General features: G+C 43.6%; 2 protein-coding genes across 4 annotated transcripts; both read right to left on the bottom strand.

Annotated features, from left to right (window-relative positions):
• Positions 1 to 3,387: 3,387 nt before the first annotated feature.
• Positions 3,388 to 85,356, bottom strand: LOC144504611 (acetyl-coenzyme A synthetase 2-like, mitochondrial). 3 transcript variants are annotated; one of them, XM_078230227.1, is made up of 15 exons: positions 84,345 to 85,356; positions 76,437 to 76,533; positions 75,440 to 75,639; positions 73,523 to 73,698; positions 69,913 to 70,065; positions 62,877 to 63,024; positions 43,280 to 43,417; positions 37,969 to 38,061; positions 35,005 to 35,117; positions 33,445 to 33,571; positions 28,557 to 28,684; positions 25,216 to 25,279; positions 18,451 to 18,572; positions 17,124 to 17,240; positions 3,388 to 4,108 (listed from the first exon to the last, which is right to left on the bottom strand). In XM_078230227.1, exons 1-15 carry the CDS (start codon positions 84,709 to 84,711, stop codon positions 4,058 to 4,060), a joined length of 2,094 nt encoding a protein of 697 aa, XP_078086353.1. In that variant the 5' UTR covers positions 84,712 to 85,356; the 3' UTR covers positions 3,388 to 4,057. The 3 variants fall into 3 exon arrangements, with proteins under 3 accessions (XP_078086353.1, XP_078086352.1, XP_078086354.1); XM_078230226.1 differs by lacking the exon at positions 3,388 to 4,108 and having other exon boundaries at positions 15,581 to 17,240; XM_078230228.1 differs by lacking the exon at positions 3,388 to 4,108 and having other exon boundaries at positions 15,582 to 17,240; positions 73,559 to 73,698; positions 84,345 to 84,793.
• Positions 85,357 to 96,782: 11,426 nt separating this feature from the next.
• vsx1 (visual system homeobox 1 homolog, chx10-like) lies at positions 96,783 to 108,261 on the bottom strand. Its single transcript, XM_078230485.1, has 5 exons — positions 107,904 to 108,261; positions 103,540 to 103,621; positions 100,567 to 100,690; positions 99,328 to 99,508; positions 96,783 to 97,300 (listed from the first exon to the last, which is right to left on the bottom strand). The coding sequence occupies exons 1-5, from the start codon at positions 108,259 to 108,261 to the stop codon at positions 97,035 to 97,037; spliced, it is 1,011 nt and encodes a 336-aa protein (XP_078086611.1). The 3' UTR covers positions 96,783 to 97,034.
• Between the last annotated feature and the right edge of the window lie 15,765 nt (positions 108,262 to 124,026).

Here is a 124,026-nt window from a genome sequence, read left to right as displayed (position 1 = left end):
GTCATATTAATGGAAAGTTTACCTGTGGGTTCACCTAGGACTGTCATATTGATGGGCAGTTTACCTGTGGGTTCACCTGGGACTGTCATATTGATGGGCAGTGTACCTGTGGGTTCACCTGGGATTGTCATATTGATGGGCAGTTTACCTGTGGGTTCACCTGGGACTGTCATATTGATGGGCAGTTTACCTGTGGGTTCACCTGTAACTGTCATATTGATGAGGAGTTTACCTGTGAGTTCACCTGTAACTGTTGTATTGATGAGCAGTTTACTTGTGGGTTCACCTGTGACTGTCATATTAATGGAAGGTTTACCTGTGGGTTCACCTGGAACTGTCATATTGATGAGGAGTTTACCTGTGAGTTCATCTGTAGAGTCATAGAAAGAAGTCTCACAACACCAGGTTAAAGTCCAACAGGTTTATTTGGTAGCAAATACCATCAGCATTCGGAGCACTGCTCCTTCGTCAGATGGAGTGGATATCTGCTCTCAAACAGTGCACACCCACAGAAAGGAGCAGTGCTCCGAAAGCTTATGGTATTTGCTACCAAATAAACCTGTTGGACTTTGACCTGGTGTTGTGAGACTTCTTACTGTGCTTACCCCAGTCCAACGCCGGCATCTCCACATCATGACTACTAGAGTCATAGACGTTTACAGCATGGAAGCAGGCCCTTCGGTCCAACTTGTCCACGCCGTCCTTTTTTTTTAAACCCCTAAGCTAGTCCCAATTGCCCATATCCCATGCCCATCTTACCCATGTAACTGTCTAAACACTTTTTAAAAGACAAAATTGTACCTGCCTCTACAACCACCCCGGCAGCTTGTTCCAGACATTTACCACCCTCTATGTGAAAAAATTGCCCCTCTGGACACTTTTGTATCTCTCCCCTCTCACCTTAAATTTATGCCCTCTAGTTTTAGACTACCCTATCTTTGGGAAAAGATATTGACTATCTAGCTGATCTATGCCACTCATTATTTTACCGGCCCCTATAAGATCACCCCTACGCTACAGAGAAAAATGTCCCAGTCTATCTCTCTCTTATTGATGAGCAGTTTACCTGTGGGTTCACCTGTAACTGTCATATTGATGAGGAGTTTACCTGTGAGTTCACCTGCAACTGTCATCTTGGTGAGGAGTTTACCTGTGTGTTCACCTGTAACTGTCATATTGATGCGGAGTCTACCTGTGAGTTCACCTGTAACTATCATATTGATGAGCAGTTTACCTGTGGGTTCACCTGTGACTGTCATATTAATGGAAAGTTTACCTGTGGGTTCACCTGTAACTGTCATATTAATGAGGAGTTTACCTGTGAGTTCATCTGTAACTGTCATATTGATGAGCAGTTTACCTGTGGGTTCACCTGTAACTATCATATTGATGAGGAATTTACCAGTGCGTTCACCTGTAACTGTCATATTGATGCAGAGTTTATCTGTGGGTTCACCTGTAACTGTCATATTGATGAGCAGTTTATCTGTGGGTTCAGCTGTGACTGTCATATTAATCAAAAGTTTACCTGGGGGATCACCTGTAACTGTCATAATGATGAAGAGTTTACCTGTGAGTTCACCTGTAACTGACATATTGATGAGCAGTTTACCTGTGGATTCACCTGTAACTGTCATATTGATGAAGCGTTTACCTGAGTTCACCTGTAACTGTCGTATTGAAGAGCAGTTTACCTGTGACTGTCTTATTAATGGAAAGTTTACCTGTGGGTTCACCTGTAGCTGTCATATTGATATGGAGTTTACCTGTGGGTTCACCTGTGACTCATATTGATGAGGCTTTACTGTGGGTTCATCCGTGACTGTCATACTGATGAGCAGTTTACCCGTGGGTTCACCTATAACTGTCACGTTGATGAGTTTACCTGTGGCTTCACCTGTAACTGTCAGATTGATAGAGAGTTTACCTGTGGGTTCACCTGTGACTGTCATATTAATGGAAAGTTTACTTGTCTGTTCACCTGTACCTGTCATATTGATGAGTTTATCTGTGGATTCACCTGTGACTGTCATAATGATGAGTTCACCTGTGGATTCACCTGTGACTGTCATATTGATGAGTTTACCTGTGGGTTCACTTGTGATTGTCATATTGATGAGTTTAGCTGTGGGTTCACCTGTAACTGTCATATTGACGAAGAGTTTACCTGTGAGTTCATCTGTGACTGTCATATTAATGGAAAGTTTACTTGTGTGTTCACATGTACCTGTCATATTGATTAGGAGTTTACCTGAGGATTCATCTGTGACTGTCATAATGATGAGTTTACCTGTGGGTTCACCTGTGACTGTCATATTGATGAGGAGCTTAACCTGTGGGTTCACCTGTGACTGTCATATTGATGAGTTTACCCATGGATTCACCTATAACTGTCGTATTGATGAGGAGCTTACCTGTGGGTTCACCTATAAGTCATATTGATGAGTTTACTTGTGGGTTCAGCTGTGACTTTCATATTGATGAAGAATTTACCTGTAGGTTCACCTGTAACTGTCATATTTGGGACTTTACCTGTGGATTCAACTGTAACTGTCATATTGACGGAGAGTTTACCTGTGGGTTCACCTGTGACTGTCATATTGATGAGTTTACCTGTAGGTTCACCTGTGACTGTCATATTGATAAGTTTAACTGTGGGTTCACCTGTGACTTTCATATTGATGAGTTTACCTGTGGGTTCACCTGCAACTGTCATATTGATGTGCAGTTTACCTGTTACTGTCCTATTGATGCGGAGTTTAACAGTGAGTTCACCTGTTATAGCCTCCTGATGGAGAATTTACCAGTTATGGTCCTACTGATGTAGAAATTATGTTACTGTCCTATTGATGGAGAGTTTACCTCTGAATTTACTTGTTACTTTCCTATAGATGGGGAGATTACCTGTGTTTTTATAAGTTATTATCCTACAAATAGGGAGTTTACCTGAAAGTTTACCATTTATTACTCTATTCAGGGAGAATTTGCCTGCGAGTTTACCTGTTACTGATACTGGCCTATTGAATGGGTGTTTACCTGTCATTACTCTATTCTGGTGGAGTTTACCTGTCAGCTTACATAATACTATTCTATTGATGTATAGCTTTCCCTTGAGTTTACCTGTTACTGTACCATTGATGAGGAGGGTTTTAAATGTGCATTTACATGTTGCTGCCTTTTGATGGCGAGGTTAGCCTGAGGTCATCTGTTACTGTTCCATTGATGGTGTTACGCAGTGGATGGAAGCGAAACTAAACTCCTTTATTTATTCACCATCTGTCCATAAGCAGAAGTGTTTTAATTTTTGAAATAGGTTCTGTTGTGTTTCCCCAAACCCTCTGTTTTGTGAGGTCAATTTTTTAAAGTGACTCGCAGCAAATTCTCTTTCGGGTGAAATCAGAAGTAAAGTTTATTCACATATTCAAACGTGGGGAATGGTTGCAACTTCATACACACACAGAAGTATACACTATGAAGATAGAAAAGAGGAATTTTTAACAGCCATGAACAACCTAAAGAAAAAGCACCACTGATGTGGACATCTGTTCACGTGATTGGCAGAGTCCAGAGTCCAATGACGGTTCCAATGGTAGTTGGCTGGCACCTTGATGGCCACATGAGGGCAATCAATTTCACTCTGGATGTGGGAGACCCTACAATTGCCACAAAGCTTCTGGCCCACTCAGCCTAGCTGGCTTGGTTCACTCTGATATGGATAATTGTGCTAACCCACTTGAACAGAGTATCAGCCACCAGCTTGACATGGAAATGCACAACTGACTGAGAGACTCTACAAAGATCACCCACAGACCCCTGGAAAGATCCAGAGCTATAAAGGTTAAGGGCTACACTGATCTTGAGAGCCATAGGCATTGGCTGTCCACCCACACAGTAGGAGGATATCTCTGGCCCAATCATCATGGCAAATGGACGTGACAGCTTCGCTTGAAAGCTTGAGCCCCCGAGACACTGGACCTCTTGTCATGCCTGCCTGTAATGGCAGCTGGATAGTGACATCTTCTGCAGGACCATCCTCTTTGCCTTTGCTCCTGCCTCCTCATATCCTGCTCTTGGATGACAAAACGGACTGGCCACCAGCCCATGTTATCTGTGTAGGCAATGTAAAATCCAATGTAAAATCACGCATGCAATGTAAAATCCAGGTCAATTGGAGTTTAAATCCTACTGATTCTCACTCATGCCCACTGACCAAAATATTGCACTAGTGCGCGATGATGTTGGGATGCCGCTGAACGTCATCTTGAGCAATTACATGCAATTCAGGATCGGACACGGGCTTGCCCAAAAAGCATAAAATTTGACCCACAGATTGGATTTAAAGTAAAACTTTCTCTGCAGTGCTCTAGGAAGGACATATGAACAGGAATAGACCATTTAGCTTCGCAAGCTTGTTCCACCATTCAATGAGCTCATTGTTGATTTGCGACTTATGTCCACATATCTGTCTTTATCGCATATCCCTTAATACCCATGATTAACAACATCCTACCAATCTCAGATTTATTAATGGTTGAGTTTGCATCAATTGCCATTTGTGGAAGACACTTCCAAATTTCTAACACCTTTTGTGTGTAGAAGTGTTTCCTAATTCACTATCCAAAGGCCTCCAGCATTAGGGTGGCAGGAGACCGTGGGGTCTGTATATCGTGAGATTAGTAGTAATGTAATTGCATTTAAAGTGAGGGGGTTGGTGGGGGATCAGTGAAGGGTGGTGCAGCCCTATCCGGCCCTTTACCGCAGCCTCGGTGTCCAGAACTGGTTGATGCCGCTCCTCACTGGCGCTTACTCACTCACTGGTTGCTGTTCTCTGCCAGCTCCAACATGCTCCAACAGAAGATGGTAAGGCTCTCCTCTTGAGCGGTGGCCACCTGTTCTCTTTCTCCACTGACTGGTCCTGGCTCATGGTGCCAGTGTTTGTGCATTTGACCCAATGTCTGTCTAGCTGTCTGCTGATTTGTCAATTTTTTTATGTCAGTCTGGCCTTTTTAGAACTTACAATTCAAAAGAATCTGTTCTTAGAAAAAAAAGTTATGTTCAACTGTCCTGGCTATGTTACTGATGGATAAGAAATGGAACGCAGGTTTGATATGTTTCTTCCTTCATTCACAGAATGTGGGCATCACTGGCTCAGCCAGCATTCATTACTCATCTTTAATTGCTCTTGAGAAGGAGCATTGGACCATTGGAGTCTATGTGGTGCAGATATGCCCATAGTGCTGCTAACAAGGGAGTTCCAGGATTTTGACTCAGCAACAATGGAGGGACAGTGATATAGTTCCAAGTCAGGATAGTGTATGGCTTGGAGGCGAACTTGCAAATGGTGGTGTTTCCATGAATCTGCTGCCCTTGTCCTAAATGATAGTGGTCGTGAGTTTGGAAGGTGCTAAGGAGCTTTGGTGAGTTCATGCAATTCATCTTATAGATGGTACACACTCCTGTCACTGTGCATTGGTCATGGAGGGAATTAATGTTTAAGGTAGTGGATGAGGTGCGAACCAAGTGGACTGCTTTGTCCAGGGTGGTGTTGAGTTTCTTGGATGTTGTTGGAGCTGCACTCATCCAGGCAAGTGGAAAATATTTCATCACACTCCTGACATGCTTTCTAGATGGTAGATAAGCTTTGGGGAGTCAGGAGGTGAGTTAACTAACTGCAGAATTCCCAGCCTCTTAACTGCTTTTGTAGCCACACCACTTATGTTGCAGGTCCAGTTCAGTTTCTGGTTTAATGGTGATGCCCAGGATGTTGATAGTGGGATTCAGCGAGGGTAATGCTATTGAATGCCAAGGGGAAATAGTTAGAGATTCTCTCTTATTGGAGATGGTCATTTCCTGGCATGTGTATGGTGCAAATTTTATTTATCATTAAATGCCTTGCTGCATATGGCTATGGACTGCTTCAGTGTCTGAGCAGTCACGAATGGTGCTGAACATTGTGCACCCATCTATCTATTCATTCTTTGAGTGTCATTGGCTGTGCCAGCATTTATTGCCAATCCCTATTTGCCCTTGAATTTGCTTGCTAGATAACTTCAGAGGGCATTTGAAAGTCAACCACATTGCTGTGAACCTGGAGTCATATGTAGGCCAGGCCAGATAAGGTTGGCAGATTTCCTTCCCTAAAGGGCATTAGTGAACCAGCTAAGTTTTTATGACAATCGACAATGGTTTTCATGGTCAGTAAAGGTCTTTTAATTCCAGGTTTTTAATAGGTCGGATTCAAACCTGGATCTCCAGAGCATTACCCTGGGTCTCTGGATTACAAGTCTAGTGGCAGTACCACTTCACCACTCCTAATCATTAATGAACATCCCCACTTCTGACCTTATCCTTATGAGGGAGGAAAGGTCATTGATAAAGCAGCTGAAGATGATTGGGCTTAGAACACTACCCTGAGGAACTTCTGCAGTGATGTCTGGGAACCATGATAATTGACCTCCAAAAACCACAACCAACTTGCTTTGTGGTAGGTATCACTCCAACCAACGGAGAGTTTTCCCTTGATTTCCAGCCAGTTTTGCTAGGGCTGCTTGATGTCACCCTTAGTCAAATGCTGCCTTGCTATCAGGGGCAGTCACTTTCACCTCACCTTTGGAGTTCAGCTCTTTTGACACTGTTTGAACGAAGGCTGGAAAGTTGTCAGGAGCTGAACAGCCCTTGCAGAACCTTATTTGAGCATCATTGAGCAAAAATGGGGAGGGATTCAGGGGAGCTGAAAACCCAGACATTTGAGCAACCTGAGGAAAACTGTTGGGACACCGGAATGCTTCGTGAAAACCCAGACTGTTCTGACAAAACCAGGATATCTGGTCATCCTCTCTCATAGCAGCGGGCATTGTGTGTCCTCTCCCAGGCCACCCAGGTATTTATTGGAGTGGAAACTCTGGAGGTGAACTCTAGAATCAGAGGACCGATGTGACTGCCTGCAAAATGCTCTCACTTGATTGCAAGGAAATACAATGCATTTGTGTTTGCTTGCAAAAGTTGGAAATAACAGGATGTGTGGGAAGTGCTCCCCCTTGTGTTGAAGTGTCAATAGATGCAGCCTTCTTACTTCCACTCCCAAAAGGACTTGGCTCTAATTTTTAGACTGTGCCCCAATCCTAGACTTCTCAACTAGCAGAAATAGTTTCTCCCTATGTATCATGTCTGTTCCCCTTAATAACTTAAACTTCAATCAAATCACCTCTTCATCTTCTAAGTTCTGAGGAATACAGCTCAAATTTATGTAACCTCTCCTTGACACTTGGAGTCCAGGTATCATTTTCTGGTAAATCTACGCTGCATTCTCTCCAATATCAGTTTATCCTTCCTGAGGTGTGGTATCCAGAACTGCTCACAGTACTCCAGGTGTATTCTAATCAGGGGTATAGCATAATTTCTACCCCTTTGTATTCTACTATTATAATCTCTCCCTCAATGTCAACAAAACGACTTCAGGAAGCATAGTGGAGGATATGCCCCTGTCTACATAAGAACATAAGAAATAGGAGCAGGAGTAGGCCATCTAGCCCCTCGAGCCTGCCCCACCATTCAACAAGATCATGGCTGATCTGAAGCGAATCAGTTCCACTTACCCGCCTGTTCCCCATATCCCTTAATTCCCTTATCGATCAGAAATCTATCTACCCGTGATTTAAACATATTCAACGAGGTAGCCTCCACCACTTCAATGGGCAGAGAATTCCAGAGATTCACTACCCTCTGAGAGAAGAAGTTCTCCCTCAACTCTGTTCTGAACTGGCCCCCCTTATTTTAAGGCTGTCGCCTCTAGTTCTGGTTTCCCTTCTAAGTGGAAAGAATCTCTCTACCTCTACCCTATCCAGCCCCTTCATTATCTTATATGTCTCTATAAGATCACCCCTCAGCCTTCTAAACTCCAACGAGTACAGACCCAATCTGTTCAATCTCTCCTCATAAGCTACACCCCTCATCTCCGGTATCAACCTGGTGAACCTTCTCTGCACTCCCTCCAAGGCCCGTATATCCTTTCGCAAATAAGGGGACCAAAACTGCACCCAGTACTCCAGTTGCGGCCTCACCAGTGCCTTGTATAGTTGCAGCAAGACCTCCCTGCATTTATATTCTATCCCCCTCGCGATAAAGGCCAACATTCCATTTGCCTTTTTGATCACCTGCTGCACCTGCAGACTGAGTTTTTGCGATTCGTGCACAAGGACCCCCAGGTCCCTCTGCACAGTAGCATGATGTAATTTTTCTCCATTTAAATAATATTCCAATTTACTATTATTTCTTCCAAAGTGGATAACCTCACATTTGCCAACATTATGTTTCATCTGCCAGATCCTCGCCCACTCGCTCAGCCTATCCAAATCTCTCTGCAGACTTTCCGCGTCCTCCACGCATTTCGCTTTCCCACTCATCTTCATGTCATCAGCAAACTTTGATACCCTACACTCAGTCCCCTCCTCCAGATCATCAATGTAAATGGTAGACAGTTGAGGCCCCAGCACCGATCCCTGCGGCATGCCACTGGTCACCAACTGCCAACCAGAAAAGCACCCATTTATTCCAACTCTCTGCTTCCTGTTAGATAGCCTATCCCCAATCCACACCTACACCTTACCCCCAACTCCGTGTACCCCAATCTTCTGCAGCAACCTTTTGTGAGGCACGTTATCGAATGCCTTCTGGAAATCTAAAAATTCCCCTCTGTCAACAAATGGGGCAAAATAGAAATGGTTGAGAGCTTCAAGTTTTTAGGTGTCCAAATCACCAACAACCTGTCCTGGTCCCTCCATGCCGACGCTATAGTTAAGAAAGCCCACCAATGCCTCTACTTTCTCAATAGACGAAGGAAATTTGGCATGTCGGCTACAGCTCTCACCAACTTTTACAGATGCACCATAGAAAGCATTCTTTCTGGTTATATCACAGCTTGAAATGGCTTCTGCTCTGTCCAAGACCACAAGAAACTACAAAGAGTGTTGAACGAAGCCCAGTCCATCAATCAAACCAGCCTCCCATCCATTGACATTGTCTACACTTTCCGCTGCCTCGGAAAAGCAGCCAGCATAATTAAGGACACCACGCACCCCAGACATACTCTCTTCCACCTTCTTTCGTCAGGAAAAAGGTACAAAAGTCTGAGGACACAGACCAACAGACTCAAGAACAGCTTCTTCCGTGCTGCCATCAGACTTTTGAATGGACTTACCTCACATTAAGTTGATCTTTCTCTACACCCTAGCTATGACTGTAACACTACATTCTGCACTCTCTCCTTTCTTTCTCTATGAACAGTATGCTTTGTTTGTATAGTATGCAAGAAACAATACTTTTCACAGTATACTAATACATGTGACAATAATAAATCAAATCAAATCTAGTTTCAATATAACGGCCAGCATTTCATTAGCCTTTTTGATTATTTTCAGAAAATCTTAATGTTCTACGTCCCTGGACACCCAAATCTCTTTGGACCTCCACTGTCTCTAGCTTCTCAATGTAGAAAGTACTTTGTGTTCCATCTCTTTTAGGTCCAAAGTAGATGAACTCAACTTTGCCTAGTTTGAAATCCATTTGCCACAGTTTTGCCTATTCACTTAATCTATTAATATCTCATTGTAATTTGATGCTTCCATCTACACTGCTTACAATGCCTATCTATGTGTAATTAGCAAATTTGGATATCTGGCTTTCTATCCCACCAATTAAGTTATTAATAAATATGCTGGTTTATTGAGTCCCCAACACAAATCCCTCCTGAACAAGATGATACATATCCTGCCAATTAGAGAACTCTTGTCTTCTGCCATTTGCCAATTTCCTCAGCAAATCAGTAATCTTCCTTCAGTTTCATGGGCTTCAAATTTAGATAACAGTCCTTTATGAAGGACTTTTATCAAATGCCCTCTGCAATCCCATATATTTAACATGCATAGTCATTTCCCTGTCTACCACTTCAGTCACCTCTTCAAACAACAAATTAATCAGACATGATCCTCTCCTTACAAATTCATGTTGGTTCTCTCTAAACACCTGAACATTTTCAAGGTGTTCAGTCATCCAATACTTAATTATAGATTCTAGTAATTTCTTGACAATAGATGTTAAGATAACTGGTCTAAAATTCCTAAGTTTCCTTCTTTCATCTCTTTAAAATAACAAAGTGGCATGTGCAACTTTCCAATTCAGAGGAAAGGTTCCCAAATTGTGAGAACTTTCGAGTGATTTTTGTGAGGGCATTTGTAATGTTTGTATCTCCTTCCTTTAAAACCCTGGGATGGAATTCACCTGATCCTGGAAATTTATGCCATCTTTAGTGCCATTAATTTTCTCACGAGATATTTTACTTAATTCTGGTAGATCTCCGATTCAATTTTAGCTTCCTTGCCATAGTTGGCATGCTAACCTCTTCCTCTACTCTAAATACGATGCAAAGTAATTATTCAACATAGCCACATTTCCTCATGTTAATTGAAAATATCAGTTTTCAAGTAGCCCAAATTGCTCCTGACCACTTTGTTTTACATATTTCTAGTGTTGATTTTGATATTCTCTGCACGTTTCTTTTCATAGTCTCTTTTTACTGCTTTTACTGTCAGGATTCATGGTTTTTATTTGCATTTCTGTATGCTTTTTCTTCAGTTTTTTGTTGTTTCTTATCTCTTCTGTCGTCCAGGATTGTTTATTTTTGGCAATTAGAGCTCTTGCACTTTACGGGTGTAAACCAGTTCTATATCACATAAGATTCATTTTTGAACATCTCCCACTAATCTTCTCTCATTTTACCCATTAACAATTTTTCCCAGTAAACTGTCCAAAAATGATCTAAAACGTTTCAAACGTCTCATTTCAAATACGGAAGAAGATTTTGTGTTTCTGTCTTCCCCACGGGTTTTCAAGACAACACAGCAACAAATACTGAAAAGAAGCAACTTAGTCCAATGGACTCTGGGAACCGAAAAGTAGGCAAGTGAAAGAAGAAACATAATATTACATCTGTCAAAAACAATGAGTGTCCTTCCCACCATCGGCCTAAGCTGAATTTGAAGATAGTGCACTAAACCACTGCACCACCCTGTCCTAATCATATGCAATAAGCTCAGTGGTGCTATCAACTGACAGGAAATTCACTTTCTTTAAAAAAAGAAATGCTTACTTACTGTCATGTGTTGAGAGATTTTGCTGACTGTAGTTGAATTCTAGCCAGGCCAAGTAAACATGCATCATGTGCCCGCACTGATAGCTATCACCCGACCAAGTGTATGTAAAAGATATAGAAACATAAAGGAACAAACTAAACTGGTAAACAGTTGAAAATTTTCAGCCTAAGCTTAGTAAACTGTGGGTTCCTCACATTAAGATTTACATTTTGATTTTCCTTCCTATATTGGCTGCCTCAGTGTTTTGAGCTGGTGTGGAATAACAGGAATTATTTAAAATTTACAGCGCAGGAACAAGCCATGTGGTCTCTGCTCCGTGCTCATACACCAAACAAGCTTCTTCCGACTGACTTCATCTCATCTTATCAGCATATCATTCTATTTCTTTCTCCCTTATATAAGAACATACGAAACAAGAGCAGAAGTAGGCCATTCGGTCCCTCAAGCTTACTCTACCATTCAAAAAGATCATGGCTGATCTGTTTATGTTCTGATTTCCACATTCCTATCTACTCCCTATAACCTTTGCTTCCCTTGCCTAATAAGAATCTTTCTAGCTCTACCTTAGAAGTATTCGATGACTCGCCTTCTGAGGCAGCCAGTTCCAAGGTCACACAACCCACTGAGAGAAAAGATTTCTTCTCAACTCAGTCCTAAAGGGCAACCCCTGGTATTAAAATAGTGCCCCCCTACTTCTGGACTCACCCACAAGAGGAAACATCCTTTCCACATCCACCTTGTCAAGACCATTTAGGATCTTATAAACCTCAACCAATTCATACCTCACCCTTCTAAACTTCAGTGGAAACAAGCACAGTCTGTGCAACCTTTCCTCATAGGACAGCTCACTCATTCAGTTATCAATCTAGTACACTACATCTAAACCACCTCCAATGCATTTACATCCTTCCTTAAATAAAGAGAGCAAAACTACACACAGTATTCAAGAAACAGTCTCATCAATGCCCTGTATAACTGAAGCATAAGATCCTTACTTTTATGTGGGTCAACCCACAGCACATGGACTGCAGCGATTCAGGAAGGCAGCTCACCATCACCTTCTCAAGGGCAGCTAGGGACGGGCAATAAATGCTGGCCAATCAGCAATGACCATATCCCAACAAAGAACAGTACAGCACAGGAAACAGGCCCTTCGGCCCTCCAAGCCTGTGCCGCTCCTTGGTCCAACTAGACCAATCGTTTGTATCCCTCCATTCCCAGGCTGCTCATGTGACTATCCAGGTAAGTCTTAAACGATGTCAGCGTGTCTGCCTCCACCACCCTACTTGGCAGCGCATTCCAGGCCCCCACCACCCTCTGTGTAAAAAACATCCCTCTAATATCTGAGTTATACTTCGCCCCTCTCACCTTGAGCCCGTGACCCGTGAATAAAAAAATGTTCAATTCCTCTTGTAAAGGATTCCATTAGCCTAGTTGCACCTGCATACCAACGTTTTGTGATTCATGCGCGAGAACACCTAGATCCTTCTGCATCTCAGAATTCTGTAGTCATTCTCCGGTTAAGTTGTTTAAGTAATATTCTGTTCTTCTATTCTCCTTGCCAAAGTGAACAACTTCATATTTTTCCACTTTATACTCCATCTGCCAGATCTTTGCCAACTCATTCAACCTATCTATATCCATCTGCAACCTCCTTATGTCCGCTTCACAACATACTTTCCTACCTATTTCCCTCATCTAAGTCATTGATATAAACTATATAAAGTTGAGGCCCCAGCACAGATCCTTGCAGGATTCCACTCAACACACCCTGCCAATCAGAAACTTGACCTTAAGTACCTTCCTGTGAATCATCTCAACCATTCCATATGATAATGAGTTCCACAACTTCACTACTCTTTGCGTAAAGAAGCTTCTTCCATATTTGATTTATTAATGATGGTCTTATTCATGGCCCCTAGTTTTGGATCCCCACATGGGGTACATCTTCTCTAGGCACGCTCTGTTAAAACTCTTCACACTTTTACAGACCTTAATACAGTCACCTCTTCGCCTTTTCCTGATTTTTGTAGCCTCTCAGTTCTTATATCATTCCTGTAAATTGCATCTTCTCCAATGCCTTTTAATTAGGAAGACCACATCTATTGACACAACACCAGGGGAGCTCATCCCATACATCCTCTTATTTCCACACTCTTAAAATCCCTACAGTACAGAAGGAGGTCATTCAGCCCATTGAGCCGGAACCAACCATAATCCCACCCAGGCCCTATTCCCATAACCCCACGTATTTACCCTGCTAATCCCCTGACACATGGCCAATCAACCTAACCCGCACATCTTTGGACTGTGGGAGGAAACCGGACCACCTGGAGGAAACCCACGCAGACATGGGGAGAATGTGCAAACTCCACACAGTGACCTGAGGCCGGAATTGAACCCAGGTCCCTGGCGCTGTGAGAGAGCAGTCCTAACCACTGTGCCACCCAAGTAATGAAAGAAAGACTCTTGGAAGCAAGTGCACCAGCAAAACACAAATGTATTATATCTCTCCTCTGAGACATGAGCAACATGCAAGCAGTCAAATCCCTCTTCTTTCTATAGTTCATCCCAGAGCTGTCACTTGAGCAAATGCCTGGGTGGTATTGAAGAGGGCACAGACAATAGTCAATGCTGACACACTGGAGGCCTTCGAACAGTGAATAACCTCCTGATTAATTTGGCGCGATTCCCTTTGGGTTTTTTTGGGACAATGTGACTTCTCCTAGTTTGATTGCACCATATGTTTCTTCATTGTATTATGGCACTGATATAGCTGGTTCCAGTCTTGGTGACATCTTCATCTTCTTTGTGCATGTGCACAGATTGTGCAGGCAGAAATAAGGCTTTTAAGGTGACAGAAGTTATAGGGTTTTATCATATGTTACAGTAATATAAGTATTGCTTAAAAATGAGACATGCCGTCAAAACCATTTATTTTGCAATATTCAAGTACTACCTTGGGGGAGGCAATGGCCTAGTGGTATTATCACTAGACTAATAATTGAGAAACTCAGCTGCCATGGCAGGTGGTAGAATTTAAATTCAATTAAAAAAAATCTGGAATTAAGAATCTACAGGTGACCACGAAACCATTGCCGATTGTCAGAAAACCCATCTGGTTCACTAATGTCCTTTAGGGAAGGAAATCTGCCATCCTTACCTGGTCTGGCCTACATGTGACTCCAGAGCCACAGCAATGTGGTTGACTCTCAACTGCCCTCCAACACAACTATGGATGGGCAATAAATGCTGGCCAGCCAGCGACACCTATGTCCCACGGGATTAATAAAAAACCAACTAACTACAGTCTTGGTCTAACCAAGAGAATATATTTAACATAATCTCTCTGCTTTTAAATTCTATACCTTTAGAAATAAGCCCCAGCACCTGCCTGGAGCCTAATTGAACCATGTAAAATAGCCAATGAAAGGCCTCAGACTACCTCCACTAGCATTTTATCAGCAGCAAGGAGGCCCTCCACTATTTAAAGAGGCTTATAGGTAGGCCCTAAAAGCTTCCCAACAAGCTCTTGAGCAAGGAGAACTCTTTTGAAGCACTAATTGGCCCATGAAAACTTCTGACAGCAGCAATGGCAGCTTTTCCTATCAGGGATCATTCTGCCCAATCCCCAGCTAGAGCCTCCCTAACTGGACCCAGCACCCAGGCCCCACTTACCTTATATTGAGGGTGCTAGGTGATTTGCCATCACCCTAGGGTGTAGCCCCAGCAATGGCTACTACTCCCAGTGGTTATGCTGAGGCTGTTGAACTGCTCAGCCCTCTTATTGGGCTGGCAGCTCTCAAGAGCAGACTGCTCTCTTCAACTGAACCTGGCAGCAGCCACTTAATTGGCTGCTTCCCAAAAAATGCAACCCCATGGTTCCCACCCCCAGCAAAGCAAGATTTCAATTCCGGTGGTGGGACCCCCGACACCTCCAAAAAATCCCTGCCAGTGTTTGAATAACTGGAAGAGAGTTCATGGCATCAATGGTTGTGGCGGTTGGGGCGGGGGGGTGATAACATATGCTACAGATGTGGCAGGACAAGTCAAAGAATTCCCCCGTAGAAATTTCCCCTTCCCCAATGCCCCTTTAAGCAAACTCCCCCCGTGACACATCAATTCTCATAACAATCGGCCCATAATGGTGGCTAGACACCCAGCTTCGTCCAAGCTTGTTCTCTTTCTCTCCTGCATTTGCAGGTACCTATTCTGTATTGTATTCTGAGTGTGCTGTAATTCTGCTGTTTGAGTGTCTGGAGGGAGAGAAATGAGGCAAGAAAATGCCCAAATGATTTATATCGTGGGTTGCTCATAGGAGTGACTGAGGGGTTAATCTTTCATTCTCGGATACTAAAGAACAATCCAGACTGGCTTGTAGCTCTAAAGGGAACAGGTCAGTCCTCCACACATTAACAGCAACAACTTCTATTAATTTAGCACCTTTAACATAATGAAACATCCCATGGCACTTCACAGTAGCACAAGAAAATAAATCACATAAGCAAATATTAGGACAGATGACTAAAAGTTGTTTTGAAGAGTATCTTAAAGGAGAAAAGAAAGGTAGAGAGATGAAGAGCTGTAGGAAAAGTATTTCAGAGCTTGGGACCAGGCAACTAAAGATACAGTCACCAATGGTGGGGCAATTATAATTGAGAATGCACAAAGGCCAGAATTAGAGCAACACACATTTCTTGGAGGGTTATGAGACTGCAGGAGATTTATGGGATGTGGGCATCACTGGCAAGGCCAGCATTTATTGCCCATCCCTAATTGCCCTTGAGAAGATGGTGGTGAACTGCCTTCTTGAACTGGTGCAGTAAATGTGTAGATACATCCATAGTGCAGTTAAGGAGGGAATTCCAGGATTTTGATCCAGCAATAGTGCAGGGAGGGGAGGGATTTGAAAACAAAGATGAGAATTTTAAAATCAGGGTGTTGCTTAAGATAAGGATCCAATGTAGGTCAGTGAACACAGGAATGATAAGGGAATGGGACTTGCTGTGAATTATGACACAGGCAGCAGAGTTCTGGGTGCAGTATGATCAAGATACCTGTTTAACCAAAACCAGCTGATATACAATGATCATGAATATTAGTTAGGATTGACCACTTCTGCACTTGCCAGCCCATACTAAGGAGAAAACTGCAAGCCTGAAAGACAGTATGGGGAGCAAATCTTTGCTATTGTTCTATATATATCTAAGGTCTTGTACAAGTTGTTTTTTTAAAAGGCAATCAGAAGTTTATTCACAGGGTTTCTTTGAATTAAACAGAATTCAAGTGTTTTTTAAAAGCTGAGGGCTGGATTTTCCGGTCATGCCCTCAACAGACATTTTGCTTGTCCATCGAATTCTCTGTCCCACCCATGACAATAACCGCAGCTGGCAGGATCAGAAGATTTCCATCTTAGGTACTAAATGCAATATCTAGCATGAAAGTAGACAAGACTAGGAAAATCCCATGTCCTTATCCGCCCTCTGCCAGGGAAATGGCATAGTTCTCGTAAGTAGACTCAATATGGGAATTTTAAAAAACAAAGAAATCCACCAGGTTTCTGAATCAATTTCTAGTGAATAACATCTGCTGGAATGTGCGAATGCAGACATCCAGTTCAGAATAAGGAATAGGCTTGGCTGATTCCCCAACTCAACTGTGGAAACGGCCTGAACGCTGACAACCAGAATCAGGGACCAGACATTGTGTGTCTCTGGGAGAAGAGTCAGGGGAACAATTGGGATGGGAAGAAGTCAATTCTGCATTTGAGATAAATTCAAAAATACCATTAATCAAAGTTAGCATTATTAGTTTGTAAGTGCAATACAGGCACAATATGTGACAATAGTGTGCAACCAATTGGCGTGTGTCAAATTATGAGCTGTTTTATGATTTAAAGAATCCTGATATTGGCTATTGGCTGGTCGTGTGGTCTTTTTTATACTTTTTGTAGGCTATAATGATCTCTGCAATAACCTGAGGGTCATCTAGTGTGCTGAGGTCACCCAGATTAGAAGTTTCATTGGTAGCTATTTTCTTCAGCACTCGTCTCAAGATTTTCCCAGATCGTGTTTTGGGAAGTCGCTTCACAACCTGAAATTGGAAACAACAATTAGACACAGCCCATAAATATACAAGAAGCAGGGGAAGGGGACTGGCATTGGTGGCCATAATTGCTTGTTCTGACTCGGTGCGTGTGACAGTGTAACATTGGCAGGCATTCCAGATACAGACAGATGTTAAGTTACCTGTACCTGATGTATTGTTATTTGGAAACTGAAGTGCTTTCTATTTCTGCTGCAATCCTGTTTCATATAATCATACAACTAAAAGGAGGCCATTCACCTGGAAGGAGGTATCCAAATAGTTCTACTCCTCCCTGCTCTTTTTCCATAGTCCTACAATTTTCTCCTTTTCAGGTATATAACCGATTCCCTTTAGAAAGTTACTATTTAATCTGCTTCCTTTTCATCTAGTGGATGCGAGATTGCAACAACTCATGGTGTAAAGAAATTACTCCACACTTCCCCTTTTAGGGCAAGATTTTCTAGGCTGATTCCATTGAATCATGGCAGTGAGGTTCCAAAGGTGTCAGAAATCCACAGCAGTCTTCAGCTCTCACTGGCGGTGAACTGGTGGGAAGGAATGTAATTAAGTAGGGTAGTGGCGTATCAGAATTCCACTGCCTTCCTGCCGCCATCAGAATTAGGTTCTAGGTGGGAAGGCCCATAGTTGACTTTCTTGTCCCTGTGCCTCTTATCACCTCTGGGTGCACAAGGAGCAGTGAGGGTTGGGGCAGGGGGCAGTGCCAGGGGACAGAGCTTGGCAATGTCCCTCATCATCGGGGGATATATTAGATTAATAACTTTCTAAAGGGAATCGGTTATATCGGTTATATGCCTGAAAAAGAGAAAATTGCAGGACTATGGAAAAAGAGCAGGGGGAGTAGAAATATTTGTCCCTCATCACCGGGGGCTATATTTGCCTCCACGCCCACAGCGTGGTCACCGTGGCTGGTTTTGGTTTTTGAAAACCAGTAGTGATTTGCACCAGCGTGGCGTCATGCTGACTGGGTGGGAGGATAAAGCATGGGCAGACGTGAAGGTGTCATGGCTGATAAGTATATGTTAATTTAATAATTATTGATTAAAAACAGTAATCATTACAGGATTTTCGCCCTGCCCTGTGTGGCCACTAGATCCCGATCTTTACCTTGCTTCAACACGCCAGTCAATACATATAGTTAGTTGCCTTTCATTGACTCTTAGCTAGTAAACTTGGAGGAACAAGGGGAGCTACTCACCAGGATGTGATCAGGAATAGCATATTTTGCTATCTTAGATGCAACAGTTGATTTGAGATCTTTAACAATGACCAGTTCAGGAACAGTGCAATTATCTTTCAAAACAACAAAGGCAAAAGCAGCTGAAACAAAACATAACTTTTTGTTAAAAATCAGGAAATGCCAGAGTAAATGAGTTTGCATCCTGGCAGAAGACTTCCATTTAACTGAAACAACTCATCATCAACATCAACAACTCAGAAGGTATATTGGCTCAACCATCAAACAATTACATCTCAGAGCGTGTGGTCAGCAGTGAAGCAAAGGCGCTTGCCTCTGAGCACTAAGTATGCCTCAGTGATCGATCAAGAGATCTCTCTGATGTAAAATTCATGTCTGTCATTGTGCGATAAGACTTCAACTGATTCCAGTGTTCGTTACTGGGGGTTTCCCAGCTGTCCAAGGAGCCAATCGCACTAAAGACAATCCAGACATACAACCAAGAAACTAAAAGCATTAAAATAAAATCACTTTGCAAAATATTTTCATTCAACAAATAAAAGATTGGGGCATACACATTTGATGAAGGTAGAAGCTAAAATACTCTGACAAAACATTAAGAAATTATTTTTCAAAATTAGCCTAAAAATCTACACCATCCATGACTATAAAATTATATTTTCTGGCCAGTTTTGCTGTGTCTCAAATTATATTGATCACGTCACCATTTAAATTAATGAATGCAAATCCCTGAAGTCAAGCGATAACCTCTGCATTTGCTGAGTTTAAGGTGAATAGCCCACCATTTGGTCTGTCGAGGGAAACTCCTTGGCGATTGCCAAGAACGAAGCTTGGGCAGCACAACAGATGTCATCAGCATAGATGAACTTACAACATATGGTTGTTGGCAGGTTATTTGTGTATGTATATTGAACAGGTCTGGGGCTAGCACTGAACCTTTTAGTGGTTGCTGCCCTGTCTTCTCCATGCCCTTGCCCTTGAATCATGTGTGTTTCGACAATTGCCAGGTTCTTTGGGAAGCCATTTTCAATGTAGGTGATGAGTGCCAAAAATTGATCATGTACTGCAGCCTTTACAGAAAACAGCATGGCTGACCTTCAGAATGGGTTCTACTTCCATATAAGCATAAAATCTCTGCAGTGCACAAGGAGCCCATTCAGTCCATCAAGTCTGCACCAAACTCTCTGAAAGAGTATCTTACCCAGGCTTGGTCTCTCATCCTGAGAGGCAGCAGTGCTAGCCACTCTGCTATCCAGAGATATGCATTGCAAGATAAGACACTCAGGACCTTAAAGCACGTTTGGTCACTAGCTGGCCACCTATTTGAGAAAACCTAGTTAAAATTCAATTAAACTTGATAGAAGGTAGTAGAGTGGTGGAACTCTGTGACAGAACTCAACTTCAAAATTTCCATGATAGCTACACATGCCCAATATCCAGAAGTTGCAGTCAGTTTGAGGGGTAGTGACAGCAAATGGTGATGGTTTGTCATCAACTGTCCCCCTCTCCTGCAGCAGAATCTGTGCCCATAAATATTGCTAATCATCTTTCCTGGTCAAGAATCGTGTAATCAGGTTTTTTATTTTTAATTGGGTGAATGTAGCTGCGTTTTAGCACAGTAATTCTTGTTTATTCATTCTTGGGATGTGGATGTTGCTGGTAAGGCCTGCATTTTTATTGCCTATCTTGATTCGTTCTTGAAAAGTGGGCTTGGTCCTTCTTCTTGAATTGCTGCAATCTTTGTGATTTGGAATGGTTTTGATACAAATGAGTGGCTTGCTGGAACACTTCAGGGCGCAGTTAAGGACCAGCCACATTGGTGTGGGACTAGAGTCAGACTCATTAAAGATGACAAGTTCCCTTCCTTAAAGGACACTCGTGAACTCAACAAGAATCTTAGGTACTTCCTGAGCCTAGAGCCGACAGTGTGCATTGTCTGTATTGTGACTTCAAGATTATGCTACACAACTTCGGCTTTTAGTCAATCAAGGCATTGTACAATAAAATAACTTGAGGAAAAACCAACTACTCCATTCATAAAAAAGTTCAAGTTTGATGCAATTGAGGTAAGCAATATTTCCTCATGAATATAGTCCGTGGATGATTAACCATCATCTGGTTTTCTAGATACTACTTTGAGCATAACAATATTGTTTCGGTGTTTAACATTAGTTGGAGCTACAGATGGTGATAAGAAAGGGCAAATAATTTAAAAGCAAAATACTGCGATGCTGGGTGTTTACCACAACAAATTCAGGTGTTGTCATTGACTTTTGGAAGTGCAGAAGATGCCACTTGCTTGGAAGTAAGATAACTCAAAAATGACAGGTCTCCAATGTTTGTGAACAGACATAAATGAGAATAGCGTAGCATTGTTCTTCACCTCATTCCTCCTGATAGCCACGCCTCCATGTTGTTCACCTCGGTCCTCCCGATAGCCATGCCTCCATTATGTTCAGGTATTTTTATCATGCTCAGTACCAAAGATCACTTTTCTTCACAATGAGCCAAAATCGTCTTTCTGTCCATAATATGGTTATGTGCATTCAACTCTTAACAAAACCCCTGTAATTCTAACTGCTTCAAGACATTTCCTGTTTTCCTAACTGGATAACAGAAGGATAAGGGCCATATCTATTCATGTTATTTAAAGCCATAAGCCACAAATCTAGTTTTATTGTAAATGAAGGTCAAACATTAACATAAAATCACTACCCCAGATTTCACATGATTAATTTCCTAACTTGCAAATTCTTGGAGACGCAAAAATGAAAAAGTTTGCTAACTAGCTCTCTCAGGATTATGAAATCAGAACCAACATCCGATAGGTAAAACCAATATATGGGGAGGGGTCTCCGACTGAACTTACATGGCTGTTGTGTATTGGGAGCCTGAGGAAGCCCCGACATTTACCAGATATTTACACAAGAAATTTAAAGTTCCATTTGCTGGTTTTACCCTTCCCGGATTGCTCCATGATCCCTACAACAGTGGGATCATGTGGCCACATCCATGGAGACTTTGGCTGTTTACACAACCCTGGTTTTTCACGTATCAATTGGAGCTTTTCACAGCAGGTGTAAAACTGACATAACTCTTAAGCAAATCAGTTGGAAGTTGTCAAAGCACTCCAGCACACCCAACAATGTTCATCTCCCCCCCCCCCCCCCCCCCGCCTGTAGTGTTCACCAGTTAACCCCTCCCTTGCCCCCAGCAATGTTCACCTCGATGTCAACAATGTTAATGTTAAAAAGGATGTTCATCCTATCCCGTCCGCCCCCATCAGTCTTCACCTTCGTAGAATCCATTCAGAAGAAGGCCATTCAGCCCATCGAGTCTGCACTGACCCTCAAAAAGAGCATTCTACCTAGGCCCACTTCCTCATCGTATCCCCATAACCGCACACATTGATCATGGCCTATCCACCTAACCTGCACATTTTTGGATGGTGGGAGGAAACCAGGGCACTTGGAAGAAATCCACACAGACATAGCAATCACCCCTGGCAATGTTCACCACACCCCCCACCCTTTATCTCTCAACAATGTTCACTCCCCCTGCCAACACCTCCTCTCTCGGCTCACCTTCTGGAAACACTGGCTCCTGTCCAGCTGAAGTTGGAAGAGTAGGCACAGTCAGGGCATAGAGGGCATTTCCATGGGGTGAAGGCTGATGAACATTTCTGAGGAATGAGGGAAGCAGTGAACACTTTCAAGAGTGAGGGAAGGGGGTGAATATTGTCAGGAAAATGATTGGGGTGGTAAACATTGCCGGGAGTGTGAGGGGAGCTGAACATTGTCAGGAGGTGAAGAAGGGGGTGAACAGTATCGGGGGGGTGAAAACTGTCGGTGGGTGAGGAAGGGGGTGAACACTGTCGGGGATTGAAGGGGGGTGAACATTGTTGGGGGTTAGGGAAAGGGTGAATATTGTCGGAGGGTGAGGGAGGTGGTGCACATTTCCGGGTTGAGAGTGGGTGAACACTGTTGGGGGCTGAGGGAGGGAGTGAACACTGTTGGGGGGTGAGCACTGTTGGGGGATGAGGGAGGGATAAACTGTCCGAGGGTGAGGAAGGGGGTAAACACTGTTGAGAATGAGTGAGGATATGAATGCTGTCTGGGGATGAAGGATGGGATGAACAAAGTCAGGAGGGGGTGAATAGTGTCAGGTGCATGAGTGATGGGTGAACACTGTCGATGGGGTGAGGAAGAAGTGAATACTGTTGGGGAGGTGGGGGTTGGTTATTACTGTCAGTAAGGAGAGGTTGTGCAGTATTGGGTTTAAAACACTAAGCCAATGAACTGAAGCCAGTCCTCAAGGGTCTTTCACAATGAGAAAAGGGTGTGTGGTTGCACTAGAATTACACTCAACAGTTGGTCATTTGACTCTATTCATCCCTGAATCCTTGCTAGACCTGGCATTGTAAGCTGCAAAGCCTCCAGACTACACTGATTGAAAGATCTGGGTCGAGGTTTTAAACAATCATTTGCAGAACTCAAGAGATTACAGTCAATTCATGAAACATTCCAGGAGACATTGGAAGCAGGTAGCTTTGAATCATTTAAATACAAATAAGATTAATTTATTTCAAGAAATATTAATGTGGGATTTGTATATGTGTAATCTAGGACATGTGGTGAGTGTAACCGGTTTGGGAACAGCAGATGACCTTGGACCTATGTTTCCTAAAGTTCCTCAATAGTGGTTTCCTCACCTAATGTCTGGTTCTGTACTTGTTATATACTGCTGATAAAGATTGATGACTCTGATGAGTCAACAACTCCATTACCATTATATCATGCATTTCCCACAATGGGAGAAGGTAACTAGGTGGAACTTGGTCTTTTTGTCTATCAATTCGATGTTTTACTCACAAGATCTGTTTCTGTAACATATGCAAATCATAGATTATCTGAATAATATAGTACATAACAAACGTTCTGCACTGTCATCCAATCTCCGTAAACCCCATACTTTCTAAGCTCTTGATAACAGTTACATGCTGCAATACTTGTCTCTTCCTTTGTATATTAAGGAAATGGTGTCCATGAAAACAGACTCTATTGATGTTCCGTAAGACAGTTCATTAGAACTTGATGATCAGACTTGATTTTTTTTTTATGCTTTAAGTATGAGAAGCATTATGTGATTGATTTTGTAGCTGTGTCACAGCTTGGTGCTTTTTTTAACCTGTCCCAGGAATCGCACAAGTAAAAAACACCCATTCCCATGCTTTAATAAGCAGATTCATTTGAACAGAAGCCAAATTCAGAAAATTAGCCTCTTGATTGTTGAAAAGATTATTTTCCATTTCTTCCATCCAGCTCAGGGGAAAAGGTTCTTGGTTAAGAACATTCTTAATATATTTTATAGCAGAGTAGGGTAGAGCATCTGATTATAGGGTAGGAAGTGTAAACATGTTAATCACAATCCTCTGTATTGAGAGATCAGTCCTGCTCCCCCTTCATGTGCAATGGAAAGGCAGAGGTCATGTTTTAGCTTTGATTGGATAAACATTTCAGGGTTACCACTTAACACAGACAATTCCCTCAAATAGACATGTTTTAAAGTTATAAAAGATAACAAAGGGGAGGGCAAAGAAGAATATTGTAAAACACTTTCTGTACTCATTATTGCAACTTCGCAAGAAATATAGCTAATAAGAAATATCATCTGGGAAAATGTTATTTTTGACTGCATTCAAATTAGTAAGGATAAAAGTAGGAAGACCTGTATGTATGGACAATATTGATGTAGGAAAACCTAAGAATATCATTCACCAGAGTACCTAACATTAACACACTCACTTGAAATAAACAAGAATAATGAATTGACTAATTCTTTAGGATTTTGGTTCCAAATGTATCACAAGCATTTCTAACAATTTTATTTAATAATAGGGCAAATGGAAAAGTACAATCGCAGCTCAATGTAGCACTGTCACCTCTAAGTCATAAGGTTGTGGATTCAAATCCCACTCTAGTATATAATTAAACTGGCACTTCACTGTAGTACAGTGCTGAGGGAGTGCTGCATGATCAGAGGTGCTGACTTTTTGAAAAGACTTTAAACTGAGACCCTTCTGCCATTTCAGGTGGAGGTAAAAGATTCTAGGGCACTATTTGAAGAAGAGCAAGGTGGCCTGGCCATCATTTATCACTCAACCAACATCACTAAACACAAATTATCTGGTCATTATTTTAGTGTTGTTTGTGGGGCTTTGTTATGCACAAATTGGTTGCCATGTTTCCCACATTACAGTGACTACACTTCAAACATATTTCATTGGCTATGGGGTGGCCTAAGGTTGTGAAGTGTTCTGAAAAAGAGCAAGAGCTTTTGTTCTTTCTTTCACACACAAACATAGCAACACATTGTCAACACACATTCCTCATATTGCCCTAAAGTTCACTAAGGCATTAAATGCTTCCAAATAATTAAGGATCTGTTTATTGTCAAGTAGCTCCTTTGGCATCAGAATTCAGGAGGGATATCAGGGAAGCTATGACATTTGAAGCAAAAGCACTGCTATTTTGCCCTGAGACCAAATATATTTCCATTACAAGACACGGTGGCAATTTTCATTTCCAGTCCAAAACAAACAAATTAAAAACTTCCCCAGTTTGAAAGTGAGGCTGCAATAAAACAAAGATGCTCAATTTAACCTCCTGAGAATTCCACATCACACTAAACAAAATAAATCGCTTTTTGTGTGCCAGAATTTACCTGCATTGTGTTAGTCATGTGATTACAGTTTCTCACACCTACCTTCCCCTTTTATGTCATGAGGATAGCCAATCACTGCTGTCTCTGGCACATCAGCGTGTTCAGCCTAAAGACCATTTGAACAGAGAAACACCATCTCAATCAATTAACAGGTTCCTTTCCATCTGCCATTAATTCTCCTCACAAAGATGATGAATGATATCAAAGTACGAATGGATAGTGTCCCTGTCTCTAAGCCATAAGCTTTCAAGTTCCACCCAGGACTTGATGGCCAAGGAAGGTGCATTCAAACACAGCCAAACAGTTTGTGTATCAACCTGCAAATCATTCCAATACATGTCAATGGCACTGAGTAACAGCAGGAGAGATTCCGAGTCAGCCATTTGATGGAGCGAACATTGGAGCCTCGACCATCAATATCCATAGCTCCAGATTACAACATGCATGAAAAAGTGCAACTTGCCACAGCGACTCGGACTCCCTGAATGAACTGTAATATACTGCCTGCTCCACTTTGTTTTCTGAATGTTGCATGCCTCCTCATCCAATACATGAACCTATATATAAACCTAGACGGTGTTATTTACGTCATGGGGGCAAAGTGAGACGTAAAGCACTTAGCGCAATTGGCACCGGCTTTTGCGACCAGCGCCATTTTATGAGCATAGGATTTCCGGCACAGTCAGCCCCTCACCGGGAATGGGCGAGAGGCAGGTTAATGTATGTAAATTTATTTTAATGCTGTTTTACATCTGCTGAGCAAGCCCGACGCTCAATCGTCCAGGCTCAGCCCTCTTTATGACCTCGCCAAGAGAGTTTCTTGTCATGAACGAGCAGCAGTCGACTCGGCCCCGCCGGTGGAACCGGAGGCTATTGAGGCCCCCCCGGGGAGGCCAAAAGCAAGGGGGAGGTGACCCTTGGGCAGTGCAGCAATGCCCACCGGACAATGCTGGGGCAGGGCTTATGGGGGAGGGGGCCCACTCCCACTCTGCAGCGATCGATGGTGGGAGAGCGGTAGGTACGGGATCAGTGGGGAGGGGGTCCACAATCAGTGGGTGGCGGGGGGCGGGTGTCAGCAAGGGCTATATCTCGGGCCGTGGGCTCCCACGAATGCAGGGGGATGGGGGAAGCTGCTTCAGGCTGTCTGCACTAGCAGGGGCCTGACAGCTCTCTCTTTTCTGTCAGACCCCTGCTACCACTAATGCGCATGTGCAGCGTCAGAGGCCTAAACATGCGTACTACCACCTTCTACAGGCTTTCGGGCACCTTAAGCCCCGCCCACAGGCTTCTGCAGCAAGCAACAGATTTGTTCAAAATTTTGCAGGCAGAGTGCGTATGGGAGGGCCTGAAAACACATCCAAAAGACAGATCTGAAACTCTCCCAGTTTCAAGTCCACCCAGCACTTTAGAAAAATGGTAAAATCGCCCCCAGAATCTGCACGACAGAAACCAACCATTCAACCCAACTAATCGAGACTTCACACAAATTCCCTTCCACTTTCATCCAACCCTGTAACAAAGTCCATCTATTCTCTTCTCACTGGTGTACAAATCAAGTCTCCCCTTAAATGCATCAATGCTATCTCATTCAGCCAATCCATGTGGCACATTTTCAACACCCAAATATAAAGAAATTCTTCCTAAATGCTTTATTTAACCTGTTAACAGCTATCTTAAATTTATACTCTCTTGTTCTAGACTTACCTAAAAGTGGAAACCATTTCTCCATATCCAGCCTTTCAAACCCTGTCATAATTTTAATGACCTCTATCAGTTTTTTCTTTGTCTGCATTCACATACACTGAGTCAGTGGATAGTATCACAGCAGATAACCAAACTAATTTTCTCCTACTTAGCACTGGTGCCCTGAAATTAACTGCAATATCCAACTGTCACAGTTGAGATCTGCTAAACTAAGAAAGGATAGGGAGCAAATCTGGAGCCTTATCAATATATGTGGCTCTTCTACACTTTGGATAAATCAATGAGTCATCATAGGAGCCCAGAGGCTTCATTTTCATGTGTTGATGTGGCAGGTCTCAAGTTTAAACAAAATCATAGAGGTCTGCAGCACAGAAAAGGCCCTTTAGCCTATCAGGTTTGCACCAGTCAAAAACAAACCACCTAACTATTCTAATCCCATTTTCCAGCACTTTGTCCATAGCCTTGTATGCTTTGGCATCGCAAGTGTACATCTAAATACTTCTTAAATGCCTCCACCACCCTTTAAGCAGTGAGTTCCAGACTCCCACCACCCTTTGATGAAAATGTTATTCCTCACATCCCCTCTAAACTTCCTGCCCTTTGCCTTGTATCTATGCCCCCTAGTCATTGATCCTTCCACCAAGGGATCCCTCTTGTCTATTCTATTTATGTTGCTCATAATTTCATACATCTCAATCATGTCCCCCCTGAGTCTCTTCTGTTCCAAGGAAAATAACCACAGTCTATCCAATCTTTCTTCATAACTAAAACTCTCCAGACCAGGCAACATCCTGGTAAATTTCCTCTGCACCCTTTACAGTGTTATCACATCCCTCCTATAAAGTGGATTCCAGAACTGCACACAATACTCTAGCTGTGGCCTAACCAACGTTTTGTATAGTTCCAGCCTAACCTCCCTGCACTTAAATACTATACCTCAGCTAACAAAGGCACATATGCCTGTGCTGTTATGATCATATGATTGCATATGCATATCCAGGTCACATTATTTTCTACTCCTGATCCCGAAGAATATTACTACAACATCAGGTACTTGGCAGTGCTTTGTCACAAATCCAGGAGCAGAACTCATCCAGTACAGCATCCAATGGGATAGCTGATCCAGTACTGGATCCCTGGGGAAGGCTGATCCAGTATTGGGTCCATGGAGATAGGCCAGCTATTCCATAAACCCATGATTAATCAGTTAGACCTGAGTGTGTATCAAATACTCAATCTACTCTGTCCATGAACTCACCACTCAGTTCGCAGATCCATGAAAGTAGATCATGGCTGACCTGCACCCCAAGTCAATTTACCTGCCTTTGCTCTATATTTTTTAATAACTTTGCCTGTTAGAAGACTTTGAAATCATCAAGGCCTGACTGCAATTTTAGTCCAAGGCCTAAGTATGTAAGAAAGCTGGCTTATTTCCTAAGAATGTTTGGTGTACCATTTTGAAGATCAATATATCTATCCAGAGGTTCAATTCCCAAAAGTGGATATCCAAGTCAATACTATATATATAGTGAAAGTAATGATGAGGCTGTGGAAAAACAGTTTGTCACATCCTACCATTCAAAGAATGGACCCAGGCTCCCTAACAATTAACAAACCATGTGGCAAGGATGCCTCCTATTCTGTGCGGCCACATTTAGACATTTATGCCAGGTCCTTACCAGAGCATTTTCTATCTCAGCTGTACCCAGCCTGTGTCCGCTGATGTTAATTATGTCATCCATCCGGCCAATGATCTGGTAATAGCCTTCTTTTGACCTGTACGCACCATCGCCAGTGAAGTAACAGCCTGAAAAAAGATGGGCAATAGGCATGTAAAGGATAAGCGCATTCAGTAATTTGCTGATTGGAGCTGAGAATTTGCAGTTGTGCTCCTCAGTTTGCCTTAGGGTTGTGGCTGCCTGGAATGTGGCTGTACAAATTGCATTGTAACAAAACCTTTCAAAGGAGCAGCACTTTCTTTAGCTTTTTTTCACAATATCGTTTTGTTCAAAATATTAACTTAATAGCAGAATCTACTGATTTTAACAAAGTACTGGAATTTTACTCATGATTCATTGCATTTCCAGAACTATTGAACTAGTGCTTCACAGTGGCAGGAGTGACAAATTCATAAGGCAACAGTTTTGGTCTCCAATCCTGCATGGATCAAAGGTCAGGAACAGAAGTACTCACTCTCCCAGAGAGACTTGATGGTGGAATTCTCCCAACCTGCTCACGGCAGGTTTGGTGACGAGTGGGCATGAAGAGCCAAAAAAGTCAGAAACCTGCCAATGTAAAATCATGTTGCAATTCTCCCAATGACGGGTTAAAGGCAGGTTGATTTTCCCGCTGGCAAGTGGTGCAAACGCTCTGCATCTCATAAGTGCTTATTAAAACAGCTGCCCGCCAACATCCTGGCAGGCCTTTCAATCTTGCATCATGCAAATGGGAAATTACATCGACATCAAACCCGGCCAATAAAAAGATGGCACGCACAAGATGGCCCTCAGTTTGCCAGAGACTTTAAGGTGAGTGCAACATGCAAGACTTTCTTGCCGTAGTGCTGCGCTGTTCTTTATGCACTGTACACCAGCCTGTCAGGGCACACCGGTTCCAGCCCTCCATCTCCGTGCTGAGTTGGTCTTCATTCTACTGGACCCATGGACCCTCCTTTGTCACTGAGTCAGATGAGCATGTGCCTGGGGTTGGGACTACAGGGGTCTCCCCCCCTCCCCTCCCCCTGCCCCCCCTCCGGTGCCACATCTGGACAGCATTGTCTGCAGGACTCATGCAGCCACCACTGCAAAGTTCAACCGGGGGTTGTGAGGTGAACGCAGGTGGTGGAGGTGGGCAGATGATGGCAAGGGGGCAATGTGGAAGGGAGGCTATGCAAGTAGGGGTTAGGGGAAGGGCAAACACTCGGGATAATGTGGAAGGAGAGTTGTGCAAGGAGGGGGGTGGGTTAAGGGCAAGGGCTCACAATGGAAAGCAGAGGGGCAAGGAGTTGGATGAAGGTGACAAACAATGGAAGGCAAAGGGAAGACTGAGGGGAGGGAAGCTGGACCCTGACAAGGCTGCATGACACACTGACAAACAAAGCAGTCTAAGGGATAGCACATGTATTACTAAAAGGGGGTGCACACAGACTGCAGATTATGGGGCGGGCACCTGTTATTACGGCACTCTAGGCATAGTTCGCATGAACACCAAACAGATTGGAGCTGCAGTGCTTTATGAAGGTCACAGTTGTCCTCAGTCCTCTTTGGAAATGGGAACTATGTCAAGGCTCCCATTTAAGTTCAGGGGCTAGCAGACAGGAGTCACAGAGTGCAGACGTTTGTGCAGCAACATGGAAAGGAGTCATAGATGATAGACACTCAAGAGGCAATGTGGTCCTCAGTCTGGTCAGAGAAAGAAGACAGGGCAGAAGAGCACTAGCCATGCAGCAGGAGCAATTGTTGGAAGCATGGTGTACCCCAGCTGCAGGGAGTTGCAAGCACTGTATGCTTCAGTGAAAAAATGCACTGCTTGGTGTGCAGGGCTGTCCTACTGTTGATGTCCCTGGGCTGCAGATAATATAGTGATGATCGCAGGAAGTATCTGCAGCCTGAAGATGGGAAACACATAATACAGGGTGGATATGTGAAGCTGTCACGGGGGAACACCTGTAAGTGACAGTGCACACAGCCTCCAAATGGGGTGGGTACAGGTCCACACACAAGGCATGAGTTCCTTGCAGGGGTGAATGTGTCAATGTCCACCATCACAATAACAGGCTGATCAAGTATTAGTGGGAGGCTGGAGAACAACATTTCTACCTGGATATGGACAGTGAGAGTCCTGTAATAAAGGTGCAACACCACCATCTCAACACTCGGGTAAAATAATATCATCCAATATTGAAAATAAGTCCGGTTCTGTCTGGGAAAGATATGATGAAATGTGGGGGCTGGCATCTGGGGCTGCTTCTTGCAATGTCTACCACTTGTTGGTGCTGCTACAGTGGACAGGGTCCAGATTAATTACTCAGGACTCAACTCATTGCCCAGGAAGCAAAAGCAAGATAGATTTCTAATTTCTGCTTTGAAAGGGATCAGCACAGCTCAATTGGCTCATGTCAAACTTGGAGCTACAAATTACAGAGTGGAAGACAGTAATACAGCCTTGAGGATTGAAGGCTATAATCAATGAGGAGTTTCAAGAGGTCAGAAAGTCGCCCGGGATGGTTGTTGGGGGATATAGGCCACCCACTTAAGCAGTGGCTTATGACTCCGGTGTGTCACCCTCAGACCCGAGCCAAGGAAAGGTACAACGCTGCTCACACCATCAACGCTCCCTCATAGAGCAGACCAAAGGACTGCTGATGGTGCGATTCAGATGCCTGGACCGCTCAGGTGGCTCTCTGTAATATGCACTGGAGAGAGTTTGCTGCATCATTGCCGTTTGCTGTGCCCTTCACAATCTGGCTATGCAGAGAGGTGAGGCCCTGCCAGAGGGTGAACTGAAGGAGGAGAAGCCCTCCTCAGAAGATGAGGAGGTGCAGGAAGCCCAGGGGGTTGCTGCGGGATAACCTGGATGCCATGATGTCATGGCGTAGGGGAGGTGTGGGAGTCATTCCCATGATACTCTCACAGCTGAAAGATTCTAAGAGGAGTAAAAATTTAGATTTGATCATCAGGAGACATCTCCTCTAGCCCATCAAGCCATCTTGTGACTTCTGAAGGAAAAGTCGAACCATCGCTGAAAGGATGGTCCTGCATTCACACTTGGGCCTTAAGTGCTCACAATTCATGAGGATCAGCGAGCAGCACGGGAACACAGTTGGGTGTCAGGGTGGCACAGCAGTTAGCACTGCTGCCTCACAGCGCCAGGGGCCCTGGTTCAATTCCCAGTTTGGGTCACTGTCTGTGTGGAGTCTGCGTGGGTTTCCTCCGGGTGCTCCAGTTTCCTCCCACTGTCCGAAGGTGTGCAGGATAGGTGGATTCTATATTTGTGCTCAGCCTTGCACTCCATGACCACACACTCTGATGGGCACATGGGGACCAAGCACCTTGAGCACCCTCCAGGTGCTCCATCTCCTCCAGGAGTCATACGGGGACTTCCACCCGGGACATTCCAAGGGTGTGCAGCCGCTCACAGCCTCCTCTGCCTGTCCCCGCACCAACCCTAGCAGCACAAGATGCTGAGGGTGTTTCTGCCCCTGAGCAGGAGCCCTTTATGAAACTGGGACCTCCAGGGCTTGTGCCACCAGAGAACATCCACCAAGGTCACCACAGAGATCAGGATCTAGCAGTCAGCAGGTAAATTGCCCCTTAGTGTCAGGGGGACCAGCTGGAGTAAATGCATGGGGTTATGGCCTGGTGGGATTGTGGTTGATGCAGACTCGATGGGCTGAATGGCCGCCTTCTGCACTGCAGAATTCTATGATTAGCTGTGGTCATCAGTGTCCTGGTAATCTGCTCACTCCATCAACTTGAAGGACAGCGATGTGAGTTGAGGCTGGATGTTTCCCACGCCATGTAACAATGCGAGCACTTCCGCAAAGGAAATATGGACCAGGGTAGGATTCTCATTCTGAGATACATATCTTGGTTTGGGACACTATCAGTTCGGAGACCCAGATACGCAGAGAGTTACCAATCTGATGAACCCTCATTAGCCATTTCTATTCCTTGAGCACTCATGCTTGAGAACACATCCATCATACAATCTGAGAAAGAATTACACACATCTCCCTGACAACACACAAGAGTACAGTACCAAGTGGCACTGAGGTTGGCATCACATAATGTTAATCTTAAAAGGGGACAGTCTGAGCATGAGAAAAGTAGAACCTCAGAATAAGAGCATTGTAAAGATCTGAACCAAAATACTTTCATCTGACCATTACATTCACATACCAATGCAATGATTTTCAAAAAGTGCATTTATTCACGGTGATAGAGTAACCGTGACCCTGAGATGACTTCCTAACCTTCGTAACCCTGCCACTACGCTTTGGTGAAACCTGACATCTGCAGCCTGCTGACTGCTAGATCCTGATCTCCGCCGGACGTCAACAGACCTTTGCATGGTCCACCCCCACCCGCTACAATTCCCATGGTGGGCAGGATGGGAAAATTCCAGTACTCATCTTCCGGTTAGTTCTTTTGGCATGTACTTTAACTATCTAGTTACAGACTCTGCAGCATGTTTCTCCTCATTTACTCTTTCAAAACCCCAAACAGTATTGAATCCTTCAACAAAATCTCCCCTCATCCTTCTCTCAAAGGAGAAAAATCTCAGATTCTGTAATCTCTCTACATGACTGCATTTCCTTATCTCCGGTGTCATTTTGGTTATTTTCCTCTGCACCCTCTCGATGTCATACTTTCCACCTGAAAGTTTTGTTGAATCAACCAGTGGAAGAGGTAGAGTTGGAACCATGTTCCTTTCAAGCCCAATCATGTGGAAAAAGGTGATTGGCAATTTGTAGTGTATATCTGCTATCTTGCGACTAATAACTGAGACGTGCACGTCTGTGAAAGTATAAAAGGATTATTTTTTCTGAAAATATTGATGTCTTACCTGGATATGTTTTGAAATATGTGTTCAGGAATCTTGACCGATTCCCATATATAGTTCTGGTAATGCTAGGCCAAGGTTTTGTGATACAGAGAGCACCAGTAACATCATTTCCTTCCAGTCGATTACCCTGTATATAGGTATATGAATATTCTTATTAATCAAGGATGATACACATCTGAGAGGGCACAGCAATCAGGAAAGATGGACCAGGTTAGAGCTCTTTTTAGAAAACGGGAGTTTGAGAGTTGACTTGATAGAGGTCTTTAAAATTATGACAGAATTACACACATATCAAACAGCACGGAAACATGCCATTCAGCCCAACTGGTCTATGCTGGCCTTTATGCTTCCATTGTAATTCATCTAACTCTATCAACACATCATTCCATTGCTTCCTCCCTCAAGTACTTACCTCCAACTTTCCATTAAATGCATATATACCATACAGTTCAACCATTCTTTATGGCAGAGAGTTCCATCTTCTGAACATGCTCTGGATAAAGATGTTTCTATTGAATTTCTTATTAAATTTATTAGTGACTATCTTACATTTACAACCCCCATGTTTTGGATTCTCCCCATAAATGAAAGCAAGGTGACCCACATCTACTCAATCAAGCTATCTGTAATTCAAAAAGCCTTGATTCCAGAAGACCTAACTCCACAGTTGTTTATTGTTTTCTGGATAAATGTGTCACAACTTGTTCAGCCTTTTCTGATAGTTAAAACCTCAGAGTTCTGGTTTCATCCTTGTAAATCTTGTTGCGCTTTCTCCAGGGTTGACATGGAGAAGATATTTCCACTTCTCCATGATTTCATCAAAATGACAAGCCATCAATATAACTAGGTGACATTACTAAGAAATCAAATGAAAAATTAGAGAGAAACTACTTTATTGTTAGAGTGGTGAAAATTTGGAACTCACTACCAAAAGGAGTGGTTGAGGTAAATAGCATAAATGCACATCTTGACACCATGCCACCCTAATTCTCCTCCTCAATCAGTGAAGGAGGTTTCTCGACTACCACCATCTATCTGATGGCACAGTGGTTAGTACTGCTGCCTCACAATGCCAGGGATCCGGGTTCAATTCCGGCCTTGGGTGACTGTCTGTGTGGAGTTTGCATGTTCTCCCTGTGTCTGCGTGGGTTTCCTCTGGGTGTTACGGTTTCCTCCCACAGTCCAAAGATGTGCAGATCAGGTGACCATGCTAAATTGCCCGTTAGTGTCCCAAGATGTGTAGGTTAGGGGAGTTAGCAGGGTAAATACATGAGGTTACAGGGATCGGGTCTGGGTGGAATGCACTGCTAGAGAGTCGGTACAGACTTGATGGGCCGAATGACCTGCTTCTGTACTGTGGGAATTCTAAGACTCTATGAATCCTATTCTTGATTTATTTCTAATGGTGTTTTTTTGCAACAAAGAATGAAATTTAACCCAATCATCCTTCTAGCCCTTTTGCTGACATTTTTACAGGGGGATGCTTGCTGATACTATGTGTTAAATTTCCTGCATTACACTCAAATCACTCATGTTATTAGACACTAATCAAAGACTTACCTTGTCATCCATTAGAGCAAGTTGGATCCCAAAGAATGGTCTCATAGCCATAGAAGGCAAAATCTCTGCTCCATCCTCTGAAGGCCGTGGAGAAATGCATATTCCCCCAGTTTCTGTTCATAAATGAAAAGAAATGGATACCAGATCACTGAAACATGATAAAAAGTGATGACAATATTCAATCTCCTTGACAAGAGCTGTCAGCTTTTAGAACAAAATTTTACTATGTAATTTAGTTTACTGGTGATCTCTGTAACCAACTATTTTTAAAATTCATATACGGGATGCGAATGTCAGCAGGACCAGCATTTATTGCCCATCTCTAACATTTTCCAATCTATCCACAGAACTATGATCCCTCATCTTGCAAACTATTCCAGTAAATGTCTTCTGTTTTATTTCATCCAATGCCTTTTGAAAACACCATATACATAATATCAACTGCACTTCCCTCATCCACCCTCCCTGTTACCTTATCAAAAAAACTCAATTAAGTTATTCAAATTTGTTTGCCTTAACAAATCCTTGCTGGCTCCACTTTCTTAGTCCTTGCTTTTCTAAGTAGCTGTTAGCTTTCTCAAGGATTATTGTTTCTAAAAGGTTTCCCCAGTAGTGGTGTTGAACTGACTGCCCCATATTTGCTAATATATCCTTCTCTCCTTTTTTGAACAAGGGTGTAACCTTTGCAATCTATCAGTTCTTTGGTACTAGCCCTTTGCCTAAGGAGAATTGGAAAATTATTGCCAGCATCTTAACATTATACCCTTTCATCAGCAACCTAGGGTGCATCTAATCTGAATCTGGTGACTTATCTTCTGTAAATATGCCAGCCTTCCTAACACCTCCTCTTTATTTATTTTTATCTGATCCAGTATCCTAGGACCCTCCTCATTTACCATGGCTTTAACAAATGTTCTCACCCTTAGTAAACACTGATGCAAAGTATTCATTTAATACTACAACCATGCCTCTGCCTCCATCAGTAGATCCCCATTGTGGTACATTATTCAGCCCACTATTCCACTGATAGCCTCTTTAATATTAATGTACATATAGAAGACTTCTGAATTATTTTTATGTTCTCTGTCAACCTATTTCATTCTGTTTCTTTTCCCCTCAAATTTCCTTCTTAGATTGTCCCCTGTCTACTCCTTTTGACTCACCCTTGCAGAATCAGGCTCAACTGTCATGTCTGATTTTCCTAAACCTTGGCAAACACTCACCTGTCAAGGTCCAGTGGGGGACTGACATTTGTGGAACATATCCTTGGCAAAGGACAGCAGTAAAGAACAAAAGAAAAATCCACATACATTAGAATGAAACAATTAAATAATTAAGAACCTAGAAGAGTGACGAAAGCCCATAGTACAGGACACTATCAGAGTTGAACAGAATAAGCAACTGAGAGGTAAACTGAGAAACAGTGAAAAGATACCACCAAGCTTGTCTTTTAAAGGCCAGTAGCAGAAAGAGAGAACTAAGGGGGATAGGTATTCCGCAGTTCCGAGATCCTGGGAATGAAAGAGCTAAAGTTAGATTAGGTTACTCATTTTGTACTTTCAAAACCATCACAATGATACATGTTTACTGCGCTATATTGTGCAGGAAACCTACAGAATCTCCCACCTTAGATTGCAAAGATAATTATAAAGTATTCTGTTAGCTTAACCCTCTAAGTAGTAATTTCTGAATCAGGAGACATGCTTCTTGCTTCAGTTCTGCAGCACTCCCCCAGACACCATACTTATGTATGTAATCTAGGCTGACTGTCCACTGCAAGGACTATCAAATAACCCTAATTTCCACATTCAAATGGTCCTTTAACCTGACTCAGATGGGTGCTTTAGATTCCCAGGGCAGTAGGCCTCTTTCTGCATCAGTAGTTGTCTTGAGGACATTACTATTCCTCCAAAACCAATTGAGGGCAACTTTTTTCTTGGTTGGAGTATTTGGTGACCATTATAATCAAATCAGAACTAAAATGCTCTTAGAACAACAATGTGCATTATATGGCACCTTTACCATGATTAAAAATAAGATGAAGGCACTTCACAGGACATTATTTGATAAACATTGACACAGAGCTATTAGAATAGCTGGTCAAAAGCTTAGTAAAAGAAATAGGGGGCGATTCTCCCAGCCCGCTGCCCTGCCCTAGCAGCACAGCGGGCCAGGAGACTCAAGCAGAGTCCGTGTATTGGCTTTCCGCTGGGCGCCACAGCCTCTGCGCGTCTCTGGCCGCCAGGTTTCTTATGGATAAATTATGTTGGTGCTCATTTTAATACCATTTACATTTAATTAGTGGGCCCGGGACTGATGTTTCCGCTAGCCTCTCCTGCCCCTCGCTAGGAGGGGGCAGGGCCAAATGGGGGCGGGGCCTCAGGGGGGAGATCGGTGGGGATGAGGGGTCCCGCTGCCACTCTACACTCGGCAGTGACAGAGGGAGGCCAGCGATGCGGGGTTGTGGGAAGGGTGCTAGCGGTCAGGAGGCCAGCAGTGCGGGCTAATGTGCATGTGCCAATCTCGGCACTGACAGATCAGCGCATGCGCAGTGGCCTGCTCAGTGCTATGCTGCCAGCCTCTCCGGTGGGAATAGGCCCACCCCCTCCCCGGCTTTTTAACGGAATTCACGCTCGGGCACTCTATGATGCACAGAATGTAGGAGACTCATTTTGAAAGTCCTGCTGAAAAAACCAGCAGGATTTACTCCAGTTTTTACTCAAATTCGGCACTTAGAATATTTTTGGCAGAATCCCACGCAAAGATTTTGAGTGGAAGGGATTGAGATTTATGGGGGAATTCTAGAGATTAGAGCTTGAACAACTGATTGACAATAATCAACGATGGGTGAAAGAAGTGTGGGATGCTTAGATCTAATTTCAGTCCCAAATACTCTTAGCGACAATATTCTTGGCATGTTTCGCTGAGTGTCTGAACATTCACACATATCCAAGCAGTGCTCACCTGTCTGCCACCAGGTATCCACAAGGGGACACCGGCCTTCTCCCACTACTTTCCAGAACCACTGCCATGCCTCATGGTTAATCGGTTCCCCTACTGCAAGAGAAAAAATGCACACCTGAACCATGTTGTGTGGATCAAGGGAATGGTTTCACAAAATGGCAATTAATCCCAGTGAAGGCTCATCCTCAGGCAGCATGGTAGCACAGTAGTTAGCACTGCTGCCTCACAGCGCCAGGGACCCGGGTTCAATTCCAGCCTCGGGTGACTGTGTGGAGTTTGCATGTTCTCCCCGTCTCTGTGTGGGTTTCCTCTGGGTACTCCAGTTTCCTTTCACATTCCAAAGGTGTGCAGGTTAGGTTGATTGGCTATGCTAAATTGCTCCTTGGAGTCAGGGGGATCGGCAGGGTAAATATGTGGGGTTATGGGGATAGGGCTTGGGTAGGATTGTTGTTGGTGCAGGCTTGATGGGCCGAAAGACCTCCTTCTGCACTGTAGAGATTCTATGATTCTAGATTCCACAAACTGAATGCAAACTGGGCAGTGGTTTCTTTAACCAATCTCCTTTTAAAATATACCCCTCTTGCTTTTTTTTTCATTCGGCCATGGGATGTGGGCATCGCTGGCTGGGCCATCATTTATTGTCCATCCTTGAGGGCATTTAAGAGTCATCCACATTGCTGTGAATCTGGAGTCACATGTAGGCCAGACCAGCTAAGAATGATAGATTTCTTTCCCTAGAGGACATTAATGTGTAGAACCAGATATGTTTTTACAACAATCAACAATGATTAGACTTTTAATTCTAGATTTATATTAAATTTAAATTTCACCATCTACCACAGTGGGATTTGAACCCAGGGCCCCAGAGCATTACCCTGGGTCTCTGGATTACTAGTCCAGCAACAATACTACTACACCACTGCCACCCCAGTGGCTCTCCCCCATCCCCACATAGCTGTACTGTTATACTCAATTAGGAAGAAGAAAAAAATGCTCCATTCAGTGGCTCATCACTATATTCGTTTAACCTACCAAGCTGGAGTGACTTGACAGTGGTCAATTTACACCCTGCTCACTGGAGCCTTTCCCTCCCTGCCCTGAATAATTGGTCCTCTGTTAAAGGGCAAAGTACTAATGCCGGTCAAGACTAGGTTTAACCTTGAAACTCAAAATTGGAAATTCAGTTTTCTAGATTGCTAGCTGCTAGTTTTTGTGAACCCATGTAAAAGAGAGGGAAACTGAACGGGCAAGCACTTAATGAGAGATAATTTTCTTCCCATAAGAAAGAAAACAGCTTCTCAAAATATTTGTACAAGTACTTGCTAAAACATAAAAGAGTTCCAATTGACCTTCCATCCATTGACTCTGTCTACACTTCCTGCTGTCTCATAGAAATGATGTGGAGATGCCGGCGTTGGACTGGGGTAAACACAGTAAGAAGTTTAACAACACCAGGTTAAAGTCCAACAGGTTTATTTGGTAGCAAAAGCCACACAAGCTTCTTCACCGCACGGGACCTTCAACCGATGCTATACACTAGATACATCGATGACATTTTCTTCCTTTGGACTCATGGTGAACAATCACTGAAACAACTCTATGATGACATCAACAAGTTCCATCCCACCATCAGGCTCACCATAGACTACTCTCCGGAATCGGTTGCATTCTTGGACACACGCATCTCCATTAAGGACGGTCACCTCAGCACCTCACTGTACCGCAAGCCCACGGATAACCTCACGATGCTCCACTTCTCCAGCTTCCACCCTAAACACGTTAAAGAAGCCATCCCCTACGGACAAGCCCTCCGTATACACAGGATCTGCTCGGATGAGGAGGATCGCAACAGACACCTCCAGACGCTGAAAGATGCCCTCATAAGAACAGGATATGGCGCTAGACTCATTGATCAACAGTTCCAACGCGCCACAGCGAAAAACCGCACCGACCTCCTCAGAAGACAAACACGGGACACAGTGGACAGAGTACCCTTCGTTGTCCAGTACTTCCCCGGAGCGGAGAAGCTACGGCATCTCCTCCGGAGCCTTCAACATGTCATTGATGAAGACGAACATCTCGCCAAGGCCATCCCCACACCCCCACTTCTTGCCTTCAAACAACCGCACAACCTCAAACAGACCATTGTCCGCAGCAAACTACCCAGCCTTCAGGAGAACAGTGACCATGACACCACACAACCCTGCCACAGCAACCTCTGCAAGACGTGCCGGATCATCGACACAGATGCCATCATCTCACGTGAGAACACCATCCACCAGGTACACGGTACATACTCTTGCAATTCGGCCAACGTTGTCTACCTGATACGCTGCAAGAAAGGATGTCCCGAGGCATGGTACATTGGGGAAACTATGCAGACGCTGCGACAACGGATGAATGAACACCGCTCGACAATCATCAGGCAAGACTGTTCTCTTCCTGTTGGGGAGCATTTCAGCGGTCACGGGCATTCGGCCTCTGATATTCGGGTAAGCGTTCTCCAAGGCGGCCTTCGCGACACACGACAGCGCAGAGTCGCTGAGCAGAAACTGATAGCCAAGTTCCGCACACACGAGGACGGCCTCAACCGGGATATTGGGTTCATGTCACACTATTTGTAACTCCCACAGTTGCGTGGACCTGCAGAGTTTCACTGGCAGTCTTGTCTGGAGACAATACACATCTTTTTAGCCTGTCTTGATGCTCTCTCCACTCACATTGTTTTGTTTCTTAAAGACTTGATTAGTTGTAAGTATTCGCATTCCAACCATTATTCATGTAAATTGAGTCTGTGTCTTTATAAGCTCTGTTTGTGAACAGAATTCCCACTCACCTGAAGAAGGGGCTTGCAGCTCCGAAAGCTTGTGTGGCTTTTGCTACCAAATAAACCTGTTGGACTTTAACCTGGTGTTGTTAAACTTCTTACTGTCTCATAGAAACACAGAAACATAGAAAAACTACAGCACAAACAGGCCCTTCGGCCCACAAGTTGTGCCGAACACATCCCTACGTTCTAGACCTACCTAAAACCCTCCATCCTATTAAGCTCCATGTACTCATCCAGGAGTCTCTTAAAAGACCCTATTGAGTTCGCCTCCACCACCACTGATGGCAGCCGATTCCACTCGCCCACCACCCTCTGTGTGAAAAACTTACCCCTAACATCTCCCCTGTACCTACCCCCCCAGCAGCCTAAACCTGTGTCCTCTCGTAGCAGACATTTCCACCCTGGGAAAAAGCCTCTGAGAGTCCACCCGATCTATGCCTCTCAACATCTTATACACCTCTATTAGGTCTCCTCTCATCCTTCGTCTCTCCATGGAAAAAGGACCGAGCTCCCTCAGCCTATCCTCATAAGGCATGCCACTCAATCCAGGCAACATCCTTGTAAATCTCCTCTGCACCCTTTCAATCTTTTCCACATCCTTCCTATAGTGAGGCGACCAGAACTGAGCACAGTACTCCAAGTGGGGTCTGTCAAGGGTCTTATATAGCTGCATCATTATCCCCGGACTCCTAAACTCAATCCCTCGATTGATAAAGGCCAGCACACCATACGCCTTCTTAACCACCTCCTCCACCTGCGGGGCCGATTTTAGAGTCCTATGGACCCGGACCCCAAGGTCCTTCTGATCCTCTACAGTATTAAGAGTCTTTCCCTTTATATTGTACTCCTTCATCCCATTTGACCTACCAAAATGGACCACGAAGGAAAAGCAGCCAGCATAATTAAGGACCCCACGCACCCCGGACATACTCTCTTCCACCTTCTTCCGTCAGGAAAAAGATACAAAAGTCTGAGGTCACGTACCAACTGACTCAAGAGCAGCTTCTTCCCTACTGCCATCAGACTTTTGAACGGACCTACCTCGTATAAAGTTGATCTTTCTCTATACCCAAGCTATGAGTGTAACGCTACATTCTGCACTCTCCTTTCCTTTCCTCCACCAGAGAGAACCCTTCTGATCCAAAGAGTTTCCATGGATTGACTGGGGAGAAAGACAAAACATACCGTTCGTAGAGAAGGAAATGAGAGAGTGCAGAATGTAGTGTCACGGTCATAGCTACAGCATAGAGAAAGATCAACTTAATGCAAGACAACCTCCTGGTGGATCAACAACTGTCACCACAATGGCTGAAGGTCCGGGCTGGAGAGAAAATTGAACAGTATTGAATGCTTTGTCTGTATAGCACGCAAGAAACAATACTTTTCACTAATAAATGTGAGGTGATTCATTTTGGTAGGACTAATTTAAATGTGGATTACAGGGTCAAAGGTAGGGTTCTGAAGACTGTGGAGGAACAGAGAGATCTTGGGGTCCATATCCACAGATCTCTAAAGGTTGCCACTCAAGTGGATAGAGCTGTGAAGAAGGCATATAGTGTGTTAGCTTTTATTAACAGGGGGTTGGAGTTTAAGAGCCGTGGGGTTATGCTGCAACTGTACAGGACCTTGGTGAGACCGCATTTGGAATATTGCGTGCAGTTCTGGTCACCTCACTATAAGAAGGATGTGGAAGCGCTGGAAAGAGTGCAGAGGAGATTTACCAGGATGCTGCCTGGTTTGGAGTGTCGGTCTTATGAGGAAAGGTTGAGGGAGCTGGGGCTGTTCTCTCTGGAGCGGAGGAGATTGAGGGGAGACTTAATAGAGGTTTATAAAATGATGAAGGGGATAGATCGAGTGAACGTTCAAAGACTATTTCCTCGGGTGGATGGAGCTATTACAAGGGGGCATAACTATAGGGTTCATGGTGAGAGATATAGGAAGGATATCAGAGGTAGGTTCTTCACGCAGAGAGTGGTTGGGGTGTGGAATGGACTGCCTGCAGTGATAGTGGAGTCAGACACTTTAGGAACATTTAAGCGGTTATTGGATAGGCACATGGAGCACACCAGGATGGTAGGGAGTGGGATAGCTTGATCTTGGTTTCAGATGAAGGTCGGCACAACATCGTGGGCCGAAGGGCCTGTTCTGTGCTGTAATGTTCTATGTTCTATGTTCTATGTTCTAATACATGTGACAATAATAAATCAAAATCAGTGAGACTAATTTCAGCCCATAGAAATTAAGGCAGTCTGGGAGTATGGGGGAATTCGCATGGAAATTCTACTCACGGCAGTTTACCACAAACTAAATAGAAGCTGGTGTGTAATAAAAGCCCAAAATGCTGGAAATACTCAGCAGATCAGGCCGCATCAGTGGGGAGAGAAACAGCTGGTCTATCATTCCCCAGCTTATCTTGGTCTCCTTTATTGAATTAGAGAGTGACATGTTGGCCTCTATCCAAAGTGAACTGTTGATCTCTACCTGTGCCAAGTGTTTTCAAAGATGACCGATCATACTTGGACACCCAGCTGTCTCCATATTTCATCAGCAGGCGAATGGCCGTTGGAGCCCCATAGAACTGATTGATACGTAATCGTTGCACCGTTTCCCAATATCTACCTGATAAACAAAACACAATGAGGATTAATAATTGCTTACATCAACTTTCCTGAACTAGGAACAAAATGCATCTAAATTAATCAAATTGATTACCTGAAATTGTTTGGTGTCAAAAAATGCTGGAAAAATTAGATGTCTACTTCATTAGTTAATTTGAGTTCAGTAGTTGATTCAGTTCTACTTATGTCAGTCTTTTACATTGAGATCAAGAGTAACATACTTAAGTTTGAGATTAGAGTATTCAACTTAAATTAAGCCAATTACGTTAGAGGGGGTGAGTTGGCTAAAGTAGGTTGGAAAATTAATTAAAAGATATGACAGCAGATAAGCAAAGGCAAACATTTAAAGAAATGCTTCATAATTTTCAACAAATATACATTCCAGTAAGAAGTAAAAACTCAATGAAAAAAGTAATCCACCTGTGGTTAAATAAATATTGGCAAGAAGAGTAGCAAGCTTGAGAATTGGGAGAGTTTCAGAAGCCAGCAAAGGATGTAAAAATAATTGATAAAGAGGGAGATAATAGAATATGAGAATAAACTAGTGAGAAATATTTTTTTAAATGATTGTTTGAGCTTCTACAAGTATGTTTAAAAGGGAGTAGTGAAAGTAAATGTGGGTCCCTCAGAGGCTGAGACAGGAGAAATTATAATGGGAAATAAGGAAATAGCAAAAATGCTAAACAAATATTTGATATGTCGTCACAATCGATCACACAAAAAACATACCAGAAATAGAAGAGAATCAAGAGTCCAGTGAGAGTAAATTACTAATATTCATGAAGAAAAAGCACTGGAGGAATTAATGGGACTAAAAGCCAACAAATCCTCAGGGCCCGATGGCTTACAGGTGGCTGCAGAATTATATTGGTTGTGATCTTCCAAAATTCCAAGGTTCTGGTACAGTTCCAATGGATTGAAAAAGAGAGAGAATAAGCAGAAAATACAGTCCAGTTGACCTCACATCAGTTAATGGGAAAACATTGGAATCTGTTAATAAGGAAGAGGTAACGGAGCACTTGGAATATAATTTGACAGAATCAATGTGGTTTTATGAAAGGGAAATCACATTTAATAAATCTGCAGTTTTCTGAGGATGTAATGAGGATGGATTAAGGGGAACTAGTGAATGCAGTCTATTTGAATTTTCCAAAAGGTGCCATATGAAAAGTTGTTGCACAAGATAAAGGCTCGTTGAGTTTGAGGTAACATATGAATATGGATAGAGGATTGTCCTTTAATTCACAGGATGTTGGCATCATTGGGAAGGTCAGTGTTTATTACTCATCCCTAATTGCCCTTGATAAAGTAGTGATGAGCCACCATTTTGAACACAATTGAGTGGCTTGTGAAGCCATTTTGGACAACACTTAGGGGTCAACCATATTACTTTGGGTCTGAAGTCATAATGTGGAGATGCCGGCGTTGGACTGGGGTAAACACAGTAAGAAGTTTAACAACACCAGGTTAAAGTCCAACAGGTTTATTTGGTAGCAAAAGCCACACAAGCTTTCGAGGCTCTGAGCCCCTTCTTCAGGTGAGTGGGAATTCTGTTCACAAACAGAACTTATAAGACACAGACTCAATTTACATGAATAATGGTTGGAATGCGAATACTTACAACTAATCCAGTCTTTAAGAAACAAAACAATGGGAGTGGAGAGAGCATCAAGACAGGCTAAAAAGATGTGTATTGTCTCCAGACAAGACAGCCAGTGAAACTCTGCAGGTCCACGCAACTGTGGGGGTTACAGATAGTGTGACATAAATTCTGATTCTAGGATCGCATGATAAAGACTCAGGAGGAAAAAAGCAGAAATATTTATGTGAAATAGTGTGACATAAACCCAATATCCCGGTTGAGGCCGTCCTTGTGTGTGCGGAACCTGGCTATCAGTTTCTGCTCAGCGACTCTGCGCTGTCGTGTGTCGCGAAGGCCGCCTTGGAGAACGCTTACCCGAATATCAGAGGCCGAATGCCCGTGACCGCTGAAGTCATTGATGAAGACGTCATCTCGCCAAGGCCATCCCCACACCCCCACTTCTTGCCTTCAAACAACCGCACAACCTCAAACAGACCATTGTCCGCAGCAAACTACCCAGCCTTCAGGAGAACAGTGACCAAGACACCACACAACCCTGCCACAGCAACCTCTGCAAGACGTGCCGGATCATCGACACAGATGCCATCATCTCACGTGAGAACACCATCCACCAGGTACACGGTACATACTCTTGCAACTCGGCCAACGTTGTCTACCTGATACGCTGCAGGAAAGGATGTCCCGAGGCATGGTACATTGGGGAAACTATGCAGACGCTGCGACAACGGATGAATGAACACCGCTCGACAATCACCAGGCAAGACTGTTCTCTTCCTGTTGGGGAGCACTTCAGCGGTCACGGGCATTCGGCCTCTGATATTCGGGTAAGCGTTCTCCAAGGCGGCCTTCGCGACACACGACAGCGCAGAGTCGCTGAGCAGAAACTGATAGCCAGGTTCCGCACACACAAGGACGGCCTCAACCGGGATATTGGGTTTATGTCACACTATTTCACATAAATATTTCTGCTTTTTTCCTCCTGAGTCTTTATCATGCGATCCTAGAATCAGAATTTATGTCACACTATCTGTAACCCCCACAGTTGCGTGGACCTGCAGAGTTTCACTGGCTGTCTTGTCTGGAGACAATACACATCTTTTTAGCCTGTCTTGATGCTCTCTCCACTCCCATTGTTTTGTTTCTTAAAGACTGGATTAGTTGTAAGTATTCGCATTCCAACCATTATTCATGTAAATTGAGTCTGTGTCTTATAAGTTCTGTTTGTGAACAGAATTCCCACTCACCTGAAGAAGGGGCTCAGAGCCTCGAAAGCTTGTGTGGCTTTTGCTACCAAATAAACCTGTTGGGCTTTAACCTGGTGTTGTTAAACTTCTTACTCTGAAGTCATATGCAGACCAGACCATGTAAGGCTAACAACTTTCCTTAATGAACCAGATAGGTTTTATGACAATCCAGTAGTTTCATGGACACCATGATTGGCCCTAGTGTTTTCTTATTCCATATTTATCTAATTAATGTAATTTAAATTTCCTAGCTACAGTGTTGGGATTTGAACTTTTGGGGGGGGTGGATTTTCTGGTCAAGTGGAAGCAATTTTGCATGTGAGCAGGGAGTTAATTTCTCTGAAGTTTACATCAGGTTGAAATCCTCACATCATCCCACACTCTTCCAGGTTTCGATGGGGTGGAGTTGAAGGTGAGTGGGAAAACTCCCTCAGATCTGTCAAGTAAGTGATTACTTGTCAGGACAGTGACAAACTCCTGAACTGGCAAAGTTCTTAATATGACTCCTCCCCTGACTGTCTGAGTCAGACCAGCTGCAGGCAGGTGAGGATTATGCCTGGGGCGAGTCATGGAGACGAGGAACAGTATCCTGCAAAGAAGGGACAAATCTCTAGGCATTTGGAGGCCACAGGAGAAGGAGGAGGGGTACAAAGGTATAGGAGAAACTATGCTGATCGCAGGACATACAGGCAGAGGTGAAGGTACCTGGAGGTGGCTAAAAACTAATGCTGAAGGATACTGTGACTCTCAAGACAGATGGTCATAGACATCTGTGCCCTCTTCTGTTCAGACCTCCAGAGGATCTCACAGAATGCTGCACATCAGTGCATCAATCAGGTGACAATTGCCCTCTTCATCAAGACTGGGCAACACATCAGAATCACAACTGATAGGGCCTCATGGACTCAAAGGGCACTGAATCCAGCACCTGGGTAGCTCAGGTGGCGATCTGCAGTATCCTTCTGCAAGGATCTCAGAGATTGTGGTGGCCTGCTGTGCTCTCCATAATACTGTACCCCAAAGAGGTGTAGACTTGAGGACTGTGAGGCCCTGGAAAGAGACAGCAGGAGCTGAGAGAGGTAGAGTTTTGGAAGCAGGAGAGGATGCAGAGAGTGCCCACTGTTGTATGACTATAGCATCCTCTGTCACCCACCAGGAAGAGGATCTCCTGCCTCTCCCTCATAGGTTCAGGCCTGACGTCCCACTGTGATGCAGCTGAAGGCTTTGGCATAAATTCTCCCTCAGGACACCCAGAGGCTTCAGTTTTGGCTGCCTTGGGTGCATGAAAGACATTCCTGCCTCCACTAGTTTTAATTGGACAGGAAACTGTCTTCGTTTCAATCAAAGGCTCAGCCTCACAAAAGTCCGAATTCAATCAGTCTCCTACAGCAGGCAGGTTTCTGATTCAAAAACAGGCTCAGCACCTGTTTCCTGTCTCCGTGGTAAAACTCTGGTCTAAATGACAGTTTAATTCCCTGCCCAGTGGCGTGTTTGGTGACAGAGGGGGGCATTTAATCAGGTGAGTGTCTGGCAGGTGGAGACCGTACAGTCATCTTGCTTCTGCCTCGATTAAATCCATGGTGAGAAAACTTGTGGACAACCTTGTCTCCCAATTCCTGTCCTTTAAATCAAAGACCAATATTACCTCAATTCAATCAAGTTTGTACATTCTCTGCTCCCATTTGATCCATAATAGCTTGCTGGTTTCTTCCATCCTGTTTAATCTATTTTACTGTATTTACTCTCTCCCACTCTTCATTTTTTGGTTGGCTTGCATTCTGTTATGTGATCCTTGTCTTTCTTTCATGCATCAAAGTTTTTTTACACTTCACTGTACCAGTTTTCACAGTTGAGCTTCTGCTTAACAGAAATCTCTTTCCCTTTATCTCGTTCATGTAACACTCTGTTTCCGGCTAATAATGGCTGTTTCCTTACTTTGCCTCAGTGGTCCAACCACAAAATTAAATTTGAGATTAAAAAATATGAGGTCTCATTGTGTCACTGCTTGCTACACAGAATGCTGCACCATCTGCTTCTCTCTGTCTTATTTAAAACATAAGCAAAACATTTCTCAAGGTGAAAGGTTTTGATTTTATGGAGAGACTAGTGCAGCCAGGATTATCCTTCTTATAGCAGAGAAGGTTAAGTGAAGATTTCATACACGTGTTCAAAATTATGAAGCATTTAGATGGAGTAAATCGAGACAACATGAAAAACATTTAACGCAGAAAGTTGTTGTAAACTACAATGTATTAGCTTTTAATAATAAAAAAAATTGGATAAATCCTTGAAAGCACAAAATACTACAGGACTATGGGGAGAGTTGCAAAGTGGGACTATTGGGTAGTTCTTTCATAGAGCCAGGCACAGTGGGATGATTGGCCACCTTATGTGCTGCATCATTCTATGAAACTGTTTCTACTGGTGAGTGAGTCAGTAACAAATGGATACATTTAAGATAAACTGCAAAAGAACCAGAGGTGAGCAAATGAGAATATTTTTTTAATGCAGCACATTCTTGCAATCTAGAACGTACCGCCTGAAAGAATGGTGGAAGCAGATTCAGCAATAACTTTCAAAAGGGAATTGGATTGATATTTAAAAGGAAAAAAATGTACAGCTGTGGGAAGATAGCCAGGGAGTGGAACTATTTGGATGGCTCTTTTAAAAGCTTGCACAGGCAGGATGGGCCAAATGAGCTCCTTTGCTAAGATTTTATAGTTCAGTTGTGCAGTGGTTATATTACCAGTAACTAACAGGCAACCAGTAATTAATAGTAATGAAAGACCATAGTAAATGAATTCAACTCCAACCATGGCAGTTTGAGAACTTGAATTCAGTTTAAAATAATTTGCATTGTTTGTAAATAAAAAGCTGCACTAGTTCTCATCACTAATGGCAGGTATGTTGGTGCTTATGGGGTTTGCCTGCTATACACAGTAGATGGTTTATCTCCTCCATCTGTAACACTTGTGACATTCAGTAGAAAATACTAAAATATCAATGAAATGTCAACGGTTACACATAAACATTCATCAGGGGAGAATCAAAGATGGTGCTGGTGTGACAGGAAGCATGATCCACAAGTGGCAAGATCCTTCTTAAAATCCAGCTGTTTGTTGAGGTCTGGAGAGAGATTAATGTACATCAAGCAAGCTTTAAACATACTTGGAGTGCAGTTGCAAAGAGAGAACTTCGAAAGAACTTGGAAAGGGTTATTTTTAGATTCCTTCCTACCGGTTGGAATTTACTGTGTGTGTGCAGCCGTGGACTTCAGCTCAGTCTGCAAACTCTCTGCTCTTTTTTCACTCAAGAAAGGGTGAATTAAAGTGGGAAGCAAGAGCCATTGAGGTCCTGCTGCAAATTGCAAGTTGCTATTTCTACTTTTGGCTTTTTTTTGCAGCTAGAGCTCAATGAGGGGCATGTTGGGACTTGCAGTTCAGCCTGGAATCACCTTGTAGTTTTTTCACTCAGTCAAGTGTGAATTGGTTTAGGGTAGGGGGACTGCCCAGGGAAGAACTCTTGTGTCATAAAAACTGCAACTGTCAAATCAATCTGGGTACACTGTGCTGTTTCTTTTTTCACCCAACCAAGGATGAATTAAAGTGAGGGAGAAGAGTTGCAATTTGCAGCTCGGCTGGGAACCCTTTTCTGCTTCTGTTCGCCCAGTTAAGGGTGAAGTAAGATGAAAAGCAATCCATGTAAGAACTCTGGTGGATCGAACAACGAGACCGCTTGATACGTGAACCAAGAAATAGCACTCCAGGCTGGAGGAAATGGGTAAGCCCACAGGCGCTGGCACTGGCAAAATGGCAGGAGGTAAACCAAAATCAAAGAGTGGGGGCAGAGGGGGGGTCCCCACCACACTCTCCTGGAGGGATCCCTGAACAGAGCATGCTGAGCAAAAGAACAGGAGAAGCTATTATGGACGCCATGCAAAGATTGGACAGTAAGCTGGACCAGTGGGCCATTGAGTTGCAGGCCAAGACAGATGAGCTGAGAGAGGAGCTCAGATCATCTGTTAAATCTCTCCAAGGTATCACCATCGCCCATGAGAACCGCTTGAAGGAACTTGAGGACTCGGAAGCATTAATGGAAACACTATCTCCAAGCTGAAGAGACAAGTTACTCATTTGACATCAGAGGTTAAGTCTCTAAGAGAGGAATGTGATGAGATGGAAGGATGCCAAAGATGAAATAACATCCATCTGATAGGCCTTCCGGAGGGAATCGCGGGCCCAAATATCACAGACTTTGTCGCTCGGATATTGAAGAATGTGCTGGAACTTGAGGATGAGCTCCTTCTGAATTGTGCACACAGAGTGTTACGGGCAAAGCCCAGACCGGGAGAAGCTCCTCGGCCCATTATTGCACGAATACATTACACCTCGGCACAAGACAGAATCCTGCCACAAGCAGCACAGGCTACCACTCTTGAGGTACCAGGAAAATAAGCTGTTGATATTTCCAAATTTTACCCCGGTGGTGGCAAGGAGTACGGCGGCCTTCACTGATGTCAAACGACTTCTGCATGACTGTCCTGGGGTCAGGTTTGGGCTTTGCTTTCCAGCCTACTTGAGGATTACTCCCAACAATGAAACCGAGCACAAATTCACAGATCCGGCGGCGGCAATGAAATTTGTGCAGCAGACTTTTGAATCGGATGACTGCACGGCAGATGTAAAGTGATATTTGTTTTTTATGAACCTGCATGCTACACCCAGATCGAATTGTCGGCTAGGAAAGGGTAATGGGTTTTGCAACTGTTAAGTGCTAAGTGTTTGGTATTTCCACAGACCTTTTCAGGTTATAGCACCTGTGACCGCGATGGGAATGGAGGTGGAGATCGTGTCCCATGCGGAGTGCTGTGAAGGCGCCACGATAAGGAGGTGTTGGAGGCACGGGTGCCCTGTTTGGGAGGGCGTGCTGTGTTTGAGGGTTTGGTCTGTGTGGGTGTTTTTGTGTCTTTGCTACACCTTTTCTTCTCTGTGGATGCGGTTTGGCTTCTTTCAAGCCCACCCTCTCTTTCTTATGGTTGGTTCCCCATGGACAGTGGGGGGGTAGAGCCCTGGGGTCTGGCGTCTGCCAATGTCAGCGGTTGTGGGAGACTCCCCAGTGAGGAGGGATACCAGGTTACTATTAGGAATGTGGGATGCTGGCTAGGAGGTTCTTATGCTCCGACCTCAGAGCAATCAAGTTCACTTACTGGAATGTCAGGGGATTAAATCATCCAGTTAGATATTTCAACATCTTCTACAACTGGTACCCAAATTGCATTCCTCCAAGAGACCCACCTCAGGCCAGTGGACTATTTTAGGCTCCGTAGAGGATGGCGGGGGAGGGGGGGGGAGGAGTCAATCAATGCTTTCACTCAACTTTTCACACCAAGGTGCGGCATTCCTCATCCACAAGTCCTTATCCTTGGTAGTAGCCAATGTCATTTCTGACACAAATGGCCGATATGTCATTGTCACAGGTAAATTATATGGGACGTCCCTGGTGTTGGCCAATGTGTATGCCCCAAACTGGGACTGTGAAAACTTTTTCCAGTCATTTTTCGTGCTACTTCCAGATTTGAATTCACATCGTATGATACTGGGCGGAGATTTCAACTGTTGGTTGAATCCTGCCCTGGACCGCTCCTCCCCCAGGACCACTGGATCTTCCAAGTCAGCAGAAATTATTAAATTATTTCTCACGGAATACGCAGTGTCAGACCCATGGAGGTTTCTTAACCCCACTAGTAGGGAATATTCTTTTTTTTTCACCTGTCTACCAAATGTATTCACGTATAGATTACGTTTGGGTACATAATAAGTTGCTGTGCGCCCATGCTCCTACGAAACCATTGTAATCTCGGACCATGACAATGGACTTGGGAGTGGGGAGGAGGATGGGCCCCCGTACTCCTTGGCAATTTAATACTTGTCTGCTCTCTGATGATGAATTTGTTAGATTTCTGTTAACCCAGATCGATGATTTCTTAGAGTTTAATGATGATCAGGGAGTCTCGGCAGCTACCTTATGGGAGACATTAAAGGCTTATTTAAGGGGCCAGATCATATCTTATTCAGCGCACGAGGCAAAGCAGAGAGGTAGGAGGTTATCTGAATTGCTGGGGCGTATTGCCCAAGTTGATGCCGAATATGCTGTGGGCCCGTCCCAGAGGTATATAAGGAACATTTACTACTACAGGCGGAGTTTGAGACCTTGTCCTCACATCAAGCGGAAGAGATGCTGTTCAAATCTAAGAATACACACTATAGCATGGGGACAAGCAAGCAAGCTACAAGCTCATCAGCTGTGCCAATTCTCCGCCAAAAGTCTAATACCACAAATACAGACTCCGAATGGGGAGTCTACTGATCCACAGTGAATAAATGAACTGTTTAGGGACTTTTACTCACCCCTCTATAGCTCGGAGATTACCACCAATGAGGCAAACTTTCAGGAATTCTTGGGGCACTGAATCTCCCCATGGTGGACAGGGGAGAAGCCGCGGCACTGGAGAAACCAATCGACGTTGAAGAAATTGTGAGGGCGGCCAGAATTATGCCGAGTGGGAAATGTCCAGGACCAGATGGGTATCCCATTGAATTTTACAAAACGTTTATGGATAGGTTGGCTCCCCTGCTACTGCGCATGATCAATGAATCATATGCGAACTGTTCTCTCCCGCAGACTTTGAGGCAAGCGACAATTTTGCTTATCCTTAAAAAGAATAAGGACCCGCAAATCTGCAGCTCTTATAGACCGATCTCATTGCTGAATGTGGATCTCAAACTGATCTCTAAGATTCTGGCCATTCGCTTGGAGGACATTCTGCCCTCTATCATCTCGCCTGACCAGACTGGGTTTATTAAAAATAGACATATGTACTCGAATATTCGGCAGCTGTTTGTGTATGCGCCTGCCACCCCCAAGCTACCAGAGATGTTAATCTCGCTGGACGCTGAAAAAGCGTTTGATCGGGTGGAATGGGATTATTTATTTTATGCTCTCGGGAGGTTAGTGTTTGGCCCAAAACTCATCTCCTGGATCAAAATATTGTTCTCCGCCCCTCTAGCCTCGGTCCAGACAAACGATGTGCATTCAGCTTTTTGTCCCGGGACACTAGGAAAGGATGCCCCCGCTCCTCCCCGTTATTTGCCATTGCTATTGAACCTCTTGCTGCAGCTTTTCGCAACAACAAATGAGTGGTGGGGATTGGTCGGGAGGGAATCGAGCGGAGAGTATCACTGTATGCAGATGACCTACAGTCCAACTTGATTCCCGAAGTCTTATCTATGCTAGAGAGGTTTGGTCGTATTTCAGGGTACAAGCTTAACTTGAATAAGAGTGAGCTCCTTCCTTTGAATGCAGCGGCTCGTCGTCTCCCGCTCCACATTCTGCCTTTCAAGATTGTCACTCAGCAGTTTACTTACTTGGGAGTGCAAGTGACTAGCAAGTTTAGTGGGCTCTTTGGAGCTAACTTTGCTCCACTCATGGGGCAGATGGAACAGGACTTAAACATAGGTCCATCCTCCCATTACCGTTAGCGGGCCGTATCAATGCAGTGAAGATGAACATACTACCTAAGTTTTTATATCTCTTTCAGTGCATCCCGGTGTTTATCCCCAAATCTTTTTTTCACAGACTTGATTGGCTCGTTTCAAGCTTTTTCTGGAATAGGAAAAACCCAAGAATGCGGAGGACAGTCTTGCAAAGCCCTGAACGGGACGGGGGTATGGGATTGCCCAATTTTCTATTTTATTATTGGGCAGCTAATACGAGAGCGGTAGTGTTTTGGGTGCAGGGAGAGAGGCAACAGGAAGTTTCTTGTTGGCTGCAGTTAGAATCCTCCTCCTGTGCTCTGCCTTTCCTGGCTGCCTTGATATGTTCCCTGGTAAATTTTCCCTCCTCCCAATATGCTAGGAGTGCATTTGTCAAGTCAACTCTTAGAATTTGGACGCAACTTAGACGCCACTTTGGGTTTCAGGCCTGGTCGCTGGCCTCCCCAGTATCGGCTAACCATTTTTTTCCTCCGTCTGTTTTCGATGGTGTCTTCAACATATGGGTCAAGCACGGGATCAGAACATTCCGGGACTTGTATGTGGACAGCGTGTTTGCGTCATTCCAGCAGATGGTGGATAAGTTTGCTTTACATGCAATGCACTTTTTCAGATACAGTGGAGCCCCGTTGTAACGCGATGGTTGGGGTCCATAAAATGTTATCGCGAATGTTATCGGGGTCGCGCTAAATCACTAAACCAGAAATAGTAAAAAAAAGGGTCCAATGATTCATCGCGTCATATCCGATTTCACGCTAAATCGGGGCGCATTACAACGGGGCTCCACTGTACTTGCAAATTCGAGACTTTGTGCATAGGGTCGACTCCCAATTTCCAACGTTCCCACCTCGTGCCTCCATTGACATCTTCTTAGTGCCTTCTGTTACTATGCGTGGTATCATTTCTGTTCTTTATTCACAAATTCTGTCCCAACAAAACTCTCTATCAGTGGTTAAACCTTTATTAGAACGAGATCTGGGGGAGGAGTTCTTGGAGGAGGATTGGGATATGGTGCTGCATCGAGTACACTCCTCCTCAAATGTGCCAAGCTGGGTGTGATACAATGTAAACTCCTTCACAGAACATATCTAACTAGGGTTAGACTCTCTAGAATGTACCCAGGCACAAGCCCCATTTGTGAACAGTGCTGGCAAGCTCCCGCCACCCTCTTACATATATTCTGGGCTTGCCCATCACTGTATAACTACTGGACATCGATATCTGAGACGGTTGCGGCAACTCTAGATCAGTGCATTCCCCCCCCCCCCGCCCCCAGGCTGCCCTGTTTGGGATCGTGCCTTTAAATCCGCCACTGCCGAAATTCCAAGTGGATTTTGTAGCTTTCACTACACTCCTGGCAAGACGACTAATCCTGCTTAGGTGGAAATTAGGTGCAGCACGACGCACTCACAATGGATGAAGGAAGTGGTTAGATACCATTAAGCTGGAGAAGATGAGGTGCACGCTACATGGATCCACTGCTAGGTTCTATAAGACCTGGCAACCATTTATAGCACATGTTGGAGCTGGGTGAGTAGATACCCGATGGCCCCAGGATCTCGGGTGCTCCTACAGAACCCCCCCTCCCCTGATTGGTGGATGCGACCTGGCCCTTTACCTGAGCACACCCGCCCATCCTGCCGAGGTGTGGGGACGAACACAAGAACTTTTCTCTTTTCCCTCTCTCTCTCTCTTTCTTCTCTCTCCTTCGCTCACTTTCTTTTCTCTGCTCGCTAGTTTATAGCCCGGGCTGTTTGGGCGCTCAGTTGGTTCTCCCGTGGCATTCCTCTGTCTTTTTGTTTTTATATTATTACCGGTGCAATTAGACAGGACTTGGGCGGGATGGGTGCCAGGGGTACCAGGGGCTTGTCCCCTTGCCACGGAGAGCCCTGTGCCCAGTCACGTTGGAATTTACACGTGAGCACTGTGTGGATCTGTATCTGTATCTGTTTGTTTGCTATAAAATAAGAAAATTTTCAATAAACGTATCAAAAAAATGCATCAGCTAAGATTCAGCTATTGCTTTGTAGAAGAATGTAATGCTTTTGGATATTTTAGCTTGTCCTTTAATTAGAAAGGTGCAGTCAGAAAGCTGAGAGCAAAACAATGTTAAAGAAGGCACAGCTGTAAAATGGCAGTTGTCCCACAACAGAGAAAAGAACAAAAAACTAGCCTTTATACAGCGCCTCTCATTACCTCAAGTCCCACAGTATTTTACAGCCAATTAAGTACTTTTTAAAGGACAGACACTGTTGTAGTGGAGGAAATGTGGCAGCTAATCTACAAACAGAAAGGTCCAACAATGAGATAATGATCCAGATCATCTGTTTTAAGTTGTTTGAGGGAGGAATATTGGACAGGACCATAAACGCTGGAATCCCTGTGCAGAAGGAGGCTATTTAGCCCATCAAGTCTGAACCAACTCTTCAACAGGGCATCTTACCCAAGCCCATCCCCTTACACTATCCCAGTAAACCCACATATTTACCCTACTAACCCCACTAAGCTACACATCTTGGGACACTACGGGACAATTTAGCATTGTCAATCCACCTAACCCACACATTGTTACACTGTGGGAGAAAACCGAGGCACCTGGAGGAAACCCACGCAGACACAGGGAGAACATGCAAACAGTCACCCAAGGCTGGAATGAACCCGGTTCCCTGACGCTGTGAGGCAGCAGTGCTAACCACTTTTTATTTATTCCAATTCAATCAAATCAAGTCCAATTCAGAGTCTCAACAAGTTGAGACATTTCCGATCCAAGCTGACAAGACAGGGCCTCCACTCCTGTCTTGGGCCTGATCTACATGAGCCAGGCTGATTGGAGTAGGTGCAAGTCCTCCTCCTCCAAGGCTTGATCTCGTTTGCATCTTAGCTAAAAGGCCGAGATGCCGCTTTTAAAAATTGCTTCAAATGAAGCTGAAATGTCACCTAATGACCTCAACCAAGCACAGCATCCTATCCATACTACACTTGAGCTTAGCCCTGTGCCACCAAGCCGCCCCAATTGAAACAATTTCCGCCAGATTGCTTAAGTGTTTGGGTTTTCAGTTCCACTAAGGCCCCTTCTCTTTAATCTGACCCTTGCATTCCACTTATTGTCAGCAACACAAAAAAATCTTCTTCATGATGTATCCTGCGAATTGGTACCTGATCTCAGTTGGATGTGAAAGCGCTGCCTTTTGGGCATCCGAATAACCTGCTCTAAAGAGTTGAGTCTGCCAATGTAATATTTAAATGAGGCATTGTTCCTCCAGGTTTGGCAGCCATTTATATTTAATGTTGCAAACATGACAGCTAAAGAGAGAGGGAGGTGGGGGCTGCCAGCTCCAGCAGCAAAGTGCTTGTGGGACAAGCGGACCAGCATTGCTTCTCCTGCCCTCGCAAGCAAATCTTCTGTCTTGATCACTTGCTCTCCCACACTATTAATTTCCTAAGTGCAGTTTTCCACTGCTGGATTTCCTTCCTGGCAGCTGGCCAGTCTCTCAATCAGGCAGGCTGCTGAGAGAGGGAGACTTTTTAAAAATGAGGTCATCCTGCCATTAAATTCACCAGAAGAGTCATTTTTTTGGTTTTGCTCCCTGCGAACATGTAGTTCCACCCCCTCCATTACATTAATACCAATCTCACAATATAACAGCACCCAAAAATGATAATGTCTAAAGTCAGCAAAAAGTAAAAAGCAGAAATAATTATACCAGTTTGATCACAAGCTTTTTACTCTTTCGATTGCATAATTATGTCACGGTCATCACATGACCTCCGACTTTCAAATAACCTGTCCCCAACCCCCTGCCATTGGTTGCCCAATATGTCAATCATTAGAACTTTACCATCCCGAGGCTTTTCAATGTGGCCCAGGTTGACTTGTGAAAATCTGCATGGTTACCCTAACAAAACAGATGCAAGAAAGTCAGAATTGCAAATCCCAGCAGCACCCATTTTATATAGGTGACCAAGAGTTTTGGAGAGCTGGAGGAAAAAATATCAGGTTTTTTGGCATGGAACTAATTTGTGTGGGATTGATTGAATCATGCTGATGCCTGCTGAAAGCCAGAAAACAATGTTCTCTCACAAATTCCAGTTCCATTCTTGGACCTACTTGAATTAGTGAATCACTCTCCCACAGTGTGTTTAGTAAGTGCTGAATTGCTTCTTGGATCTATTTGTGTACGAGTATTATATAAGAAAGAGGTAACTCCTAATCATGTTCTTCCATCTGTAGAAGGCTATAGACTTTGCCCATCTGGATGGAAGTAGTTCCTTCAAATAATTCAAATTAAATATTTAAACTCAGCATTAAATATATAAATAATTTGATTTCTAGTGGATCAGAAAGTAAAATCTACTACCTTTTCTGTCAGGTGTGTGGGAGAGAGAAGGGAACAATGAGCCAAATATTCTCCTGCATTTCCCTGTGGTGAAAGTAGAAGATGTAACTGCGATCGAGAAATCACAGTCACAAGCCCATCTTTGATTGCACTATGTTTGTACCACTGTCTATGTGTCGACTGCACTGTAGATAAAATTCTTGGTGTCATCCAAGATATACACTCTGCTATCTCATTTCATCTCTGTATATAAGAGGAGGTATTCCCTGACCTTGGATATGAATGGTAAGTAATATCAAATGGTCAGTGATTGAAGAAGTAAATTTAGTTCTTCTAATCGATGAAAACAATTTGCATTTCTGATGCAATGGTGTATTTTGTCACAAAAACAGAAAATGCTGGAAAATCTCAGCAGGTCTGACAACATCTGTGGATCGAGAATAGAGCCAACATTTCGAGTCAGGGTGACCCTTCATCAGAGCTGAAGACAAAGAAAATCAGACAAGATTTAAACTATGGGGGGAGGGAATGTTGGGGGGCTGTAATTGATAGGAATGACATGGACAAAGGGAATGTAAATGATGATGATAAAAGCGCAAAGGGCACCCATTAAGATATCAGAACAAAGGTGCAGATTGTCAAAGGAAAACCTGAGGAATGTGGTAGTTGGTCCAGGCCCGGAGGAGTTGGAAGACAAGATGGAGAGCAAGATTTCAGAAGTGGAAAAATAAAAATAAGAATATAAAGAAATAAAAATGGATGATTAAGATGAAAAGAAGTGAAATAAAATAAATGGAAATGGGGTAATGATGTAGGGGAGAGTTCATGCTCTGAAGTTGTTGAACTCACTGTTCAGTCCAGACAGCTGTAAAGTGCCCAATCGGAAGATTAGGTCACTTTTGTTCATCGTGTTGCTCTGTCAAGGTATCTTTACGATTGTAAAGCTATATCTTAAATGTCAATTTAAGAGCATGGTTTATTTACAGCCTCTTTTGGTGATTCAAAATTGCCACAAAATGTACGGTGTGAGTTAAAGAGCAAACTGGGATTTAATAGTACAAAATTTGGATTAACAGATCATTCTTCAACCTTGAATTAAACTTGGACTGGAATTTACAGGTTCAGGAAAGCATTTTGTTTGGATATATTTAATCAACCTGTCCAATAACACAAGTTAATAAATGACTTTAACATTATAAAACACGATAAATTGGCTGGAACTTTGATCACAATGCCTGAATCTTTGAATTTAGTACAATAATAGATTATTTAAAAATCATTCTTATAGTTGGAATCCTTGGCAAGGTCAGCAGTTCTTGCCCATCCCTAATACCAGTCTTTGGCTCGAGAGGCAACATCAGGAGAAAGTTAAGGTGTCGACCACATTATGACTGGTTTTGCCTATGACTGCCTGCAGGTAAAGAACTTAGGCCTAACTAAGCCTATAAAATTGTTGGCAACTGATGGATAGTTTTGCCATCTAGAAGAGAATATTCATAACTTAGAAATTGAGGAAGTCTAACCTCAATACTCAACAGAAAGGAAAAATAAATGACTGAGGGTGATGTGTAACCAGGGAGCCTAGTGTGTTAATTATGACTGTTCGGACTATCAATCACCTATATTTCAGCTCTATCATACCAAAGGCCTAAAGAACACTGTGTTCTTCATTACAATGAACTGTACCTCAACTGCTACACATGACGATCAACTTTAACATAGTCCTTCTCAAAGAAATCTTAGGACTCAGCTGAAATAAGTTATAACTAATTTATTTGCCTCCTCTGTGTATGTACATATTCTTTGTTTGCCTCGTGCATTTTCTTACACTTCATTTGGAGTGTATCTTCTGTTTAATCTAGCACGGTTTCTAAATTCTGTCTCAGTGGCCAGAAACGGTTGATAACCTTTGAGCCTTCTCCCCACACTGAGTTCCAAGATGACCCTGTAACTATAGCCAACATCTCAGTCTCTGCACTAGCTTGCTGTACCTCCTCATAATTTGACTCTGGGTTATATCAAGCAGGGTTGGATGAGTCTGGCATTATGCAGAGAGGAACCCAACTCAACCATGCCGTGTCCTACCATCAACTGCTCATTCCTTCTGGAGTATCAGGCACCTGAGTAGAGCCAGCCCATTGGGTGAAAAGCCCAGTTACAGAGTTCCCTCAGCCTTATTCCCAAGCCTGTACTGTCCAGAATTAAAGGCACCTCTTCATAAAGTGCAGCCTCCAGGCTCAGTAGCTACCATTAGTGCTTGGAAAAGAAACAGCTGCAAATTGCATCTCTGTCTTCTGGAGCATATCTGTGCATAGAACTGCCACTCCCCTCAAAATGGATTGCAGATTTTCAAATGCCCCAAGCATTGCTGAGGTTTGTCTGAGCTTCACGTTTGCAGAGTTTCTACTCTCAAAAGACCTTGTCATAGGGTAAGAACCCAGAACACATCAACTGCTGGCTCCTCTAGCATCTCCTAGAGATAATTGGTGCACATACTGTTCAACAACGTATGCATTGCTGGCAATATTTCAGCTTTATTCAACTTGATTTGATGATTTGATACTCAGAGGATATCAAGTTCAACACATGCTGCAGCTATGCAAGAGTCCATTGTTTTCATAAGTATTGATGTAATGCATCTAAAGTATTGCAATTAGGCAGATGAACATAAAGCAAAACATATGTTTGAAATAAAAACTTTGGAGCATTTGCAGCATATTAGAATCTGTCATAAACAAAAGCTTAAATGTTTTGGTTTTACAGACTAGTTTTCTCATTCTTTGTTTTTGGATGGCAGCTGTTCATTATTTCGCTATTCAACCGCCCTTAGACACATCATTTCTTTCTTTACTTGTCAGCTTTGCTCCAACAACTCATTTTTGTCATTTTATCTCTCCTGTTACATACCCGAACACAGACCTTCTCTTTTGTTCTTTTTGCAACCCTTCCCCCTTTCGCGGGTTTAAGATTCTATTACATTTTTCCCAGTTCTGATGAAAGGTCATTGCCCTGAAACATTAACTCTTTTTTTCTTGCCCCACAGATGCTGCCTGACCTGCTGAGTATTTCCAGCATTTTCTATTTTCTAGAAGACTAAGGAAATTTGGCATGTCAGCTACGACTCTCACCAACTTTTACAGATGCACCAAAGAAAGCATTCTTTCTGGTTGTATGGCTCCTGCTCTGCCCAAGACTGCAAGAAACTACAAAAGGTCGTGAATGTAGCCCAATCCATCACGCAAACCAGCCTCCCATCCATTGACTCTGTCTCCACTTCCCGCTGCCTCAGCAAAGCAGCCAGCATAATTAAGGATCCCGCGCTCCCCGGACATTCTCTCTTCCACCTTCTTCCGTCAAGAAAAAGATACAAAAGTCTGAGGTCACGTACCAACCGACTCAAGAACAACTTCTTCCCTGCTGCCGTCAGACTTTTGAATGGACGTACCTTGCATTACGTTGATCTTTCTCTGCACCCTAGCTATGACTTTAACGCTACATTCTTGCACTCTCTCGTTTCCTTCTCTATGAACGGAATGTTTTGTCTGTATAGCACGCAAGAAACAATACTTTTCACTGTATGCTAATACTTGTGACAATAATAAATCAAATCAAATATTTTTCCTTCAGATCTCCAGCATCCGCAGTGTTTTGCTTTTGCATTTGTGTTTAATTCACTGCCACTTCTCTTCCAGGAATGCTAATCTTGAAGTAGTTCTGCTCTTCCCTCCACAAGGTTTCCATTTGTTTCTTTTGCTTTGTTCACCTTCATTGCTATTTTCCTTCGCATGTTTGATCAGGTATGTACCAAAACTTGTTCTCAGTCACATTTCCTTCCTTGAAAACAGTACCTGGCTCCAACATATTTCATGTGGATTTCAACCTTTATGTTTCAAATCCACACATGATTACAGATATCTCCTAGATATATGGCATTCCTCAAACCGCTGTTCTTGCTGCATTCTGAGATCCATAATCAACTATACACTGCCACATAAATGCTGTTGATCTCTCTGTTCAGCAGCAGCTAAGTCTCTCTCAAAACTGTTATTCTGCACACATAGGATGGAATCTCGATGGTGTAAATGGAGGCCATTCGGCCCATCAGGTCTGCACTGGCTCTCCGACAAAGCACCTTACCCAGGCCCTATCCTCGTAACCCACATATTTACCTTGGTAATTCCAGTAACCAAAACCTCTTGGGGCAATTTAGCATGGCCAATCAACCTAACCGTAGCAAGGGGCGCATTTAACAGTTTAGAGGTGGGTATTTAAAGATTGTGGCTAACAAGCACCGTAGGGTTTGATTTTAACTCAATCTGCCCAGTGGAAACCCGAGAGGCACAGTCAACATGTAAATCAATTGTGACTTGCCTACCAATATCAAGCCTGGATCCTGTTGTCTTCCATTTAATTTGCTGTTTGGAACAGGCGACAAAGGCACCCGCCTGGTGTGGGCAGTGTCCTATTTTAAACAACTTTCGAAACTCTGATCTGGTCTGATCAGACCCTGAATATTTTAACTCCAAATTGATTAGGAAAGATGCAGGAATCTAACTGAAGCCGATAGTTTCTCGGCAGACACCAGTAGGCAGTGAAAATCACCCCCATCTCCTGTCTCCCACATCCCACGTTTCCTTTATTTCCCTTCAGTGTGCCAAGCAATCATAGGAAGTGCTAATAGGTGTATGAAATAAGCTTTTTTAATGATAGTCTTTGATGTGCTTACCTGGATTTGGGTAGATAGGGGTGCTCTCAAACAACACTGTAGTGCCACCATTGCAGAGTGGGCCATAGACCACGTAACTGTGCCCTGTAACCCAGCCAATATCTGCCATACAGCCGTGAATATCACCTTCTTGATAATCGAAGACGTACTGAAAAATAGCATTTGTATGTTATATCTTACACGTTAGAACCTCGAGCATTCATTTTACAGATAACAAGCTACACTCTGGCCTTGAAGACACACCCTGTATGATGATATTGTGCTATTAATATATGTTATGTTTAAGGGGCCTGCTTTATGATTCAATGTTTTGTTACAAACAGTCAGTTTGTCTGGCTGGAATACAGCAGATGCTGGAAAGCAGGACAATTACTCATTTTAGCCATGTACGTGTTTATTTAACAGAAGGCTTAATGAGCTTTTGTTTACCAAAGAAGAGGACCCTTGGGTGTTTTCTTGCTTAAAGTAATGGAAAGGTGAGTTAGATATACAGGGTCATATAGTCATGTGATACTAGAAATGGGAGGAGCTAGGTTTGTAGCTGCAAAAAAACAGCTTTGAGTTCAGTTGCTGGAGAGGGCTGTTTAAAGATAGTAACCTGCAAGCGGTTCTCTCTCTCTCTCTCCAAAATCTCCCTGGAAGCTCCAAAGCTGTCAACAAAGGTTAAAGCAAGAATGCCTGGATTTGATCATTATTTTTAAAGCGGGGTATATATCTATAAGAGAAATTATGCTTAATTGGAACTGAATAGTAATAAGTTAAAAATTAAAAGTTGTTTCTTTTCATGTTTGAAGATTGTTCAATGGTTAAGAGTTAAACTGTTTCATTTTGCTAGAGTTATACCTAAACTGTATTAAGAATAAAGCTTGTTTTGTTAAAACAAATCCCTAATTTGTCAGTGGAATTACTCCTGGAGTAAAAGCATCCTTTCCCTTATATTTATGTCAAAATAGAAAAATTGATGGGGTCTAGTCTGGCTTCATAATATACCAGGGGGTTTCTGATCTGGCGCCCTAACACCGAGGAAGGATACTGATTTATAAACAGTTAATACATATGTATGAAACCTTCCTTCTGCTGAATAGGTGAAATCCTATGTTAAACAAATTGAGCAATGAAGTTCATTGAATGAAGATAGGGTGGGGGGAAATGTGAGGACATCAGGAAACGGGCTCCAACCCACCAACTTCCACATTTTAACTGCAATGCATTAGACCACATGCGAGCAACACCCTCAGAAGAGGGAAGGGCTAAATTTCAGTATATAAATAGATCAGAAGCAGTGATATTAACATGAGCTTTGGAATGTACATTTTGCTCCACAAGTTTCCTGAGCTTCCTGGAACTCATGATGTGGAGATGCTGGCGTTGGACTGGGGTAAACACAGTAAGAAGTTTAACAACACCAGGTTAAAATCCAACAGGTTTATTTGGTAGCAAATGCCACTAGCTTTCGGAACAGGCTGTCCCTTCGTCAGGTGGAGTGGAGAAATGTCGACACCACACAACCCTGCCACAGCAAACTCTGCAAGACGTGCCGGATCATTGACACAGATGCCATAATCTCACGTGAGAACACCATCCACCAGGTACACGGTACATACTCTTGCAACTCGGCTAACGTTGTCTACCTGATACGCTGCAGGAAAGGATGTCCCGAGGCATGGTACATTGGGGAGACCATGCAGACACTATGACAACAGATGAATGAACACTGCTCGACAATCATCAGGCAAGAGTGTTCTCTTCCTGTTGGGGAACACTTCAGCGGTCACGGGCATTCAGCCTCTGATTTTCGCGTAAGTGTTCTCCAAGGCGGCCTTCATGACACACGACAGCGCAGAGTCGCTGAGCAGAAACTGATAGCCAAGTTCCGCAGACATGAGGACGGCCTCAACCGGGATCTTGGGTTCATGTCACACTATCTGTAACCCCTACAGCTTGTCTGGACTTGCAGAATCTCACTGGCTGTCCTGTCTGGAGACAATACACATCTCTTTAACCTGTGCTTAATGCTCCCTCCATTCACATTGTTTGGGGGGAGCATTAAGCACAGGTTAAAGACTTGATTATCTGTAAAGACTGCATTGCAATCATTATTCTGTAAATTGAGTTTGTGTCTCTGTATGCCCTGTTTGTGAGCATTTCTCCACTCCACCTGACGAAGGGACAGCCTCTTCTGAAAGCTAGTGGCATTTGCTACCAAATAAACCTGTTGGACTTTAACCTGGTGTTGTTAAACTTCTTACTGTGCTTCCTGGAACTCACCAGGAAAAGCAAGACAAGAAAAAAGTGGAAATTAAAGGGGCTGAAGTCATGGCAGGAAAATATGCCAGTCAATACTGAGTATCCATGGCTGATTTTTTTCCCTGTTTGTGGAAAATGGTTTATTCATAGTATTTGTGCTGAGAGGTTACACCACACATTTTGGCTGTTACTTTACACAATAAAGGCCCTATCTATACTCGGGATATTTGGACGCCTGATTTGCACTTTGGAACACTGATCTATCACATTGCCCGAATGTTGCTTATACACTGTTACTTTGAATCAGATGAGGACTGAGATGAACACCAGAAGCAGCGGGAGCAGGAGACGAACCAGGAGCACGAACTGCACTAGGTGCAACAGTATCTGCACCACAATAGCCTGCTGCTCACAGACCTGCAGCTGCACAGGAAAGAAGAGAGCGGCAGAGAGACGAAGCTGCTCGGAGACCATACCCAGCACACATGGTCTATACACAGAGGATAGGCATCCTCGACATGTTGGAGTATCAATATCTCAGGAGGCTCAGAGTGTCATGTCAGGTGATGGCAGACATTAACAGCTTTCTGGAACAAGTCCTGCTGCCAGCTGGATTTGGTGGATCTGCTCTCCTTGTGGGTGTCAAAGCCACCTCTGCCCTCAACAATTTTGCTTCTGCATCCTTCCAGGGTTCACCTGGAGATATCTGCAGGTTCACAGCTGATGATACACAAATGCATAAGACAAGTCATAATTTATTTGCCAGAGGTGGCACTTATGTCAACTTCATCTGCAATGATGCCAGTCAGAATTATCAAACACTCGGGTTTACCTGACTCTGTCAGATTTCCCATCATTGTCGGATGTCCCTCGATTTGACAACTACTGAAGGTTGAGAGTTTCTGTCATGGGTCTTTGTGTGACTATAGAGATGCAGGGCATTATTGACTCCTGCAACTGGCAATTAAAACACCCATAGATCATTCAGGAATATTCGTCAAGGGCTTTCACTCCACTAATGTGCAGCTAGTATGCAACCACAAAAAGATATTTGTGCAGCTGTGTGTAAGATTCGCAGGTAGCTGCCGTGATGTTTACAACGTGCACCTTTACTCCTCCCAAATATCTTCATACCATAGAGCAGTTATTTAAAAGATGGCTGATGACATCCCTCAGAATTCTGAGGAATGAGGCCCAGAAGCAATACATTAAATGTCATGTGATCATCTTTCAAGGAGGAGGAGGAAAACAAGGGGAGAATAAGAGATAGAGGCAGAATGTAATGTGGGCAATGCACCACCAGGAAGACACATTGCTGCTCAAGTTGCCCTTATTATTGTGAAGTTAGGAACATAGGACTTAGGAGCAAGAGTAGGCCATTCAGCCCTTTGAGCACGCCAGCCATTCAATAAGATCATGGATGATCTGATTGCGTCTCAACTCCACTTTGCTGTCTGTCCCCCTTAACTCTTGACTTGCTTGTCTATCGAAAATCTGTTTTACTCTACTTTGAAAAAATTCAGTGACCCAGCCTCCACTACTTTCTGGGAGTGAGAATTCCACATACTAAAGGCCCATAAAGCGAAAACAATCTTCATCTCTGTCTTAAACTTCCACCCCTCCAATCATTTCTGTCTTCGCTGCCACCACCCACTACCCCTGCCCCGGTATTCCCTTATCTCTGAATCTCACAACCCCTCATAAAGCAGTACTGTAAATAATGAAGCCTTTCATTCACAACTCCCATTACTTAATGCCAATTAAGTATGGAGTATGTGAAAAATTTGTTCTTTTCGACCACAAGGGGGTCGACTTTTACATGAGCATGTGTAATATAATGGTCATAAATATTGGTCTTAACTTATATACATCCTAAAATTGCACTATATCAGTATTAACTATAATATATTAACCATAACTGACAAAACTCATAATAACTGGGATTATACTGGTAGTAACAGGAACATACTGATTCAAGTCTGGAAAATGAGTAAAGATTGAAATATCCAACAGTAACAAAATATATTTATATGGTGTCAATAATAGAACCATAGAAAATTACAGCTCAGAAACAGGCCTTTTGGCCCTTCTTGTCTGTGCCGAACCATTTTTTGCCTAGTCCCACTGACCTGCACTTGGACCATATCCCTCCACACCCCTCTCATCCATGAACCCGTCCAAGTTTTTCTTAAATATTAAAAGTGACCCCGCATTTACCACTTTATCCGGCAGCTCATTCCACACTCCCACCACTCTCTGCGTGAAGAAGCCCCCCCTAATATTCCCTTTAAACTTTTCTCCTTTCACCCTTAACCCAGGCCCTCTGGTTTTTTTCTCCCCTAGCCTCAGCGGAAAAAGCCTGCTCGCATTCACTCTATCTATACCCATCAAAATCTTATACACCTCTATCAAATCTCCCCTCAATCTTCTACGCTCCAGGGAATAAAGTCCCAACCTATTCAATCTCTTAGAACATATAATGTTATATGTTCTAAGATGTTTTCAAAAACATTGAGCGGAAAATTCCCATTTTTTGGCATAGTGGTGTAGCGGATGTGAAAAATAGTGTTAAAGCCGCTGGCCACAATGGCAGCTTTCTCTGCTGTATTATCAGGGAAATAGTTGAAAAAAGTTGAAGAGGCGGGGCCCACGACATAACGCTGGTGGGATGGACTCTGATTGAGCCCGCCCTGCGCCCGCAAGCAACGTAACATTTTAAACATCTTTAAAAAGGGGCCCCGATACAAAAAACTAAAAATAGAACCCTGTTTCCCCCCCCTCCCCCTCCCCCAACATCCACCACCCCCACAATACCAGCATAAATGTAGAAGCTGGAGCATCTTTTGGATAAGTCTTGAAGATGAGAATTACGAAAGGCCCAAAATAGATCCTCAGGGGAAGCAAAGGTAATGGTGCAATAGTGGGAAGTGGAGCCATTTTGGACTCAAGAACAGCTTCTTCCCTGCTGCCGTCAGACTTTTGAATGGACCTACCTTATATTAAGCTGATCTTTCTCTACACTACAGCTATGACTGTAACACTATATTCTGAACCCTCTCCTTTCCTTCTCCCTGATGTACTCTATGAACGGTATAATTTGTCTGTACAGTACGCAAGAAACAATACTTTAAACCAGTGGTTCCCAAACTTTTTTCACTGGGCCGCACTTTCGGAATAAAAATTTGCTCGCGCCGCAACGAATTTTTTATTGATAAGAAACACATTCAAAAACAAAAAAAAAACAAATCCTAGCAGTGCTTGATTCATAACATAGAACACAACTACTTTATAATATGATCATGGGACATCCTCTCTCGCCGCACCAGTGTGGCGCGCCGCACCCTTTGGGAACCACTGCACTGTATCCTAATATATGTGACAAGAAGTCAAATCAGGTCATTAAAAATGATTCTGTGGCTACAGTTGGATAGTTAAGAATGGAGCCAAGCAAATAAAATTCTTCCCAGCTGGACAACAGTGGATAGGTGTTGACGAAGGTTGGTCGAAAGTAAATTTCTCTGTCCCGCCCACGACAATGCCTGCCTCAAGGCCAGAAAATCCCAGCCAGGGACTTTGGAGGTTGGACATGGAGTGGAAGTTTACATGGATGGTGGGGTCAGGACTTATTGTTTGCAGCGAGGGAGATGACAAATTTGAAGGTGAGGGAGCCAGTGCCCAAGGAAAGGGAGCTCTTAACAATATCAGTTAACATGGGAGCAAGGAAGGGAAATTGAGAGGTCAGCAATTTAACAGAGTGGGTTCAGAGAGCTTTCAGCTTGAGGAGGTCATGATGAGCTCAGACAGGGTATGACGGGCAATAGGACAGAAACTAGAGAAAGATTCAAGTTGCGGGCTAGGGAAATGGGTACCATCAAAGATGTTAGAAAGTTCATAATTGGAATATATTGATCACAACTGGAATATATTAGTCAGAATTAGAATATACTGGCCCTATCTGGAATATACCAGCCAAAGCTGCATTATACTGTCTTAACTGGAATGTATTGATCATATCTGGGAAACTATGAATACTTTGAATATACTGAGGGGTTATAATTGGAATATATTGATCATAACTGGAAGATTAGCAATATTTGTAATATAATTTGGATGTAAATGAGAGTCAGGGAGTAGGTGGTGCAAGGAAACTGGTCCCCCTGCTCATCCACACTGGCACTGAAGACATGCCAGGCGCTTGTGCCCACTTGACTCATGTACATCCAGTCAGCCCACAAATTGCAGTGTGAGGTATGTGAGTGTCGGAGGCCAATGGAGGAGTGATCCCTCAACCACTGGGTCACAGCCCCAAGGAATTTCAAAGTCATTGTTCCCAAACCAACCCCAGGTCTTTTGTGCAGATAATGTTACGTCACAGCCAGTTTGCTCCTAAGAGCAATGTGATCAGAATTGCTTTTGTTGACATGATTCTTTTTGCAATAGACAGCTCTGTATTCCAAATAGATAATATTGCTGATGCCAGGGTAAGTGTATACATCACCTGCATTGAAAAATAATAGGTAGCAAAATCAGACAAAACATAAAGTCACATTGTCTGAAAAGCAAAACTAATTGATACCATTACCATGAAGTGCGCAGTTAGGTATTTTAACACAAATTAGAGCCAACAAGATATATCTTTATATCACTTTAATTTAGATAAGTAATTTATTAACTACTTTACTGATCAATATTATCTGCGAGATTGGCCTTTATGCCACTTACAGTTAACATGAATCAATACAAGGTACTAGGGGAAAACACTGAGCTCACCATCCTGTTCTACTGGTACCTTATGGGTGAGAGATGCATACAGCAGATAACCGGCCTGTGTATGGACGAGACCCTTGGGTTTTCCTGTACTTCCAGAGGTATACAGCAGGAAGAGCATGTCCTCACTGTTCATGGGCTCAGGATTACACACTGGTTCCTCTTTCTCCATCTCCTACAGAAAAAAAAGGGCAGATCCTCCTTCTCAGCTGTTGCATTATTTATTCTAAGGCAAAATGTTTTCATAACTGTTTAGTGTCACCAATACATTTAGGCCAGACAAATGTGTGAAGCACACTTACATTCTAACGGTAGATATACAAAACCTTTACTCCCATAGCTATTCATTTCTTTAATCTCACCAGCACCACAATGGTTGCGAGGGAGGTGTAGAACTACAAATGAACATAATGTAAACTGCAGGAAACAGCACATTTATTTTAGTTCATTTTGGAATTGAGGACATGGCTGGCAAGGTCAGCAATTGGTGCCCATCCCTAGTTATCCTGGGAAGATAGCGGTGGGCTGCCTTCTTGTAACCTCTGGCGGGTGGTTTGATACAGTTGAGTAGTTTTTTAGACAACTTCAGAGGGAAGTTAAGATTCAATTGGGTTTCATTCCCAAAAGGATATTAGTGTAGCAGTTGAGTTTTTAACAACAACTCATTGACACTTTTTCTTTTGGTTCATTCAGGAAATGTGGGTATTGCTTGCAAGATCAGCATTTATTGCCCATTCCTAATTACCCTTGAGAAAGTGGGGGGGGAGGGGGGTGAGCCACCCTCTTGATCAAAGCAGTGTGTACTGCACATGTGCAAAGCTCAGACATTGCAAATATGTGAAAAACAGCATCCCGGCCTCAAGCAATGGCCCAATTAATTACAGGACAATCCTATAAAATCTGGGATAGTTGGTTACTCTGACTCCCACATTCCTCACTGAATCTGGTAGAGCGACCGGTAATCTTGGCTATGAAGTTACAGATTGTGGTTGAATGCAATTCTGCTGCTGATGCCCGACAGCAGCTCCTGGATGCCCAGTTTTGAGCTGCTGGATGTGGTCTGAATCTATCCCATTTAGCACAGTGGTAGTGCCATGCAACATGATGGAGGGAAGATGGGACATTGTCTCCACAAGAACTGATACTGACTTTTTATTTCCACTCAAAATGGCCTGGCGAGATTTGAATTTACATTTCAGGATTATGAATCAAGTTTTCGGAATTACTATTTTCTGACATACAACAGGTGATATAAGTAGCATACTCTGGGAGGACCCAGTGAATTCGGACAAACACTCTCCAGCACTCGGGCATTCCTCACCTCATGTCTAGTTCTGCTTGAAACTAATTGGTGGAGACCGTTTGCCATGATAAGTGTCGGTCATGCTTATTTTATTTACTAAGCAGAAATGCAATTAGTCACATTGGGATTTGCTGACAGTAATGCAATACTAAAGGAGTGCTACATCATCAGAGGCACCTGCTTTTGGATGTGGTTTTGAACTGAGACCTCATCAATCCTCTCGAGCCTGTAAAAGGTCCCATGGTACTATTCAAAGAGCAGGAAAGTTTTCCCCACTACCCTGCTCAATATTTACCTTTCAAAGCACATCACAATGCTATTTAGCGGACCTTGTTGTGAACAGATTGGCTACTGTGGTACCAGCAAGAAAAATACTCCCACAGTCCAAAGATGTGCGGGTTAGGTGCATTGGCCATGCTAAATTGCCCCTTAGTGTCCCGGGATGCGTAGGTTAGAGGGATCAGCGGGGTAAATATGTGGGGTTACGGGGGTAGGGCCTAGGTGGAATTGTGGTCCGTGCAGACCCGATGGGCCGAATGGCCTCCTCCTGCACTGTAGGGATTCTATTTTTAAAATTCTATAAAATACACTTTGTAAGTACTTGATTGGCTATAAAGCCAAGCAATTATACAGGGCATTGGTGAGACCACGGGCCCCATTTTTAACATCGTGTTGCGCCCGTTTTCGGGTGCAAAAACTTGGTAAAGTCAGGCATGAGGCGAGTAGCATGATCTGCGCCTGCCTCCATGTCAGTTCCCCCTTTACCAAGGCCCAAAAGTGGCCACGATCAGGACCACGCCAAAAACGAATGCGACGGCCATTTAAATGCATTTGCGTGTATTTAAATTGACTTAATGGGCTGCGCGCCCAACTTTACCGGCACTTCCCCCTTTACCACCGTGTTCGCCCATCCAGAATCAGCGCAAAACAGACATGCTCCATATAAGTCCGATTCGGGCACTGCATCAGTGAGGAGGTAAGTGCCAAGCGTCCAACGGCTCTCTGCTTGTGATCGGTGTTGGGGGGGGGGGGGGGGGGGGGTGGAGTCCGCTTCCACTCTGCCTGAAATCAGTGGGGGGAAGGGGGGTCCGCTGCCACTCTGCCTGAGATCAGTGGGGGAAAGGGGAGGAGGTGCCCACGATTGGTCTGGTAGCAGAGGGAGTGGGGGGATAAGGGGGTCAGCAATGTTGTGGGGGTGGGGCAATGTCTGTAGGGGCCAGGGGGAGGCATTATCTGGCCTGGGAGGGATGTGGCAGGGGAGCGGCATTCTATCATTTTTTTTCTGTGCATGCGCAGTTGGAGGCGCCGATCAGAGCTGCAGGGTTTCGGGCGTGTTAAGCACCTCCCACAGGCTTGAGCAGAGCAATTCGGAATCGCTGATATTTTTGCAGACAGAGTGCATATGAGGGCGCCTGAGAACAGGGTCTAAAAGTCGGATCTGAAACACTCCCAGTTTCAAGTCCACCCAGCACTTCAAATCAAAATGGTAAAATAGGGCCCCACATCTCAAATACTGCATACAATTTTGGTCTCCTTACCTAAGACACAGTTCAGAGGAGGTTTACTAGATTGTTACCTGGAATGAGCGGGTTGTCTTATGAGGAAAGGTTGGACAGATTGAACTCGTTTCCACTGGATCTGAGAAGAGTGAGGGATGACTTGATTGAAGTATATAAGACCCTGAACGGTCTTGACAAGGTGGATGTGGAAAGGATGTTTCCTCTTGTGGGTGAGTCCAGAACTAGGGGGCACTGTTTTAAAATCAGGGGTGGCCCTTTTAGGACAGAGATGAGGAGATTTTTTTTCTCTCAAGAAGGTTGTGCGACTGGATATTCTGTCTCAGAAGGAGGTGGAGGCAGTGGTGTGGGAGAGGGTCATTGAATATTTTTAAGGCAAAGGTAGATAGATTCTTGTTAGGCAAGGGAATCAAAGTTTAACAAGGCTAGATAGAATATGGAATTCAAAACACAAACAGATCAGCCACAACCTTTTTGAGAGGCAGAGCAAGCTCAAGGGGCTGAACACCTTACTTCTGTTGCTATTTCATATGTTCATAAGCATTTCTGGATGTTCTGAGTTCATAAAAGGCGCTGTATAAATACAAGAGCTTTTTTCTAAGTATTACCGTGCTTCTTTGCTTGATTGGATTTTATACTGGGTATCTGTACCTTTCCTCTAATAACAATGCCAATACACGCAACAATAAGTAGCAAACTGTACAAAGTACAAATTTTACTCATCCCAAGTTTTACATATAAGGAGGATAAGCCTTCCCAGCACCTAAAGAGACTCATTTAAATTCAAAGGTATCACTGTAATGATGACTTACTTCCTCAAGTGGTATATCAATGTTAGTCATAAGAACCTTATTGTCCGTTCTCTGTCCTACAAAGACATGCTTTATGGTAGGACATGTCTTTACTGCCTCATCCACCACCGTCTTGAGCTCAATAATACGACCACCACGGACTCCTTGATTGCACGTGATAATGGCCTTGCATTCGGCTAGTTAGTCAAAGACAAACATTCATTAGGCACTGTTTTGAAAAGTATGATGCTACTGATATGCATTTCCTCAGCTAAAAATCTGGATCTAAAAAAGGGGATCAATGTCACAGCTGGGCTATGCAACGTCCCTGAGGTCAACTGTAATACAGCCGACACAACTGTGACCTTGAATAATATTCAGTATCTCCAGGCAGGCACCCAAGCCTGTTGCTCAGCCTCTAACTTTTGTATCCACTCCTTCCAGATATTGGGCAATAGTGAGTGGAGTCAGTGTCAAACCTGCCTCGAATGAGCCGGGACATCCAAAATCACAGGGGCTTCTTTGTCATCGTGATCAGTCACTGATTTCAATTTGGCTTGTGAGCATTGCAAAGAAGGATCTGCCCAGCTACAGAACAAACTTGGCTTCATTATTTTCTGAATAGCGACTGTTGCGTGAACAATGGAAGTCAAGTGATCCTTTGGAAACAGATGAATTTAAGCGGTTTTGTGTATTAGCTACTTCCCTGACACAAAAATAATGACTACAGCAATTCAAAGCAAAAATACATTTTGAGATGACTATTTAATCATTAATGTAATATAAGTTGTGTTACAGAAATGTTCCCTACTTTCCCTGTGTAAAATACACAGCATATACATTTGCTTAAATAGAAACAGAAAATGCTAGAAATACTCAGCAGTGATCACAAACTGAAATGTTAACTCTTGTTTCTCTCTCCCAGATGCTGCCAGACCTGCCCGTTATTTCCAGCATTTTATATTTTTCTTTCTGATTTCCAGCATTCAAAGTATTTTGCTTTTAGATGTATATTTCCGCAACGGGCCTATAAATTCTTTCCATTTTTTTGGTTATCCATTAAATCACAAAACAGAAAGCACGGTGGCACAGTGGTTAGCACTGCTGCCTCACAGCACCAGGTACTAGGGATCAATTCTGACCTAGGGTGACTAGATGTGTGGAGTTTGCAACTTCTCCCCGTGTCTGAGTGGGTTTCCTCTGGGTGCTCCAGTTTCCTCCCACAGTCCAAAGATATGCGGGTTAGGTTGATTGGCCATCCTAAATTGCCCCTTACTGTTGGGGGATTAGCTGCGTAAATACGTGGGATTACAGGGATAGGGCCTGGGTGGGATTGTTGTCAGTGCAGGCTCGATGTGCCAAATGGCTTTCTTCTACACTGTGGATATTCTATGATTCTATTCTATAAAAGGGCCATTTTTGTATATTAATTAAATATATTGATTAGATAAACTGACCTCAATTAAGCAAATACACATATGAGAGTCTCATGTGGATAGTCCAGGCACAAGATTTTTAAAATATTTTTTCATGGGCTGCAGGTGTCACTAGCAAGTCTATAAACCATTCCAGGATAACAGTTAAATTACATTGCTGTGGGTCTGAAGTCATATGTAGACTAGTTCAGGTAAGGACGGCAGATTTCCTTCCCTCAAGGACATTTGTGAACCAGATGGGTTTTTATGACAATCGATTATAGTTTCATCATTAGCATTACTGTGACTAGCTTTCAATTCCAGGTTTTTATTAATTAATTGAATTTAAATTCCATCTGCTACCAAAGTGGGATTTGAACCCAGACCACCAGAGCAGTACACTGGGCCTCTGGATTACTTGCCCAGTGGCATTACCAATACACCACTATCGCCTTGCTTGTATTGAAAATGAATGCACCTCTTCAACAAATTAATAAATTACAAAAGATTTTTGTCCACCTACCATCACGGATCCTGCCACTCAGCGCTTGACTGCTGAACCCCGCAAAGATCACCGTATGCACAGCACCAATCCTGGCGCAAGCCAACATTGCAGCTATGCCCAAGGGAGATATCGGGAGGTAGATGGCAACTCTGTCCCCTTTCTGCACCCCATGGCGCTTCAAGGTGTTAGCCAGTCGGCATGTGGTCTCCAAAAGTTCCCTGTAACATAAAACATCCATTTACTAATCCTTGAAGGGGATGGTTGGGGGTGGTTGTCAACAATTGTCCAGTTTCCATCAGGCAGCAGGGTGGCAGTTAAAATGGAGGGGATTAAACAACTACGCTGTTCCAATTTGAAAATGGCTTCTGAGGCATCTGCCTGAATCAGAGAGGAACCTCATACATATGTGCACACTGGGGTTCTATTATGTCACTGGGATTCAATGCTACCTTAACCTGGCAGAGAGTTGGTTCTGGCAGCAGTAAGCACGATAGAACTTTGAGGAGGCCTTTCCAACTAGTTTAAAAACTTGCTCTGTTTTAAACTTCTCTGGAAGTAAATTTCAGTGCACTTCTCGGCTCCATAAGGGCCTTCTCTGTCTTGGGCTCTACCTTCCCTCCTGATGCTTAAAACGTGGTAAACACTTTGTTTTATTTCTTAAGAAGATTCCAAATTCAGTCATAATGTGTGACTAATGCTCTAAACCAGGTGGTTATTGTTAGTCCCCATTTTGTTTTATTCGTTTGTGGGAATAGGGAAACACTAGCATCTTTACTTGCCCTGAGCGCATTGAAAATCAGGACTGTGAGACTGGGCTCACGTGTAGGCCCAACAATTTCAGGTTCATTCCATCGGAGAACATTAACAAAACATTATTATGTCATGATAATCCTGTAGGCCCCAAATTAATTGAATGAATTAACTAATTCAATTTAACAACTTTCTACAAAAGTGACCGCATTCAAGATATTTCATTAAACTGCTTTAAAGAGATATTGTATGTGAAAAGTTGTACCTGTATGTAATCCTTACTTCAGTGCCTGGTTCATCCCTCTCCCAAATCAAAGCCACCCTGTTAGGGGAATGGCTGGCATGGCGATCTAAACAATTCACTGAGAATAAATGAAAGTTATCAATGTAAACTAAATGATTACTGTTAGAATTGACAATTTAATGCAAAGTACAACAACAAGTTGCATTTATATAGTGCACATAACATCAACCACCATCAACATAGTAAAAGAGACAGAGACGCAATACCACTGTATATTACATAAGAAACATTAACAACATTCATCCCTTCCTCTTTGAAGGATTGTAGAAAAAATTATAACTTCATGACAAACATCCTTTCCAATAATCCTGAAGAAGCACTAAACGTATTAATGCATTTACTTCACGCATATTATGCGGCTGCTCATCTTAGAATCTTACATCACTGAATGAGGCTATTTGGCCCATCATTCATGTGTCAGCTCTTTGAAAGAGTTTCCCAATCAGTTCCACTCCCTTGTTCTTTCTGCCATACCTCTGAAAATCTTTCCTTTTTCAGGCAGATATCCAATCCCTTCTGAAATTCACGATTGAATCTAATTTCACCATACTTTCAGGCACTGTCACCCAGATAACAACATTTTGGTATGCAAAGAAATTTCTCCTCATCTCCCCTCTTTTTCTTTATAAAATCATGGAATCCCTACAGTACAGAAGGAGTCCATTCGGCCCATTGAGTCTGCACTGACACACCAATATAGCATCTTACCTAGGCCCGACCCCTGCCCTATCCCTGTAACTCCACACATTTATCCCCCTAACCTACACCTCTTTGGACACAAAGGGGAAATTTAGCATAGCCAATCCACCTAACCTGCACATCTTTGGAGTGTGGAAGGAAACCGGAGCACCCGGAGGAAACCCACGCAGACACAGGGAGAGCATGCAGACTCTGCACGGACAGTGACCCAAGGCTGGAATTGAAGCCGACTCCCTGGCCATGTGAGGCAGCAGTGCTAACCACTGTGCCACCGTGCTTTCTGTTTGTGAGTTAATGGATAACCAAAATAAAATGGAGAGAATTTGTAGGCCAATTGAGGAAATATACATCTAAAAGTAAAATACTTTGAATTCTGGAAACCGGAAAGAAAAATAAAATGCTGGAAATGATGGGCAAGTCTGTCCTCTAGTTACCAATCCACTTCCTTCAATCTACAATGTAGGTGCATTTAATATAATAAATTGTCTAAAGAGCTTCACAGAAGTGTAACCATACAAATATTGATAATGTGCTAAAGACTGAGATATCGGGAATGGTGACTAAAAGCTTAGCAAAGCGAGGGGAAGTGAGGTTTAAAGGGGGAAATCCAGAGCTCAGTTCCAAAGGCGCAACTAGCAGCGCTGGAATGAAGGAAGTGGAGTCTGTGCAAGAGATCAGAATTGGAGGAGCACGTTTCTCAGTTCTTTGGAGTTGTAGGGCTAATACTAGGTTACAGAGATGTGGAGAGGCAAGGCCATGGAGAGATTTAAACACAAGAATGAGAGTTTGTAAATGGAGATGTTCAGGGTCTGGGAGGCAATGTAGGGCAGTAGGCACAGTGGTGATGGGTGGACAGAACTTGGCACAAATTAAGAAACAGACAGTAGGGTTTTGCATGAGCTCAGGTTCATGAATATTGAAAGATGGGACACTAGCCAGGAGAGCTTTGGCATAGTCAAATCTACAGAGGACAGAAATATGGACAAGGATTTCAGCAGCAGATGAGCTGAGGCAAGGTGGAGATAGACAATGGGTGGAACTTAATCCTGCCCATCATGACAGGTAACATGATGGCTGGACCCAATTAATCACAGGAGAAGTCGCTCATCAATCTCCAGACAGCAGGAAAATCTCCCATGATTAAGTCGGATGTGGGAAGGGCCCAATGCGAGAAATTCACCTGTTCATGGTGGGATGTCATTAGACTCATTACTGAGCCAATTCACACAAATTTAGTTTAGTTTTAACTATAGGTGAAAAGCAGTAGTAGGAGAAAGCCTGTGAAAGATAAAATACAACTGTGGATGAAATTCAGCAAGAGATTAAATCGCTTAATAATGTAAGTACTTGGAACAACTTGTTTCTTCGTCAAGAAGTGGTGCTTTACATTACTCAGTGTTGCCTATAATGACTGACACTGCCTCCCTGGATTCATTCAATGCTTCTACCTCCTTCATTCTCCCCATAATCTTTTGGTGGGCATTCAGTCACTGGCTAAGCGCATTTACTCCAAAGGAAAAGACGGACTTTGAACAAGCGTGATTTGGATGTGATCAGCCCGGGTGGGGGAGGGGGAGCACTTAGAAAGCTCCCTTTCAGAAATTGGTTATATGCCAACAGTGGCATTGAGGCACTATCGTGTAAAATATTAAGTAAACCTAAAATTGGCATGCAAACATGTTACATAGTGTTTTCCCAAAGCAGTTCCACCTTGTATTATCCAGATGCTGTCAAACTGGTTTTGCCTTTGCTATTACTGTAACAGGATACATCATTCAGTCTAATTCTTCAGTTGTACAAAAACTTTGCCAGACCCCATCAGCTCAGATTTGGGCATGGCACCTCAGAAAGGATACATCCGTTTTTTTTCTTTTATTCACCAGAATGATGGTTTAACAGCCTCTTGCAGCATGTTTGCAAGCCGCTGGGAGCAGAGAGTGTGGGAGCATATAAAATAAAGCAGGTGGTCTCCTGCCTTCCTGCCTATATTATTGTGGTTAAAGGCGTCAGCCAGCCAGCCCATCCTCAGTCCCATTGAGACCCTTAGCTGACCAATTAGTGGTCTATAAATGGTATCGTTCTGCCTCTGCTACAAAGGAAGAGGAAGTACCTTGTTTGGGGGATCCACTTTAGCAACCTGGGGCGCACCCCAAGATCCTACCCTTCCCCCATCCTCCCTTTGTACCTCCCCTCCCAATCCCTTCAGCTCCCAAAGTACAACCTCCTACTCACTTCCCCCACCCTGCACAGAAGGCTGTGGCTGTTGGGGCAATTTAAATTTTCAAGACCGAGATTAATCGATTTTGTTTTGACTAGGATTTCGCTAATGGTAAAGAAAGAACATGCATTGATGTAGCAAGTGTCTTTTAGAGCTTTAGGGCATCCCAAAGCGGATTACAGACAATTAACAAATTAACAAGTTTAGGGACTGTTGTAACGTAAGAAACTTAATGGGCAACTTTGCCCCACTGGATTCCCAAAAACAGCAATATGAAAAGACCAGTTTTGAATGAGGTTGGCCAGGGTACAGGGAGAACGCCCCCGATCTTCTTTGACATTGTGCCATGGGATCTTTCACATCCACCTGAGAGGACAGAAAGAGTTTCGATTTAACTTCCCATCAAAGTTGGTACTTCACACATTGCTACAACCCTTTAGTATTACACTGGAGTGTCAACCAGAAATTTGTACTCATGTCTCTGGAGTGAGACTTGAACCCTCAGCCTTCTGACTCTAAGGCTGGAGTGCTACCTGCTAAGCTGAAGATAACATGCTAAACTCTTTTAGAATATGACTGGGAGCTTGGTCAAATTATGTGCCTGGGAAGATGATTACTATTCCAATAGACAACCAAGGCAGAATCTTTTGTTTTCACTAATGGTGAGCTTGGAAACGAGAAGGGCACATACTTAGGTGGGATGATGGCACACCAAAACTCCATTGCCCTCCCACCTTCACTCGAATCGACTAAAAATTCTGGACTTGACCCATGTTTGGCCTGCCCTGTCACCAATTTAGGCCCATAAATGGAAAAATGCCCAAAATGGTGACATTTTAAATATTTTTCTGTGATGACTTGAGAACCTTAGTAGCAGTGGCAATCCTTGGCCTCACAAGCATAATAGGAGCTGCTACACCTCCTTTCACTCCACGATCGCCTCCATTCCCCATTTTGGTCCTATCTTCTTGCCGACCATGTTGGCCTCGAGTCCACCTGACTGGCCCATATGTGGTGAGCTGCAACAGGATGGCCATTTGATGCTCACTTGTAGCACAGTAATGAGGCTAGGTCTGCAAAGCATAAAAAGTGGATCATGGCTCAGTGAAAGGCTATAAACCACCTTCCCACCATTTTTAATGGAAGTCACTTGGAGACAGTGACTAACTTGCTCTCTCGGAGTGAGTCTGCCATTTAAATACACTAAAAAGAGTCTGTGCCTCAAATTTAAGCAAAATTTTACTTTTAACATCCAGGACACAGGAAGACTAGCAGCTGAAGGAAGGCCGGTAACTTTACAGCACTGATTGTGGGTCAGATGTAGAAAAAGTGCTATCCCCAGTCCCTCAAGCTTAGATGCTTCCCTCTTGCAATTGAACCTCTCTCTCTAATCTACTGACATTCCACCCACAATGTCCTCTCCAGCCCTCTTGATCTAATCATGACTCCCCTCCATTTGGCTCCCCAATCTAATCACTGCCTCACTAATGATGTAGTCTTTGGTCCAACCCAATCTAATCACAGCCCTAATGTCTTCTCCAGTCTCCCAATCTACTCAGCCTCTCCAACATCCTCACTGGTCCTGCCCAATCTAATCGAACACCACCCACCCCCTCCCTAATCCCTTCCAATCTACTCACATCCCTGATGAGAGCTGGCCAGGAAATGCAGGAAAATATGTAGACAAGCAAGAACTTTCCTGCAACCTGGATTAAAGTTGCGTTGCACAATGGACACCTCCCAGAACGTGAAGGGCCCTGTCAAGATCTGTTGGACTCTCAGATTGAACCAGAGAGTTCATAAACAGTTTTTAGCCCAAGCTCCCAATGTCCTCTCTAGCCATCACTGAATCTAATCACGGCCATTCCAATGTCCTCTCTGCTCCCTCGGATCTAATAACGGCCAAGCTGCAATGTCCTCTTCGACCTCCCTACCTAGTTATGATCTCCACCCCCCCCCCCCCCACACCCCATATCCTCTCAGCAAACCTCCCCCCCCAATCTAATTACAATGTCCTCTCGAGATTCCCTCATCCAATTACAGACTCTCTGGTGATTTGGCAAATGATGAGTTTCAATGGGCCAAATGGTTCTTTTTTTAATCAAAGGCTGTCCTTTCATGGCTGCCCCCTTCCCTCGCCCCCAATCTTGACCTTTTGTGGTTATCAATTGAGCAGTAGTTTGGTTAGGTTGTGGTCAGAGCACTGTGGGAGAGACCTCAAGGACATGTAGAGAGTGCAGAAAAGACCATTAAGGAGATGCCCGGGCAAGGGGCTTCAATTAAGAAACAAGATAAAAAATAACTGCATTTTCATCGCGCATTCATGACCACAGGATATCTCAAAGTGCTTTGGAGCTAATGAAGTAGTGTGAAGTGTCATCACTATTGTAATGAAAGAAATGCAACAGCTCACTTGCACGTGACAAGGCCCCACAAACAACGATGAGGTAACAACCAGGTCATCTGATGAAGAGATAGAAACTGGCTAGGATTGCTCTGGAGTGTCAGTCTAGATTTTGCTGTGCGTAGATTTGCTACCAAGTTTCCTACATTACAACAATTACTACCTTTCAAAAGTGTTGGACTATGTGTGTGAAGCACTTTAGGCAGCCCCAAGGTGAGCAAAGGTACTAATTGAAAGTTCAACATTTGAACTGTTATAGGGCCTGAAATTTTAAAATACTGTAGCTAAGAAGTTTACTATTTTCAAGTTGTAAACAAAGCCTAGACAATATTGACCTGAATCTTCCAAGTAGGACAATGCTGAGCACTTTACCACTGACTGCAAAGATTTTCCCAACACAACGCTGCTGCACATTTCCTCCAGGATCTTCCAATCTCAGCTATCACAAATATGCAATATTGCCCAGCAACTCCATCAGAGTGGAGCCAGGGAAGCGGATTGGAGCCAGGGAAGCGGAGTGGAGCCAGGGGAGCGGAGTGGAGCCCCGGGGAGCGGAATGGAGCTCAGGGGAGCGGATTGGAGCCCACGGGAGCGGATTGGAGCCAGGGGAGCGGAATGGAGCTCAGGGGAGCGGATTGGAGCCCACGGGAGCGGATTGGAGCCAGGGGAGCGGAATGGAGTTAGGGGAGCGGAGTGAAGCCAGGGGAGCAGAGTGAAGCCAGGGGAAGAGAGCGCACATTCGACTTTTCCAGCACTCTTGCCATATTCTGGGAAGTGGAAAGGTCCAGTCGTTTAATGAATATTCGTGGAGTGAGTGAGTGAGTGAATGGTTCGTGGGTGATGGGGGGTAATTGGATGAGATGAGTGAAGTGGGTGAAAGGGTTAGGTAGATGGGTGAATGAGTGGCTAGTCGAGTCGGGAAGGTAGTAAGTGGTCGGGAGAATAGGTGGCTGAGATAGGTGGCTGATGAAAGAGTAGTCAGGCCAGGGGCAAATCAGGTTGGGACGGAGTAGCTGCGTGGATGTCAGATCGTTGGGGGGATGGGGAGAGCTTGGGGGGGATGGGGAGAGCTGGGTGGAGCTGGGAACAGTTGAGTAGTGTCGGGGGTGGTTATGTGGGTGGGACAGTCAGGTCTAGTCAGCAGGGTAGTCTGATCAGACGACGGGGAGTTGGGTAGTTAGGACGTAGCCAGGTGGTGGCTAGGGGGAAGGGTAGTTGGTTTCGGTTGGTTGGGAGGGTGGTGGGGGGCGGGGGGGGGAATCGGGTGGTCGGGGGGGGAGTCGGGGGGGGGGGAGTCGGGTGGTCGGGGGGGGAGTCGGGTGGTCGGGGGGGGGAGTCGGGTGATCGGGGGGGGGGGGTGGGAGTCGGGTGGTCGGGGGGGGTTGGGAGTCGGGCGGCACGGTAGCACAGTGGTTAGCACTGCTGCTTCACAGCTCCAGGGTCCCGGGTTCGATTCCCGGCTCGGGTCACTGTCTGTGTGGAGTTTGCACATTCTCCTCGTGTCTGCGTGGGTTTCCTCCGGGTGCTCCGGTTTCCTCCCACAGTCCAAAGATGTGCGGGTTAGGTTGATTGGCCAGGTTAAAAAATTGCCCCTTAGAGTCCTGGGATGTGTAGGTTAGAGGGATTAGCGGGTAAAATATGTGGGGGTAGGGCCTGGGTGGGATTGTGGTCGGTGCAGACTCGATGGGCCGAATGGCCTCCTTCTGCACTGTAGGGTTTCTATGATTTCTATGATTTCTATGGGTGGTCGGGGTGTTGATTTCGGGGTGGGTTCTGGTGTTCCCCAGGTGATAAATCAGGTTTTAATCTAACATTCCCTAATCTAACATGGTAAATATGTGGGGTTATGGGGGCAGGTGGGCCTTGGTAAGGTGCTCTGTCAGAGGGTTGGTGCAGGATCAATGGGCTGAATGGCCCTCTTGCACTGATTCTGTGGTAACTATACGGGTAAGTACAAGAAAACTGACTCCAGCTCAGAGAGACATTTCCTCAGGGTCCCGGGGGCATCGACAGCTTAAACCCCCACCCCTCGGGCAGTGACCACAGGCTGGGGACCTGTGTCTGGGGTCCTGTGTCTGGGTCCCGGCTGGAGTCCCTGTGTCTGGGACCTGAGGCTGAGGCTCGGTCCCGGCGGGGTTCTGAGCTCCTCGACCTGCTCTCTGAACTCCAGAAAATCGGATTGTAACAGATGACATGTGGCCATCTCTGAGCAAAAAGGAAAGCGTGAAAACCCCGCTTTCATTTCCCACCGCCGCCCACAAAATCTGCTTGGCTAAAAGTTCAATTTCCTGAAACGAGACGCTTTGTGTTTCTTGATATTTCTGCTTTGCCTACAGTTTATAAAACTTAACACACACAAAATCTAAAAATCATGTTCTGCAGACACCATATGGGGAGCTGGGGAGAAGATATTCCTTCATCTGGTTGAATTTTTAACTCCTTTTTCTGAAGCCAGTATTGAGCTGGGATTGAGGTCCCTACTATTTTCCCCGCTGATCAGCGGGAACACGCGGCAAAGGGCACAGCAGATATCTGGCAGGGTTTCTACCTGACACGTTGAGTTGTCCTCCCAAGAACCAGGCGATGAAGCCTTTGGTGAAGTCGCAGTCGTGGACCTGGTGAAAGGGCCGATCCCACACCAGCCTCTCCCTGGCCAGGGTGCCCCAGAACCGGTCGGGGTCTCTGATGGAAAAGTCCAACAGGTCGGCGTACGATTTTACCCCGGGGAAGGAGCTGGCCTCCGGCAGGAAGGTGCTGATGGCAGCGGCTGAGGGGGTGCTGCAGTGGAACGGCCGGAGCTGGGAGTCGGGAGCCCGGGCACAGCCCCTGCTCTCCCCCGGCACCCTGGCGTTGAGAAGGCGGCAGCGTCTGAACGGAATCGACAGCAGGCGGCTACCCCCCATGATGGTTGTCATTTGTCCCCCTCTCTCTGTCCGGGAGCAGTGCAGCTGCAAAGCCGGCTCCCCCAGCAAACTCCTCAGGTCGACAGCTGGTCAACTGAAGCTGTCTTCGTGTGGAGGCGGCCCATCTGAGGAGAGCACAGCCCAAAATAGGAAGCAGACTGAGCTGAGAGGGGCCCCCTTGAGGTAAAGACAGCCAGAGATCTCGGAGACACTGCAGGAAGGTGCAGTGAAGAAGGTTCAAATCCACGAATCATCTCTCCCTGCCTGAGTTCACAAAGCTAACTGACATCACAAAGAAACTTGCAGCACATTCCCCGGGTTTAAATAGCAATCAAAATAACATTACAGAAACTCTCCTCGTTATAACTCGTGTGCTGATGTTTGGCTCTCTGAACAACTGTTCGGCAATTATAATGGTGTGTGTACGGCCATGTGCTGGTTATCTTAATGAACCATAATCCAGAGAGCATGTGTTCAAATTCTACCGGAGCTATGTGAGAATCTGAATTAAGTTTAAAAACAACACTGCAGATAAAAAGGTGGTACCGGTCAAAACCTGATACATTGTCCCTCATTAACACTGCCCACACACACTGTCCGCTCTCACACTCAGCACTCACACTGTCCGCTCTCACAGTGTCCGCTCTCACTGTCAACACTGATGCTGTTCACACTCACACTGTTCACATTCACACTGTCCACACACACTGTTCACTCACACTGTCCGCTCTCACACTGTCCGCTCTCACTGTCAACACTGATGCTGTTCACATTCACTGTTCACACTCACACTGTTCACATTCACACTATCCACACTCACTGTCCACACTGATACTGTCCACACTCACACTGTCCACACACTGTCAACACTGACACTGTTCACATTGACACTGTCCACACTCACACTGTTCACACTCACACTGTTCACACTCACACTGTCCACACACTGTCAACACTGACACTGTTCACATTGACACTGTCCACACTCACACTGTTCACACTCACACTGCCCAGTGATACTGTCCACACACACTGCTCACACTCACATTATCCTCACTCACACTGTCAACACTGATACTGTCCACACTCACACTGTTCACACTGATATTGTTCACACTGAAACTGTCCACACTCACACTGTCCACACTCACACTGTCAAGACTGAAATGTCCACACTCACACTGTCCACACTCATACTGTTCACACTCACACTGTCCACACTAATACTGTCCACACTGACACTGTCCACACTCACTGTCCGCACTCACACTGTCAACATTCACACTGTCCACACTTACACTGTCCACACTCACACTGTCCACACACACTGTTCACACACTGTTCACACTCACACTGCCCAGTGATACTGTCCACACTCACACTGCTCACACTCACACTGCCCACACTCACACTGCCCACACTCACACTGTCTACACTCACACTATCCTCACTCACACTGTCAACACTGATACTGTCCACACTCACTGTTCACACTGATATTGTTCACACTGAAACTGTCCACACTCACACTGTCCACCCTCACACTGTCCACATCAACACTCCCCATGCTCACAGTCAACACTCACACTGTCAATAATGATGCTGTCCATATTCACATTGTCCACATTGATACTATCCATGCTCATACTGTCTACACTTATATTCACATTGACAACATTAATACTGTCCACCACTCACACTGTCCACTGCTCACACTGTCCATCACTCACACTGTCCACACTCACACTCTCTCCCTCCCCACTCTGTCCTTTACCTCTGTAATTGCCTGTTACATCTCAAACTTTTTCCAGTACTAATAAAAATGGCAGTACTCATGGCAGATAACATTCAGCACCACAGTATGTGACATCATGTGCATCACCAAGAAAAAAAACAGATAGCTTTGAATTCTGTAATCAAATTAACCAATAGGTAGATACACAACCATACTCATGCAGTTCATCTCATAAACAATCTTCAATGGGGGTTCCACATTGTGTGGAGATGCCGGCGTTGGACTGGGGTAAATACAGTAAGAGTTTTAACAACACCAGGTTAAAGTCCAACAGGTTTATTTGGTAGCAAATGCTGCCAAATAAACCTGTTGGACTTTAACCTGGTGTTGTTAAAACTCTTACTGGGTTCCACATTAGGCAGATGGCATCCATAGTCAACTGGGTTCTTGAATTTCTGAGGAGGAATCTTAGGTATTGTAACAAAAATATCAGAGTTATAGATTACCAAACATTTGCTTGTCCAATCCTAGAATGTGCAAGTTGTGTGTGGAATCTTTATAAGGCAAGAGATATAATTGTAATTGAAGCAATCCAAAGATGTGCTGCCCGATTCTGCATCAATCAGTGTGGGAAATAGACCAGTATCGCATCCTGGATCAAAGATTTAGAGAGGGAATCACTACAGCAAAGGGCGGCACAGTAGTTAGCACTGCTGCCTCATAGCGCCAGGGACCCGGGTTCAATTCTGGCTTTGGGTGACTGTGTGGAGTTTGCACATTCTCCCTGTATCTGCGTAGGTTTCCTCTGGGTGCTCTGGTTTCCTCCCACAGTCTAAAGATGTGCAGGTTAGGTGGATTGGCCAGCGTAAAATTGCCCCTTAGTGTCCCAAAATGTGTTAGGGGAATTATGGTAAATCTGCAGGGTTACAGGGATAGGGCAGGGGAAAACTCTGTCAAAGAGTCAGTGCAGACTCATTGGGCCAAATGGCCTCCTTCAGCACTGTAGGGATTCCATTCTATTAAAGGAGGGAGAAAAGTCGACATGGTCATGTTCTATAAAATATGGAATAAAATACGTTGACCAGGCTTGGTTAATTGTGCATCGTAATCCCCGTGCCTGATTTCAGGGGCTGTCCAGTTTAACCCCCCATTTGCCTCAGATCAAATTTAACTCTGTTTTCTTTGGGCTGACAATATGAGTGTGTTGCTCTGTGCAGTTAAAGTGCCCTCTGAGGCTACCTCCGAGATGCCGCTAAACAATTCTGCTGAGCTGATTGCTTATTCAATTATACTTGCCAATTTTGCTCTGTTGTGATTGTTCTCCAAGCATTCTCCGTTTTTCAATTGTAGCGGCTCTATAAAAGGGACTGGTGGGAATTGAGGGAAATGAGTATCTGGTGCCTTCCAGTAATGTCAAAACACAAGGTAGCCATCCACACAAACTATAAAGACTGTTTGTTTCCGAGACAGTGTATCAATGGTCTTTCTTCCCAAGGACAATCCCACAGTGGAACAAGGTATCAAAGGAAATAGTCACAACCCCATCAATGGAAATCTCCATGATTCACCTTTAGATTATTTTCATTTCTAATTTTCATTATCAGGGCTAGCATATCATCTCATGCCTGGTTTAGCTACCGCTAACTATATAAATGTTGGCAGAATAATGTTATTTGTCTGTGATGCTGCCATAACCAAAGCAGAAGCTCAATCAGAAAGTCATGGACCTGATAAGTTAACTTGTTTCTCTCGTCACAGATGCTGCCCACCCTGCTGAGTATTCCCAGTATTTTTCCATTTTTTATTTTAAGATTGTATGGATCTGTCTATAAGCCAAGGAGTAAATATTGTCCTGTGCAGTCACAGAAATTCAGCACAGCAAAAAACAGAAATGGAATAACATCCCATTGGTGGCATTCCACTTTAAAAAAAGATATTTTTCTGTGTTGTAGCTGGATACTGCTCAGTCAATTTATAAAGAATTTGTTTTAAAACTCGTCGGCCACATGGCTCCTGGCTTGGAGACTCCACATGAACTGAGAGAGGAGAAGTTGGGATTGAGAGCAGGTAGACATCTGTGCTTTTCAAACACTGACTAAAATTTCTTTCGTCCGGCAGCACAGGATGGTTTAATGCAGAATTACTGAGGCTTTTCATGAGTGTGGAATTTAGCACCCTCTGGTGTGCTACGTTGGACTTTAACCTGGTGTTGTGAGACTTCTTACTGTGCTACTTCAGCACAGCAAGTTCAAATAACAAATAATTTAAAGTATTTTTATTATTTCCACAATCGATCCTTGTTGTTCCAAGTATATCATTTAAAAACATGTTTACGGTCATTTCTTTATACTCATTAATCTACAAAACAAAATAGTATTCAAAATAATTCCAAAATACATTGTTTTTTAACATTTTTAAGTGATTTAGGAAATGGGGGTTACTATTGCAGTGATAAATTCTTCCCCATGTTTTATAATGTAATTACTTCAGCCATATGTTCTCATCCCTGTTTCAGTCAGGTTATTGCTGCAATCAAATACTTTTTCGAAAGGATTATTATTGCAGTCAGAGATTCTTACTCATGTTTCAATCGGGCTATTACTACAGTCAGTGATTCATACTCCTCATTCCATCACATTATTGAAGCAGTGGGGTATTCATACTTCTATTGTTATACAGTTAATACTGCAGTCCAAGATCCTTACCCCTATTTCTATAAAGTACAAATGAATTCAGTTTTAAACAGATACAGATTCATACTTTTTTTCTGTATGTTCAGGGATATTGGCATAGCTGGCTAGTCTAGCATTTATTACCCATCCCTATTTGCCCTTGAGAAGATGGTGGTGATCTGCCTTCTTGAACTGCTGTAGGAACACTCAGAGGGCTGTCAGGAGGGGAGTTCCAGGATTTTGACCCAATGACAGTGAAGAAACGCCAATAAATGTTCCAGGTCAGGATGATATGTGACTTGGAGGGAAACGTGCGTGTGGTGGTATTCCCATGCATCTGCTGTCAGGAAAGCAGAGGTAGTTTTAGATGAGCTATATTTGTATTGTTAAATATTAGAAATAGGTATAGATTTAAGTGGGTTTAATTTTATGTTTCTGTGTAAGAAAGAGTAAACCTGTAGTTAGATTCATATTAGACAAAGGGGCTTGCATCTGGGGGCTGGTTTGAACTCAAACTGCACTTCAGTTGTGCTCAGAGAGGGTTATGGGATGAAAAGTAAACAAACTGGGAGAAATATAAAGACGTTGCTTAGAAACCAGGAGCACCTTTAGGGAAGGAGTGTAGATTTAGCTACATTCATTGGTAGTTGGTTTTGGTGGGCCAGAGCATTGGCAGTTGGTTTTAGTAAGCTAGAGAGGGAACATCTTTCTCAGCTTTTGTAGAAGAAAAGCCATACCATGGAGTAATAGTTAAGATTAAAAGTGCAGGAAACTTAAGAAGAGCTATATAAGTAAACTAGAGAAATTAAGAGAAATTTCTAAAAGTCTGAAGTTAAAGGAACAAAGAGGAACTGACATTTGGAGCAGGATACTGCTAATGGAAGTCAAAGTCAGACCTGGGTGTCACAGTGCACAGTGGTTAGCATTGCTGCCTCACAGTGCCAGGGAGCCGGGTTCAATTCTGGCCTCGGGTCACTGTCTGTGTGGAGTTTGCATGTTCTCTCCATGTCTACGTGAATTTCCTCCAGGTGCTCCGGTTTCTTCCTACAAAGAACAATACAGCACAGGAACAGGCCCTTCGGCCCTCCAAGCCCGTGCCGCTCCCTGGTCCAAACTAGACCATTCTTTTGTATCCCTCCATTCCCACTCCGTTCATATGGCTATCTAGATAAGTCTTAAACGTTCCCAGTGTGTCCGCCTCCACCACCTTGCCTGGCAGCGCATTCCAGGCCCCCACCACCCTCTGTGTAAAATATGTCCTTCTGATATCTGTGTTAAACCTCCCCCCCTTCACCTTGAACCTATGACCCCTCGTGAACGTCACCACCGACCTGGGGAAAAGCTTCCCACCGTTCACCCTATCTATGCCTTTCATAATTTTATACACCTCTATTAAGTCTCCCCTCATCCTCCGTCTTTCCAGGGAGAACAACCCCAGTTTACCCAATCTCTCCTCATAACTAAGCCCCTCCATACCAGGCAACATCCTGGTAAACCTCCTCTGTACTCTCTCCAAAGCCTCCACATCCTCCAAAGATGTGCGAGTTAGGTGGATTGGTCTTGCTAAATTGCCCCTGAGTGTCAGGGAGGCTAACAGGGTAAATAGGTGGGGTTAAGGAGATAGGGCCTGGATAGGATTGTGATCAGTGCAGATGGGCCAAATGGCCTCCTTCTGCTCTGTAGGGATTCTATGATTTATTGCTTCTGGGAAGAGAAGAGCTGGTGAGGTTAGCTGCAGACAAAGCCACATATCTGAAGCAAATGTAAGGTTTTGTATCCTTATTGCCAGTGTTTAAAGCAATAATATTCTGCTGGGGACTGAGTACCTGAGTTAGTGTAAAAGCATTTAAGACAAAGGAAACCAGAAAGGAGAAAACCTGGTGCTAGATTCCTTGTCAAAAGTGGAGTGGAAGCTTTGTTTAAAAGGATTGTTGGAAAATCTGGAGTAGATTTTAAATGCAAGCAGCTGGTGGAAAGCATTGTTTGAAAGAAGACTTTAAAGTTTGTCTTTTTGGGAGTGGAGTTTGGAAACACTCATGAGACAATCATCTGGGAAGATTGTGAGAGAAATCCATGGTTTCAGAGTGGGGTGTTTTCTTTGACAACTGTATGCATTTGTGAAGCTAAGAGGGAGTAAAAGAGTGTTGTATCATAATCAAACTTTTCATATTAATAAATGTTTTTTTCTTGTTGTTAAAACTAATTAGCGGTCCTGTGACTCTGTTCTCTTTTTTAAAAAGTAAAAGTTATGGTCTTCAGAGCCAGTGTTCCATTCTGGGATCTTTCCGTTGAGTTATAACATCAACTGGGATCATAATACTGCTGCCTTTGTCTTTTTAGGTGATAGAGGTCACGGGTTTGGAAGGTGCTGCTTGGTGAGCTGCTGTTTCTATTGCATTATTACTGCCGCCAGACCTGTACACTTGTTTCCTCTGGATTATTACTGCAGTCAGAGATTCTTACTCCCATTCCTCAAAGGTAATCGCTGCACTTACAGATTCGTACTTCTCATTTATAAGGTTATCACTGCAATCAGATTCTTAGTCACAAACGTGATTGGCTGAATGGCCTCCTTTGCTGTTTGGTATTAATTTTGTTTCATTTCTTGCATCCTATATTGTGTTGATATCTCCATAATTACAATCAATGGCTTTCTGCCATTAGCGAGTATAACTCACGTCCACAGTTACTAAGTTAAAAATACAAAGATACAACAAAAAAGCAAAGCGTGTTAACACGGAATTGAAAGTTTATTCGGCATCACACATCATCTAAAACATTTGAATAATTACAGATGGAAAATAGATTACATAAAGTTTTACCTAGCAAAAGTGCCTTCTGATCAACATGACAGGACTAAGATTATGGGTCTAAAACCAGCCTTCTTTGTGTTTGCCATAGAATAATTTATACTTTCTACTCTTATGAATATCCATCCTGAAACCAGTCATTCCAACAGTCATACATATCTTAAAGAAGTCATTATGGCTTATTAAACATTTTGTTTAGATATAATGCAGGCTGTATTCTGGCCATGAATGGACAATTCGGCATAACCGTACAAAACTACACCTAGAAAGGAAACTCTAGTTTTCAACTGTCCATAGGCTGCTGGTGTATTATAACTCAGGACATAGTCAAATGCTAATCCAAGCCAGTCCAAGGTTTGTGATGCTCGAATCAAAAATTTTATATTGGGCAGTATTGGATACAATTAATTACCAAATAAACCAAAGACCTTCAGCTTGCCTTGAAGGGTATGTGCTGTAGTTATACCTACGGTCACCAGTATATTCAGACTAGAATACCGTCAACCCCAAACAATTTCTTTTAGGTATATTCTTGATCAACCAAATGTGGATATAGAATCTCAGAGCACACAAGAGGTTTTCGAGCTACCTAATTAGGCCCACTATCACATTCTTTCCCATAGACCCTGTAGGAAAACAATAGATCTGCTACAGTTGAATATTAATCCCCCAGCATTTCTATGGGATAGTTTTTTTGATTTGTTATATTGGTTTTCATGCCAAGAACCATGGCTGTCTGTTCACTTGTTAGCTTCAGCCAGCATGCTCCCCCAAATGCCCCTGTAATGGGATGTCAGCCTGGCATAAAGCAACATCACCTCTCCAGTCATTAGGAGGCAAGAATTCCTCCCATAAATTAGTCACCAGCTTACTACCAACTGGACTTGGATGTATTCCCAGAGGTTTTGTCGTACGAGTTTAAAAAGTTTTAAAGTTTTTATTTATTATTTATTAGTCACAAGTAAGGCTTGCATTAACACTGCAGTGAAATTACTGTGAAATTCCCCTAGTCGCCACACTCCAGCACCTGTTTGGGTCAATATACCTAACCAGCACTTCTTTCAGACTGTGGGAGGAAACCCACGCAGACACGGAGAGAACATGCAAACTCCACACAGACAGTGACCCAAACCAGGAATTGAACCCGGGTCCCTGGCACTGTGAGGCAGCAGTGCTAATCACTGTGCCACACCGCCCCACATCGAAGCACACTGCCATCTTACCCCTATCATTGCTCACCTGACACATCCATCCTCAAACAGTCCACCTCCCCATGCCAATGGAAAGATTACAACATCTATTACTTGAATGATTCTTGATTGTCAGTCTTTTTTTCCTTTATTTGTTTAGGGATTCTCTATCCCTAAATGCCCTTGGGAAGGCAATGGTCAGTCCATGTGGTGTAGGTACACCCACAGTGCTGTTAGAGAGGGAGTTCCAGGATTTTGGCCTAGCAACAATATAGTTACAAGTCAGGATGATGTGTTACTTGAAGTGGAACTTGCAGGTAGTGGTGTTCTGCTGCCCTTGTCTTTCCAGGTGGTAGAAGTCACAGGTTTGCAAGCTGTTATCAAAAGAGACGTGATTAATTGCTGCAGTGCATCTTGTAGATGGTGTACACTGCTGCCACTCTGCGTTGGTGGTGGAAGGGATGGATGTTTAAGCTGGTGCATGGAGTGCCAATCAAGTAGGCCACTTTGTCCTGGATAGTGTTGAGCTTCTTGAGGGTCAGTAGAGCTGCACTCATCCAGAGAGGTGAAGTATTCCTCCACACTTCTGACTTGTGTCTTGTAGAGGGTGGACAGACTTTGGAGAGTCAAGATGCATTACCCGCTGCAGAATTCCTAGCCTCTGACCTCCCATATGCAATAGTTTTATAACTGAAGCAAACTGTTCAAAACAAAATACACAATAAAAAGATATCCCGATGATGTTTCTCCTGGGTGTAACCGTAGCTGGGAGATTAATCTTCAATTCCTGGTGACTCCAGTATAGTCATGAAGGGCTACCTACCCATCTCACCTAGAATTATTAGACTTGCAATGGTCTAGTTGCCACAGTGACAAACTGTCTTGGTTACGGCGTATGCTTCATCTGTGGCACAGTGGTTAGCACCCCTGCCTCACACCCGGCTTGGGTCACTGTTTGTGTGGAGTTTGTAAGTTCTTTGTGTGTCTGCGTGAGTTTGCTCCAGTTTCCTCCCACAGTCCAAAAATGTGCTGGTTAGGTGCATTGGCCATGCTAAATTGTCCCTCAGTGTACCCGAACAGGCACCGGAGTGTGGCAGCTAGGGGATTTTCACAGTAGCTTTTTGCAGTGTTAATGTAAACCTACTTGTGGTATTAATAAATAAACTTAAAACTTTTTTAAAAACTTTAATCTGCCCAAAGGACCACCAGCTGCCACTGTCCGTTGGTAAGTGCACTGGATCTTTTAAAATGGAACTACTCCAATAACGGTATTTATCGCTTCTCCCCCTCTTGGCCTGGCCAGGATCCACTGCAGCAACTCACCAGGCTTCTTCTGCAATGCTTCCCAAGCCTATGAACTTGAGCCACCTAACAGTCAGTGCCTCCAACCTCCTCTCCCAAGTCACACAATATCTGGACTTGGATATATATTGCCATTCCTTCATCGGCAAAATCCTTGAACTCCCCGCCATCAGCACTGTGGGAGTTCCTTCCCCACATGGACTGCAGCGCTTCAAGGAGACACATCACCATCTTCTAGAGGACAAGTAGTGATGGACAATAAATGCCAGCCTTGTTGATGATGTTCACATCCAGAGAATGAATTTAAAAAATATACGGCCATATTTGGAAAATCAGAAGCTGACCAAGTGAGGGAGGTCTCACACAGACCTATTATCCATTCATCTCTCCATCTCTTGAAAATACCCCGAAGAGTTAGAATTCCAGCTTCAACAAATGTTTAGCAGGGAACACTTATCTAGAACAACAGACGCTATGCAAATATTCTTTTTTGTCAAAACAAAACGTGAGGTAGTAAATCTTTTAAAGTAAATGGACTTTATCAAGTCTTTAGCATCACACAAGTATTCAGTTCATAACTGAGGTTAAAAATATTTATAATTGTAAAAAATATTAACAAATATATTTAAAAAGACATCAGCAATGTGTAATGTCTGACTCCTAATATTTGTGCTGCTTGTTCTTAGGTTGGTTTATGAACTGGGCTTATAGCTTTGAAACAGGAATAACTGATTAAGGTTTTAGGATTAGATCAGGATTTGTGTTGTTTTGGAACTTTGTGTACTCCATACAATTGAAGTGGACTGTATCTTGTTTTGATATATGTAACGGTATTATCTGGCTGGAAGTATGCTACAAGGCTGTAAAACAATCTCAGTTTCAAATCGTTTTGCAGTTTGTAGAACATCAAAACTCAGAAATTGTGCCACACCCCAGCCCATGCATTATCCACTGCAGGACACGCTGTCCCTTGTATTAGCCAATGCATAACACAACACAGCCGTACGTTTACCAGTTGCATATCACCCATGCCTTATCCAGCTCATAACATATTGAGAATCCACAAATTACATAGGAACAGACGTAGGCCATTCAGCCTCTCAAACCTGATCCACCAATCAACTAAAGCATGGCCAATCTGTATCTTGTAATCCATCTTTGCATCTTTTTTCCATAACTCTCCAATATCTCTGCCCAACAAAAAATTATCTCAGTTTTGACGTTCAAATTGGCCTAGTCACAGTGGCTTTTTGAGGGAGAGAGTTCCAGATTCCCATGAAGTGCTTTCTGACATTGTCATTGAATGGCCTAGGTTATGGTTATTTAAAGGTTATGTTTGTTCTGAGCTCAAGAGGAGCTCCATCTTCTCTCCATTTGCCCTTTCAAATCCTCTGAGAATCTTAAACATTTTAAATGCATTACCCATGATGGGACATTCTCCAGCGCCAATGCATTAGCCACTGCACAACACCCAGCACCCATGCATTACAACTTCAAACATATCCCAGCCCATGCAATTCTCTCTGCAGGATAGATTACAGCCTGTGCATTAATTTCTGTATAACACACCCAAGCCTGCATGCCATCTTCTGTATATAATTCCCAACTCTATGTTACACTGTGTAACCCTCTGCTAAATATAGCCAGCCTGTGCATTGCCCTCGGTATAATATATACTGGACTATTGTCTCCTCTGAGAAACATGATTCTCATATTTGGTACACTCTCGGTAATGCTTTCCAGTTTGTGTGCTGCTCTCTGTGCAGGCTACATTGAGTTGCAAATTCATTCAACATTTTACCCTCGATGCAACATACTTAAAGGAAGTTATTTCTTTCCAATGCCTCATTTTTTTGTGACTGTTCTTCTCTTTCTCCCATCCTTTCTCTCAACAAACTATTCTACAATAAGAAGGGCAAAAAGACAACATTCTTTCAGGCCTCTGCCATTTCAATATTTCAGCTAACAGCAAGGGAGATACCCAAAAGAAATCTGAAGTGATACTATCTTTCTCGGGAAGTGACTGGCATTTGTTTTTACTTCCTTATTCCACCCATCCATCAGAGATTGGGATCTTATAACATAGGGGACTGCCTATCACTGCAATAGGCAATCCATTCAAGCACTAACGAGTGCCATAAATGGGCTGCCTCCCCATTATTCTTTTCAATGCACACCATCTTTCGTTTGGGTTTACCCTGTTACTGTACCTGTCAGCTACTGTTCACATTCATGTTTTTCACCTCAGTAGCAGTATATTTCCATTTGGACTGGGATCATCCCTCTCCATTCACAGGGAGAGAAGGTGAGACAGAGATGATATATGGTTTAGCTGTGATATTTTCAATCCTGCATACATTTCCATTGGAATGTCCTCCTTTACATCACATATTTATTAAGAGTAAACTACAACACTATTTGTAGGTCATTGATTTAATGACCAATAAACCAATAGCAGCTCAATGGCAGAGGTAAATTAGTCAGCCCCCTCTTTAACTCTGGCCACCCATGTATTTTCACCACTGTAAGGAGCCTGATTTAAAATGAGAAGAGTGCAGTTCCTCGGTGGGGAGACTGTTCCTCAACCCTGGGAATTTTCTATTCAGACAGTAGCATTGTGACAATTTTAATTTTTCTTCAGTCCTCTCTGTCTGATCTCCACATTGGACTGCCTTGAAATGCATTGCTTTGGACTGTTTTCCTTGCTCGAGGGTTTTTCCGTGCTGGAGAGGTCCAAGGCCATATTGTCTTCTTCAGCTGTGGTGGTTATGGGCACCCGGTCTGTGCCGTCCTCAGTCTGCGATGACTCAATGATGCTGTCCACATATTCCTCTCCTATAGTTGCTTCACTTTTAGTTTTCGGTGTTGGATCAACAGATTTTTTATGCATTCCTAGGTTTTAATTAGAGGCTGGTTAGTGATGATCATCTCCCTCAATCTCTCTATTTTAATCCATTTCTTTCTTTCCCTGCATTCCTTTTTACTAAATCATTCTGGTAGATATTATAACAATTCACACAGTAGGCCTCTTACTAAATGGCTGTAGAATTATAGAATCTTACAGTCCAGAATGAGGCTTTTTGCCTTTTAAAGAGCTATAATTTAAAGAATTATCCAATTAGTCCCAATCCTACTTTTCAATATGCTTCCACACAAGAGATTAGTAAATAAAGTTAGAGTGCACAGTATTGGGGATAATATGCTGGTATGGATTGAAAATTGGTTAATGGACAGAAAACAGAGTAAGAATAAATTGGTCATTCTCAAGTTGGCAGGCTATGATTAGTGGGATACCACAAGAATCAGTGCTGGGACTCGAGCTACTCGCAAACTATTTCAATGATTTGGATGTGAGGACGAAACATAATATTTCCAAGTTTGCTGATAACACAAAACTTGATGAGAATGTAAGTTGTCAGGAGGATGCAAGGAGGCTTCAAGGAAATTTAGACAGACTAAGTGAGTGGGCAAGTGCAGGATAGATGGAATATAATATGGAAAAATGTGAAGTTATCCATTTTGGTAGGAAAAACAGAAATACCGAGTCTTTTAAATAATGAAATATTGGGAGCTGCTGATGTCCAAAGAGACTTAGATGTCCTTGTTAATGAGTCACTGAAAGCTAGCATGCAGATACAGCAAGCAATTAGGAAGGTAAAGAATATATTGGTCTAAAGAGGATTTGAGTAAAGATGTCTTGCCGCATATATATGGAGCCTTGGTAAGACGGCACCTGGAGTATTGCAGACAGTTTTGGTCTCTTTACCCAAGAAAGGATATACTTGCCATAAAGGGAATGCAATAAAGGTTCACCAGACTGAACCCTGGGATGGTAGGATTGTCTTACGAGGATAGACTGAGGAGACTGGCTCTGTATTCTCTAGAATTGAGTTTAGAAGGATGAGATATGATCTCACTGAGGCATACATAATTCGTACAGGGATCAACAGGGCAGATGCAAGAAGGATGTTTCCCCTGGGGAGCGGTCTCGAAGCACGGAACACAATCTCCAAATATTTAGGACTGAGCTGAGGAGCAATTTCTCCACTCAGTGCGGTGAATCTTTGGAATTCTCTACCCCAGAGTGCTCAATCATTGAGTTTATTCAAAACAGAGTTGATAGATTTCTAGATATCAAAGACATTGGGGGATATGGGGATAGTGCAGGAAAATGGTGTTGAAACAGAAGATCATCCATGCTCTAATTAAAATTTGGAGCAGGCTGGAGAATGACCTATTCCAGCTCCTATTTCCTATGCTCCCTCTTTATTCCACACAACTCTGCAAAAAGTGGAGATCCAATTCAAACCTGAAAACCACACAGAGCAAATTCACAGCTGAAACCTAAATTCTCCCGTTAGGATTTCAGAAATTGTTTAAAATGAACACACTGTCAGAAGGGCTATGTAATGGTGTTTCATCACTTCACTGATCGACACGGTTCAGGAACTTCCTCATTTAATGTGCAGGACAAAAAATTTGGATTGCAACACCTTAAACATGTACATTGCAATCCATATTTTTAAATAAAACCAGAATTTGCAGCTCACCTGGGGTGGGAGAGGGTAAAGGACGGCTGAAACAATTTATTATCACCATTTGTGCACTCAACAATAACCTTCAGCAAGGACTATTCATTTGGCAGTTGGAAAGAGCTTGTACAAAGTCCAGCAAATTGTGTTAGTTTGTTGCTGCCATTTAAAAAATTAACTGAATAATAATGGGGGTGAATGAGTCTTGGCGGGTAGCACCAAGCAGACATTAGCAAATTGGCAATCCCTTTTTACATCACACTCCATTTTCTTTTCCAGGGTGTGAAACAGGCTGATGATTTGCTTTCCCTAGTTGGTGCTACAGCCCGATTTTGAGTGTCTGTCCCTCCTACCTCCCCATCCCACCAATAATCTTCCACTGCTTACCAAGCAGCCAGGGGGCACAAGATCCTACCAAACCGTTTTTGCCGGAGTTGAGTATGGATTCAGGCAGTGGGATGGAGTGCCTGACCATGGCACCATACAGTCCATACTCTGCCATCACGCTGCTCCTGCCCCAGCATTTCTCCCGCTTCCTCCATTTTGCTCTTCGGTTCTGAAACCACACCTGAAGGGACATGGGATGGACAAACATTATCTACAAACTTTAAACATCCACTATTGTGAGTGGATATAGTCGTATCCAACATACGACTGCATGTTGTTAGCAGCTCTCCATGGAGCAAGGGCCTTCAGTCAATCATGCCAAGTGGATAACCCTATTTGGCCTTCTCTTGAAGTCTTCCCACCATCACGGATACCAGTGTCAAGCTATTCTGGTTCACCCTGTGTAATGTTAAGTAGCTGACTCCATTGGACACAGCAAAGCAATCAGCCATAGCTTAGTGATGATGACCCATGACATCCAAAAGTGCCAATGAAGTGTAATTCTAGTTGTAATGTTGGAAAGGGTTTTTTTTAAATTCTCTCATGGAATGTGGGTGTCTCTGGTGAGGCCAGCATTTGTTGCCCATCTCTGAGTGCCCCTGAGGTGGTGATGAGCTTGGGCAGCAGGTTTGTGCCCATCAAAATTCACAGCAAGGGATAGGGCCTGGCTGGGATGCTCTTTCAGAGAGTTGGTGTAGAGTTGATGGGCCGAATAGCCTCCTTCTGTACTGCAGGGATTCTATGATTCTATGACAAGATTCCACAAACAGCAATGTAATAATAATCAGATAATCTGTTCCGCATGTTTGTTGATGGATAAATTTGGCCAGGACTCCCTGCTCTTTTAAAATAATGCTATGGGATCTTTTACATCTAACCTAGAGGGACAGATGGAGCCTCAATTTAAAGTCTCATCTAAGAAATGGCACCACCATCAGTGTGGCATTCCTTCAAGCTCCAGGGTAGAAACCTAGATTTTGTGCTCACGTCCATGGAGTAGGTCTTGAACCCACAACATTCAGACTCAGAGGCGAGAGTGCGCCCAAATGAGACACCCAAACACAGCTAACAGGCTCATTAGTGAGGACGAGAATTTTGTTATCATTCCAATTTCCATTTTGGACCTCAAGTGATTAGCTTCAAGCAGACACATCCAACTGGGTCATACCTGAAATGTATCTGGGAAGTTCCAGTAATCCCATTTCTAAATGGTTGGTGATGACCTGCCAGTGAGTTTACCTGTATTCGATCCTCAGCGAGCTCTGTCTTCATCGCCAACATTTCTCTGGCATAAACATCTGGATAATGAGCCTCGTTAAACGATTTCTCCAGTTCCTCCAGCTGGTGAGCTGTGAACACTGTCCTGTGGCGATCAGACATATTGGTCACACACAACAAGGAAAGAAAAACAGAAAGGATGAAATCTTGCCCTTATACAGCACTTTTCCAAACCTCTGGATTTTCCAAAGCACTTTACAGCTGACTAAATACTTTTGAAGTGTCACCGTGGGGATCAGTTTAGTTCAGTTAGCTGGACGGCTAGTTAGTGATGTAGAGAGATGCCAACAACGTGGGTTCAATTCCCATACTGGGTATTCAGGAACTTTCTCAACCTTGCCCATCGCCTGAGGTGTGGTGATCCTCAGGTTAATTTACCACCAGTCAGGGTGCTATCATAGGCTCCATAGGCTGCTATATGGTCATCTGGGACTATGGTGACTTTACGTCTTAAGGATCAAGTGTTAGTCATTCAGCCCCTAGAGTCTGCTCCATCATTTATCTAGATCATGATCGCTATGCATTTCAACATCAATTCCATCTTTAGCTCCACATCCCTCGATATCCTTACCTAATAAGAATACATATACACATATTCTACATCACAACTCATTCAAAGTACATTGGTGTAAGGGATAAAACTGGCCTTGGGTGAAAGTATCAAACAGGCATAGTGAATCTGCCCCATTGAAATCAACAATGAAAAAGAATATGGAGTGCTGCTTGAAACATGCTGCCAACTCGCCATCGCCCATTTTGTGCTATCCTCCAAGACTGATTCCACCTCCCTTTCAAATCCCTATAAAAAGTCAGTTTACAAGAAACCTTATACAGTCCAAGTACCAGACAATGCGATGTACCATATGTCACAGCAGCAGAGTGGCATTGCTTTTATATGCTACTGAGCTGGGCATGTTGCCCTCTTTGCCTAACAACACCATGTTAGCCCTCAACTCTAATGATGACCAATGTAAAAGTCAGTCACATTAAACTGCTTTGCCATAGCCTTTTTGTTTCACATTGCTATATATAGATAATCAAAATGGCAGCATTCTCCAAGGTAACAATTACCTTTAATTATTGGCCATTTCAACTTGCTTTATTATAAATGTAAACATATATCTCAACATTGGAAGACTTCTGAACTTTTTAACTCTCAATAGCAGCTAAGGGAAGTCAGCAGCGTTTAAATTTTAACTCTTGCTGGCAGTCTAAACCTAAAAGACACAAACAGCAGCAACTAGTTAACTATAAATTACCAACCTATTAAAACAATTCAAAACTCTCTAACGAGGGGATATTTCCTCAATTATCTTCCGTTTCACACCACTCTTCCCTGCCTCTCCCTGCTCCCATATAAGCTCCCTCTCCAGTTAACACTGACTCTGAATGGTGCTCCCATATATGACTGCAATCATTGCACAGCCCTGACACCAAGTGTCAATAAGAAGTTTAACAACACCAGGTTAAAGTCCAACAGGTTTATTTGGTAGCAAAAGCCGCACAAGCTTTCGGAGCTCCAAGCCCCTTCTTCAGGTGAGTGAACCTGAAGAAGGGGCTTGGAGCTCCGAAAGCTTGTGCGGCTTTTGCTACCAAATAAACCTGTTGGACTTTAACCTGGTGTTGTTAAACTTCTTACTGTGTTTACGTAACCCAGTCCAACGTCGGCATCTCCACACCAAGTGTCAATAACATGGGTGTGGACAGTTATTGTCAATACAGTTATGGAGGTTCCATAACTCCACACCTGAACCCTGTAATAAAAACAAAAGGGCTGGAAATACTCTGCAGCTCAGGCAGCATCTGTGGAGAGGAAAATAGTTAATGTTTCAGGTCAATGGTTTTTCTTTCAGACTTTCAGCATCTGCAGCTTTCTGCTTTCCCACTTGAACCCTGGATTTGGTTTTGGACTTTCCATGCTCGCTGTTTCACTGACATATTCTGGTGCACTGGTTGCAAGATATGGCCAATCCAAGGATCGTCTCTGAAAAGGAGTCATACAAACTGGAAACATTAACTCTGTTTATCTCTCCACAGTGGCTAAGTCTTTCCAGATTTTTTGTTTTTATTTAAGAATCAACTCATCTGCCTTTTGCCAAGCATTTTCCTCTATCAGGGGTCCGACTCCCTCCTCAGGCCACCTGATACCTTTGGCACCTTCTGGAGATGGGGGCGGGTCGGTGCCTGGTACTCAGTGTTAACCAGTCACAGTGGCACTGTCCATGGCCATTATAGTAACAGGTTATATCAGTTGACCTGGCGTATATAGAACTGAATCATTGGCCAAACCCAGTGTGCCCAGGGCCACTGATAGATTTAATTAAATACCACGACACAGTGAGCCTAATTGTTTTTAAATTACTCTACATAAGATTATAGCATTTTTAAACTGTTTGAAATCACATTCCATGGTTCTGTTCATTGGACAGAAAGTGCGAACTGGATCCAATACCAGTCCCAGCGATTATCAGAGGCCAGGGAATCTAACCCTGGCACCTCTTCAGTCTGTGTGACATTCCGATTTCACCATTAACCCAGAATCAGGGAACTTCCTTGATAAAATTATAGGAGGCCATTTGGCCCAAAGTGCCTGTGCCGGCACTTTGACCCCAATTCCAGGCAAAATGTAATCTCAAAAAAGAGAAGGCGCCAACTCCAACAACCTTCTCTCTTGCACCTCAGCGCCATCTCCTGTTTACTCAATATTTTCAGCTGAGACCACGCCTACTTATAATAAAAACAGAAAGCGCTGGAAAAGCTCAGTTGGTCTGGCAGCAGCTGTGGAGAGAGAAACAGAGTTAACAAGTCCAACATGACTTCCTGCAGAGTTAAAGAGGGAGAGAATTGTGATGGATTTGATACTGTGTCAGAGTGGGTGGAGCAGCTAGAGCGGGGTAGAAGGTCAGTGCTAGATAGAAGCTAGGAGACACCTACCTGTGTCGCCTCTTCTTCCTTTTCACCTGTGAGGCTGCTGAATTCTTCAGGTCGCTGCGGTCACATGACGTGTTCTCATCATCTGATTGAAGGGATTAGATCACCATCACCAAAGCAGCCAGCAAGAACAAAATCCCCAAATATTGGAGTTGGTAGTCAGCAGAGTTGATTTAGCATGTACAGGGATATGGAGGTTATGTTACTCGGTTAGATTTGGAAAGCTTCCCACGTCTAGAGGCGCAACAGCCAATTTGATTTTGCCTGGAGCCGGTCACCACGCCACCAGCTGGTCAAGGGTCATTGGCATGTTGCAACCTGGTCATTTGACCACATCTGTCCAGCGGGACTGGAAGCCGGAGCCAAGACAGGGACGCTACCCACTGCGCCACAAGACCTCCTTGTCAATTCAAAAATCATCCATTCAACTCCCGCCCAGGCACTCTGAGAATTTGAACTGTATTCAAAAAGGAAAAATTGTTCTCGGTAAAAGTGACCACGAAACTGTCCACTTGTTACAAAAACCCAACTGGGTGACTAATGAGAGGGGAGCGCCTGATGTTTTACCAATTCTGGCCCTGTATGGGACCCCAGTTTTTTAACAGCACTCTGAAAGTGGTCGAACAAGCCGCTCACGCCAACTAGGAATGGGCAATAAATGACCCCTAGAATCGATAAAAAATAAAAGACGTTAACTGTGAATACTTTTCTATCGACAGTTTTGGATTCACACTGTATTCGATCAGATGAACTACTTGATGAACCTGTCAGCAGCTGCGCACGATTCTTTCACACTTTTCACCACCAGGAACAAGCTGCTGGGACCAGGTTTGTTGGATGCTGCACTGTTTAAACAGCAAGTCAAACTCTCTCTCCCAGAGAAGGTACGACAGATCCCTTTGCAGCTTCCAGCTCAGGTACGGGTGGTGTACAAGCCGGGATAATATTTAGGTTAACTGATCCAAAACCCTCCACTCAAATAAACGGCGGGGCCACTCGCAATTGAAACATTTCCCTTCACAGACACCAATATCAATCCCACCTCCTCCCCCCCCCCCCCCCCCCACCGCCCCCCCCATACACAAACACACCCTGTCTTATGTATGCCTTCAACATTTTAAAATCACGACTTGCCTTTAACTTCTCATTCAAGGTTTCACTGTCTGAACATGAATCTAGTTTGCCAACTTCTGATTGTAAGATATATTGTGTTTATATTGTGAGATAATGTTGCAACTATATAAGACCCAGGTCAGACCACACTTGGAGTACAGTGCTCAGTTCTGGTCGCCTCATTACAGGAAGGATATGGGAGCCATAGAAAGGGTGCAGAGGAGATTTACAAGGATGTTGCCTGGGTTGGGGAGCATGCCTTATGAGGATAAGTTGAGTGAGCTTGGCCTTTTCTCCTTGGAGAGACGAAGGATGATGGGTGACCTGATAGAGGTGTATAAGATGTTGAGAGGTATTGATCGAGTGGATAGTCAGAGGCTTTTTCCCAGGGCTGAAATGGTTGCCACAAGAGGACACAGGTTTAAGGTGCTGGGGAGTAGGTACAGATGAGATGTCAGGGGTAAGTTTTTCACTCAGAGAGTGGTGGGTGCGTGGAATGGGCTGCCAGCAACGGTGGTGGAAGCGGATTCGATAGGGTCTTTTAAGAGGCTTTTAGATAAGTACATGGAACTTAGTAAGATAGAGGGTTATAGGTAAGCCTAGTAATCACTAAGGTAGGGACATGTTCGGCACAACTTTGTGGGCTGAAGGGCCTGTATTGTGCTGTAGTTTTTCTATGTTCTATGTTTCTAAAACCTAGCAGCAGATTGCAAATCTTCACTTCAGCACAAAAATTTTCAGACATATAGAAAAAAAACATTAAAAATAACCGGTGGGATATTTATCGCTTTGAAGTAACTAGAAACGACCAAACAAATGTATATGCTTCTAAACCAGCATTAATCCACATGAACCGTCATCACCTCCCGCCTCATTTCCCCTTCCATTCAAAGTCAGTTTGTTACCAGAACTGCCTGCTCCGTTACAGCTTGTTTTTATTATAGAATAAAATCCAACAATAATTCATTTAACGGCAAAAACGCTCAATGCCCCAATCTGAAGATTACTCCCAACTACACAGACCTCCAGAGTTCCTCCAAAGTGGAGGGAATGAAAGAGGGTATGGGAAGAGGGAGCAGAACAACTCCAAACGCACAGAGTGAAAGGATATTTAGACAACCGCAGAAAACACACAGATTAGAAAGCGTTGGAGATGGGGATGAGTCCAGGAATGGGACCCAGAACTTCTCATGTTTATTTGTAAATTTACTTAGCCTTTATTTAGCCCGGTGAGTCAATTGAGAACCAATTTTCATTTACAACAACGACCTGACCAAGAGGCTTATGCCGCCGCAACAGAAACTACACAATATTTAAATACTACAAACTATCCAATACAAATTAGCAGTGAAAGAGAATTGACAGTTCAGCAAATCTGAGTATTAGTCAACAGAGCCCTAACCCTTTGGGGAAAGGCATCCTCAGTAAAATTAGGTAACTTCAGCTTTAGTTGTACCTCATTCTAGACACAGGCAGCTGCAAACTGAAATTAATTACGACCAAAGACCGTGCCCACTCTTGGAGTGATCGATTTGATCGAGTCATTTGATGACAGATCACAAGATGAGACAGTACAATGTAACAACCTTCTTCAATAGGCAGGTGTTTTCCCCCAGCAAGGTTGGATAAATGGACAGAAGCCAGTGGAGTTGGCGGCAAGGGTGCACGAGGGACAATTAACCAGAGAGTTCAGGTGAAGAACTTTGTCAGGAAGCATCCCGGGAACATGGAGTTGACCTCCCTTACACATCCAGCTCTGTGCCTACGAGGGTTTGTGTGCGTGTGTGTGTATGTGTGTGCTTCCACATCAGGTTTTCATTTTCACTGAAGAATCCACACAACTAATAGAATGGTTCCAAGATCCTTCAAAAACAGTCGGTCATCAACCATAGTCCTTTGTGGAGGATTATGCATTGCACACAGATTGTGCAATGAAATACTATATTTCTTTCAGATTTTCAGTTTACAAATATCTGATTCATAAAATATGCTATTGTAATGATCACTAATATAATTCGTTTCAGGATAGGTATTGGCTAGATGTATATCTAACTAATCTCTGTACCTGGTTCTGCCTTCCAAATGGTCTCGTCAACAAAGTTGCTGATAAAAAACCTCATGCTCTCTGTCCAAACTCCTCTCGACTTCCCGCCTTTGTTTCAAATGTTTCCCAATTTTACAAAAACTGCAAGTATGTATTTGATTTCTAGAGAGAATTTGGCTCCAGATGTGTCAGGACAGGTCTGTCTGGGAAGGATACAGAAACTGGGAAATAAGAATGGTGTTTATGTACTTGCCTTTCACCGCATCAAGACATTCCTGAAGCGCTTTACACAGCCAATGCAATGTTTTAGAAATGCCCTTCTCATAATGTAGGGAAACAGGCACAGCAAGATCCCAGCAATGCGATAGAAAGGCCAGACAGTAGTGATGCTGGATGAGAGGTAAATATTGACCCAGGAGCGGGAGAACTCACGTGGCATCTTGCACATTCTGCCCAGAGAGCGGGTGAGGTCCCGGGTTAACGTTTCAGCTGAAAATAGGGCACCGTCGCTTGGGACAGTGCAGCACCCCCTCAGTCCTGCAGTAAGACCTGAATCTACAACCTCTGGAGCTGAGGGAGCCAGCCACTTAGCCCCGTCTCTCAGTTACATCTTTCTATGAAGAAATTGCCACCTGTAGCTGCAATTAGCGGGAGGGTTAGGGGACCAGTATGAGCAGGGCAGAGGGGCATCGAGTCTGGGAGGATAGTGAGTGAGTAGGAGGGAGGTAAAGGAGGATAGAGAGTGAGTGTGAGGGAGGGTCAAGGGACTTGCATCCACACACACAGCGGTATAAGGGGATAAAGGGGGTATAAAGAGAGGGTTAGTGAGTGTGTGATGGAGGTAAAAGGAGTTAGAGAGTGGGAGGGAGGGCTAAATTGGCTGAGTGTGGGCTGGGTGGGGTGCACACAGAGTGCTGTTCACCGTGGCACAGTGGGGCAGCACTGCTGCCTCACAGCGCCAGGGACTCGGGTTTGGTTCCCAGCTTGGGTCACTGTCTGTGCAGAGTCTGCACATTCTCCCTGTGTCTGCGTCGGTTTCCTCCCACAGTCCGAAAGACCTGCTGGTTAGGTGCATTGGCCATGCTAAATTCTCCCTCAGTGTACCCGAACAGGCACCGGAGTGTGGCGACTAGGGGATTTTCACAGTAACTTCACTATAGTATTAATGTAAGCCTACTGGTGACACCAGTAAATAAGCTTTAAACTTTACCGGAGTTGTGCAGTGCCTGGTAGTTGTCGAGCAGGGTAACTCTCCGGAGTAGCGGCATGCGACTGTGCAGGGCAGCCGGCCGGCCATGTAGCTCGGACAGCACATCCAGGAAAGCGGGTCCGGGCGGGTGGAAGGCGCTGAGTGAGCGGCTGCAGAGCAGCCCCAGTCCCGCGGTGAGGAGGGGCAGCCCTTCCCTGGGGGCTGGGGGAGGCGGCTCGGCGCCGCTGTCCAGTCCCAGCAGGTCAGTGATGGCGAAGCTTCTGGAACGGCTGCTCTTCTCCAACTCCTTGGCTGCAGAGAGGAAATCCCCCAAAAGCGGTTTGCACTCAGCCTCGCAGCTGCCCTCCCTCCCGGACATGTCGCTGAGATTTCCTGACTCTCTCTCTCTCGGCCCCTTTAATGATAGTGGTCTGAGCAGGAGTCCGGCTGCCAATTGCAGAGGGTTTTTCTAGCTGCCTCCCAACTCTGTAGGACGCTATTTGGGTCCAATCAGAGAGCGGCCAGCCCCGCTCCTGACCAACTCTCCCTCCCCTCCTGACCACCCCCCCGCGCCTCCTGAACAGCGCGCCCCTCTCCTAACCAACCCTGCCCCCGTCAAGCAGCGTCCCCACCTCCCGCCCCCTGAGCTGGCATGCCAGCACTGAGCCCAAACACATCATCTAAATCGGATCACGATTCTCACAAGGATGGGAGTGGAACCTTCACCCAACATTTCACTTTACATCTTTAACATCTGTTATTGAATATGCGTTTCTTTTTAACGCCACCCTTAATGTTAGCAGCATTTACCGAGTCGTTTTGGACACTTTTGCTTTTAGTCCTGTAGCTACCTCTGGAGTTCTCTCTGGTTCTCGTTATCCTTGGAGTTTTATTTACTTGTTGCTCCATCTCATTCCCTCCGGTTTTGCTCATTTTTTTTCAGTGAACTATCTTGACTTTCCAAGTGGGGAATTGGAAATAAATTAAACCTGATGAGACTGTGTGATGTTTTAAACAGTTTAGAATAAGGAGACTGGCATTGTTCACTGTGTGATCACTCATTCTTTACATCCGCACGGCCTAATTCAATGCGATTCATCAGTTCAGCCCTTTTTAACACTTTGAGCAAACTTTATTTCGGTTTAAAATAAATAGTGGGAAAGAGATGTAAGTAAAACATCTTGGACCTTTTCCGCAGTACTGGGACTTGCATCCTCTCTCTGCAAGTCAGACCCAACGCAGTTTAAAATCCAGACTCAATAACTCACAAAAAATGGCCAAGCCGAATACGCCCGGAAAACGGACAGCGAAATATTGCCAAGTGTTGGCTGCCAAGGGGCAAAGTGTTTGATTTTCTGCCCCTCAATCTCCTCTGAGCAGAGGGTTAAACATGGAAGTGACTAGAAGCAGGGTTGAAACTGTCCCCAGCACCCGAATTCCCGACATCTCTCCTTGTTGCATTTCAGCCTCCAGTATCATTATTTTAAAATCTGTGTTAGAATTGGGGTTTTTTTTGCGGGAGGCGGTATCTGACCTGCCCGAAAGCCGGGGTCAGTCAATGGGTCTGGGTGAATGGGGACAATGTATATTTTGTATTGTACTCGCTCAGTGACTGACAGACTGGAGCCAGTTAACTCCAGTTAGGGGATTCTCTCTGGAGATCTTTACCAACGCACTCCAGTGCCCTTTGTGATTCACCGCCTCCTCTACCGACCTGTTGCTGAGTCCTACTCAATTTTACCGAAATAAATGGAAACATGTCTGTTTGTATAATCAGCAGTAACGGCTGCCCCAGTCATCGGGGGTAAATGATATTTCCATCGGCATTGCAAACATCGAACACTCTCTGTGTGGAACAGTCCCGGGGGCACGAAACGCAGCAAATTTACCGAGGGGGGCAATATCCGTTTTAACACCCCCAAAGTAAATCAATTCCCCTTTCTACTTAACTTATTCCAAGTTTGCGCGTTAAGTCCTAAAGAATTGGCAATAATCTCGATAGCGGGTGCATTGCAGAATATCTCAGAGCTCGCGTTGTTAAATTGGGTCGGTTATAAACTGGTAAATGCATTCATAAAACTCCAGGCCCCTGAGGTTGTTGTGATTGTGCCTGGAAGATGCTGTTCTACTTTCACTTTCATGTCCCAGGAAGCCACTCAAGCAAAAGGATTTTAGTCTTTTAAATAAATCGAAAACATAGTTCAAAAGGAGCCAGCGTTGCCCCAGAAATCTGCCCCCACACACACACTCCCAAACGCTTGAATAATTGTTAAACAAATCATTCCGGGGAGAGAGGGGGAGAGAAATAATAACTCTGGGAAAGTTTGGGAATCGAAACGACCACTGGACCAATGTTGGAACCCGCTTCTCTCTGGTGGTCAATACAAGTGAGCGGTTTTCTGGTTAGATTCTGTACAACATCATTCATAACCAACAATACTGATCATGCTTGGCCAACAGTACAGTACAAACTGTTCGGGAATAATTGGAAACACCATTCAGTGCTGTCCGTGCCTTCAGTAGTAATTAGGCCGTTTGAGGATGAAAACATGGGATCACTTTCCCCCCACAAAGAGGTAGGGGAAATCTGTCTTTCTGTGAAGCACATTGGGGACAATTGAAGCATTCAAAACCGATAGATGTTTGCTGTGTAAAGACATATAGAGGGGAAGCGGGAAAATAAAATCGGAAACAGGTAGAAATACTCAGCATGTGTGAAGAGTTCATATCCCCTGCATATTATTCGGGTATAATAAGATTTGCCGCATCCGCGGTATTTCACTGCAGTTCGGGACTTTGACCCCTGAAAAATGGTGTTAAAATACAGATCAACAATGATCTCATTGAATGGTGAAGGAGGCTAGAGAGGGGCTGAACGGCCTCCTCCTGTTCCCGAATGTGAATGTGCTGATAGGGAAGGTGCGAGAGGGGTGTTGCTGTGCATTCGGGGTCAGTTCCTGCTGCCCCAGTTGTGACAGTCTGGCTCGCTGAGCCGGGCAGGCGGATGAGAACAGTTTATATAAACTGCTGCCGGCCCATTTTCTGCTAAACATGCAGATTAAAGAGAAGGTCCCTCAGATAAAGATTACCACAAGAGGAGCGCGCGTATCGACCTTCCATTATTAAAAGAAAGAGCCAAATCTCCCTCTACAAGCTGTTCACTGGGATTAAGGAAATAACTTTCATTTAGGTTAATTGTCATTTGAATGTCCGGAGTATTTGTTATCGATGATTACACTTCATCCATCAAGTCATTGAGGGCAAATCTAACCAGAACAGATTGTTATAAAATTGCTCCTGCCTCTTACACAGTCCCGAACAGTTAATTCGTTAATAAATGTGCCGAATCTAAAACTGATTTTGCTTCTGTTTGACTTTACATTCACTGAAACATCGAATAACTTCCAGATGTATTTGCAACCCGGTTATGAAAGTGACTCCGGAGCCTGGATGATAAAGGGTAGACGGTGTAAATTTCCTGCTCCATATTCATGGTTTGGGTAAATGTTTGAAAGGCTTTCAGATCCGCGTTATACTCAAATTGTTCAGTTCCAATTTCGATCCCAAAGCCCTCTCTGTTGCTGTACCCAATACAAAGGTGGCGGTAGATGTGAGAGGGACGGGTACAGTGCAGGTACAACATTAAAGGTGTCTCAAAGAGAATCAAACAGACTTTCACCCTGGATCTCGATGGACTCTTTGCAGTCGATAATCTCTCTAAATTTCATGCCGGCCACAATATTAGTGGAGCAACGTCCCAATTTCTAACGTTGCCATGAAATTCCGCTTAAATCCAACAGTTTATGTCTAAGGCTGGTTTTTGGGGTGGGAATACCGATAGATTTTTAATTACGGTCACACACACACAAAACAGGTGTAGAAAGAAAACGAATTATATTCAGAAGCAGAGGGTCCAAAAAAACATTCAAGTTCAAACTTTGTTAACATTTCCATCAAATAAAACTGTTAATGACAATAGGGGAGGGGGATTTATTTGAAACACAAGCTGGCCTTTTTCAATTCAGCCTTTTTGACTGTAACTGATTGAGAGGCTATCCTTATACATGGCTCATCTGATGAAGATTTGCCAGGATTAATCTAATCAGTGAAGGTTTCTCTGCTCATTACCCCGAGGGAGATTGCATGGCATTCTCAACCGCAAGATTATTAATCTCTTAAAGCACAACGTCAAAAAATCGTTGCCGGTTCTAATTTTCTGCAGCTACTCCTCCCTCACGTGTAGGGTGGCGAACTTCACTGATGTGATGGTTCCTCGGCGGGCAGAGTTTGTAACCTAGTTTTGTTTTTTTGCCTCCCTACATTATTCAATTCAAGCAATTATGTGGAGAATAAAATATAAAGTCAGACCAACTCAAAGCACCCTAACCGGGACGAGGCCCTTCAGCCCCTGAACTTGTTCAGTTAGATCGTGCTTATCTTCACCTGAACTCCACCTGGATTACCAGGGTAAATATGTGGGGTTAAGGGAATAGGACCTGGGGGGATTGTGAGCAGTGCAGACCAGATGGGTCGAATGGCCTCCTTCTGCATTGCAGGGATTCTGGAACAGTTTGGGAGAGGAGATTGCAGATTTCCACTACCCACTATTTATGAAGAAATGTATCACCGCCCAGCAGTCCACCTCTAATTGTAAGATTCTATCCCCTTGTCTGCACTCCCCTCTGTTACTGAAAGTGTGAGGTGTAATTAAATTCACAAGGGATTTAAAAGACCACTTTAGTATCCTCCCTCCTCTCTTCCTCACCCTCCACCTCTGCGGGTTATGCCACCTGTTGTGTATTCTGTCCATGCAGCAGACACCAGTCAACTAAGGAACAGTGCCTAGGTACATGTAAAAATGAAAGTATTGCAGAAAATGAGAATGAGAAGGTGTACATGATGGGGGCAGCACAAACTGCATTCATGTTTCATGAAATGTGTGAATCAGGATCGGGGCATTAGTTGGCAACACAAGTATTTAATTAAAGGCAAAATACTGCAGATGCTGGAATCTGAAACAAAAATAGAAATGCGGGAAAATATCAGTAGTTCTGAAAGCAACTGTGGAAAGAGAATAGAGTCAACGTTTCGACTCTGGATGACCCTTCGCTGTTTAATTCACTGAAGGCACTCTGGCATCTGAATCATAAAGATTGTGGATTTAGCTCCTGAGATGTAGAACCATAGAAAAGTTACAGCACAGGAAGAGGCCATTTGGCCCATCTTGTCTGTGCCAGTCTAAGGACACCCAGGAGCCCTTTCTAAACCCCCTTCCTGCACCGGGCCCATAGCCCTGTAGCTTACAGCATTTAAGGTGCAGATCTAGGTACTTTTTAAAGGAGTTTAGGGTCTCTGCCTCCACCACCAACTCAGGCAGCGAATTCCAGACACCACTACTCTCTGCGTAATAAAGTTCTTCCTCATATCACCTCTACACCTACTGCCACTTACCTTGAATCTATGTCCCCTGGTTCTAGAATTCACCACCAAGGGAAATAATTTTATCCTATCCACTTTATCTCTTCCTCTCATAATTTTGTACACCTCAATCAAGCCATTCCTTAGCCTTCTTTGTCCCAAGGAAAATAACCCCAAACTATCCAAGCTTTCCGCATAGCTACACTTTTCTAGCCTGGCAACATTCTTGTAAACCTCCTCTGTACTCTCTCCAAAGCAATTATGTCCTTGTAATTGGTGACCAGAGCTGCACACAATATTCCAGTTGTGGCCTCATCAGTGTTTTATACAATTCCAACATTATATCCTTTTATATTCTATACCTCTGCCAATGAAGGAGAGCATTGCATAAGCCTTCTTTACAACCTTGTCTACGTGAACTGCTGCCTTTAGGGACCTGTTGTACACCAATACCTCTCACTTCATCTACTCTTCTTCATATATTCCCATTTATTGTGTATTCCCCATAACTGTTTGACCTCCCTCACTTGAAGTCATAACCTTGTTTGATTCTTCAGTGTAAGCTCTAAGGGAGCACAGCCCTGCTGCAAATGCCCTATTTCAGATGAGATGTATTTTAACTGATGTCTGCCTGCCCTGTCAGATGTACACTAAAGATTCCATGGCACTATTCAAGAAGGGTAGTTAGTTCTTCCCCACCTCCCCCCCCCCCCCCCCCCCCCCCCCCCCGCTCACCCTGATTCCTGTCTAGTATTTATTCCTCACAAACACCAGTAAAATAGATGAGTATAGATGAATATGAACATCTTGCTGTTGGTGGAAGCTACATTATAACAATGACTGCACGCCCAGGTATTCCATCATCCCTGGAGTTTTTTAGGTTCTCCTGAGGTTGCAGAAGGTTCTGTAAAAATGACATTCTTTCTTTCAAAAATAAACTCGTTGGATTATTTGGGACTCTTTCAAATGGACCAATGAAATGACACTTGGGTTGCAAATTCTGATAAACCAAATGAGCCTTTATCCACAGCTTCAATATTTAACATGACGAATACATAAAAGTTCAAAGAAAATCAAATGATTTTTAACATCACTATTTTCTCCCCAGGTTGCTTCACATCAATGATTGACCCTTTATGCGAATTGCAGGTCAACCCAGGAAGCCCAGTTCTATCCAAGTCAAATACAGGAAGACAGCACCATGGATGCAAGTGGTGTCTGTTGTAGGGTGTTGGTGACAATCCTGTAGGATTGACTGCCTGCAGAGTTCTCTTGTTCAGTGATTTACTTTAAAGTCACACATTTTTTGAATCCTGGCTTTTGCCTGCTCTCAGTTAGGCTTAGAAGTCGTGATTCTCCTGGATTATTTAATTAATTATTTTTTCCATCTTGGAGCAAGTTCAGACATCAAGGCAGGGATGGGGGGGGGATACTTTTCTCCCTCTCTGCGGTGTGCCACTTGCTGGCAGCGGGGTCTTATGGTCCTGCCAGTGTCAACAGAGTTTCCCATTGAACTCACCCCTCCCTGCCAGGTAGCCCTGGGGGAGGGGAAGAGGGGGGGAAAGATGGAACCGTAAGATCCCGCCGGCGTGAATGGCAGCGAGGTTCAGTGCACATTTTCATGCGTCAGCTCAAGGATCGGGTTTTAGCAACAGGTTTTTCCAAATTGCACTAACTTTGAATTATTCAAAAGTTTCCCAGGACTTGCTTTATCCTGGGATTTAAAAGTTTTAATTCACCTCTACTTGGACAGCTGACCCTGCACGCTGGGATCTGAAGCTGGACTTCCAAGAAATCCTTTGGAGCCTTCTGCTGCAGCAAGGAATTTTAAAATCTCTGCCTTCAACTTCCAAGCCTTTACTTGGAGCTTTGTCCTGTTGATTTTTCCTCCGTGCCTCTGCTTTTGGAGCTTCTTTTCAGGTCAGACTGTTTGGCTGATTTTTTTTTCTCAATCTTCCAGCATTTTAGTTTTTTTTCTGCATTTTCTGTGAGGCTTTAGTTTTTTTCACAAGCTGCCACCATGTTGTAGTGTATCGTTACAGTTTGGTAGGTCTGAAGGAGAGTTTAGGGTCATACACAGGGTAACTGTAAGTCTTATTGACTGTTACTATTTACAAATATACAGTAAAAGTTACAAGCTAGGAGCCGGCTCCATGCCTGTTGGTACATATGGCTCTGTCCAACATTAAACTGACCCTGGGTGCTGGTCAAGTGCTCTCTCATATCACTGCATGGGCGGTACTGTATCCAGTCCCACATTATGTGTGCCAGATCCTGAGATACAGACTCTCCAAACTAATGTTGTAAGTGGGTTAAATTAAGATTTGATTCTCGGGTTGAATAAACTGTAGTGTCCACCAGTTGCAGAAGGTTTGAAGCACCTCGTGATCACATTGCGGAGTCACTTGGGTATGCAAATGGGAAGGCGATGGCCTAGTGGTATTGTCACCAGACTATTAATTTAGAAACTCAGCTAATGTTCTGGAGACTCGGGTTCGGGTGTAGCCATGGCAGGTGGTGGAATTTGAATTGAATAAAAGAAATCTGGAATTAAGAATCTACTGATGACCATGAAACCATTATTGATTGTCAGAAAACCCATCTGGCTCACTAATGTCATTTAGGGAAGGAAATCTGCCATCCTTACCCGGTCTGGCCTACATGTGACTCCAGAGCCACAGCAATGTGGTTCATTCTCAACTGCCCTGGGGCAACTAGGGATGGGCAAAAAATGCTGGCCAGCAAGCGTTGCCCATGTCCCACGAATGAATATTTTAAAAATGCACAAATCCTTGAAAGTGTGGCAAACAGTCAGAGTGCCTTCCTCTCACCCATTCCCTGTGGATTCCATGTAGTCTTTATCTGTGGATCAAATTGACTCAGGCTAGCGAATGAAAAGAAACTTTTTTAAAAACTAGTTGTAGGGACTCCAGTGGTGGTAATTTTCCCCCTTTGTTGCTTGTCTGGTAAAGGGGTGAGTGGATTGGTATATCACAATTTGACTTTCTATTGATGTCAACCATCTTCACAAATAAGTTCTCATCACTGAACTTTCTATGAGGGAGTGCTGCACTGTCAGAGGTGCCAGTTCTTGGATAAAATCTTAAACTGGGGTCCCATCTGCCCTGTAAGGTGGGTGTAAATGATCCCATGCCACTATTCTGGAAAACAGCAGGGTCGTTCTCCTTGGTGTCCTGGAGTATTCATCCTTCAACCAAATGACTAAACCCATTTGTTGTTCATTATTACATGGCTAATAAAAAGAAAAAAATACTGGAAATTTCTTGTCTGCAAATTTCTCGAGAACTGAAACGTCCCCTCCAACTTGATTTTCAAGTTTGCTGATGACACCACCGTAGCGGGTCGGATCTCAAACAATGACAAGACAGAGTACAGGAATGAGATAGAGAATCTGGTGAACTGGTGCGGCAACAATAATTTCTCCCTCAAAGTCAACAAGATGAAGGAGATTGTCATTGACTTCATGAAGGGTAGTGGAGAACATGTCCCTGTCTACATCAACGCGGATGAAGTAGAAATGGTTGAGAGCTTCAGGTTTTTAGGTGTCCAGATCACCAACAACCTGTCCTGGTCCACCCATGCCGACACTATAGTTAGGAAATCCCACTAACGCCTCTACTTTCTCAGAAGACTAAAGAAATTTGGCATGTCAGCTACGACTCTCACCAACTTTTACAGATGCACCATAGAAAGCATTCTTTCTGGTTGTATCACAGCTTGCTATTGCTCCTGCTCTGCCCAAGACCGCAAGAAACTACAAAAGGTTGTGAATGTAGCCCAATCCATCACGCAAACCAGCCTCCCATTCATTGACACTGTCTACACTTCTCACTGCCTCGGCAAAGCAGCCAGCATAATTAAGGACCCCACACACCCTGGACATACTCTCTTCCACCTTCTTCCTTCGGGAAAAAGATACAAAAGTCAGAGGTCACGCACCAACCGACTCAAGAACAGCTTCTTCCCAGCTGCCATCAGACTTTTGAATGGAACTACCTCGCATTAAGTTGATCTTCCTCTACACCCTAGCTATGACTGCAACGCTACATTCTGCACTCTCTCGTTATCTTCTCTATGAACGCTATGCTTTGTCTGTATAGTGCGCAAGAAACAATATTTTTCACTGTATACTAATACATGTGACAAGAATAAATCAAATCAAAATGTTAACTGTATTTTTCTCTCCACAGTTGATACCTGACCTGCTGAGTATTTCCAGCATGTTTTGCTTTTATTTCATATTTCCAGCATCTGCAGTATTCTATTTCTGCATTACGTTGCTGTTTGTGGGAGTTTGCTGTGTGCAAATTGGCTGCCACATTTCCTAGATTACCACAGCCACTCCACTTCAAAAGTATTTAATTTTGTATGAAGTGCTTTGGATTGTCTTGAGCTTCTAAAAACTGTTTCATAAATGCAAATCTTTCTTTTTCTGCAGGCCTTGAACAGCTAGTCACGGACAAAATGCCAAATTGCCAGCTTGGCCACGGCCGTTGACCAGAAAATCAGTCTGAAGCATATTTACTCAGTCACTGGACTTGGTAAATCCAACATTGTACCCAGTGGAAGATACCGGTGGCATTGGCATATCATTTAATCCAATGTAAAAGCATCCCTTGTTGTTCTGTATGAGAAAAAGAAAGGAAGTTTCTGCCTTAGGATTACTGAAATTAGACTAATGAAGAAGCACCTTGATCAACCTGAATTATACAGTCATAAACACATCCTGTTCCTAACCTATTTCTTATATAAAGATTGTATCATAACAATCGGAGCAATTAATAACAAATACTTTGTCGACTGCACTCGAAATAGCACTTTTCTGCTTAGCCACAAATTTAAAAGAATGTTCTAGTTGCTGGAGAACTGTTATGGATATGTATTGATTATGGTTACCGACACAATACTATACAGACACATGCACACACAAATGGCGCAAGGCATCATAGATGTGAATCTCTCCAGGCCCCGCTAACAAACCAGCCATTGTGTGCATTGTTTTCAAACTCATCGCTCTGTTATCTGCATGACTAATGTTTAATGGTTGATAATGAGACTAACAATTGACAGCTAATTCAGAAATTTCTACGAGCAGTACTCCTGGAAACCCCCGTAGGTCCGCTTGTCAAACTATTTCACATCATGGACACATTATTGCAGGCCCATGAGCTGAAAATCAGAAGAGTTATCATGATTATTAGAACCGTTTTATATCGTCAGGAATAATTAGAATGTTTTTGGTCACATAGCCTAAATTCCCAAAAACATTTTAAAGGACATCTCAGTCGCAGCTTAATTTACTAATGTTCTGCTGTAGTAATGTTTACAGCCTTCTAGGTTTAGATAGTTCGAAGGACATGGGCATGTATATTATCATTTTAAAGGATTGGCAGGCTGCTTCATTGTTAGTGTCATAGAGCGTAGTGTTCATATCACAACATCTGCCTCACTTCACAGTTACAATATTCAATACAATGTGTTACTACATTCAAATCTGTACATCTTTGCTCTCCAAAACATTTTGTCAATATGGTATACATGAAATACATTAATTAATGTACTGTAATGGACAACTCAGTCATTCCTTAAAGGGCACTGTAATATCCAGCCCTATAACTCATTAAAGGGTACTGCAATGGGCAGATCATTAACTCCTTTAATGAACAATCCAATAACTTCTGAAAGAGTGCTGTAATAGCCAGTCTAATAACTCATTAAAGTATACAGTAATGAATAGTCCAGTACCTCCTTGGTGGACATTGCAATGGACCACCCAGTAACTCATTAAATGGCACTGCAATGGACAGTTCAAGAGCCCCTTAAAAAGTGCTGCAATGTAAGAAGTCTCACAACACCAGGTTAAAGTCCAACAGGTTTATTTGGAATCATGAGCTTTCAGAGCGCTGCTCCTTCATCAGGTGAGTGGAGGATGAAGGAGCAACACTCTGAAAGTTTGTGATTCCAAATAAACCTGTTGGATTTTAACCTGGTGTTGTGAGGCTTCTTCCTGTGCCCACCCCAGTCCAACGCCGGCATCTCCACATCAATGCTGCAATGGACAGTAAAAAATTAATCAGAGGACACGTAACATCTCTTAGCTCTCCTTTACTCACAATTATATCATAATAAATGTTCAAATTGTAGGGTATTAACTCGCTGTTGTTAGGTCCAGACTTTCTGTAATATTCCCGCTATAGAATAAAAACATTACAAAAAGGATCTTTGGAATGGAATCGTGACAAGGTGCTTACTCACATTGGGGAGTCATCTAGTGTTTAGTTAACAATATGAGGGTACAAAAACATCACCACTGATATCAGCTATCAATGTGACATAAATAATCATTTCCAGAATAGAGGTGACAGAAAGATCAACTTTCCTTTTAAAAAAATTGTAATAATACAAAGCTTGTGAGAATGATAAAGTGCTTTATTATGACATATATGCTTTCGGTAAAGAACCTTTCAATTGCTTTCCTTCTCAATTCCCCTGCTGCATATTCACTCTGATCTTGTAATCAAATCTGTAATCCTCTGCACCACTTTATTCAGTGGTTCTTGGAAACATATTCATAACATAAATTGTGGAACTGTGTAAGACATAAGGAAATAGGTGGTATGTCTTTTGTTATATCCAAAATCATCCTAAAACATCAAGCCACGTCACAATCATTTATCTTTATGTCTGCATTTGTCTACATTGCAGCCATTCCATAATTAACTTGAACTGAATTGAGAAACAACAGTATACTTTATCAATTAGCCTACCTGAGTTAGTACAGATTTATTCAAATACAAATGAGATAGAAAATAACATTTAGGATACAGTATGAGTGATTTCAGACATGAAATATGGTAGGCACCATTCCTGGGAAGAACAGGTGAGTTTGAACTGGAGCTGGATTTAATGAGGTGATGGAGGTCTTTCGCACTGGCTGGACAGCCAATGTGAGTCTCACGTTGCCTCTCTTAGGGAAGGCCTGTTGAATTTAGTGCCACTCAGGCACATAACTGGACAGCGGCAGGCCTTCCCCGGCATCAAGGACCCCTGGGGCGGTGGTCCCACTTGCCGAGAGCTGCTGGCCAGTCAAAGGGAAGGTGATGGCTGCTGCCAGTATGACACTACCCTCGGCCTAGGATCGTCACTTGATCCCAGGTCACAGGTGAATAATGGTGGGTGGTGGGTCACGGGGTGGGAGTCGTGGGGAAGGGGTTTGGCAGCAAGGGTGAAGAGTAGATCTCAGTGGGTCTCTCCTTCCCAATGCTAGGTCCCTCAACCAGATACTGTTTCTTTGAAAGAAACCTCCCTGACCAAGAATCCTGTGTGAGTTTGCTTGTTGCACTCCCTGCATGTTGAGCAAACCCTCCTCATTGCCCATCACTGCATTGATATCAGCGGCATTGAGATAAGGCCCTTAAATGAGCATTAAATGGTCACTTTGGAGCCTAAGTTTGTGGTGGAGAGATAAAGCCATCCATGGGCCTTCCCTCCAAAGACTTAATCAGTGTGAAGGTGGGAAGGTAGAGGGATCCCTATCTGCCACATTCTTGTCTGATTAAATGCCCCCTTGGTCACCAAACCCACTGCAGGTTAGGCATTAAATTCTGCCTATGATTTCTAAATCTCCACTCGCATTGGGGTTTTCCTCACCTCAAGTCTTGTTTCATTGCAGGCCAATTGATAGAGATTGATTGCAGTGAGTTATGATCTGGAATGTTTGGGCCTGAAGGAGTGGTGGAAGCTGATTTAGCAGTAATTTTCAAAAGGAAATTGGATCCATACTTGAAAAGAAAAGGTATTACGCGGCAATGGTAATTAGACAGGGGAGTGTGACTAATTGTATAAGTCTTTGAAAAGAATTGGTACAGGCAAGATGGGCCAAATGGCCTATTTCTTGCTGTTTGATTCTTCAAAAAGCAGCATCACAATTCTTTCACAAATCCCCGCCCCTCGGTTATCATCTACCAGAGTTCTATTGAGTAGACCTTTAACAAAAGGAAGCTGAGAGAGACCAATAACAGTTCAGATACCTCTCTGCAACTGTTAGGATTGTAGGAGGATTTAGTGAGGATTTTAAACCTGGGTTTGGCCATTTTCCAACACAGGACATTCTGCCCTGGCAGTTGGAAAGGGAAAAAGAAAGTTGCATTTATACAGCACCTTTTGCAACTTCAGAGCAAACTATGTTAAAGATACAGTGCACATTATTCTTCCACAGTGCATTAAGGCAATGGAGTACCTTTGAAACATTGCCACTGTTGTAACACAAGAAATGAGACTGCTAACTTACACGCAACAAGGCTCCATAAACAGCAGTGTGATAAATGTCCTAAAATCGTTTGTCTCCATGATGTTAATTGAAGGATAAATATTGGGTAAGACATTTAGGAGACTCCCCTACTCTTCATTGAAACACTTTGGAATTCTTTACATCCATCTGGGAAGGCAGACAGGGCTTCAGTTTTAACACCACATCCAAAAGTCTGGAGTACCCTCCAAGTCTGACTTAGAAGTGTGATTGCCACCACTGAGCCACGGCCAACACCCAAGCAGACCCCACTGCTTTACTACGACCGAGTAAGTCTGACTCGGTTTTAATTATGGATGACTGCGGGATGTTTACTTGTGATTTGGGGATTGCGTTCCATAATTCCTTAATTTCCATGAAAACTATAAACTAGCCACATGGCTGCTAAGGCGTTTTGGGCAGTCAATGTGGGTTAATCATCTATACTTAGCCCTCCGATTTAATGCACTTACAAATGTTAATTTTTTCATAGGCAAAATGAGGGCACATTAACAGTAATTGCTTTAAACTGCTTAATGAGCAATAAATTAGGCCGCCGGCACTTATAATTACTGCAGGACATACTGTCTGTGTTTATGTTGCATGCAATGACAACTCCACTAAAAGAATTATACAAAACCACCACAAGATTTACAGGGTAGAATGTTAAACAGATTGTGAATGGAATACTGGGGAATAGTATTCCATCATAAGTGCGACCATGAATCCACTAAATATTTGAATCTGTAGAAATAGGAGAAAAGGACATGGGACCACCAGAAGATCCATCAATGTCTATACTTATCCTTCAACCAACCACTGGAGAAACCCAAATAATCAGGACACAAGAACAGAAGAAATGGAAGCAGGTGTGGACCATATGGCCAACTGAGCCCTCTCCACAATTTAATACAGTCATGGCTGATCTTCGGTTTCAACTCCACCTTCCTGCCCATTCCCCATATCCCTTGATTCCCTGAGGACACCATAAATCTGTTTATCTCAGTCTTAAATATATTCAGAGATGGAGTATCCACAATCCTCTGAGAATTCCAAAAAATCGCAACCCTTTGAAATAGTCCTAAATGATTGACCCTTTATCCCGAGACTGTGTCCTCTTGTTTTAGATTCCCCAAGCAATGGAAACATTCTCAGTGTCTACCCTATCAAGCGCCTTCAGAAAATTTTCCTTTCAATGAGATTGTCTCTCATTCTTCTAACCTCCAGAGAATATTAGCCCATTTTACTCAACCTCTCATCATAGGACAGCCCCCTTTTCACAGGGACCCAATTTAGTGAACTTCCAATGGAAGCATCTCCTTTCTTAAATGTGGACACCAAAACTGCACACAATATTCCAGATGAGGTGTCACCAAAACCCTGTACAATTATAGCAGGACTTCTGTATTCTTGTACTCCAATCCCCTTGCAAAAAAGGCCAACAGACCATTCGCCTTTCTAATTGCTTGCTGAACTTTCTGCATTCCTCGTACAAGCACACACAAGTCTCTTTGCAAATCAACACTTACAAGTTTCACATTAAAAAAAATATATACTCTGCTTTTTTGTTCCCATGGCCACAGTTAATAACTTCACTCTTGCCTACATTATAATCCATCTGCCATCTCGTTGCCCATTTGCTTAAGGTCATTACCTCATTGCCGTTTTCAGTTTATGGGACCTTGCTGTTCAGAAATTGGTTGCCACGCTTCCTACATTACGACAGTTACTGCACATCAAAAGGATTTCTCTGGCTGTAAGGTATTCTTGGACATCGTGAGATTATGAAGTGAGACATGGACCCACAAATTTCTGGCTTAGATGTGTCCTACCACCAAACCATGGCTGACCTAAGGGAACATATCCTAGTATTTGAAACAGTTTAATTATGTTCCCAATAAGGAGCCAAATCATTCAAATGAAACATATGTAGTGTGTGTTTTTATACGAGTATATTTTTGATTGATGTATTAAGTGAAACGTTTTTAATTTCATTTGTTTCAGTCAGTTTTCAAAAGATGTGGCACCAATGTCACCATCCTTCTGAAGCTCAAGAGAGAGTGTTCAATGAAGATCAACAGCATAACAATCACATCAGCATACAATCAGGTACAGTCTACACTGAATCCTAGCACAGGAAGTGCAAATGCTACTTTTTATTTCAAAGAGGAATTAGTTAAGTGTGTAATTTCTGTAAATCTACTGCTTGGATTTGCAAACTTATCTACCATTAATAAGTCTGCTAAGCCACAGTTTGAATGTTCACTCTACCGTTTTCTAATATTAACAGCACGTGATACATTCAACAAAGCAAAATACAAATGACAACTGTCTCTGCTCAATTCTGGGCTCACTACACTTACCAAATATTAGGCCAATGACATACTCCAGTTTGTCAGAACTTAGCACTTGCTTACA

This window comes from Mustelus asterias, chromosome 15 (assembly GCF_964213995.1).
Source record: "Mustelus asterias chromosome 15, sMusAst1.hap1.1, whole genome shotgun sequence".
NCBI classification, from domain to species: domain Eukaryota; kingdom Metazoa; phylum Chordata; class Chondrichthyes; order Carcharhiniformes; family Triakidae; genus Mustelus; species Mustelus asterias.
This window is presented reverse-complemented; position numbering and strand designations above follow the sequence as displayed.

Bases quoted from the DNA above. Each gene is read 5' to 3' on its own strand.
- LOC144504611 (XM_078230226.1), bottom strand. From the start codon at position 84,711: ATGACAACCATCATGGGGGGTAGCCGCCTGCTGTCGATTCCGTTCAGA. The intron at 75,640-76,436 runs GTACAACTTTTC...TTTATGTTACAG, and splicing joins GAAGTAAGGATTACATACAG to GGAACTTTTGGAGACCACAT. The intron at 38,062-43,279 runs GTAGAGATCAAC...TTTCTCTTGCAG, and splicing joins TTTGAAAACACTTGGCACAG to TAGGGGAACCGATTAACCAT.
- vsx1 (XM_078230485.1), bottom strand. From the start codon at position 108,261: ATGTCCGGGAGGGAGGGCAGCTGCGAGGCTGAGTGCAAACCGCTTTTG. The intron at 100,691-103,539 runs GTAGGTGTCTCC...TGATCGCCACAG, and splicing joins AGGAAGAAGAGGCGACACAG to GACAGTGTTCACAGCTCACC. The intron at 99,509-100,566 runs GTAAACTCACTG...ATGTCCCTTCAG, and splicing joins TCGCTGAGGATCGAATACAG to GTGTGGTTTCAGAACCGAAG.